Genomic DNA, 141,795 nt, shown 5'->3' with positions numbered 1-141,795 from the left:
CACATGTCAGGAGGAATTTTGGTCCACTCCTCTTTGCAGATCATCTCTAAATCATTAAGAGTTCTGGGCTGTCGCTTGGCAACTCGCAGCTTCAGCTCCCCCATAAGTTTTCAATGGGATTAAGGTCTGGTGACTGGCTAGGCCACTCCATGACCATATGTGCTTCTTCCTGAGCCACTCCTTTGTTGCCTTGGCTGTATGTTTTGGGTCATTGTCGTGCTGGAAGACCCAGCCACGACCCATTTTTAAGGCCCTGGCGGAGGGAAGGAGGTTGTCACTCAGAATTGTACGGTACATGGCCCCATCCATTCTCCCATTGATGCGGTGAAGTAGTCCTGTGCCCTTAGCAGAGAAACACCCCCAAAACATAACATTTCCACCTCCATGCTTGACAGTGGGGACGGTGTTCTTTGGGTCATAGGCAGCATTTCTCTTCCTCCAAACACGGCGAGTTGAGTTCATGCCAAAGAGCTCAATTTTTGTCTCATCTGACCACAGCACCTTCTCCCAATCACTCTCGGCATCATCCAGGTGTTCACTGGCAAACTTCAGACGGCCGTCACATGTGCCTTCCGGAGCAGGGGGACCTTGCGGGCACTGCAGGATTGCAATCCGTTATGTCGTAATGTGTTACCAATGGTTTTGTTGGTGACAGTGGTCCCAGCTGCCTTGAGATCATTGACAAGTTCCCCCCTTGTAGTTGTAGGCTGATTTCTAACCTTCCTCATGATCAAGGATACCCCACGAGGTGAGATTTGCGTGGAGCCCAGATCTTTGTCGATTGACAGTCATTTTGTACTTCTTCCATTTTCTTACTATGGCACCAACAGTTGTCTCCTTCTCGCCCAGCGTCTTACTGATGGTTTTGTAGCCCATTCCAGCCTTGTGCAGGTGTATGATCTTGTCCCTGACATCCTTAGACAGCTCCTTGCTCTTGGCCATTTTGTAGAGGTTAGAGTCTGACTGATTCACTGAGTCTGTGGACAGGTGTCTTTCATACAGGTGACCATTGCCGACAGCTGTCTGTCATGCAGGTAACGAGTTGATTTGGAGCATCTACCTGGTCTGTAGGGGCCAGATCTCTTACTGGTTGGTGGGGGATCAAATACTTATTTCCCTCTGCAGAATGCAAATAAATTCATATACTTTCCACAATGTGATTTCCGGATTTAATTTGTGATGTGCTATCTCTCACTGTTACCAATAACCTACCCTTCAATTATGGGATGCTCATGTCTTTGTCAGTGGGCCCACTTACAAAATCAGCAAGGGATCAAATACTTATTTCCACCACTGTATCTCTTCCAAGGAGACGGATCCGGCCTCTGCCATCGAGGCCGCCTGAGCTCTCGTGGAGTGAGCCTTCAGCTGGATAGGCGGCACCTTCCTTGCGGCACATAAGCCGCTGCAATGGCTTCCTTGACCCATCTTGCCACTGTAGGCTTAGCAGCCTGCAGACCCTTACGAGGACCTGCAAACAGGACAAACAGATGATCCGATTTCCGGAAATCATTGGTCACTTCCAAGTATCTGATGATGACTCGCCTCACATCCAGATATTTAAGAGCAGAGTACTCCTCTGGGTAGTCCTCCCTACGAAAGGAAGGAGACAGAGCTGCTGATTCACATGGAAGCGAGAAACAATCTTGGGCAGAAAGGAAGGCACTGTGCGAATAGTCACTCCTGCCTCAGTGAACTGCAGAAAAGTCTCGACATGAGAGCGCCTGGAGCTCGGAAACTATCTTCTGGTTGAAGTGATAGCCACCAAAAAGACTGCTTTCCACGTCAGGTCTTTCAGAGATGCCCTTGACAAGGGTTCAAAAGGCGGCTTCTCGCAACGCTCTTAGCACCAGGTTGAGATTCCACGCAGGCACCACTGAGTGCAGAGGAGGGCGCAGGTGATTAACTCCCTTGAGAAAGCGCACCACATCTGGCTGCGAAGCCAGGGAAGCACCCTTCAGGCGGCCCCTGAAGCAAGCCAGAGCCGCTACCTGGACTTTAAGGAACTGAGCGACAGGCCTTTCTCCAGACCTTCTTGCAGGAACGCCAACACTGAAGAAATTGGAGCAGTGAAGGGAGAAAGTGAGCCTGCTTCACACCACGCTGCAAAGATACGCCAAACCCTGGCGTAAGCAGTAGAAGTAGAGCGCTTCCTCGCTCTTAGCATAGTGGCGATGACCTTGTCTGAGAAGCCCTTCTTCCTCAGACGCTGCCGCTCAATAGCCAGGCCGTAAGACCAAAGGGGGAGGATCCTCCATCACCACGGGACCCTGATGTAACAGGCCCTGCTCCACTGACAGCCGCAGAGGATCGTCGACTGAGAGCCTGATCAAGTCCGCATACCAGGGACGTCTGGGCCAATCCGGACCCACCCGGATTACCCTGCCGGGATGCTTTGCCACCCGGTCTAGCACCCTGCCCAACATGGGCCAGGGCGGGAACACATAGAGGAGCTCTTGTGTCGGCCTGTTGGAGAAGAGCATCTACTCCCAGGGATCGAGGGTCCCGTCCTCTGCTGAAAAAGCGCGGCACTTGGCAATTGGCCGATGACGCCATCAGAACTAGGCTCGGCTGGCCCCAGCGCTTCGTGATGTCCAGAACGCCTGAGCAGATAGTTGCCAGTCTCCGGGCTCCAAGGTATGGCGACTGAGAAAGACCGCCTTGACATTCATGACTCCGGCAATGTGAAAGCTGCTCCAGGTTCGCTTTCCGCCCACTGGCAAGATTCATAGCCTCCTTGGCTAGAGGGGTCTTGGTACTCCCTGGCGGTTGACATAGACCACAGCCGTGGCATTGTCTGACAGGACCCGTACAGGCTTCAACACCAGTACCGGGATGAACTCCAAAAGCGCCAACCGAATGGCTCTGAGTTCCAGGAGGTTGATAGACCACTTTGCCTCTGCAGGAGACCAGAGCCCCTGCGCTCCTTGCCAAGTAGTGGGCTCCCCAGCCCGATAAAGAGGCGTCCGTCGTGACGACAATCCACTCTGGGGTCACCAGAGGCATTCCCGCAGACAACTTGTCTGTCTGCATCCACCAGCTCAGCGCCTTGCGCACTGCTGGGTCCAAGGGAAGGCGCACAGCATAATCCTCCGACATCGGAGTCCAGCGCCGCAGCAAAGATTGTAGAAGTGGTCTCATATGAGCCCTGGCCCAGGGCACTACTTCCATCATGGCCGTCATAGAGCCCAGCTGCACATAGTCCCAATCCCGAGGAGGAGAGGCTACTAGGAACTGGTCCACTTGAGCCTGAAGTTTGACAATTCGATTTCTGGCAGGAACACTCTGCCCACTTGGTTGTCGAATCGAACTCCCAGGTACTCCAGGGACTGAGTCGGGCGCAGCTGGCTCTTCTCCCAGTTGATGATCCATCCCAGGGAGCTCAAAAGAGCAACTACCCGGTTCACAGCTTGCCGCACTCTGCATAAGAGGGGGCTCGGATCAACCATCGTCCATAAGGATGGACTTGTACCCCTTCCTTTCGTAGGAAGGCCGCGAAGACCACCATTACTTTGGAAAAGGTCCGCGGAGCAGTAGCCAACCCGAATGGGAGGGCTCTGAACTGGAAGTGTCGTCCCAGGACTGCAAAACGCAGAAAGCGTTGAAGAGGAGGCCAGATGGGAATATGCAGGTACGCTTCCTTGATGCCCAAGGATGCCAGGAACTCTCCTGCCTTCACTGCCGCTATAACAGAGCGGAGAGTCTCCATGCGAAACTGCCGCACTTTCAAGGCCCGATTGACCCCTTGAGGTCGAGGATAGGCCGGACAGAACCTCCTTTCTTTGGTACCACAAAGTAAATGGAGTAACGTCCCTTGCCAAGCTGACTTTCTGGCACCGGAACGACCGCGCCCAGGCGGATCAGATTGTCCAAGGTCTGCTGCACTGCCACAGCTTGACCGGAGACTTGCAGGGAGAGAGTACGAACCCGCTTTTAAGGGTCGGCAGAACTCTAGCTTGTAGCCGTCTCTGATGACTTCCAGCACCCGCGTCTGAAGTTATTGTGGCCCACTTCGCCCAGAAACGAGGACAGCCGTCCTCCAATCTGCACTGGGGCGTGGACCAAGGCCCCGTCATCGGGTACGAGACCCTGGGGAGGACCGGAGGGAGCACCTCCGGGACGGCGGTCTCTGCGAAAAGAATGCTGCTTGGGGGAAATTCCTCTTGAAGGAAAAAGGGCAGAGGAGCCCGCTTGCCCGGGCGGTACCGACGGGCTTCCTGCAACCGTCCTCTGGAGGTACCGGGACGAGTACTAGCCCGAGCCCTGACCTCTGGTAATTTCTTGCCCTTAGACGTGCCGAGATCGGTCACGATTTTGTCCAGCTCGACCCCAAAGAGCAGCTTGCCTTTAAAAGGCAATCTAGCCAGGCGGGATTTAGAGGCGTGGTCAGCAGACCAATGTTTCAGCCAAAGCCACCGCCATGCAGAGACTGTCTGAGCCATGCCTTTAGCTGAGGCTCTCAAGACATCATACAGCAAGTCTGCCAAATAGGCTAGGCCCGATTCCAGGGCCGGCCAATCAGCCCTCAAGGAATGATCCGAGGGGAAGCCCGCTGCACCATAGTCAGGCACGCCCTGGCCACATAGGAACCGCAAACCGAGGCCTGCAAACTTAAAGCAGTCGCCTAAAAGGACGACCTTAAGGCCGCTCCAATCTTCTGTCTTGGGCATCCTTTAGGGCCGTGCCACCTTCCACCGGCAAAGCCGTTTTCTTAGTCACCGCAGTGATTAAAGAATCCACGGTAGGCACAAATAGGCCTCACGTTCACTTTCAGGCAAAGGATAGAGGCGGGACATAGCCCTAGCCACTTTGAGGCTCGCTTCCGGGACATCCCATTGAGCCGAAATTAAGGTGTGCATGGCATCATGCACGTGGAAGGTTCTAGGCGGGCGCTTCGTCCCCAGCATAATGGCAGAGCCAACAGGAGCTGAGGGGGAGACGTCCTCCGGAGAGGAAATCTTCAAAGTGTCCATGGCCTGTAACAACAGGTTGGGCAAATCCTCTGGGCTAAAAAGCCGCGCTGCAGAGGGGTCATCCGCTCCATCCGAGCGGGGATCTACAGTGGGGAAAAGTATTTGATCCCTTGCTGATTTTGTAAGTTTGCCCACTGACAAAGACATGAGCAGCCCATAATTGAAGGGTAGGTTATTGGTAACAATGAGAGATAGCACATCACAAATTAAATCCGGAAAATCACATTGTGGAAAGTATATGAATTTATTTGCATTCTGCAGAGGGAATAAGTATTTAATCCCTCTGGCAAACAAGACCTAATACTTGGTGGCAAAACCCTTGTTGGCAAGCACAGCGGTCAGACGTCTTCTGTAGTTGATGATGAGGTTTGCACACATGTCAGGAGGAATTTTGGTCCACTCCTCTTTGCAGATCATCTCTAAATCATTAAGAGTTCTGGGCTGTCGCTTGGCAACTCGCAGCTTCAGCTCCCTCCATAAGTTTTCAATGGGATTAAGGTCTGGTGACTGGCTAGGCCACTCCATGACCCTAATGTGCTTCTTCCTGAGCCACTCCTTTGTTGCCTTGGCTGTATGTTTTGGGTCATTGTGTGCTGGAAGACCCAGCCACGACCCATTTTTAAGGCCCTGGCGGAGGGAAGGAGGTTGTCACTCAGAATTGTACGGTACATGGCCCCATCCATTCTCCCATTGATGCGGTGAAGTAGTCCTGTGCCCTTAGCAGAGAAACACCCCCAAAACATAACATTTCCACCTCCATGCTTGACAGTGGGGACGGTGTTCTTTGGGTCATAGGCAGCATTTCTCTTCCTCCAAACACGACGAGTTGAGTTCATGCCAAAGAGCTCAATTTTTGTCTCATCTGACCACAGCACCTTCTCCCAATCACTCTCGGCATCATCCAGGTGTTCACTGGCAAACTTCAGACGGGCCGTCACATGTGCCTTCCGGAGCAGGGGGACCTTGCGGGCACTGCAGGATTGCAATCCGTTTGTCGTAATGTTTACCATGGTTTTCGTGGTGACAGTGGTCCCAGCTGCCTTGAGATCATTGACAAGTTCCCCCCTTGTAGTTGTAGGCTGATTTCTAACCTTCCTCATGATCAAGGATACCCCACGAGGTGAGATTTTGTGTGGAGCCCCAGATCTTTGTCGATTGACAGTCATTTTGTACTTCTTCCATTTTCTTACTATGGCACCAACAGTTGTCTCCTTCTCGCCCAGCGTCTTACTGATGGTTTGTAGCCCATTCCAGCCTTGTGCAGGTGTATGATCTTGTCCCTGACATCCTTAGACAGCTCCTTGCTCTTGGCCATTTTGTAGAGGTTAGAGTCTGACTGATTCACTGAGTCTGTGGACAGGTGTCTTTCATACAGGTGACCATTGCCGACAGCTGTCTGTCATGCAGGTAACGAGTTGATTTGGAGCATCTACCTGGTCTGTAGGGGCCAGATCTCTTACTGGTTGGTGGGGGATCAAATACTTATTTCCCTCTGCAGAATGCAAATAAATTCATATACTTTCCACAATGTGATTTTCCGGATTTAATTTGTGATGTGCTATCTCTCACTGTTACCAATAACCTACCCTTCAATTATGGGCTGCTCATGTCTTTGTCAGTGGGCAAACTTACAAAATCAGCAAGGGATCAAATACTTATTTCCCCCACTGTATCTCCTCCAAGGAATCCGCAAAGGACCGTTGGGAGACCTCAGACACGCTGCCCTCATCTACATCGGAGGACAAAGTCCTCCAAGGCCTGGGAATCAACCCGAGGGCGTTACCTCCGGGAACCTCAACCTCTTTACCAGACGAGGGAGCAGGGGCAGCGTTTTGCATGAGGAAAGCCTGATGCAGCAGCAAAACCAACTCGGGGGAGAAACCCCCCAGACTGTGCACTTCCGCAGCCTGGGCAACAGCCCTAGACGCACCCTCAACCGGCGCTCGCAAGAGCGGGGAGAGACATGCTGTGCATCCAAAATGGCGTCCGGCGCGACACTCTGTGAAGGAGCCGCGCGGGAAGAACGGCGCTTAACTTTAGCCGCTTTTGTGCCGTCGCCCAAATTAAGGGCGTTCATGGCATTAATGTCTCCAACCTCAAGGGCGGCCCACGAAGAAGCCGTCCGAGCCGCGTGGCCGGCCAAGATGGCGGAGGCGAGGAGCGGGGGATGGGCGTTTATGGCGGGAAAAACCGCCACGCCGGAGGAAGGACCGGGACATTCATCGGTCACTAAACTGTCACCCATCAAGGGCGAATCAGGCTGTAAAACCCCCGCATCCCCTCTAGAAGCGCTCCAGCGATCCGGGGAGCGACCCTTTGCGCCCTCGCCTCCAACGCCATATGCCACGAGGAAGAATCGGGGAACCCCTGCCCGCTATAAAAAGGTAAAAATTACCTGCTGTCCGCTCCGAGTTGTAACGACCTGGTGTCCCAGTGAGTAGCTGCAATAGACGCTTAAATAAACGTCGAAATAAACGCCTTTAAGGACGTTCAAAATTTTTTTTTTTTTTTTAACGGAGCCAGCGGGAGGGGGGAGAAAAGGAGGGACCTGGCACCACCAGGTTTGCACTTGCTCAAAAGAGCCCTCAACCCCAGGTGCTCAACAAAACCTAAAAATTAGGCTTGGAGGCCTAGCCAGAGCTGCTGCTGTGTGTGACCACCACCTGCTGAGATAGAGAACATACTGAGGAGTTTCCGGCAGCACATGACCACATATAGGGAGGCAAAAGGATTGCTCTCTATCTCCACCTGCTGGTAGATGGACACAACCCACCAGTCTATGGATTGATCAGCTTGATGATATGGAAGAGTTTGTTTACAAGTGAAAAGAGTTTGTGCGTGTCCTTGTAGTTTGGTTCTATTATAGTTTTGTAGTATGTTCTTTGGTGTGTCTGACGTTGTATTTGTATTTTCTTTGTAGCTGTTTCCACTCTTTGATATACTGATATTTCTCATCTTTTGCTCATGTTTCACTATATTTTGTAATGATGTTCCAATAATTTTTACAATTAACCAGTGCACAAATCCGTATAGATCCATATAAAGACAACAGAGGTACATGTAAAAAGGAGGAGTAGCCTAGTGGTTAGTGCAGTGGACTTTCATCCTGGGGAACTGAGTTCGATTCCCACTGCAGCTCCTTGTGACTCTGGGCAAGTCACTTAACCCTCCATTGCCCCTGGTCCAAAATAAGTACCTGAATATATGTAAACCGCTTTGAATGTAGTTGCAAAAACCGCAGAAAGGCGGTATATCAAGTCCCAGTTCCTTTTCCCTATTCCCCCTTTCCCTTATGACATCACAATATCAGAAGTGAGCCAAGTATCAGGCAATCAAGCCATTGTGACATCACCGATGAGGTTGGCTCTTATTGGTGGAAGGAGTGGAGGAGTAGCCTAGTGGTTAGTGCAGTGGACTTTGATCCTGGGGAACTGAGTTCGATTCCCACTGCAGCTCCTTGTGACTCTGGGCAAGTCACTTAACCCTCCATTGCCCCTGGTTCAAAATAAGTACCTGAATATATGTAAAACTGCTTTGAATGTAGTTGCAAAAACCCAAGAAAGGCAGTATATCAAGTCCCATTTCCTTTTCCCTTATGACATCACAATATCAGAAGTGAACCAAGTATCGGGCAGCCATTGTGACATCACTGATGAGGTTGGCTCTTATTGGTGGAATTAGTGGAGGAGTAGCCTAGTGGTTAGTGCAGTGGATTTGATCCTGGGGAACTGAGTTCGATTCCCACTGCAGCTCCTTGTGACTCTGGGCAAGTCACTTAACCCTCCATTGCCCCTGGTACAAAATAAGTACCTGAATATATGTAAACCGCTTTGAATGTAGTTGCAAAAACCTCAGAAAGGCGGTATATCAAGTCCCAGTTCCCTTCCCCCCTTTCCCTTATGACATCACAATATCAGAAGTGAGCCAAGTATTGTGCAATCAAGCCATTGTGACATCACTGATGAGGTTGGCTCTTATTGGTGGAATGAGTGGAGGAGTAGCCTAGTGGTTAGTGCAGTGGACTTTGATTCTACTGTATCTGGCAATCAAGCCATTGTGACATCACTGATGAGGTTGGCTTTATTGGTGGAATGAGGCATTAGACATCACAGTATCAGCTCCAGTGGAGGAGTAGCCTAGTGGTTAGTGCAGTGGACTTTGATCCTGGGGAACTGAGTTCGATTCCCACTGCAGCTCCTTGTGACTCTGGGCAAGTCACTTAACCCTCCATTGCCCCTGGTACAAAATAAGTACCTGAATATATGTAAACCACTTCGAATGTAGTTGCAAAAACCTCAGAAAGGCAGTTTATCAAGTCCCATTTCCTTTTCCCTTATGACATCACAATATCAGAAGTGAACCAAGTATCGGGCAGCCATTGTGACATCACTGATGAGGTTGGCTCTTATTGGTGGAATTAGTGGAGGAGTAGCCTAGTGGTTAGTGCAGTGGACTTTGATCCTACTGTATCTGGCAATCAAGCCATTGTGACATCACTGATGAGGTTGGCTCTTATTGGTGGAATGAGGCATTATGACATCACAGTATCAGCTCCAGTGGAGGAGTAGCCTAGTGGTTAGTGCAGTGGATTTGATCCTGGGGAACTGAGTTCGATTCCCACTGCAGCTCCTTGTGACTCTGGGCAAGTCACTTAACCCTCCATTGCCCTCCATAAGTACCTGAATATACTATGTAAACCGCTTTGAATGTAGTTGCAAAAACCACAGAAAGGCAGTATATCAAGTCCTATTTCCCTTTCCCAAAGGGACACATATTTTTACCTGCTCCGAAGCACATAACTGTGTGCATATATTTGTGTCCATATCATTTATTTATTTTCTGTAAGCCATCTAGAAAGTAGGCAGGCGGCATATAAATGTTTTTAAAGTATTTAAATATTGATCCATTAATTGACAGTTTATCTTACCTCTTTCTCATCTAGCTACCAATGCAGATCCTGTCCATGGAGGGGATACAGTTAAGGCTACTCGGGTTGCTCCAGTCGCTGCAGTCTTTCAGGATAAAAATGTTGTAAGTGAATAGGGGACCTGAGGAGGAACCTAATGGTCGGAGCAGTAGGCTGGGAACCAGAAAGCCCAGGTTCAAATCCCATGGCAGCTCCTATTCCAGAGACCTGGGATATATCCAAGCTGTTCCTAACCTGGGAGGGAGGGAGGAAGTCAGGGCTGCTCAGGGAATACCTACCCTAAAGACAGAGAAGGTGATTCTAAATCACTGCTTCAGAAATTGGCTTTGTTGAAGTGCAGAAGCTGTAAAAATAGTTTTGTTCCTCCTGATATTCAGCAGCTAAATTAGACCCAGATATCCAATGGCAGGCCATGTCCAGTCACCGAAAATCTGGGGATATCTGGGAGGGTGTATGTGGGTCCTAGTTGATATTTAGGCAGAACCCATGTAAGACACTTATGTGGATCCCAGCTGAATATTGGCCGGGACGCACATTAGAACATCCGTCTGATCATCCCCCCTCCCCAACAAGAGAGGAAAAACCACTGCTTATACCTGGGATAAGCAGCATAAATCTGTTCTACTCTTTTGGGATCAAGTACTTGCGACCTGGATTGGCCACTGTTGGAAACAGGATACCGGGCTTCATGGACTTTCAGTAAGACCCAGTATGGCAACGCTTATGTTCTTACGACTACTGACAGAGATCACAGCTGCCATTTTCCATCCAGAGCCATCAGGGGAAGGATTAAGGGGTAGATGCACAGAACTCCAGCTCTGTAGAGACCTGCGCAAGAAAATACTGGTTGCAACAAAAACGAAATACAAATTATATGCACACTATTAGCTTAAGCATTGGACGTTAAAGGGGGAGAGCTGTGTGTCAGAGGAAAGGTCCTGCCAGACATTGAGGGGCATAATCGAACAGAAACGCCTATCTCCATGGGCGTTTATCTCCGAGAACGGGTCCGTGAAGGGGCGGAGTGAACCGTATTTTCAAAAAAAAATAGACGCCCATGTTTTATTCGCCAAGGTGTGAGCTGGGCGTTTTTGCTTTTCAGCGATAATGGAAAATGAAATCGGCCAGCTCAAAAACGAATAAATCCAAGGCATTTGTTCGTGGGAGGGGCCAGGATTCATAGTGCACTGGTCCCCCTCACATGCCAGGACACCAACCGGGCACCCTAGGGGGCACTTTTACAAAAACAAAAAAAAGGTAAAAGAGCTCCCAGGTGCATAGCACCCTTCCCTTGGTGTTGAGCCCCCCAAATCCCCCTCAAAACCCACTGCCCACAAGTCTACACATTACTATAGCCCTAAGAGGTGAAGGGGGGCACCTACATGTGGGTACAGTGGGTTTGGGGGGGTTGGACGACTAAGCATTAAGCAGCACAATTGTAACAGGTAGGGGGGGGATGGGCCTGGGTCCACCTGCCTGACGTCCACTGCACCCCCTAACAACTGCTCCAGGGACCTGCATACTGCTGCTTGGGAGGAGGGTATGACATTTGAGGGTGAAAGTAAAAAGTTGTGAAACATCATTTTTTTGTGGTGGGGGGGGTTAGTGACCACTGGGGGAGTCAGGGGAGGTCATCCCCGACTCCCTCTGGGGGTCATCTGGTCATTTAGGGCACTTTTTGGGGCCTTATTCGTGAAAAAACAGGGTCCAGGAAAAGTGCCCTAAATTCTAACTACAAACGCATCCATTATCGGCGAAAGGCGCCCATCTCTGTTCGGGTGATAACCACGCCCCAGTTCCGCCTTCACCACGCCTCCGACACGCCCCCGTCAACTTTGTCCGCATCCGCGACGGAGTGCAGTTGAAAGCGTCCAAAGTTCGGCTTTCGATTATACCGCTTTATTTGTTTTTGTGAGAAAAACGCCCATCTCCCGATTTAGGTCGGAACTTGGGCGTTTTTCTCGTTCGATTATAAGCTGGATAGTAACATAGTAGATGATGGCAGAAAAAGACCTGCATGGTCCATCCAGTCTGCCCAACAAGATAAACTCACATGTGCTACTTTTTGTGTACACCTTACCTTGATTTGTACCTGTCCTTTTCCGGGCACAGACCGTATAAGTCTCCGTCTCCTGCCACCGGCTTTGCCACCCAATCTCGTCTAAGCTCCTTAGGATCCATTCCTTCTGAGCAGGATTCCTTTATGTTTATCCCACGCATGTTTGAATTCCGTTACCGTTTTCGTTTCCACTACTCTCTCCGTGAAAAAATACTTCCTGACATTTTTCTTGAGTCTGCCCCCCTTCAATCTCATTTCATGTCCTCTCGTTCTACTGCCTTCGCATCTCCTGAAAAGGTTAGCTTGCAGATTAATACCTTTCAAATATTTGAACGTCTGTATCATATCACCCCTGTTTCTCCTTTCCTCCAGAGTATACATGTTCAGGTCTGCAAGTCTCTCCTCATACGTCTTGTAACGCAAATCCCATACCATTCTTGCAGCTTTTCTTTTTACTGCTTCAATTCTTTTTTCATCCTTAACAAGATACGGCCTCCAGAACTGAACACAATACTCCAGGTAGGGCCTCACCAACGACTTATACAGGGGCATCAACACCCCCTTTCTTCTGCTGGTCACACCTCTTTCTATACAGCCTAACAACCTTCTAGCTAGGGCCACCGCCTTGTCATAGTGTTTCGTCGCCTTCAAATCCTCAGATACTATCACCCCAAGATCCCTCTCCTCATCCGTACCTATCAGACTCTCCCCGCCTAACACATACGTCTCCCGTGGATTTCTACTCCCTAAGTGCATGACTTTGCATTTCTTCGCATTGAATTTTAATTGCCAAACCTTAGACCATTCTTCTAGCTTCCGTAGGTCCTTTTTCAGCCTTCAGCTTTGCCTCTGCTGTGACCCACCAGCGTTTGGAGGACTGGGAAGGGAGGAATGGAGGTTGGCAGGTGCACCGAAAAGATACTGGACCTGGGCTTGAAGTGGGAGATAGAGGCAGGCAGATGTATTGGGGAGACGTTGGACCCGGGCTTAGGGGGAGGGTGAGAAGGGGAAGGGAGCTCTAGTTTCAGGCGGCCCTGGGCATTTTGTTGGGCTCGCTCAGTGGTAGCTATGCCCCTGAATTGGAGGTAGAAGCAAACAATTGAAGTCAGTTGATGCTTCCAGGAGATCTTGGGTCTGCAACAGCACTAACAATCTCCAATCCACAGAAGTCCTCCAACCAAGCTGGTGAGAGATTTCTTTAAAATGAAAGAACCAATTATCTGCACTCATTAGAGAGGCAAAAAGGAAATCAGGACAGTATAGGGTGGGTGGAAGGAGAGGAGACCAGCAGCAGCTAAAGCCAACAAAGAAGAATAGAAAACACATTAAAGCGAGGTGTAGTGCCCATCCCCACCTACTTACTAAACACCATCTCTACTACTGTCACCCCCCCCCATCTGTCACCTCCTCAACCTCTCTCTCCACTGCAACTGTCCCTGACACCTTCAAGCATGCTGTAGTCACACCACTCCTCAAAAAACCATCACTAGACCCTACCTGTCCTTCCAACTACCGCCCCATCTCCCTCCTACCCTTCCTCTCCAAGATACTTGAACGCGCTGTTCACAGCCGTTGCCTTGATTTTCTCTCCTCTCATGCCAGCCTCGATCCGCTTCAATCTGGTTTTCGCCCACTACACTTGACAGAAACAGAGGAGTGATCTAAGCAGCATCACAACCAGTAGTAGCAGATCTGATACAGACAGGCAAGTGGGGTTGCGTTGTCTGTGAACTACATTACACACAATGCATTGCTCACACACATATCTCAGCAGTGAAGACTACAGCAGTCAAGATCTTTAGGGGTAAGAAGCAGTGAAGGCATTAACACATTTTAGGGTCACACTATAACTAGTGCCAAGCTATCATGGGACAGAACACTCCCCGTCTGGTATCGGAGATACCACTATTATTATCATCTCACGTTACCAAACTAATGGCATGCAAAGTCCATTGTCTGTATTCAGGTTGTCTGTCAGCTGTGGGGTTGTCTTCTTCCATCACTTGGGAGCTGAAACGAGAGACAGGCAACAACACACTAAACATAAGGGAGAGAAAGAGTCTTTGAGTCTCTGGTTTTCCTGAGTAGATGATGCCTCTCGGAGCTTGTGCCTCTTCGTGCGGCATGAGGCGTACAATTTCAGTGATGACTCTGGAGAATCCTTCGCTGTTCCTTGCTTCACGGTTCTGCTTTCGACCGCTCTGATATTCCTGTTCTCGCTGGGGATAGCTTTGACGACTGATGCCAGGGACCAATCATCGCGTGGAGTCTGGCTGTCCTTGAATAAGACAATGTCGCCTTCATGGACGTCGACCTCACTGCTCTGTCGCTTGCAGCAGATCTGTAGGATCATTCGCTTCGTCACACAGGAGCTGAAACGAGAGACAGACAACAACACACACTGGAGAACACAAAGGAGAGAGAGAGTTCTTGAGTCTTTGGTCTTCACCGGTAGAAGATGGTTCACTGTGCTTGTGCTTCTTCATGCGGCACGAGGAGCACCATTTCCGTGATGGGTCTACAGAACTTATTTGCTGATCCTTGTTTCACTGTTCTGACTTCGACCTTTCTGACGTTCCCATCTTCACTGGGGATGGCTTTGGTCACTAGTTGAGCTTGGTTGTCCTTGAGAAAGACAATGTCGCCTTCCTGGATGCTGGCCTTACTGGTTTGCCACTTGTTGCGGTTCTGTAGAGTCGGGAGGTACTCTCGTCTCCAGCGTTTCCAGAAGGTATTCACCAAGCTCTGTACTTGTCTCCACTGCCATCTGCATAGATCCTTCTCATCAAAATCTCCAGGTGGGTTTGGAGGCACACCCGTCTTTTGAGTTAGGAGCGTGGCTGGAGTCAGGATCAAAGGTGATTCTGGGTCGGAGGACAATGGAATCAGAGGTCTTGCGTTGATGATGGCAGACACTTCTGCCAGGAGTGTGGTCAGAATCTCATGGGTGAGGCGGTTAGTCTTGGTCTCGGATAGCATAGAGTCAAGGATTCGGCGAGATACCCCAATCATATGCTCCCAAACTCCCCCCATATGTGAGGCATGGGGGGGGGGTGAATATCCACATGCACTGTTGGTCATTCAAGTATTTCTCGACAGTAGAGGTGTTGATCTTCTCTGAGTTTATCTTCAACTCTTTGCAAGCGCTCACGAAGTTGGATCCACAGTCAGAGCGGATCTGCTTGGCTGGACCACGGATTGAGAAGAACCTTCTGAGAGCATTTATGAAGCTTGAAGCATCCATAGACTCTATAACTTCGATGTGGACAGCGCGTATGCTCATGCACGTGAACATAACGACCCATTGCTTGCTGTTCGCGTTCCCTCCTCTGGTCCGTCTCGAGACGATTGCCCATGGTCCAAAGATGTCCAGCCCCACATAAGTGAATGGTGGGTCAATGCTTAACCTTTCAGGTGGCAAGTCTGCCATTCTTTGGTCTTTATGCTTGCCCCGTGTCTTACGGCACTTGACGCATCTGTGGATAACTGAGGTGATGCAACGCTTTGCTCCAACGATCCACAATCCTGCGGTCCGGATTGACCCTTTGGTAAAGTGTCGGCTTTGGTGTTTGACTTGCTCATGGTAGTGCCGAACGAGGACAGTGGATACAGGGTGTCGTCCTGGTATGATCAGGGGATTCCTTTCGCTCTTGTCCAGCTTGGCACGGGCGAGACGGCCGCCTATTCTCAACAAACCATCCTCGTCTTGGAAAGGGTCTAGCTTCCACAAGGGACTGTCTTTTGTCACGTCCTTCCCTTTGTTGAGGCACTGGAGTTCTGTGACGTATCTTTCTCGTTGCACACAACGCAAGATTGTCTTCTCGGCCTGGAGGAGCTCTTCTGCTGGCAGGGGCTTGGTGCAGAGGTGCCAATGGTGACACGTGCTTGCTCCTCTATAAGCCCTTGGTTGGAAGGAATGGGCGATGTGGATAAGGTGGGCTATGGCTCTCTTCAGTGTCGCCCACCGTGAAAATCGGTTGAAGTGGTGCGTGCCCAGGCCAAAGTAGCTGAAACACTTGTGACGAGGGCCGTCACTGGCGGACCGGACTTCGACATCGTCTTCCGGGTTCATCAGTTCAAAGGGAGTTTACAGTAGCTGGAGGGGTGCTTATTGGTTGTGCGAGAAACTTCGGCCCTGTTTGCCAAGTCATTCGCGTTAGGTGCGCTGCTGAGACAGCTCTCGTGGCGTGGTCTGCTGGGTTCTGATCGGTTGACACGTGTCTTGTGGACTTCCGAATGCGTTCCACTCGGTTACTCACGTACACGTAGAATCTCCTACTCTGATTGTGTATATAGCCGAGTACAACCTTACTATCTGTGTAGAACTTAACTGAGTCCAGTTGAGTGTCCATCTCGCTCACAACCAGTTCGGCTATTTCTACTGCCAGAACTGCTCCGTACAGCTCCAGGCGTGGCACAGTCTGACTGGGCTGCGGGGCGAGCTTGGCTTTGCCAAAGATGAATTCCACGTGGACACCGCCACAGGCACCTACGGCCTTCAGGTACGCCACCGTAGCTATGGCCTTTTCTGAGGCATCAGAGAAGACGCAAACCTCTTTGTGGCAGGCGTTCGTGAGAGACACGGGGACATATGTTCGTGGGATGCGGAGTTCTTCGAGTGATTTTAGGGAGTTCCTCCATGTGTCCCACTCTTGCTTCTTTTCCTGTGGCAGTGGAGTGTCCCATTCACTCGGGGTCGAAGACAGTTCACGAAGCAGCAATCTTCCCTGGATGGTGACTGGCGCCACAAATCCCAGAGGATCATACAGCTGTTCACTGTGGACAAAACGCCTCGTCAGATGTACGGTTTCTCTTGTGCGCAAACCCGGAAAGTGAAGGTGTCCCCCTTTAGGTCCAGCTCAAGCCAAGGCTGCGTCTGTAGTGGGGGGTGTATCCACTCCTAAGTCTAGGTCCTTCAAGTTCATGGCCGTGATCCGCTGAAGGGAACGTTTTCATCACCTCGGCGCTGTTGGATGCAATTTTGTGGAGCCTCAGATTAGCTTTCGCTACCATCATCTGCGTCCTTTTCAACAGATCGATGGCCTCTGTTTCAGTGGGCAGGGACTTCAACCCGTCATCTACGTAGAAGTCTCTCTCTACGAACTGCCTGGCATCAGCGCCGTGTTCTTTCTCTCCTTCCTGTGCAGTTCGTCTGAGCCCGTAGGTGGCCACAGCGGGTGATGGGCCGTTCCCAAAGACATGTACTCGCATCCTGTATTCGACAATCTCTCCGTTGACATCATTGTTGCGGAACCACAAGAATCTTAAGTAATTTCTGTAATCTTCATGGACGGTGAAGCAGTAGAACATTTGCTGGATGTCGGCTGTTACGGCAATGCGCTCTTTTCTGAAGTGGATCAGGATGCCCAGTAAACTGCTGGTAAGGTCAGGCCTGGTGAGCAGCACATTGTTCAGTGAGGTCCCTCTAAACTGGGCGCTGGAGTCGAACACGACTTCTGTTGTTTGGGAGCCGAGACCTGGGCTTACGAAATGGAAGGGGTGCCACCCAGCTGTTCGCCTCATCTTTCCTAAATTCTTTTTTCATGATGTTCAGGAACTCTTATCTTCTATAGAGAAGGCCGGTTTGTCAACATCTTTGGTGGTGTGGAACACCGAGCTTCCCAAGTATTCACTCAAATCTGCTATGGGGATGGTTCTGTAGAGTGTTGAATCACTGTTCCGTTCCTTGTAAGCAGGGGCCTCTTTGGTGGTCAGGTGTCTGGTGCATGGTTCGAATAAGGAAGCGCGCCCAACTTCTAGGCCGTTGGTGGCGAGCTCCTTGATGTTTGGCCTTGTTCGATCGAGGCAGACGTTGCCCACTATTGTCCAACCCAGGTCGAGATGGTGCGCATAGGGAGCATCACGCGGGCCCCTGCGTGATTCATGGATGTACAAGAGTTCTGGCGCGTCTCGGCCCAGCAAAAGTAAGATTTCAGCTTCCGGATCCACAGGCCTGAGTTGGTTGGCTATAGGTCTTAAATGGGGGTGGTCCAATGCCGCCTCTGGTGTTGGAATTTCATCCTTGTCATCTGGTATCTGGTCACATTCGATCAGCATGGGCAGCCGTAACTTGGCGCTTCCATCTATTGCCTATATCACGTAACCGCTCGCCACTCTTCCCGACATTTGCACGATTCCTGTACATGTCCTAATGCTATAAGAGGAACAGGCTTGATAGAGCTTGAACAGGTCGAAAAACTCTGATCTTGCAAGGGACCGGTTGCTCTGCTTGTCTGTGATGGCGTCCATTTTAACTGCTTCCTCGGGTCGCCCTTCGGGATACACCTTGGCTAGGCATATCTTGGTGCAAGACCTCCCTTCGCGGATCTTCCCACACACCCTCGTACATTTCGGCGTGACTTGGAGCATCGTTGCCTCCCCTTCTTCTGTCTCCCCACCGTGATCTGTTTCGGAGTTGATACACGGCTTTGCTCCGCTGGGGTGTAGAGCATAGATATGTCGGTTACTACCGCACTCTGCGCACCGGACAGGGGCTCTGCAGCCTCGGGCGAGATGGTCTGAAGAAGAACAGCACCTGTAGCAGAATTTGTACTTCGTAAGCAGCTCCATACGCTCCTTCAAAGGCAACCTCAGGAACCACCGACACTCTCTGAATGGATGGGGTGCCTTGTGTATCGGGCACTGCTCGTTGGGGACCTCTTCATTCTCCGTGCTGGGAGGAGGGTCAGGCGTTGAGGATGATACTTCCGTCTTATACACAGAAATGGGTTTCCTGTATGTTCTGGCTGGTTTCCCTTCCCAGGACGGGCCCGATTCAGATGGTTCTACTATGAACCAGGGGTCGTTTCTCCTTTTGGCTATGTCCCTTATGAAACTTGTGAAGATACTGAAGGGAGGATACTTCCCTTGGTTCTCTGCCTTGTATCATGTGCCAGCTACTGACCACATCTCCCTTATGTTGTATGGTAACTTCCCTAAGATGCTCTTGGTGCCCCGAGGCGTGTCTAGCTGGCTGAGGTTTGGAAATCCGTTCTCGGCCTTGACCGCTTCCAGCTCGTGAAGGAGGTTTACCAGTTCTTGCAACTTGTGGTGGTCTCTAACGCATATCGTTGGGAATCTATCCAACTTGTTGAACAATTAATTCTCTATGGCTTCCGGGCTCCCGTAGTACTCCTCAAGCCTTTCCCACATCTCTTCTAACCCTCTAGACAGGTCGCTCAGATAGGAGTGCTTCAGTTCTTCTACGCGTACGGCTGTTTCCTTCCCCAGCCAGTGTAGCATCATGTTCATCTCTTGCTTGGGAGTGAGCCTCATGTTCGCGATGGCGTCCTTGAAGTCTGACTTCCATGCCCGGTAACGCTCAGGGCGGCCGTCGAACTGGGTAAGTCCTGAGCCTCCCAGATCCTTGCGCGCCAGATATCTTACTAGCTCGTCTCCTGTTGAGGCTTCGGGTTGAGCAGTGGGAACCGCTGCTGGTGGATTGGTCTGGCCCTCTGTAGGGATATACGTGGGGTGCGACCGCTTTGTTGTTTCTTGATTGCCTACAGAGTATTGAAATGATGCTCCCGGAGGCAGTAGTGGTGCATCAGAGCGTATACATACAGGCGCGTCGGTGCATTGAGAGTCAGCTTCCGTGATGTGTCGCACCTTGGGCTTTCTTTCTTGGGTTTGCACTCCCAGTGCTGAGGGTAAGTTTGGTTCTTCAGGATTGGAGGGCTCCTCTGGCTCTAAATGTATCGCTGCTCTGCTAGGTGCCGTGGTGTGTGCTATCACATGTTCAGCTTGGCCCTTCTTCTTGCGACCTCAGCCGCCATTGCAGCCCTCTCGCGTGCCTCCTTGGCCCTCTCGCATTCGTCTCGGCCCTCCTGCGGGCATCTTCCGCCTCTATGTCGGCCCTCCTGCGGGCATCTTCCGCCTCTAGGTCAGCCAGTTCTAGCTTCAGGGCGACCTCTTGTTCAAGGTGGTGACGGCGAGACTTGGCCATCGCCGCTGCAATCCGTGCCTGATGAGCCACTGAGCTAGCTGCTGACAGGTTGGAGCGGGTTGATGCACATGACCTGGAGGATCTTGAGCTCTTGGATGTGTGCTTTGAAGAGTGGGAGCACAGGGAGGCGTTGTCTCGTATATCTACGCTTGCGTTCACTGTTTCCTCTATGGCTCTTGTTACTTCCGCTCTACGCTTCTGATCTATGGATTCTTGGAGCTCCTTTTCCTTCAGGCTCTGCTCCATATTTGCTTCGACTAAGAACTGGTAGTACTTTTCTGTCTTTTTCTGGTAGAGCGCATAACTAATCTCCATCAATGACAGACGGGTGCCATCGCCTCCTGCTGTCTTCGAGGCTCCTAGCATGCCTTCCTTCACCTCTTCCCACAGCTGGTTTAGCTTCATACTGTACTTTTCCTGCTTCGCTTGGTAAATTTCCAGAGATTTATGGGTCAGCTTACGGATTCTTTTGCTCTTTGCTTGCTGTTGGGCCTGAGGAGGAAGGATGTCTGCTGTATCTGCCTGTCTCTCTGGCCGCCCTTGTGTGTTTGGGTCAAGGGCTGCCGCCTCTGGTGTAGTCTGTGAAGCATTAAGGTCTGCCATTATCATCTTTGTGTAGGGAGGGGGGGGGGCTAGATGTGTGGGGGCTCACTCTGAGTGAAGCTGTGCCTGCTTGCTCCTTTAAACTTGCCTCCCTCTGTTCACTGACTTAAAGGAGGGAGATCCTTTTCTCGAGCTGTTCACACCAGGACTGTATCCAATTTCAATTACAAGTTAATGAGCAGAGTTGCTGAAAGCAGGTGGGGAGCTTGCTCTGGAGATGGGGAAAGGTACTTGAAGAACAATAGGAGGGTACTTCTCACTTAATTGCCCCTTGCAAATGTGGTTGTGCAGGGAAGGCAGACAGTCACTGGTTTTAAACCTTTATTATCTTATGCTTTCTTTCCAGATTCAGTGCTTCTAAAAGATGCCTTTAACAGATTCAAAGTTACATAGTAACATAGTAAATGACGGCCGAAAAAAGACCTTGCGCGGTCCATCCAGTCCGGCCCAACAAGATAAACTCATATGTGCTACTTTTTGTGTATATCTTACCTTGATTTGTACCTGTCCTTTTCAGGGCACAGACCGTATAAGTCTGCCCAGCACTATCCCCGCCCCCCAACCACCCGCCCCCGCCTCCCACCACCGCTCTGGCACAGACCGTATAAGTCTGCCCAGCCACTATCCCGCACCCCCAACCACCAGCCCCGCCTCCCAACCACCGGCTCTGGCACAGACCGTATAAGTCTGCCCAGCACTATCCTCGCCCCCCAACCACCAGCCCCGCCTCCCACCACCGGTTCTGGCACAGACCTTATAAGTCTGCCCAGCACTATCCCCGCCCCACCTCCCACCACCAGCTCTGTCACAGACTGTATAAGTCTGCCCAGCACTATCCCCGCCTCCCAACCACCAGCCCCGCCTCCCACCACCGGTTCTGGCACAGACCGTATAAGTCTGCCCAGCACTATCCCCGCCTCCCGCCACCGGCTCTGCCACCCAATCTCGGCTAAGCTCCTTAGGATCCATTCCTTCTGAACAGGATTCCTTTATGTTTATCCCACGCATGTTTGAATTCCGTTACCGTTTTCATTTCCACCACCTCCCGTGGGAGGGCATTCCAAGCATCCACTACTCTCTCTGTGAAAAAATACTTCCTGACATTTTTCTTGAGGTGTGGGAAGGTTAGGTACCTTGCTTTTGGAGGTGGGCTGATACCACTACAAAGCATTTCATGAACACACAACAGGCAGAACGGAAGGACCTTTAATTGAAAATTCTCTATTTGAAAGATGAATCTCAGATACCTTCTGCAACAATGATGGATTGGTTTAGGTGTGTATGCATCCTTGAGATCTACGGTACATAGCCAGTCCCCATTCATTTTGAATTTCTCTTTGTGAAGAGATACCTATTTACATTGTATTTGGGAGTGCCCCCCTATGGTAAAATTATGTCTTACCCCAGACCAATGGGTTATGTCCATCCACCAGAGAAAGGAGACAGAGAAAACAAATAGCTCCAAGCACTTCGCTCTCAAAGGCATTATACAGCCTGGAATGTTCAGCAATCCTCTCAGTCTCCTAGCGGATGGTGTACGGATAGTGCAGCTCCTGTCTGGTGCCCGGCCGGAAGCTCCTGCCCTAGGCCTCCCACAGGCCAGTCGAGTGAGGGTTATAGCTAACCGCCTGAAGCCCTGGCTGGAATGGATGACACCCAGTGATTCTGGGTCCCTGGCCTACAATGCAAAGAGAAGCTGCAGAGCCCATCGCAGGGACTGTAGAGAACTGCATTAAGGAGTTGGCAAAGGAACCCAAGAAGCACTGACAGGCACCGCACAAACCATGTGAAGGGCTAAAGAAACCTCCGAGAAGGAAGCAGCTTCTCAGAAAGGCCCTGCGATGTACCAACAGACAGCGAAGCAGTCTGGCTGGGTGTTTCTAGAACCCTGAACTGCTACCAAGCCCCGATAACAGCCCTAGCCAAGGATACGACACCAAGGCAGCTGCAAACGTGAGGTGAATGGCCTGAATCTGAGTCAAAGGCAGCCGCCATCACCCGAGACCAGGAAGCCTGTTGAAGGGTGGAAACAAGGCTGCTATGTGAGAATCCTCCAAGAGATACCCGCGAGAACATATCACCAAAAGTGGACCACACCATACCACTCTGGAAGACACCAGCAGCCAGGAAGCCAGCAACATGTTGCTGGAAAAAATTGCTAAGCAGTCCCGCTGAGAAGAGCTGCCCGAAAGAAAAAAAAATCTGAGACTGCACCAATTGCTAACGCCAGCAGCATTAAGGACTACACACACCAACCCTGTCAGCCTCCTGATTTCCTTTTTTTTTTTTTTTAAAACACATCCAAACAGAACGACAGAGAGAGAGACCATTGACAAACAGAGGAAACACCCCATTGGGAATGAACATGGCCAACCACTAGAAGAGCCCACAGCATTGGCGATGCCCCAGAAAGGAAAGTGGGAACCAGGTGCCTAAAGGAACCCTGGCCCGCTAAGAACTGGAAAACGAGCAACAACATAAAAGATTTCCTATGAGAGGAAAAAAGTCACCAAGCCCAGATATAGACCATCTGGAACAAAGCCAAGAGATAGTGTTGCTGAGCATTGCAACATGAGGAAGAACTAGCTAAGCCCTGGAAAAGAAAAATCAAGGCATATACTTGCTGTGCCACCAGGAATCCAGCTGAACTGCAAAGTTAAGTTTCACAACACTCCCCAGAATGCCACACAGGGCCAGAGTGGAATTTAGGGGGGGGAGCCGGTATAACTGGGTGTCAGCCTAGCTGAGGGATGAGGGAAACCGCAATCACTGGGTATCATCCATTCCAACCAGAACCTCAGGCAATCAGCTACAATCCCCACCCAATCGACCTGTGGGAAACCCAGGTTTCCTCATGCCAGTATCCACAGGGTGCTCGTGGCAAACTGTAGGAGCATTTGCTGGCCCGGAGGGAGTGATTGGGCCGATGGTAAGACACCCTTCACTGCACCTTTTCGCTTTGTATGCGGCATATTGGAAGAAGGTAATAATTGAACAGAGCTCAGCGTTAGCCTCCACAGAGCCTCAAGCTCGAGCCGCCATCTTGACTCCTCCCCACACCTAAATCTCTTGTTCTTTTCTGAAGCTCCTTTATTAAATAACATAGATGATTACTCACAGTTAGATGTTCATAAACACAAAGGAATCCTGTGGTTTTGTGAGCTGTATCAGTGGAGAGAAGGTAGAAGTTTAACCAGGATCAGCTCGTTGCAGAGGTAAGAAAATAGTTCCATAGATAGAGGCAGCTTGGAGTTAGGTGTTTGGGAGTGCAGTACCCTCTTTTAGGAGGATATTTTCAGGGTGAAAAGACTAGTGCTTCTCCAGAGCTACAACAGGATCATTGCTTTGTCCTGGAGCAAAATGGATACTGTCCTCCTTATGGACGGGGGGGGGGGGGGGGGGGGGCGGAGCCAGAAGCTCATACAGACTCAGAGAAGAAGGAGTAGGAAAGCCAATAGGGACGAAGCCTGCCCTCGAGTGGCAAGGGTGGCTCTAGGGGGCAGCCCCTGATTGGAGGAAAAGGTCATACCTGGCTGACCTCTCGGGACAGAGATAGTAAGAATGGCCAGGAAGTGCTGGCACATAAACAAAGAAGCCAAGCTTGGCTGAGACAGAGGAGTGATCTAAGCAGCATCACAACCAGTAGTAGCAGATCTTAAACAGACAGGCAAGTGGGGTTGCGTTGTCTGTGAACTACATTACACACAATGCATTGCTCACACACATATCTCAGCAGTGAAGACTACAGCAGTCAAGATCTTTAGGGGGAAGAATAGCAGTGAAGGCATTAACACATTTTAGGGTCACACTTTAACTAGTGCCAAGCTGTCATGGGACAGAACAACAAGGTAATGTTGATGTAACACTAAACAGGACGGGACCCAGAATAAGAAAACCAGGAGCAGAAGAGATCACCTGCTGAAAGTCTTGGCTCTCTATATTTAATTAATTATGTGTTTCAAAGCATTTGATATATCACCATTCACTGGGCTGCTTAGTGGTTTACAAGATCATGACAGAGCGAAGAAAAGGGAAGGGAAGGTAAAGGCACAGGCCCCGGGACAGCCACAGGTGCCACAGCACCCCCAAAATTTTGCTATCCTTCTCTACCCATGAGGCCTTTTTTCTCTTATCTTGCACCTGCACACACTCAAAGCTGGCCAGCTGGTTCTGTCCCCTCCAAAACAAGAAGTGTTTAGAGGGGGCAGGAGCCAGCAGGCCTTGAGCATCTAAAGATCCTGTATCGGGCCAGCCATGAGATGTCTCCAACGTAGCTTATAGAGTTGCCACCCCAGGGGAACATGGTAAGAGAAAAAATACCTTGTGGACACAGTAGGGAAGAAAAGAAATGCTGACAATTGGGTGGGGGGAGATTTGAATGATGGACACCATAGGCAGAGGGGAGAGAACAGAAAGAAAGAAAAGGGGAAGGGAAGGAGAGAGATGCTGAAGAGAAGAGGGAAGGGGAGGGGAAGAGATGCTGAAGACCATGGGGGGGGGGGAGGGTGGAATGTTAAACACCACAGGGAGGTTGAATAACAGATGGATGCTATAGGCAGAGGGGGAAGGGAAGGAGACAGATGCTGTAGACCATGGGGGGGGGGGGGGGGTGGAGTTGAGAGGGAGGGAAGGAGAGAGATGCTAGAGACCATGGAGTGGGTAGGATGCTGGAAACCACAGAAAGGGGAGAGATGCTGAAAGGGGAGAGAAGGAGAGGTGCTGAAGAGAGGAGGTGCTGAAGAGAGGAGGGATGCTAGAAACTGTGTGGGGGGGAGGGGTGAGATGCTGTAGAACATGGGGGGAGGTTGAGAGGGAGGGAAAGAGAGAGATGCTGGAGACTCTGGGGGATGTAATGCTGGACACTACAGGCAGGGGGTGGGAGAAGGGAAAAAGAGAGGTGCTACAGACTATAGGGGAGGGAGAGAGGTGCAGTAGACCATGAGGGGCTGAGAGGGAGAGATGCTGGATAAGAGGGGGGGGGGGAGTAAGTAGGGAAGTAGAGAAATGCTTGACACCATGGGGGGTTGAGGATATATGTTGGATGCCATAGAAGGGGACTAGGATGCTATGGAAGGATTGGGGACAGAGCATTCCGCTGCCTCTGGGTAAAGGAGCACAATATAAATCCAAGAGACAAATAATCAATTGCCATCAATGGTGATACATAAGGGAATAAGACATGTGATAAATGAAGAAGAAAAGCCCAACGAGCTTTAAAAAGAGAAAGAGCTCACCATACTGAAAGAGAGAGAGAGTTTAAGAGAAAAGCCAAGTGTTTAAAAGAGGCCTTGAATCTCTTGACTGAACGTTCAGAACAAAGATCGCTAGGCATTTGCTTCCACAGGGCGGAAACAGACAGTTAAAGGCCACAGCACGAGAGAAATCAAGACAAATCATGGAGGCAGAAGGCACAGCCAATAAATTAGCTCAAGATGAATGCAGAGCACAATTGGGGGTGCTGAAACAGCGCTTGCTAAAGTCTCCAATGATCTGTTCCTGGCCAGATCCAAAGGTCTCTGTTCTATTCTCATCCTTCTTGATCTATCTGCTGCCTTTGACACTGTTGATCACAGCCTATTCCTTGATACGCTGTACTTACTTGGATTTCAGGGCTCTGTTCTTTCCTGGTTTTCTTTGTATCTTTCCCAGCCTACCTTCAGTGTATACTCTAGTGGGTCCTCCTCTACTTCTATCCCACTGTCAGTTGGTGTACCTCAGGGATCTGTCCTGGGACCCCTTCTTTTCTCCATCTATACTTCTTCCCTTGTTACTCTGATCTCATCCCATGGTTTTCAGTATCATCTTTATGCTGATGACTCCCAGACCTACCTCTCCACGCCAGAAATTTCAGCCGAAATCCAGGCCAAAGTATCAGCCTGCCTGTCTGACATTGCTTCCTGGATGTCTCGGTGCCATCTGAAACTAAACATGACCAAGACTGAGCTTCTCATCTTTCCCCCTAAACCAACCTCTCCTCCTCCCTCATTCTCTATTTCTGTGGATAACACCAGTGGTGTGCTGGAGCTGGCTTACTCCGGCTCGCAAGAGCCGCTTGTTAAATTTTGACAGCTCTTGCGAGCCGGTTGTTCTTCGGGGCGAGCCGGCTCCATTACATGAGGTAAGCATGGCAGGAGGGCGCCATCACAGGCCATGCTTACCTCCCCTCCCGCTCCTAAACATTTCCAGCAATTGTCTTCTCTCCCCTGCCCCCCTCCATCCATGCCCAGCAATTGTCTTCTCTCCCCTGCTCCCCTCTACCCATCCATGCCCAGCAATTCTCCTCCCCCCTGCCCTCCCCTCCCGCTCCCATCCATGCCCAACAATTTTCCGTTGCCCCATTCTCCCCTCCCGCTCCCATCCATTTCCAGCGATTCTCCTCCCTCCCCTGCCCTCCCCTCCCGCTCCCAAACATGTCCAGTGATTGTCCTTCATCTCCACCCTCCCCTCCCGGTCCCATCCATCTTTTTTCATTACCTCCGTTGAAGCGCTGCGTTATTTAAAGCCCTGCTGCCCGTCTCTGCCCCTCTACCCATCCATGCCCAGCAATTGTCTTCTCTCCCCTGCCCCCTCTACCCATCAATGCCCAGCAACTGTCTTCTCTCCCCTGCCCCCCTCTACCCATCCATGCCCAGCAATTGTCTTCTCTCCCCTGCCCCCTCTACCCATCCATGCCCAGCAATTGTCTTCTCTCCCCTGCCCCCTCTACCCATCTATGCCCAGCAATTGTCATCTCTCCCCTGCCCCCCTCCATCCATGCCCAGCAATTGTCTTCTCTCCCCTGCTCCCCTCTACCCATCCATGCCCAGCAATTCTCCTCCCCCCTGCCCTCCCCTCCCGCTCCCATCCATGCCCAACAATTTTCCATTGCCCCATTCTCCCCTCCCGCTCCCATCCATTTCCAGCGATTCTCCTTCACCCCCACAAAATTGTTGGGCATGGATGGGAGCGGGAGGGGAGGGCAGGGGGGAGGAGAATTGCTGGGCATGGATGGGTAGGGGGGCAGGGGAGAGAAGAGAATTGCTGGGTATGGATGGATAGAGGGTGGCAGGGGAGAGAGGAGAGTTTCAGGACATAGATGGAGGGGAGGGCAAGAGAAATTCTGGACATGGAGGGAAGATAGAGGAAGGAGATTAGATGAGGGGAAAGGAAGTGAGGAGAGAAACTGCACATGGATAGAGAAAATAGGCAGAAGCTGGATCCACTGTACAGTCAAATCTGCGGAGGACCAGAAATGAAGAAGAAAGGAGGAAAGAAAAGAAATAAATGGAAAGGAAGCCCTGGAAACGGAGTCAAGGGAACAGATAGAGAGCAGCAGAATCAGATACTGGACCAGCATGATCAGAGAAACAAAGTCACCAAACAACAAAGGTAGAAAAAAAATAATTTTATTTTCATTATAGTGTTTGGAATATGTCCACTTTGAGAATCAGGTGCTGAACGTTAAAAGTTTATATTTATTTACTTATTTATGGCATTTTATCCCATATTAAACATGAATTAGATTGGAACCTGGGATCATTTAATTTTTTTTCCTGGAGAGAGTAATGCATTGCCCCTCCCCTCGGCTATAGCCAGCGTTGCAATTTTGGGGGGGGCGCAGAGGTGGACGGGGGGGGGGGGGGGGCGCCGAGGTGGATGGGGAGAGAGCCTGTTGTTAAAAATTTACCAGCACACCACTGCCTCCAGCGTTCCCTTCCCTCTCACTGTTCCGCCCTCTGACATCATTTCATCTTTATGCGAGAGCAGGATAATGAGAGGTAAGAGAACACTGGAGGCTTGCTGATGTCAGGATGTTACGAACCCAGCCAGCCAGAGAACATTGGAGGTACAAATTATATATATAGATCTACATTTCACAAAGCACGCTTAGTCTTTAAAAAGCATTAAATAAAAATGTTTTCTTTTCTTCCTTTGTTGTCTGAGTATTTTACTTTTCTAATTAGGCTGGTTCCAGTCTCTTTTCCACTTTCCATGTGTCAGTCGACTCCTAAATTCTTTTCCAGGTTGGCTTTTCTATTTCTTCTCTCTCCTCTTGTCTTCTTCCTTTCCTTCTCTACATTTTTTTCATTTAATGTTTTTTTTCACACTTTTCTTTCACCCTTTAGTCCTTAGTCTCTGTTTCACTTCTCATCTACCTCATCCCCTTCTCCCATTCCCCTTCCCCAGTACCCCCATCCCTTTTCAATGCCTCTCATCCTCTCTCCAGTCTTCCAGGTCATTGATATTAGGTCTCAACCTTTCCTCACGTCAACCCCTTCTCTTGTCCCTCTTCTCTTATCCCTCATTTCACATCCTCACTCATTATCCCAACCCATCAATATACTCCCACATATCTAAGCCTGCCAAGTATTCACTAGCCCCTCAAATTCCCACTCCATCTCTCTGATCCATAATTGCTCTGTTCCTCTTCCTCTCCCTTCCATCCACACCTCCTAGCCCCATGCATCTTCTGATCTGTTCCCCTCCCCTCTACCCTTACCCCCAGTCCCATCCACCTCCTGCTTCTCCCTCCTACACCCTAGCCTCATCCATATCTTGCTTCCTCCACCCCACTCAGTACGGGTCAGTGTTCCCCTCCCCCTCTTCTCCTCTCTCTCCCAGTACAATCCAGTGTCGCTCTCCCATCCTCTCCTTTCTCCTATCCCTCCTCTGGCCTACAGTCTTCAAGGTGTCCAGACCATTGTTGTCAGGGTTGCGGTCTTCCCGCAACACTGGGTGTTCCCCTCCCCCTCTTCTCCTCTCTCTCCCAGTACAATCCAGTGTCGCTCTCCCATCCTCTCCTCTTTCCTATCCCTCCTCTGGCCTACAGTCTTCAAGGTGTCCAGACCATTGTTGTCAGGGTTGCGGTCTTCCCGCAACACTGGGTGGGTTTTCTGCGAGCAGCTGCAGAAACTTTTCAGCGGCTGCGGGGTGCGGGTTTGGGCTTTTTTTCCTGTGGCCGCTGTGTGCTTTTTTCCGGGGCTTCTATTGGTCCACTTTGGTCCAATAGAAGCTTTCCCGGGGTTTCTATTGGTCCGGTGTGGTCCAATAGAAGCTTTTCAGGGGCGTGGTTGATGTCAGGGGCGGGGTTAACAACGTCGGGGGTGACGTCAGGGGGCGGGGTTAATGACGTGGGAGGCAGGGTCTGTGACATTGGAGGCGGGGTTGGTGACGTGGGAGGCGGGGTTTGACTTTGGGCGTTTTTTGGGCGAGTTTAGGGCTGATTTTGGGCTGGGAAAATTTTTCCCATCTGGCAACCCTGGTCCAGACAGTTTCAGGGCCACCGGCAGCGTTAGCGATGCAAGCATTCTACCTTCAGCCTGCCTAGAAGCTTTACTTCTGCAGCAACTTCCTGTTCCTGTGTAGGTGGGATGCTGCAGAGAGAAGGTTTCCGGGGCAGCTGGAAGGCAGCATGCTTACATCACTAATGCTATCGATGGCCCTGAACCGGTCCGGACAGCTTGAAGACTGCAGACCGGAGGAGGGGTAGAGGAAAGAAGGTGAGGAGATGACGGGAGAGGAAGTGCTATTACTGGAACCAGCAAGGAAGGGGGTGGAAGGAGAGAGGGGGATTGTGCACTATGTCCATGGGAGAAGGACACCAGATCAAAAATAAAAGAATGTGAATTAGTATAAATCTACTACTACTACTTATCATTTCTATAGCGCTACAAGACATACGCAGCGCTGTACACCATACACAAAAGACAGTCCCTGCTCAAAGAGCTTACAATCTAGATAAGACAGGTAAACAGACAGAACAATTATGGGTAAGAGAATACAGACAGAACAATTAAGGGAAGGGAATAAAGAGGTGAGGATAAAGGACAGGGCAAGTGAGTTAGGAGTCAAAAGCAGTGGTAAAGAGGTGGGTTTTGAGTTTGGACTTGAAAACGACTAAAGACGGGGCTAGACGTACAGGCTCGGGAAGTCTATTCCAGGCGTGAGGTGCAGCGAGATAAAAGGAACGGAGTCTTGAATTAGCAGTAGAGGAGAAAGGGACAGATAGGAGAGATTTATCTACAGAACGGAGTACTCGAGGGGGGACATAGGGAGAGACAAGAATGGAGAGGTACTGGGGAGCGGCAGTGAATGCACTTATAGGTTAATAGGAGAAGTTTGAATTGAATACGGAAACGGATAGGGAGCCAGTGAAGTGACTTAAGGAGAGGGGTAATGTGGGCATAGCGACTTTGGTGGAAGATGAGTCACGCAGCAGAGTTTTGGATTGATTGAAGAGGCGAGAGATGGCTAAGAGGGAGGCCGGTGAAAAGTAGGTTACAATAATCAAGACAAGAGGTGATAAGAGTGTGGATAAGGGTTCAGAGATGAAGGGACGGATTTTGTTAATGTTGTAGGGAAAGAAACGACAGGTTTTGACAATCTGCTGAATGTGATCAGAGAAGGAGAGAGAGAAGTCAAAGATGACCCCAAGGTTACGAGCAGATGAGACAGGGAGAATAAGAGTGCCATCCACCGAAATAGAGAAAGGGGGGTGAGGGGAGGTAGGTTTAGGGGGAAAGATGAGAAGCTCGGTTTTGGCCGTGTTGAGCTTCAGATGACGTCAAGACATCCATGCAGCAATGTCAGACAGGCAGGCTGAAACTTTGGTCTGGATGCCAGTTGAGACATCGGGGGTAGAGAGGTAGATCTGGGAGTCGTCAGCATAGAGATGGTACTGAAAGCCATGGGATGAAATCAGAGAGCCAAGGGAAGACGTGTAGATGGAAAACAGGAGAGGACTGAGAACAGAGCCTTGAGGTACACCGATTGGTAGTGGGATAAAAGTGGAAGAGGATCCACCAGAGTGTACACTAAAGGTGCGAAGCGAGAGGTAGGAGGAGAACCAGGAAAGAACAGAGCCCTGGAATCCAAATGAAGACAGCATATCAAGGAGTAGGCCGTGATCAACAGTGTCAAAAGCAGCGGATAGGTCAAGAAGAATGAGGATAGAATAGAGACCTTTGGATTTGGCCAGAAACAGGTCGTTGGAAACTTTAGTAAGTGCAGTTTCAGTTTAATGAAGAGGGCGAAAGCCAGATTGGAGTGGGTCAAGAACAGCTTGAGATGAGAGAAAGTCAAGGCAGTGAACGGCGCATTCAAGTAATTTGGAAAGGAAGGGGAGGAGGGAGATGGGTTGATAGTTGGAAGGACAGGTAGGGTCAAGATCTGTTTCCAGATACCCAACTAAATAGTATAAATATAGAAATCTCAAAGTCCTACTTAGATTCCTCACTTCAATTAATGTAATACATTCAAGAGTGCATAAATCTCTCACTATCACATGTCTAGGAGCAGTGTACCTAGTAGGGATTGGGACTCCTCTGAGAGCTCTTGGCTGTGATATTATCCATCAGGGATTGGCACTACTCTACATGCTCCGTTCTGTGCCTGTAGCCAAGTCTGTGTTAATAAAACTTCTATTCTGAGCTCTGTGACTTTATTTAGCTGAGGATATGACAGGAACTCCTTCCGCTGCTCTGAGTTCCAGGATCTAGGTAGAGGGTTAGTGCTCTGGTATGAAATTGGGGGGGGGGGGGGGGGGGGAAGAATTACTCCCCCAGGAACTGCTCATGGTGTTCCACCTCTCTTCTCTTCTAGTGAACCGGACCTGTACTTGATTTTGGACCAGCCTCACTGCTGACATTCAGAAGGATCTTTCTCCAGCACTGAGGACACCACCCCTGTACCCTCTACTTCTACACCCTCCAGGGACTCACAGTGTGATTACTGGAACTCTGGTTACTTTCTAATGGATTAAATAAAACCTTTGCAGCATCATTCAGTGATTGGCTTTTGGTTCTTTAAACACAATCAGGTTCATATTTGTAGCATTTGCCACAGGTTGATGGGGCTGAGGAATACCCAGAGGATAAGGATCCCCTTATGTCAGTCGTACAGGGTTAATTGTTAATCATGTAACCCGGATCTCACCTCTAGCTCAGTTTTCACCTCACTCTTCTTCTAGCATTGCCTCTTCAGTTCGAGCTTGGGAGTGGGTTAACAGTCCGGAATAGAGATCCCGGGATTGGGAAATAAAGTGGAGCTTCTCTGTAAGGTCTTACTAGTCCCGGGTGCAAATGTCCTCACTCCCGCTTCAAAGAATTCACAGTCCACTCCAATAGTGTCTTTTGATGCAACTGAACTTTACTGAACTTTCTGAAAAATGGGAGGAAACCAATTTTATAGCTCCAACACACCCTTGAGTTTGGCTTCCTTCCCTCCCAGGGACATCCCACAATCTCACCCCAGTGACTCCAGGGAAAGCTGTCACCACTCACTAATCTCCAAATAATGGGGAATTACAATCATAATTAGGCACAGTAAATTCAAAAAGCAAAGAGGGACCACACATTGACCACTGCTAATGAAAACTAAAACTAAACGCCACATTCCTTTCTAAGAGTAAAGCACCAAATAAATCACACAATCTCTCTCTATATAAAAGGCACCATCAACGTTCTAAATGAAGCCTCCAGCCGGAAGTGTGAAGGGGGAGAGATATCCGGTTTCCCCATGAGTGTCTGCCCCGCCCTCGCTCTCTCTGTAACACACACAGTGAAGGAAAACACAGCAAAGCACGAAATCAAATCGCTCTCTCTGTAACAGTGACGGACTCAGAGTGGGGAGGGGAGAGAGGGCAGAAGCCCTCACTATCTCTAACACAAACACAGCACAGCAGGAAACTTAACACTGAAGGACTCGACTCCGAGGGGGGAGGGGACAGAGAGCAGAGGGGACAGACAGCACAGGGGAAGGGAGAGAGGGCAGGGACACACACACTCCCACATGCACACAGAAGAAAACCTTGCTAGCCCCCGTTTCATTTGCATCAGAAACGGGGCTTTTTTACTAGTATACCATAAAAGCTATATTAGACTACTATCCTTAGTACCTTAGCAAGTTTGAAATTATTGTAAAACTCAAAAATACTAAGATGGAGACAGCAGTCCAGCAGCGAGAGGGGTTCTATCCAGTCTGTTGCATTGGGTGTCACATGTATGATTATCTCCCAGTTGGTGAGAGGTTATATGTGTGTGCCCAATGCAAAGAGCTCCTAGCTCTTAGAGAACAGGTCTGTTCTCTTGAGGCTAGATTGGAGGAGCTGAGGGAGAAAGAGCGGTACATAGGGGAGACCTACAGGGACATTGTAGAGAAGTCTCACCTCCAGTCTGGTAGCCTCAGAGCTGCCTTGGAGAAGAGAGGTCTACTAGAATGAGAACAGCACCCTGGTGAAGTAGGAAGTACTCCTGTAACCAGGACTTGCCACCAGGGGTTGTACTATCCTCTTCCACCGAGGGTACGTTTCCAAGACCTTCTGCCCAGGACAGAAGGGTTAGGACAGCTGTTATAGTTGGAGATTCAATCATTAGGCATTTAGATAGCCGAGTGTCTGGTGGACATGAGAATCGCCTGGTGATTTGTCTGACTGGTGCAAGGGTGTCAATCCTGTTTTCCCTGGAGCACAGAGCAGACATTATGAACAGAAAAAGTTAGAGTATAGGATACATGAATGAAGGAATAAGCATGGAAAATGAACAGAGCAGATCGTTAAAAGACAAACGTAATTTATTGTTAAGAACCAATTAAAAAAAAAAAAAATATATATATATATACACATAAACAGCCCGACACAGGCCGTGTTTCGCCCAACAGGGCTGCTTCAGGGGCCACAAGAGATAATAAAATAATGTAAATAAAATAGACATATATATTGTTTGTCATATACATATGCATCTGATTTAAAATATTATTATCAAACAATCACACATAAACATGTATGTGTACATATGCAGAGATTCCAACATAAAATATGAAATAACATTAATATAAAATCCATGAGAGATAAAATATATTGTAATATAACACCAATATCCCAAACAAAAAGATATGATATTAAAATAAAATAATAGACATCTGTACTGGACTGAAAACATATAGAAAGCATACAAAATATAATACAAAAGAGAAACCATAGCTAATATATCATTATTACAAAACATTAGCATAATAGAAGTTTAAGGCAAAAGACAGCCACCTACACAACAATCCTTTTACTGCCAAGTGTAATGAATATATATTGAGTAAACTAAAAAAGACAAAACATACATAAAATATGTATATATCGTCATATATGACTGAAAAATAAACCATGAAAAATAATAAAATGAAAAGGATGAAAGTGACTTACATGTAAAAAAGATCACCTTGATTTGAAAAAAACAGCGCAGTCAGAGATGCCAAAAACAGAATACTGACCTTAAATATAAATATTATTAAAAATAGAAAAATATGAATTGAAACAAGTGCATTAGGCATCATATGTATCTCTGTACATTTGTTTAATGCTGTACATGTACTGTAAAAGATAAACAGTCAAAGGCATGAATTGAATTAACATAAAATAAAACAACACCCTCCACTAAGCTAGAAAGAAAAAATACTTACATGAAGTCAAACTGACAATCTCATATCTCTGAAAGTGCTGGAAAAGTATAATGACTAGCACAGGAAGCTATATAGAGAAACTACGGGTCGAAGGTCAAAGTGCATCAGTCAAAGGCATGAATTGAATTAAGATAAAATAAAATAACAGCCTTCAGGAATTAAAACAACATCCTTCACTAAGCTAGAAAAAAATACTTACATGAAGTCAAGCTGACAATCTCATATCTCTGAAAGTGCTGAAAAAGTATAATGACTAGCACAGGAAGCTATATAGAGAAACTACGGGTCGAAGGTCAAAGTGCATCAGTCAAAGGCATGAATTGAATTAAGATAAAATAAAATAACAGCCTTCAGGAATTAAAACAACACCCTCCACTAAGCTAGAAAGAAAAAAATACTTACATGAACTCAAACTGACAATCTCATATCTCTGAAAGTGCTGAAAAAGTATAATGACTAGCACAGGAAGCTATATAGAGAAACTACGGGTCGAAGGTCAAAGTGCATCAGTCAAAGGCATGAATTGAATTAAGATAAAATAACAGCCTTCAGGAATTAAAACAACATCCTTCACTAAGCTAGAAAGAAAAAAATACTTACATGAAGTCAAACTGACAATCTCATATCTCTGAAAGTGCTGAAAAAGTATAATGACTAGTACAGGAAGCTATATAGAGAAACTATGGGTCGAAGGTCAAAGTGCATCAGTCAAAGGCATGAATTGAATTAAGATAAAATAAAATAACAGCCTTCAGGAATTAAAACAACATCCTTCACTAAGCTAGAAAGAAAAAAATACTTACATGAAGTCAAGCTGACAATCTCATATCTCTGAAAGTGCTGAAAAAGTATAATGACTAGCACAGGAAGCTATATAGAGAAACTACGGGTCGAAGGTCAAAGTGCATCAGTCAAAGGCATGAATTGAATTAAGATAAAATAACAGCCTTCAGGAATTAAAACAACTATCCTTCACTAAGCTAGAAAGAAAAAAATACTTACATGAACGTCAAACTGACAATCTCATATCTCTGAAAGTGCTGGAAAAGTATAATGACTAGCACAGGAAGCTATATAGAGAAACTACGGGTCGAAGGTCAAAGTGCATCAGTCAAAGGCATGAATTGAATTAAGATAAAATAACAGCCTTCAGGAATTAAAACAACATCCTTCACTAAGCTAGAAAGAAAAAAATACTTACATGAAGTCAAACTGACAATCTCATATCTCTGAAAGTGACTGAAAAAGTATAATGACTAGCACAGGAAGCTATATAGAGAAACTACGGGTCGAAGGTCAAAGTGCATCAGTCAAAGGCATGAATTGAATTAAGATAAAATAACAGCCTTCAGGAATTAAAACAACATCCTCCACTAAGCTAGAAAGAAAAAAATACTTACATGAAGTCAAACTGACAATCTCATATCTCTGAAAGTGCTGAAAAAGTATAATGACTAGCACAGGAAGCTATATAGAGAAACTACGGGTCGAAGGTCAAAGTGCATCAGTCAAAGGCATGAATTGAATTAAGATAAATAAATAACAGCCTTCAGGAATTAAAACAACACCCTCCACTAAGCTAGAAAGAAAAAAATACTTACATGAAGTCAAACTGACAATCTCATATCTCTGAAAGTGCTGAAAAAGTATAATGACTAGCACAGGAAGCTATATAGAGAAACTACGGGTCGAAGGTCAAAGTGCATCAGTCAAAGGCATGAATTGAATTAAGATAAAATAACAGCCTTCAGGAATTAAAACAACACCCTCCACTAAGCTAGAAAGAAAAAAATACTTACATGAAGTCAAACTGACAATCTCATATCTCTGAAAGTGCTGGAAAAGTATAATGACTAGCACAGGAAGCTATATAGAGAAACTACGGGTCGAAGGTCAAAGTGCATCAGTCAAAGGCATGAATTAAATTAAGATAAAATAACAGCCTTCAGGAATTAAAACAACATCCTTCACTAAGCTAGAAAGAAAAAAATACTTACATGAACTCAAACTGACAATCTCATATCTCTGAAAGTGCTGGAAAAGTATAATGACTAGCACAGGAAGCTATATAGAGAAACTACGGGTCGAAGGTCAAAGTGCATCAGTCAAAAGAATGAATTGAATTAAGATAAAATAAAATAACAGCTTTCAGGTATTAAAACAACACCCTCCACTAAGCTAGAAAGAAAAAAATACTTACATGAAGTCAAACTGACAATCTCATATCTCTGAAAGTGCTGAAAAAGTATAATGACTAGCACAGGAAGCTATATAGAGAAACTACGGGTCGAAGGTCAAAGTGCATCAGTCAAAGGCATGAATTGAACTAAGATAAAATAAAATAACAGCCTTCAGGAATTAAAACAACACCCTCCACTAAGTTAGAAAGAAAAAAATACTTACATGAAGTCAAACTGACAATCTCATATCTCTGAAAGTGCTGGAAAAGTATAATGACTAGCACAGGAAGCTATATAGAGAAACTACGGGTCGAAGGTCAAAGTGCATCAGTCAAAGGCATGAATTGAATTAAGATAAAATAACAGCCTTCAGGAATTAAAACAACAGCTTTCACTAAGCTAGAAAGAAAAAAATACTTACATGAAGTCAAACTGACAATCTCATATCTCTGAAAGTGCTGAAAAAGTATAATGACTAGCACAGGAAGCTATATAGAGAAACTACGGGTCGAAGGTCAAAGTGCATCAGTCAAAGGCATGAATTGAATTAAGATAAAATAACAGCCTTCAGGAATTAAAACAACATCCTTCACTAAGCTAGAAAGAAAAAAAATACTTACATGAACTCAAACTGACAATCTCATATCTCTGAAAGTGCTGAAAAAGTATAATGACTAGCACAGGAAGCTATATAGAGAAACTACGGGTCGAAGGTCAAAATGCATCAGTCAAAGGCATGAATTGAATTAAGATAAAATAACAGCCTTCAGGAATTAAAATAACAGCCTCCACTAAGCTAGAAAGAAAAAAATACTTACATGAAGTCAAGCTGACAATCTCATATCTCTGAAAATGCTGAAAAAGTATAATGACTAGCACAGGAAGCGATATAGAGAAACTATGGGTCGAACGTCAAAGTGCATCAGTCAAAGGCATGAATTGAATTAAGATAAAATAAAATAAAATAACAGCCTTCAGGAATTAAAACAACATCCTTCACTAAGCTAGAAAGAAAAAAATACTTACTGTACATGAAGTCAAACTGACAATCTCATATCTCTGAAAGTGCTGAAAAAGTATAATGACTAGCACAGGAAGCTATATAGAGAAACTACGGGTCGAAGGTCAAAGTGCATCAGTCAAAGGCATGAATTGAATTAAGCTAAAATAAAATAACAGCCTTCAGGAATTAAAACAACACCCTCCACTAAGCTAGAAAGAAAAAAATACTTACATGAACTCAAACTGACAATCTCATATCTCTGAAAGTGCTGAAAAAGTATAATGACTAGCACAGGAAGCTATATAGAGAAACTACGGGTTGAAGGTCAAAGTGCATCAGTCAAAGGCATGAATTGAATTAAGATAAAATAAAATAACAGCCTTCAGGAATTAAAACAACATCCTCCACTAAGCTAGAAAGAAAAAAATACTTACATGAAGTCAAACTGACAATCTCATGTCTCTGAAAGTGCTGAAAAAGTATAATGACTAGCACAGGAAGCTATATAGAGAAACTACGGGTCGAAGGTCAAAGTGCATCAGTCAAAGGCATGAATTGAATTAAGATAAAATAAAATAACAGCCTTCAGGAATTAAAACAACACCCTCCACTAAGCTAGAAAGAAAAAAATACTTAGATGAAGTCAAACTGACAATCTCATATCTCTGAAAGTGCTGGAAAAGTATAATGAGTAGCACAGGAAGCTATATAGAGAAACTACGGGTCGAAGGTCAAAGTGCATCAGTCAAAGGCATGAATTGAATTAAGATAAAATAACAGCCTTCAGGAATTAAAACAACATCCTTCACTAAGCTAGAAAGAAAAAAATACTTACATGAAGTCAAACTGACAATCTCATATCTCTGAAAGTGCTGAAAAAGTATAATGACTAGCACAGGAAGCTATATAGAGAAACTATGGGTCGAAGGTCAAAGTGCATCAGTCAAAGGCATGAACTGAATTAAGATAAAATAACAGCCTTCAGGAATTAAAACAACAGTTTTCACTAAGCTAGAAAGAAAAAAATACTTACATGAAGTCAAACTGACAATCTCATATCTCTGAAAGTGCTGAAAAAGTATAATGACTAGCACAGGAAGCTATATAGAGAAACTACGGGTCGAAGGTCAAAGTGCATCAGTCAAAGGCATGAATTGAATTAAGATAAAATAACAGCCTTCAGGAATTAAAACAACATCCTTCACTAAGCTAGAAAGAAAAAAATACTTACATGAAGTCAAACTGACAATCTCATATCTCTGAAAGTGCTGGAAAAGTATAATGACTAGCACAGGAAGCTATATAGAGAAACTACGGGTCGAAGGTCAAAGTGCATCAGTCAAAGGAATGAATTGAATTAAGATAAAATAAAATAACAGCCTTCAGGAATTAAAACAACAGTTTTCACTAAGCTATAAAGAAAAAAATACTTACATGAAGTCAAACTGACAATCTCATATCTCTGAAAGTGCTGAAAAAGTATAATGACTAGCACAGGAAGCTATATAGAGAAATTACGGGTCGAAGGTCAAAGTGCATCAGTCAAAGGAATGAATTGAATTAAGATAAAATAAAATAAAATAACAGCCTTCAGGAATTAAAACAACACCCTCCACTAAGCTAGAAAGAAAAAAATACTTACATGAACTCAAACTGACAATCTCATATCTCTGAAAGTGCTGGAAAAGTATAATGACTAGCACAGGAAGCTATATAGAGAAACTACGGGTCGAAGGTCAAAGTGCATCAGTCAAAGGCATGAATTGAATTAAGATAAAATAACAGCCTTCCGGAATTAAAACAACATCCTTCACTAAGCTAGAAAGAAAAAAATACTTACATGAACTCAAACTGACAATCTCATATCTCTGAAAGTGCTGAAAAAGTATAATGACTAGCACAGGAAGCTATATAGAGAAACTACGGGTCGAAGGTCAAAATGCATCAGTCAAAGGCATGAATTGAATTAAGGTAAAATAACAGCCTTCAGGAATTAAAACAACAGCCTCCACTAAGCTAGAAAGAAAAAAATACTTACATGAAGTCAAGCTGACAATCTCATATCTCTGAAAGTGCTGAAAAAGTATAATGACTAGCACAGGAAGCTATATAGAGAAACTACGGGTCGAAGGTCAAAGTGCATCAGTCAAAGGCATGAATTGAATTAAGATAAAATAAAATAACAGCCTTCAGGAATTAAAACAATATCCTTCACTAAGCTAGAAAGAAAAAAATACTTACATGAACTCAAACTGACAATCTCATATCTCTGAAAGTGCGAAAAAGTATAATGACTAGCACAGGAAGCTATATAGAGAAACTACGGGTCGAAGGTCAAAGTGCATCAGTCAAAGGCATGAATTGAATTAAGATAAAATAACAGCCTTCAGGAATTAAAACAACATCCTTCACTAAGCTAGAAAGAAAAAAATACTTACTGTACATGAAGTCAAACTGACAATCTCATATCTCTGAAAGTGCTGAAAAAGTATAATGACTAGCACAGGAAGCTATATAGAGAAACTACGGGTCGAAGGTCAAAGTGCATCAGTCAAAGGCATGAATTGAATTAAGATAAAATAACAGCCTTCAGGAATTAAAACAACATCCTTCAATAAGCTAGAAAGAAAAAAATACTTACATGAAGTCAAACTGACAATCTCATATCTCTGAAAGTGCTGGAAAAGTATAATGACTAGCACAGGAAGCTATATAGAGAAACTACGGGTCGAAGGTCAAAGTGCATCAGTCAAAGGCATGAATTGAATTAAGATAAAATAAAATAACAGCCTTCAGGAATTAAAACAACACCCTCCACTAAGCTAGAAAGAAAAAAATACTTACATGAAGTCAAACTGACAATCTCATATCTCTGAAAGTGCTGGAAAAGTATAATGACTAGCACAGGAAGCTATATAGAGAAACTACGGGTCGAAGGTCAAAGTGCATCAGTCAAAGGCATGAATTGAATTAAGATAAAATAACAGCCTTCAGGAATTAAAACAACATCCTTCACTAAGCTAGAAAGAAAAAAATACTTACATGAAGTCAAACTGACAATCTCATATCTCTGAAAGTGCTGGAAAAGTATAATGACTAGCACAGGAAGCTATATAGAGAAACTACGGGTCGAAGGTCAAAGTGCTTCAGTCAAAGGCATGAATTGAATTAAGATAAAATAACAGCCTTCAGGAATTAAAACAACATCCTTCACTAAGCTAGAAAGAAAAAAATACTTACATGAAGTCAAACTGACAATCTCATATCTCTGAAAGTGCTGAAAAAGTATAATGACTAGCACAGGAAGCTATATAGAGAAACTACGGGTCGAAGGTCAAAATGCATCAGTCAAAGGCATGAATTGAATTAAGATAAAATAACAGCCTTCAGGAATTAAAACAACATCCTTCACTAAGCTAGAAAGAAAAAAATACTTACATGAAGTCAAACTGACAATCTCATATCTCTGAAAGTGCTGGAAAAGTATAATGACTAGCACAGGAAGCTATATAGAGAAACTATGGGTCGAAGGTCAAAGTGCATCAGTCAAAGGCATGAACTGAATTAAGATAAAATAAAATAACAGCCTTCAGGAATTAAAACAACACCGTTCACTAAGCTAGAAAGAAAAAAATACTTACATGAAGTCAAACTGACAATCTCATATCTCTGAAAGTGCTGAAAAAGTATAATGACTAGCACAGGAAGCTATATAGAGAAACTACGGGTCGAAGGTCAAAGTGCATCAGTCAAAGGCATGAATTGAATTAAGATAAAATAACAGCCTTCAGGAATTAAAACAACAGCTTTCACTAAGCTAGAAAGAAAAAAATACTTACATGAAGTCAAACTGACAATCTCATATCTCTGAAAGTGCTGAAAAAGTATAATGACTAGCACAGGAAGCTATATAGAGAAACTATGGGTCGAAGGTCAAAGTGCATCAGTCAAAGGCATGAACTGAATTAAGATAAAATAACAGCCTTCAGGAATTAAAACAACAGTTTTCACTAAGCTAGAAAGAAAAAAATACTTACATGAAGTCAAACTGACAATCTCATATCTCTGAAAGTGCTGAAAAAGTATAATGACTAGCACAGGAAGCTATATAGAGAAACTACGGGTCGAAGGTCAAAGTGCATCAGTCAAAGGCATGAATTGAATTAAGATAAAATAACAGCCTTCAGGAATTAAAACAACATCCTTCACTAAGCTAGAAAGAAAAAAATACTTACATGAAGTCAAACTGACAATCTCATATCTCTGAAAGTGCTGGAAAAGTATAATGACTAGCACAGGAAGCTATATAGAGAAACTACGGGTCGAAGGTCAAAGTGCATCAGTCAAAGGCATGAATTGAATTAAGATAAAATAAAATAACAGCCTTCAGGAATTAAAACAACACCCTCCACTAAGCTAGAAAGAAAAAAATACTTACATGAAGTCAAACTGACAATCTCATATCTCTGAAAGTGCTGGAAAAGTATAATGACTAGCACAGGAAGCTATATAGAGAAACTACGGGTCGAAGGTCAAAGTGCATCAGTCAAAGGCATGAATTGAATTAAGATAAAATAACAGCCTTCAGGAATTAAAACAACATCCTTCACTAAGCTAGAAAGAAAAAAATACTTACATGAACTCAAACTGACAATCTCATATCTCTGAAAGTGCTGGAAAAGTATAATGACTAGCACAGGAAGCTATATAGAGAAACTACGGGTCGAAGGTCAAAGTGCATCAGTCAAAGGAATGAATTGAATTAAGATAAAATAAAATAACAGCTTTCAGGTATTAAAACAACACCCTCCACTAACCTAGAAAGAAAAAAATACTTACATGAAGTCAAACTGACAATCTCATATCTCTGAAAGTGCTGAAAAAGTATAATGACTAGCACAGGAAGCTATATAGAGAAACTACGGGTCGAAGGTCAAAGTGCATCAGTCAAAGGCATGAATTGAATTAAGATAAAATAAAATAACAGCCTTCAGGAATTAAAACAACACCCTCCACTAAGTTAGAAAGAAAAAAATACTTACATGAAGTCAAACTGACAATCTCATATCTCTGAAAGTGCTGGAAAAGTATAATGACTAGCACAGGAAGCTATATAGAGAAACTACGGGTCGAAGGTCAAAGTGCATCAGTCAAAGGCATGAATTGAATTAAGATAAAATAACAGCCTTCAGGAATTAAAACAACAGCTTTCACTAAGCTAGAAAGAAAAAAATACTTACATGAAGTCAAACTGACAATCTCATATCTCTGAAAGTGCTGAAAAAGTATAATGACTAGCACAGGAAGCTATATAGAGAAACTACGGGTCGAAGGTCAAAGTGCATCAGTCAAAGGCATGAATTGAATTAAGATAAAATAACAGCCTTCAGGAATTAAAACAACATCCTTCACTAAGCTAGAAAGAAAAAAATACTTACATGAACTCAAACTGACAATCTCATATCTCTGAAAGTGCTGAAAAAGTATAATGACTAGCACAGGAAGCTATATAGAGAAACTACGGGTCGAAGGTCAAAATGCATCAGTCAAAGGCATGAATTGAATTAAGATAAAATAACAGCCTTCAGGAATTAAAATAACAGCCTCCACTAAGCTAGAAAGAAAAAAATACTTACATGAAGTCAAGCTGACAATCTCATATCTCTGAAAGTGCTGAAAAAGTATAATGACTAGCACAGGAAGCTATATAGAGAAACTATGGGTCGAAGGTCAAAGTGCATCAGTCAAAGGCATGAATTGAATTAAGATAAAATAAAACAAAATAACAGCCTTCAGGAATTAAAACAATATCCTTCACTAAGCTAGAAAGAAAAAAATACTTACATGAAGTCAAACTGACAATCTCATATCTCTGAAAGTGCTGAAAAAGTATAATGACTAGCACAGGAAGCTATATAGAGAAACTACGGGTCGAAGGTCAAAGTGCATCAGTCAAAGGCATGAATTGAATTAAGATAAAATAACAGCCTTCAGGAATTAAAACAACATCCTTCACTAAGCTAGAAAGAAAAAAATACTTACTGTACATGAAGTCAAACTGACAATCTCATATCTCTGAAAGTGCTGAAAAAGTATAATGACTAGCACAGGAAGCTATATAGAGAAACTACGGGTCGAAGGTCAAAGTGCATCAGTCAAAGGCATGAATTGAATTAAGATAAAATAAAATAACAGCCTTCAGGAATTAAAACAACACCCTCCACTAAGCTAGAAAGAAAAAAATACTTACATGAACTCAAACTGACAATCTCATATCTCTGAAAGTGCTGAAAAAGTATAATGACTAGCACAGGAAGCTATATAGAGAAACTACGGGTTGAAGGTCAAAGTGCATCAGTCAAAGGCATGAATTGAATTAAGATAAAATAAAATAACAGCCTTCAGGAATTAAAACAACATCCTCCACTAAGCTAGAAAGAAAAAAATATTTACATGAAGTTAAACTGACAATCTCATATCTCTGAAAGTGCTGAAAAAGTATAATGACTAGCACAGGAAGCTATATAGAGAAACTACGGGTCGAAGGTCAAAGTGCATCAGTCAAAGGCATGAATTGAATTAAGATAAAATAACAGCCTTCAGGAATTAAACAACATCCTTCACTAAGCTAGAAAGAAAAAAATACTTACATGAAGTCAAACTGACAATCTCATATCTCTGAAAGTGCTGGAAAAGTATAATGACTAGCACAGGAAGCTATATAGAGAAACTACGGGTCGAAGGTCAAAGTGCATCAGTCAAAGGCATGAATTGAATTAAGATAAAATAACAGCCTTCAGGAATTAAAACAACAGCTTTCACTAAGCTAGAAAGAAAAAAATACTTACATGAAGTCAAACTGACAATCTCATATCTCTGAAAGTGCTGAAAAAGTATAATGACTAGCACAGGAAGCTATATAGAGAAACTACGGGTCGAAGGTCAAAGTGCATCAGTCAAAGGCATGAATTGAATTAAGATAAAATAACAGCCTTCAGGAATTAAAACAACATCCTTCACTAAGCTAGAAAGAAAAAAATACTTACATGAACTCAAACTGACAATCTCATATCTCTGAAAGTGCTGAAAAAGTATAATGACTAGCACAGGAAGCTATATAGAGAAACTACGGGTCGAAGGTCAAAATGCATCAGTCAAAGGCATGAATTGAATTAAGATAAAATAACAGCCTTCAGGAATTAAAATAACAGCCTCCACTAAGCTAGAAAGAAAAAAATACTTACATGAAGTCAAGCTGACAATCTCATATCTCTGAAAGTGCTGAAAAAGTATAATGACTAGCACAGGAAGCTATATAGAGAAACTATGGGTCGAAGGTCAAAGTGCATCAGTCAAAGGCATGAATTGAATTAAGATAAAATAAAACAAAATAACAGCCTTCAGGAATTAAAACAATATCCTTCACTAAGCTAGAAAGAAAAAAATACTTACATGAAGTCAAACTGACAATCTCATATCTCTGAAAGTGCTGAAAAAGTATAATGACTAGCACAGGAAGCTATATAGAGAAACTACGGGTCGAAGGTCAAAGTGCATCAGTCAAAGGCATGAATTGAATTAAGATAAAATAACAGCCTTCAGGAATTAAAACACATCCTTCACTAAGCTAGAAAGAAAAAAATACTTACTGTACATGAAGTCAAACTGACAATCTCATATCTCTGAAAGTGCTGAAAAAGTATAATGACTAGCACAGGAAGCTATATAGAGAAACTACGGGTCGAAGGTCAAAGTGCATCAGTCAAAGGCATGAATTGAATTAAGATAAAATAAAATAACAGCCTTCAGGAATTAAAACAACACCCTCCACTAAGCTAGAAAGAAAAAAATACTTACATGAACTCAAACTGACAATCTCATATCTCTGAAAGTGCTGAAAAAGTATAATGACTAGCACAGGAAGCTATATAGAGAAACTACGGGTTGAAGGTCAAAGTGCATCAGTCAAAGGCATGAATTGAATTAAGATAAAATAAAATAACAGCCTTCAGGAATTAAAACAACATCCTCCACTAAGCTAGAAAGAAAAAAATATTTACATGAAGTTAAACTGACAATCTCATATCTCTGAAAGTGCTGAAAAAGTATAATGACTAGCACAGGAAGCTATATAGAGAAACTACGGGTCGAAGGTCAAAGTGCATCAGTCAAAGGCATGAATTGAATTAAGATAAAATAACAGCCTTCAGGAATTAAAACAACATCCTTCACTAAGCTAGAAAGAAAAAAATACTTACATGAAGTCAAACTGACAATCTCATATCTCTGAAAGTGCTGGAAAAGTATAATGACTAGCACAGGAAGCTATATAGAGAAACTACGGGTCGAAGGTCAAAGTGCATCAGTCAAAGGAATGAATTGAATTATGATAAAATAAAATAACAGCCTTCAGGAATTAAAACAACACCCTCCACTAAGCTATAAAGAAAAAAATACTTACATGAAGTCAAACTGACAATCTCATATCTCTGAAAGTGCTGAAAAAGTATAATGACTAGCACAGGAAGCTATATAGAGAAATTACGGGTCGAAGGTCAAAGTGCATCAGTCAAAGGAATGAATTGAATTAAGATAAAATAAAATAAAATAACAGCCTTCAGGAATTAAAACAACACCCTCCACTAAGCTAGAAAGAAAAAAATACTTACATGAACTCAAACTGACAATCTCATATCTCTGAAAGTGCTGGAAAAGTATAATGACTAGCACAGGAAGCTATATAGAGAAACTACGGGTCGAAGGTCAAAGTGCATCAGTCAAAGGCATGAATTGAATTAAGATAAAATAACAGCCTTCAGGAATTAAAACAACATCCTTCACTAAGCTAGAAAGAAAAAAATACTTACATGAACTCAAACTGACAATCTCATATCTCTGAAAGTGCTGAAAAAGTATAATGACTAGCACAGGAAGCTATATAGAGAAACTACGGGTCGAAGGTCAAAGTGCATCAGTCAAAGGCATGAATTGAATTAAGATAAAATAAAATAACAGCCTTCAGGAATTAAAACAATATCCTTCACTAAGCTAGAAAGAAAAAAATACTTACATGAACTCAAACTGACAATCTCATATCTCTGAAAGTGCGAAAAAGTATAATGACTAGCACAGGAAGCTATATAGAGAAACTACGGGTCGAAGGTCAAAGTGCATCAGTCAAAGGCATTAATTGAATTAAGATAAAATAACAGCCTTCAGGAATTAAAACAACATCCTTCACTAAGCTAGAAAGAAAAAAATACTTACTGTACATGAAGTCAAACTGACAATCTCATATCTCTGAAAGTGCTGAAAAAGTATAATGACTAGCACAGGAAGCTATATAGAGAAACTACGGGTCGAAGGTCAAAGTGCATCAGTCAAAGGCATGAATTGAATTAAGATAAAATAAAATAACAGCCTTCAGGAATTAAAACAACACCCTCCACTAAGCTAGAAAGAAAAAAATACTTACATGAAGTCAACTGACAATCTCATATCTCTGAAAGTGCTGGAAAAGTATAATGACTAGCACAGGAAGCTATATAGAGAAACTACGGGTCGAAGGTCAAAGTGCATCAGTCAAAGGCATGAATTGAATTAAGATAAAATAACAGCCTTCAGGAATTAAAACAACATCCTTCACTAAGCTAGAAAGAAAAAAAATACTTACATGAAGTCAAACTGACAATCTCATATCTCTGAAAGTGCTGGAAAAGTATAATGACTAGCACAGGAAGCTATATAGAGAAACTACGGGTCGAAGGTCAAAGTGCATCAGTCAAAGGCATGAATTGAATTAAGATAAAATAACAGCCTTCAGGAATTAAAACAACACCCTCCACTAAGCTAGAAAGAAAAAAATACTTACATGAAGTCAAACTGACAATCTCATATCTCTGAAAGTGCTGAAAAAGTATAATGACTAGCACAGGAAGCTATATAGAGAAACTACGGGTCGAAGGTCAAAGTGCATCAGTCAAAGGCATGAACTGAATTAAGATAAAATAACAGCCTTCAGGAATTAAAACAACATCCTCCACTAAGCTAGAAAAAAAAAATACTTACATGAAGTCAAACTGACAATCTCATATCTCTGAAAGTGCTGAAAAAGTATAATGACTAGCACAGGAAGCTATATAGAGAAACTACGGGTCGAAGGTCAAAGTGCATCAGTCAAAGGCATGAATTGAATTAAGATAAAATAACAGCCTTCAGGAATTAAAACAACATCCTCCACTAAGCTAGAAAAAAAAAATACTTACATGAAGTCAAACTGACAATCTCATATCTCTGAAAGTGCTGAAAAAGTATAATGACTAGCACAGGAAGCTATATAGAGAAACTACGGGTCGAAGGTCAAAGTGCATCAGTCAAAGGCATGAATTGAATTAAGATAAAATAACAGCCTTCAGGAATTAAAACAACATCCTTCACTAAGCTAGAAAGAAAAAAATACTTACATGAAGTCAAACTGACAATCTCATATCTCTGAAAGTGCTGAAAAAGTATAATGACTAGCACAGGAAGCTATATAGAGAAACTACGGGTCGAAGGTCAAAATGCATCAGTCAAAGGCATGAATTGAATTAAGATAAAATAACAGCCTTCAGGAATTAAAACAACATCCTTCACTAAGCTAGAAAGAAAAAAATACTTACATGAAGTCAAACTGACAATCTCATATCTCTGAAAGTGCTGGAAAAGTATAATGACTAGCACAGGAAGCTATATAGAGAAACTATGGGTCGAAGGTCAAAGTGCATCAGTCAAAGGCATGAACTGAATTAAGATAAAATAAAATAACAGCCTTCAGGAATTAAAACAACACCGTTCACTAAGCTAGAAAGAAAAAAATACTTACATGAAGTCAAACTGACAATCTCATATCTCTGAAAGTGCTGAAAAAGTATAATGACTAGCACAGGAAGCTATATAGAGAAACTACGGGTCGAAGGTCAAAGTGCATCAGTCAAAGGCATGAATTGAATTAAGATAAAATAACAGCCTTCAGGAATTAAAACAACAGCTTTCACTAAGCTAGAAAGAAAAAAATACTTACATGAAGTCAAACTGACAATCTCATATCTCTGAAAGTGCTGAAAAAGTATAATGACTAGCACAGGAAGCTATATAGAGAAACTATGGGTCGAAGGTCAAAGTGCATCAGTCAAAGGCATGAACTGAATTAAGATAAAATAACAGCCTTCAGGAATTAAAACAACAGTTTTCACTAAGCTAGAAAGAAAAAAATACTTACATGAAGTCAAACTGACAATCTCATATCTCTGAAAGTGCTGAAAAAGTATAATGACTAGCACAGGAAGCTATATAGAGAAACTACGGGTCGAAGGTCAAAGTGCATCAGTCAAAGGCATGAATTGAATTAAGATAAAATAACAGCCTTCAGGAATTAAAACAACATCCTTCACTAAGCTAGAAAGAAAAAAATACTTACATGAAGTCAAACTGACAATCTCATATCTCTGAAAGTGCTGGAAAAGTATAATGACTAGCACAGGAAGCTATATAGAGAAACTACGGGTCGAAGGTCAAAGTGCATCAGTCAAAGGAATGAATTGAATTAAGATAAAATAACATAACAGCCTTCAGGAATTAAAACAACAGTTTTCACTAAGCTAGAAAGAAAAAAATACTTACATGAAGTCAAACTGACAATCTCATATCTCTGAAAGTGCTGAAAAAGTATAATGACTAGCACAGGAAGCTATATAGAGAAATTACGGGTCGAAGGTCAAAGTGCATCAGTCAAAGGAATGAATTGAATTAAGATAAAATAAAATAAAATAAAATAAAATAACAGCCTTCAGGAATTAAAACAACACCCTCCACTAAGCTAGAAAGAAAAAAATACTTACATGAACTCAAACTGACAATCTCATATCTCTGAAAGTGCTGGAAAAGTATAATGACTAGCACAGGAAGCTATATAGAGAAACTACGGGTCGAAGGTCAAAGTGCATCAGTCAAAGGCATGAATTGAATTAAGATAAAATAACAGCCTTCAGGAATTAAAACAACATCCTTCACTAAGCTAGAAAGAAAAAAATACTTACATGAACTCAAACTGACAATCTCATATCTCTGAAAGTGCGAAAAAGTATAATGACTAGCACAGGAAGCTATATAGAGAAACTACGGGTCGAAGGTCAAAGTGCATCAGTCAAAGGCATGAATTGAATTAAGATAAAATAACAGCCTTCAGGAATTAAAACAACATCCTTCACTAAGCTAGAAAGAAAAAAATACTTACATGAAGTCAAACTGACAATCTCATATCTCTGAAAGTGCTGAAAAAGTATAATGACTAGCACAGGAAGCTATATAGAGAAACTACGGGTCGAAGGTCAAAGTGCATCAGTCAAAGGCATGAATTGAATTAAGATAAAATAAAATAACAGCCTCCAGGAATTAAAACAACACCCTCCACTAAGCTAGAAAGAAAAAAATACTTACATGAAGTCAAACTGACAATCTCATATCTCTGAAAGTGCTGGAAAAGTATAATGACTAGCACAGGAAGCTATAGAGAAACTACGGGTCGAAGGTCAAAGTGCATCAGTCAAAGGCATGAATTGAATTAAGATAAAATAACAGCCTTCAGGAATTAAAACAACATCCTTCACTAAGCTAGAAAGAAAAAAATACTTACATGAAGTCAAACTGACAATCTCATATCTCTGAAAGTGCTGGAAAAGTATAATGACTAGCACAGGAAGCTATATAGAGAAACTACGGGTCGAAGGTCAAAGTGCATCAGTCAAAGGCATGAATTGAATTAAGATAAAATAACAGCCTTCAGGAATTAAAACAACATCCTTCACTAAGCTAGAAAGAAAAAAATACTTACATGAAGTCAAACTGACAATCTCATATCTCTGAAAGTGCTGAAAAAGTATAATGACTAGCACAGGAAGCTATATAGAGAAACTACGGGTCGAAGGTCAAAATGCATCAGTCAAAGGCATGAATTGAATTAAGATAAAATAACAGCCTTCAGGAATTAAAACAACATCCTTCACTAAGCTAGAAAGAAAAAAATACTTACATGAAGTCAAACTGACAATCTCATATCTCTGAAAGTGCTGGAAAAGTATAATGACTAGCACAGGAAGCTATATAGAGAAACTATGGGTCGAAGGTCAAAGTGCATCAGTCAAAGGCATGAACTGAATTAAGATAAAATAAGATAACAGCCTTCAGGAATTAAAACAACACCCTTCACTAAGCTAGAAAGAAAAAAATACTTACATGAAGTCAAACTGACAATCTCATATCTCTGAAAGTGCTGAAAAAGTATAATGACTAGCACAGGAAGCTATATAGAGAAACTACGGGTCGAAGGTCAAAGTGCATCAGTCAAAGGCATGAATTGAATTAAGATAAAATAACAGCCTTCAGGAATTAAAACAACAGCTTTCACTAAGCTAGAAAGAAAAAATACTTACATGAAGTCAAACTGACAATCTCATATCTCTGAAAGTGCTGAAAAAGTATAATGACTAGCACAGGAAGCTATATAGAGAAACTATGGGTCGAAGGTCAAAGTGCATCAGTCAAAGGCATGAACTGAATTAAGATAAAATAACAGCCTTCAGGAATTAAAACAACAGTTTTCACTAAGCTAGAAAGAAAATAATACTTACATGAAGTCAAACTGACAATCTCATATCTCTGAAAGTGCTGAAAAAGTATAATGACTAGCACAGGAAGCTATATAGAGAAATTACGGGTCGAAGGTCAAAGTGCATCAGTCAAAGGAATGAATTGAATTAAGATAAAATAAAATAAAATAAAATAACAGCCTTCAGGAATTAAAACAACAGCCTCCACTAAGCTAGAAAGAAAAAAAAAATACTTACATGAAATCAAACTGACAATCTCATATCTCTGAAAGTGCGAAAAAGTATAATGACTAGCACAGGAAGCTATATAGAGAAACTACGGGTCGAAGGTCAAAGTGCATCAGTCAAAGGAATGAATTGAATTAAGATAAAATAAAATAAAATAAAATAACAGCCTTCAGGTATTAAAACAATAGCCTTCACTAAGCTAGAAAGAAAAAAAAAACTTACATGAAGTCAAACTGACAATCTCATATCTCTGAAAATGAAGGAATAAGCAGACAGAAAGCATTATAACTGAAAAGGAAATCACTGGGGTAGAGTTCAACAGTTCATGCAGTAGATCAAATTCCAGACAAAAAACAAATTAGAGCAGGTCCGAAATTACACTGAGTCCAATGAAATTCTCCTTCCAGCAATGCAGCTGTAGTTTCAGACCAGTCTCGCAGCATGCTTCAGAAGGATGCCAACTAAGAGTTAATAAGGGTAGGCATGATGTTATAAAAAGTCACAGTTCCCAATAAGTGAAATAATCTATTTAATGTCTGGCATGAGCAGAAAAAAAACATTAGCACAATGCTATTCTCAGGTGCCCATAGGTGCTAGAGGTGTGTTTGTAACTGTGGGAGGATGGGCAGTGTTACAAGGCTTCTGATTGGCTGTCTGAGGCCCCAGGGAGAGCTGGGAGCTTGAGGGGCAGTGTGGAAGGCAGCCAATAGCAGCCAGGATCTGCTAAAGGGTGTGAATTTGGACCAATGAGGTGGCAGGAGGCAGTCTGACCCATAGATTGGCGTAAATTTCAAGCCAATCCAGGGGACAGGAGGGGTGGAGCAAAGAAAAGAAGAGCAGTCCAGATGCAACCTGGGAAAATGAAAGGCAAGCTCGGGCAAAGAGAGGAAGGTGAAAGCATGCTCTGAGAGGGGAAGATCGGATCCAGGCAGGAGTGTGCAAGCTGGGGCAGAGAAGGGCATGCTCAGGCAAGAAGAGGCAGCTGCAGGCTGGATGAGAAGGAGATCAAACCCAAGCAGGAGTGAGCTGCAGGCTGGAAGAGAAGGACCCACTGACGAGCCCCAGATGAAAAGAGAGAACTGGTGAGTCCTGCAAGGGGCCGGGCACTAAAGCAGACAGGAACAGAGGAGGAGGAGAAGAAGATCAAACCCAAGCAGGAGTGAGCTGCAGGCTGGAAGAGAAGGACCCACTGACGAGCCCCAGATGAAGAGAGAGAACTGGTGAGTCCTGCAAGGGGCCGGGCACTAAAGCAGACAGGAACAGAGGAGGAGGAGAAGAAGATCAAACCCAAGCAGGAGTGAGCTGCAGGCTGGAAGAGAAGGACCCACTGACGAGCCCCAGATGAAGAGAGAGAACTGGTGAGTCCTGCAAGGGGCCGGGCACTAAAGCAGACAGGAACAGAGGAGGAGGAGAAGGGGATCTGGAGTGAGCCGGGGGCAAAAGAGGAGCTGTAGCAGTAGCCACAGAGGCCATTCTTCAGACAGAGATAGAAGCAGAGGAGGAAGAGGGACCACACTGGGAAGCTGAGACGTGTTGGGAGCAGTGCAGAGCTGAATAGAGAGTAGCCTGGCAAGGGCCCTGAATCCCAGAGAAGTCCACCCAGCGCATCCCTCCATGTGTGTGCTTGCCTGTCCAGAGAGGAGAAAGCCGGCTGTGTGACGCCTATCCGGAAAGGGAAGAAGCCCTACAAAGAGAGAGACAGAGAGACACCCCCCCTGCACTGAGTGCCCAGACTCCAAAGGAACTTTTTTTAGAGTGTCTGCCAGCGTGAGTGTCTGCCTCAGGAGGATCCAGACAGAAGCCTGCTGGTTTGAGTGTCCGCACTGGTGTGAGCCTGCCCTGGGGAAAGAGCTCCCAATCAGGGACAGACTGGTGGACTGAGAGTGGTCTGGGCCCCTGCGGTCCTACCTGAAGGGCCTTGGTGGTTTAGAGGGGCATTTTCGAAAGGAACGTCGAAGTTGCGATTTGCAAAACGGCCTGATCCAGGGGTGGGGAAACCCATATTTTCGAAACAAGATGGACACCCATTTTTCGTTTCGAAAAAAACCGTCAGAGACATCCAAATCCTTAAATTTGGTCGTCCTTAGACATGGACGTTTCTGACTTTGTAGTGAAACGAGAGATTTCTTTTTTACTACAAACAGGCTGAATAATGAAATACTCAGCAAGAAAAGGTTTCTGTCCAAGCCCCTTTTAATTAAAAACGCCTGTATTTTGTTTTCATGGCACGGATGAAGTTAAAGTTTTTTTCTTTCTGCTTACTGTCCTGCGTCACTGTGTGGGTGTGTATGTAGAGATTTCTAAACTTTATTCTACAGCGACCTTTCCTTTGACATAAACTGTATTTTTATTTTCAGCCGTGCAGATTCGTTTGCCCATAAATTATTTTCTAATGATTTTTTTTATCTTACTCAAGTCTTACAACTGTTTCATGTCCTAGTAACTTTGATTAAAGACATCTGTACTTTATTTTTTCTTTACTACTTCTTGACAGCGCTGGAGTTAAAAAGCCGCAGCTCTGTTATTTTTTTTTTCTCTCCGTTCCCCTGCTATCCTTTATTACGATGTGTGGGCGTGGCTGTAGACTGGCAAGTTTCTGTGTGGGCATGTGTGTAGAGTTTGTTTTTCTTTCAGGGAAATAATCTGTTATTCCTGCCTTTTGTTGCATTCTTTCAGCTGTGCAGATTAGTACGGCTGTCCCTATTACGGCTGATTGAATTGCATTTTACCCTTCAATTGCTGTGTGTCAAGGGCCCGATTTACAGAGCGGAGGAATGTTTGAAACGCAATACATAGTAACATAGTAGATGACGGCAGAAAAAGACCTGCACGGTCCATCCAGTCTGCCCAACAAGATCAACTCATATGTGCTACTTTTTGTGCATACCCTACCTTGATTTGTACCTGTCCTCTTCAGGGCACAGACCGTATAAGTCTGCCCAGCACTATCCCCGCCTCCCAACCACCAGCCCCGCCTCCCAACACCGGTTCTGGCACAGACCGTATAAGTCTGCCCAGCACTATCCCGGCTCCCAACCACCAGCTCTGGCACAGACCGAATGTCTGCCCAGCACTATCCCCGCCTCCCAACCACCAGCCCCGCCTCCCACCACCGGCTCTGGCACAGACCGTATAAGTCTGTCCAGCACTATCCCCGCCTCCCAACCATCAGCCCCGCCTCCCACCACCAGCTCTGGCATAGACCGTATAAGTCTGCCCAGCACTATCCCCGCCTCCCAACCACCAGCCCCACCTCCCACCACCAGCTCTGGCACAGACCGTATAAGTCAGCACTATCCCCGCCTCCCAACCACCAGCCCCGCCTCCCACCACCGGCTCTGGCACAGACCGTATAAGTCTGCCCACCACTATCCACACCTCCCAACCACCAGCCCCGCCTCCCACTTCTTTCAAAATTATAGGCTACTACTACTACTACTAAACATTTCTAAAGCGCTACTAGGGTTACGAAACACTGTACAGTTTAACATAGAACAGTCCCTGCTCAAAGGAGCTTACAATCTAAAGGACAAAATGTGCAGTCAATCAATTTGGGGCAGTCTAGATTTCTTGAATAGGGGTATAATGGTTAGGTGCTGAAAGTGACATTGAAGAGGTGGGCTTTGAGTAAGGATTTGAAGATGGGCAGGGAGGAGGCTTGGCATATGGGCTCAAGAAGTTTATTCCAAGCATAGGGTGAGGCGAGGCAGAAAGGGCGGAGCCTGGAGCTGGCGGTGGTGGAGAAGGGTACTGAGAGGAGGGATTTGTCCTGTCAGCGGAGGTTTCGGGTAGGGGCGTAAGGGGAGATGAGGGTAGAGAGGTAATGAGGGGCTGCAGATTGAGTACATTTGTAGGTTAGTAAGAGAAGCTTGAACTGTATGCGGTATCTGATTGGAAGCCAGTGAAGTGACTTGAGGAGAGGGGTGATATGAGCATATCGGTCCAGGCGGAAGATAAGATGCGCAGCAGAGTTCTGAACAGATTGAAGGGGGGATAGATGGTTAAGTGGGAGGCCAGTGAGAAGCAGGTTGCAGTAGTCAAGGCGCAAGGTAATGAGAGAGTGGATGAGAGTTCGGGTGGTGTGTTCAGAGAGGAAAGGGCGAATTTTGCTGAAGTTATAGAGGAGGAAGTGACAGGTCTTGGCTATCTGCTGGATATGTGCAGAGAAGGAGAGGGAGGAGTCGAAGATGACTCCGAGGTTGCAGGCAGATGAGACAGGGAGGATGAGGGTGTTATCGACTGAAATAGAGAGTGGAGGGAGAGGAGAAGTGGGTTTGGGTGGAAAGACAATGAGCTCGGTTTTGGCCATGTTCAGTTTCAGGTGGCAGTTGGCAGGGCTGCCGAGAGGGGGGGACAGGGGGGACAAAAGTCCCCGGGCCCGGGCCTCCGGGGGGGGCCTGGCGCCGCCGCAGTCCGGCCTGCCCGCTCTCGCTCCCAGAACTAACCTGAAGTGCCTTCATCTTCGAAGCAACAGCAGCAGGGCAGGCCACTCCTTCCTTCCGTGTCCCGCCCTCACCTGACGTAACGTCCGCAAGGGCGGGGCAGGGAAGGAAGGAGAGGTCTGCCCTACTGCTGTTGCTTCGAAGATGAAGGCGCTTCAGGTTAGTTAAGAGGGCCCAGCACCGGCAGCGAGTGTAGGGGGGGCCCGGCGACCTCGGGTGGGGGGGGCGCAACGCGACGTGACCTCAGGTGGGGGGGCCCGGGGGCGGCCTTGTCCCGGGCCCGGCCCCGGTTCTCGGTGGCCCTGGCAGTTGGACATCCAGGTGGCAATGTCGGATAAGCAGGCCGACACTTTGGCCTGGGTTTCCGCAGTGATGTCTGGTGTGGAGAGATAAAGCTGGGTGTCGTCAGCGTAAAGATGATATTGGAAACCATGAGATGAGATCAACGAGCCCAGGGAAGAGGTGTAGATTGAAAAAAGAAGGGGTCCAAGGACCGATCCCTGAGGAACTCCAACAGAGAGCGGGATGGGGGTGGAGGAAGATCCATGAGAATGTACTCTGAAGGTACAGTGGGAGAGATAGGAAGAGAACAGGAGAGAACAGAGCCCTGGAACCCAAAAGAGGACAGTGTGGCAAGAAGTAAATTATGATTGACAGTGTCAAATGCGGCGGATAGGTCAAGGAGGATGAGGATGGAGTAGTGACCTTTGGATTTAGCAAGGAACAGGTCATTACAGACTTTAGTGAGTGCCGAGTGTAGAGTGCGAAAACGGGATTGATGCGGATCGAGGATGGCATGAGAGGAGAGAAAATCAAGGCAGCGGCTGTGAATGGCGCGTTCAAGTATCTTGGAGAGGAAGGGTAGGAGGGAGATGGGGTGGTAGTTGGAAGGGCAGGTAGGGTCTAGTGATGGTTTTTTGAGGAGTGGTGTGATTACAGCATGCTTGAAGGTGTCGGGGACAGTTGCAGTGGAGAGAGAGAGAGGTTGAGGATATGACAGATGGGGGGGTGACAGTAGGATAGATGGTGTTTAGTAAGTTGGTGGGGATGGGATCAGAGGAACAGGTGGTGCATTTCGAGGAGGAAAGAAGGTGGGCGGTTTCCTCTTCGGTGATATCAGGAAAAGAGGAGAAGGAGGCCTGGGTTGGTTGGTTGAGGGAGAGGGTTAAAGGGTGAGGAGGAGGAGGTGGCTTGGTGGTGAGTTCAAGGTTGATCTTCTGCACCTTGTCGCAGAAGTAGTCAGCCAGTGATTGAGGAGAGAGTGAGGGGGGGTGGGTGGGAGCGGAGGGCACTTTGAGGAGGGAGTTAAGGGTGGCGAATAGACGATGAGGGTTGGAGCCGAGAGAATTAGTCCTGTTTGGCAAGGAATAGGGAGGACTGGAAGGAGGATAGCATGAATTTGTAATGAATGAAGTCGGTATGGGTGCGAGATTTCCTCCAGAGGCGTTCAGCAGATCAGGCGCAGGAGCGAAGGTATTGGATGCAAGGGGTCAGCCAGGGCTGGGGTTTAGTACGCCTTGTGGGACGGGAGATGGATGGTGCAAGGGTGTCCAGAGCAGAGGAGAGAGTGGCATTGTAAACAGAGACAGCCTTGTTGACAGACTCGGAGGACATGATGGAAGGGAGGAGATTAGAGATACTAGAGGATAAGGTGGGAGGGTCTGTCATGACTCTTGGAGCTTGGTAATTAGAAGCCCCAATATCATGGAGCATAACCCTGGCGCAGCAATCACCTGAAGTCTCTATTATTTTATAAAGTCTCTTTTATTGAATAAATCACAGATAATTTACTCACAGATAGATGTTCAGGATACAGAGACTTCTTAATCTGGAGGCTGTGGGAGGTGGAGATCTGAAGAGAGGTAGTTGTATTGCAGGGGGAGGGGAAGATAGTTGAACAGGCAGAAATAGTCCAAAGCTGGGTGACTGCAATGTGCGATATCTCATTTGGAAGGAGATATTCACAGGGTAAAAAATCCAGGTTCGTTACAGGGATTTTCAGCCGGACAGAGCTGTCTGGAGGGAGATGGGGTCATCTCCATGCCCCTGGCTGGATGGTGTTAGCATACCTCATGGCTGAAAGGACAAAGAGGTGATGGGGCTTTTTACAGGCTCGGGGGGGGGGGGGTGCAGATAGAGGCCAATGGGAACAGAGCTTGCCATCAGGTGGCAAGGGGTGGTCCTAGAGATAAGAAGGAAATGTCATACCTGGCTGACCTCTTAGGACAGAGATAGTAAGGCTGAACAGGAAATGGTAGCAGGGAGACAGAGGAGCCAAGTTTGGCAGAGAGAGAGAGGGGAGGTCCAGGCAGCCTTACAACCAGTGGTAACAACTCTTGCACAACCAAGCAAGTGTGGCTGCACTGCCTGTGAACTACATTAACCACAGTGCCTTGCTCATATATCTTTACAATGAGAGACTGCAGCAGCGAAAGTTCTTAGAAATGAGAATAACAGTAAAGACATTACTCACATTTTAGGATCACGTTATGAACTAGTGCAAGGCTGTCAGGGAACAGAACACTCCTCGCCTGATATCGGTAGATATCATCATCATTATCACAATTTATTAAATCAATCGCATGCGAGGTCCATTATTAACATTCAGGTTGTCCATCGGCTGTCGTGACACCAAGCTTGAACGGACAGTCACAAACTCTGGAACAGCGTGAGTCCTTGGCCTATTGTCGTCGGACAGGAGCAAGAGGCAAACCTCCCAGGCAGGACTGGACTGACGAGCTTGGCTTGGCTGGAACAGGTTTCAGAATACTCGAATGAGCTTGGCAGGAACGGGGTCCAGTACTTTCAACGAGCCGGGTAGGCACAGGGTCTGAAATGAGAGACAGACAACAACAACACGAGAGAGAGAGAGAGAGAGCCTTCGAGTCTCTGGTCTTCACAGGAGGTGGCAGATCACAGAGCTCGCGCCTCTTCATGTGGTACGAGGAGCACGACTTCAGCGATGGGTCTGCAGAAATTCTTCGCTATTCCTTGTTTCCCAGTTCTGACCTCGACCTTTCTGACGTTTCCATCTTCGCTAGGGATGGCTCTGGTAACCACCGCCAAGGGCCACTCGTTGCGTTGGGCCTGTTTGTCTTTGAGTAAGACAATATCGCCTTCGCGGATGTTGCCCTTGCTGATCTGCCATTTGCTGCGGGTCTGTAGGGTTGGGAGGTACTCTCGTCTCCAGCGGCTCCAGAAGGTATTGGCCAAAGTCTGGACTTGTCTCCATTGCCGTCTGCATAGGTCTTTCTCATCGAAATCCCCAGGCGGGTTTGGTGGCACACCTGTCTTTTGCGTTAGAAGTGTGGCTGGGGTCAAGATCAAGGGCGACTCTGGATCTGAGGACACTGGGATCAGAGGTCTCGCATTGATGATAGCAGATACTTCTGCCAGAAGTGTGGTCAGCACCTCATGAGTGAGGCGATTAGCCCCTGCTTCAGATAGCATAGAGTCGAGAATGCGACGATCAATCCCGATCATGCGCTCCCAAACTCCTCCCATATGCGAAGCATGGGGGGGGGGGGGTTGAATATCCACGTGCAGTGGTGATCGTTCAGGTACTTTTCGATAGCTGGTGCGTTGATCTTCTCTGAATGTATTTTCAGCTCTTTGCAAGCACTTATGAAGTTAGATCCACAATCAGAGCGAATCTGCTTGGCTGGGCCGCGGATTGAGAGGAACCTCCTGAGAGCGTTTATGAAGCTTGAAGTGTCCATCGACTCTATGACTTCGATGTGGACAGCGCGTATGCTCATGCACGTGAACAAAACGGCCCATCGTTTGCTGCTTGCACTTCCTCCTCTGGTTCGTCTCGAGACAACTGGCCATGGTCCAAAGATATCCAGTCCCACATAGGTGAATGGTGGGTCAGTGCTCAGCCTTTCGGATGGCAGGTCTGCCATTCTTTGGTCTTGGTGTTTGCCTCGCAGTTTTCGGCACTTGACGCATCTGTGGATGGTTGCAGTGATGCACTGCTTCGCTCCGACGATCCATACTCCTGCAGCCCTGATTGCTCCTTCGGTGAAGTGTCGACCTTGGTGCTTGACCTGCTCGTGGTAATGGCGCACAAGCAGGGTGGATACCGGGTGCCGGCCTGGGGTGATCAAAGGGTTCCTTTCGCTCTTGTCTATCTTGGCGTGGGTGAGGCGGCCGCCTACCCTTAGCAATCCATCCTCATCCTTGAAGGGATCTAGTTTCCAGAGGGGGCTGTCCTTTGGGATCGTCTTCCCTTTGCTGATGCACATGTACTCTGCAGCGTATGCTTCTTGTTGTACCCAACGTAAGACTACCTTCTCTGCCCGGACAAATTCTTCAACAGCCAAGGGCTTGGAACAGAGATGCCAGTGATGACACTTGCCTGTTCTTCTATCAGGGCTCTGCTGGAAAGAACGCGTGATGTGGATAAGGTGGGCTATGGCTCTTCTCAGCGTCACCCACTGTGAGAATCGGTTGAAGCGGTGCGTTCCCGGGGTGTCCTTGGGTGAGACACTCGTGGCGAGGACCTTGACTATCGGACGGACTTCGACATCATCTTCTGGGTTCACCAGTTCAAAGGAGTTTGTGGTAGTTGTAGTGGCGCTTTTTGGTTGCGTGAGGAATTTCGGCCCTGTCAGCCAAGTCGTTCACATCAGGTGCGTTGCTGGGACAGCCCTTGTGGCATGGTCCGCTGGGTTGTGGTCGGTTGACACGTAATGCCATTGGTTAGGTCTGGTGGATTTTCGGATGCGTTCCACTCGGTTACTCACATATACATGGAATCTTCTGTTCTGGTTGTATATGTAGCCGAGTACGACCTTGCTGTCTGTGTAGAACTTGACTGAGTCTATGTGGGTATCCATCTCGCTTACAACCAGTTCGGCTATTTCTACTGCTAGGACTGCTCCGCAAAGTTCTAAGCGTGGCACGGTCTGCCCACATTGCGGAGCTAGCTTTGATTTGCCGAAGATGAATCCCGCACGGATGGCATCGCAAGCATCTATGGTCTTCAGGTACGCCACTGCAGCTATGGCTTTCTCCGAGGCATCAGAGAAGATGCAAACCTCCTTGTGGCGGGCGTTCGTGAGAGACACTGGGACATATGTCCGTGGGATGTGGAGTTCTTCAAGTGTCTTTAGGGAGTTTCTCCATGTGTCCCAATCTTGCCTTTTTCCTGGCGGCAATGGGGCATCCCATTCAGTTGAGCTTGAGGAGAGTTCGCGAAGCAGTGACCTCCCTTGGATGGTGACTGATGCTACGATTCCTAGTGGGTCATACAGGCTATTCACCGTAGACAAGATGCCTCGTCGGGTGTACGGCTTCTCTTGCGTGCAGACTCGGAAGGTAAAGGTGTCTGTTTTTAGGTCCCAGCTTAGGCCGAGGCTGCGCTGTAGAGGAGGGGTGTCCACTCCTAGGTCCAGATCCTTCAAGTTCGTAGCGTGGTCTGCCGGAGAGAATGCTCTCATCACATTGGCGCTGTTGGATGCGATTTTGTGGAGTCTCAGATTAGCTCCCGCTAGCATCATCTGTGTCCTTTTCAGCAGGTCAATGGCTTCTGTTTCAGTGGGTAAGGACTTCAACCCGTCGTCCACGTAGAAGTCTCTCTCCACGAACTGCCTTGCATCAACGCCGTGTTCCTTCTCTCCTTCACGTGCTGTCCGTCTGAGCCCGTAGGCGGCCACTGCTGGTGACGGGCTGTTTCCGAAAACATGTACCCGCATTCTGTATTCCACCACGTCTCCGTTGATGTCGTTGTCATGGAACCACAGGAACCTTAAGTAATTCCTGTGGTCTTCGTGGACGGTGAAGCAGTAGAACATTTGCTGGATGTCAGCCATCACGGTAATGGGTTCTTTTCTGAAGCGGATTAAGATTCCCAGTAGGCTGTTGGTTAGGTCGGGCCCAGTGAGCAGCACGCTGTTCAGTGAAGTCCCTTGGAACTGGGCGCTAGAGTCGAACACAATTCGGATTTGTCGTGGCTTCTGTGGGTGGTATACCCCGAAGATAGGTAGGTACCAGCATTCCTCGTTATCTTTCAACGGTGGGGCGAGCTCCGCGTGGCCGTTGGTGAGCATGTTTTGCATGAAGGCTGTGAACTGTTGTCTCATCTCTGGTTTCCTCTTCAAGGTCCTTTGTAGCGAGGCGATTCGGGAGAAGGCGTAACTCCTGTTGTTTGGGAGTCGGGCCCTGGGCTTACGGAATGGAAGGGGCGCTACCCAGCCGTTTGACTCGTCTTTCTCTAGGCCTTTGTCCATAATGTTCAGGAACTCTTTATCTTCTATAGAGAGTGCGAGTCTGTCATTGTCTTTAGTGGTCTGGAACACCGAGCTCCCCAGATGTTCTCCTAAACCTGCTGCGGAGCTGGTTTTATGGAGTGAGACGACGTTATGTTCTTTGTGTTTGTGAACCTCTTTGGTAGTCAGGTGATTGGCGCACGATTCAAATAGCATGGCGCGTCTACCTTCTAAGACACTGGTGGAGAGCGCACGGATGTTCGGTCTTATCGTCCGGTTGAGGCAGACGCCGCCCACTATTGTCCATCCCAGATCGAGACGGTGCGCGTAGGGAGCACCCCGTGGGCCTCTGCGTGATTCATGGATGTCCAGGAGTTCTGGTGCGTCACGACCCAGCAAGAATAGGATCTCAGCGTCTGGATCCAAGGGTGTGAGTTGGTTGGCTATAGGTCTCAGATGAGGGTGACTCCACGCGACCTCTGGTGTAGGAATCTCATCCTTGTCATCTGGTATCTGGTCACATTCCATTAGTGCAGGTAGTTTTGACTTGGTGCTTCCATCTATTGCTTCTATCGTGTAGCCGCTTGCTACTCTCCCCAACACTTGTGTGACTCCTGCGCACGTTTTAATGCTATATGAGGAGTAGCTCTACTGGATTCCAAACAGGTCGTAAAACTCTGACCTTGCAAGAGATCGGTTGCTTTGCTCATCTATGATAACATACATTTTGACTGCCTTCTCCGGCCGTCCCTCGGGATACACTTTGGCCAGGCATATCTTGGTGCAGGATCTCCCTTCGCGGCCTTTACCGCATATTCTCGTGCACTTCGGCGTGGCTTGGAGTGCCTGTGGCCCTACCTCTCCCGTCTCCTCGCCGTGATTCGCTTCGGGGTTGGGATGCGGTTCGGCATCACCCGGGCGTGAAGTGTTGGTTTGCTGGCCACTGCCGCGTTCTGTATACTTGCTAGGTGCTCTGCAGTCCTTGGCGATATGGTCTGAAGAAGCCCAGCACCTGTAGCAAAGTCTGTACCTTGTGAGCAGTTCTCTACGTTCCTCCCACGGTTTCCGTAAGAACTCTCGGCACTTTCTGAGTGGGTGGGGCATCCCATGTACTGTATAGGGCATGGTTCTTTGGGATCCTCTACATTCTCTGTGGTGAGAGAGGGGTCAGCCGGTGTAGACGTTGCGGGCGACACTCCTGTCTTGTGCACAGATATGGGTCTTCGGCCTAGTTTGGCTGTTTTCCCTTCCAGGGATTGGCTTGATTCACATGGCTCAACCATGAACCATGGATCGTTTCTCCTTTTGGCTATGTCTCTTATGAACTTTGTGAAAATGTTGAAAGGGGGATATTTCCCCTGATTCTCTTCCTTGTAACGTGTGCCAACTACTGATCACTTCTCCCTTATTGTTGCGCCCCTTACCTGCGCCGCCCGGCCCGCTGGGGTGCCTCGCTCCGCGAGCAGGGGAGAGCGGGGTATCAATGGCCATGGGCGGCGTGGGCGGGGAGTTGTGCCCGCCTCCTGGGCTATGCCGGTTCGCCGCTTCAGCGCAGTAGCGGCCGGAGAGCGGCGGCGCTGACAAGATGGCCGGCGCTCTCTAACTAGACTGTTCTTCTGGGTGCGGGACCTGGGAGCTGAGGTAACGCCCCTTCGGGGCCCAGATTGGCTGGTCACGGCTGGGCTCCGCCTTCTCTCTGGGTTCAGCCTATCCGGAGCCCTGGGGCTGGCTGTGGGCTCCTCCTTTCGAACAGCTGATGAAAGTTCTCCTGATGGAGGGGGTTATTTAAGAGCAGACGCTGGCAGGGTTCTTTGCTTCGGCTTCTGCTTGCGGATCCCTGAGTTCGGTGTTTTGGATTGCCTTCCGTTTGCCTTTGAACTACTCTTTGAACCTGGACTTTTGCTGTTGCCTGCCGCCTGCCTTTGAACCACTCATTGCTCCTGGACTTTGCTATTGCTTGCCGCCTGCCTTTGAACCACTGATTGCTCCTGGACTTTGCTATTGCTTGCCGCCTGCCTTTGAACCACTGATTACTCCTGGACTTTGCTATTGCTTGCCGCCTGCCTTTGAACCACTGATTGCTCCTGGACTTTGCTATTGCTTGCCGCCTGCCTTTGAACCACTGATTGCTCCTGGACTTTGCTATTGCTTACCGCCTGCCTTTGAACCACTGATTGCTCCTGGACTTTGCTATTGCTTGCCGCCTGCCTTTGAACCACTGATTGCTCCTGGACTTTGCTATTGCTTGCCGCCTGCCTTTGAACCACTGATTGCTCCTGGACTTTGCTATTGCTTGCCGCCTGCCTTTGAACCACTGATTGCTCCTGGACTTTGCTATTGCCTGCCGCCTGCCTTTGAACCACTGATTGCTCCTGGACTTTACTCTTGCCTGCCGCCTGCCTTTGAACCACTGATTGAACCTGGACTTTGCCTTTGCCTGCCGCCTGCCTTTGAACCACTGATTGAACCTGGACTTTGCCTTTGCCTGCCGCCTGCCTTTGAACCAATGTTTGAACCTGGACTTGCTTTTACCTGCCACCTGCCTTGAACCCCTGTTCGGTTCTGGACCTGGTCTATGGTCCTCTGTCTGCCCTAGCTTGTCCTTCTTTGGAGACCTCTGGCCTGACTCTCCAGGTAAGATCAGAACTGTCTGGCTGCCAGACGTGGTTTGGCCCAAGGGCTCACTTTCCGTGACAGAGGCCTGACACTTATGTCGTATGGTAACTTCCCCAGGATACTCTTGGTGCCTCGAGGTTTGTCTAGCTGGCTGAGGTTTGGAAAGCTGTTCTCGGCCTTGACTGCTTCCAGCTCGTGAAGGAGGTTTCCCAACTCTTGCAGCTTGAGGTTGTCTCTGCCAGATACCGCTGGGAATCTGTCCAACCTATTGAACAATGAATTTTCTATGGCTTCTGAGCTGCCATAATACTCCTCGAGTCTTCCCCACATCTCTTTTAACCCCTCAGACGGGTTATTCAAGTATGAATGCTTCAACTCCTCCACACTTGCGGCTGTTCCCTTTCCCAGCCAATGTAACATCATGTTCATATCTTGCTTGGGTGTGAGTCTCATGTCCACGATAGCGTCCTTGAAGTCTGATTTCCATGCTCTGTACCGCTCAGGACGGCCGTCGAACTGGGTAAGCCCTGAGCCCCCCAGATCCTTGCGTGCCAGATATCTCACTTGTTCATCTCTGGTTGAGGTTCCGGGCTGGTCAGTCATAACCATTGCGGGCTGGCTGGTCTCGGTCCCAGTGGGAATAGGTGCAGAATATGGCCACCCTTCAATTTCTTGTTTGTACGAAGTGCGTGTAGCTGGCGCTCTTCCGAGAGACGGTGACCCAGACTCTCCTTGCCTCTGGCTGCCGTATGGCACTGGAGCCCGTGGCTGGGGTGGGACATCCATTTCATCGGCTGCTCCCAGGGCATAAGCCAGCGGCGGTGCATCGAAGCTTGTACGAGTGTGTAAGCTGGTACGGTGAGGCTTGATTCCCTTGGTGTGCTGTACTTCCGTGTTTGAGGGCTCATCTAAATCGAGCCGTTCTGCTGCCCTGACAGGCAGTGGGGAGTGCGTTGACATGTAAGTTTCGGTTCTTAGAGCAGGGTCTTCAAACCCGAGGTGGTTGAGTCGCTCGACCTCATCATGCTGTCCCACAGCATCTTCGCGGGAGTTAGCTCTCGCCTCCAGTTCGACCAATTCTCTATTTCGCCAGAGTGCTTCTATCATGATGTCTAGCTTAGATTTTTTACGAGCATCCTCGGCCTTTCTGTGTGCTTCCTCAGCCTCTCTGTGTGCTTCCTCAGCCTCTAGCGCAACTCGTTTTAACTTCAGGGTGGTTTCTTGTTGAATGAGGGCCTTCACTTGGGAGGTCACCTCGCTGATTTTCGACTGGTTGGAGCGATTTGTTGCGTGTGACCTGGAGGATCTTGAGCTTTTGGATGAATGTATGGAAGAGTGAGAATGCACGGAGATGCTGTCTTCTGGAGCTACAGAATGGTTGGAGCGATTTGTTGTAAGTGACCTGGAGGATCTTGAGCTTTTGGACGAATGTTTGGAAGAGTGAGAGCGCACGGAGATGCTGTCTTGTGGTTCTACAGTTGCATTTGTTGTTATCTCTTCGGCTTTGGCTACCTCTGTATAGCGCCCATGATCCGTGGTCTCTTGGAGTTCCTTTTCCACGAGACTCTGCTCCGTGTTTGTCTCCTTTAAGAACTGGCAATACTCTTCTGCCTTTTGCCGATAACGTGCATAGTTGGTCTTCATCGACGTCAGACAGGCGTCGTTGTCCGCCCCTGCCTTTGCAGCGCGGTGTAAACTTTCTTCCACTTCTTTCCAGAGTCTGTTCAGTTTCCTGGTATAGGTTTCCTGTTTCGCTTGATACGCTTCCAGGGCCCTTTAGGTTAACTTGCGAGCTCTTCTGCCCTGGAACCCTTGTTGGGACTGGAGGGAGAGGGTGTCTATCACATCCGCGTTGGCCTGTTGTGTGTCTGGCGCGGAGGACGCTTCCTCCAGTACAATTTGTGAGACATTGAATTCTGCCATCGTGTACTGGTTTGCTTATCTGTCTTTATTAAGTGAAAAGTTAACTCTTGTGTGCAGAGGGGCTGGGGATGTAAGGATTACCCAGCACGAAGCAGTTTGTCTTTCAAGCTGTTGAAATCAACTGGATCAAGTTTCACTGTTATGTTACTGGGCAAAGGAGGAGGGAGGGCGGACTGGAGAGAGTAGCTGAGTCAGGGATGTGGCTTCAAGCAGTAACCTAGCAACAGATTGCTTCCCGCCCTCCTTGCCCAAAGACCTTCAGAGCTCAGATTTCTGAGGCTGGAGGGAGAGGGAAGGGGGACCTTTCAAGTGTCTTTAGTGATCACAGAGGTGTGATATTCAAACAAAGAGCTAGCTGCACATTCTTTGGCTCACTCTGATGTCTTGCTTGAAGGTTAAACGTTCACAGGTTTGTCAACACAAAACATTTTTCTTCTCTCTCTGACCTTTTAGCTGCTGGCTTCATTTACTGATGACCCAGAAAAGGGGGGGGGAGGGCTGCTCTCGAGCAGGAGAGGACAATAGGACAGTGCTTTTGACTTAATGGCTCTCTGGAATGTGACCCATTGCTAGCACAGTCTTCTCAAAGCTTTGGTTTTGAAAACTCTGCAAATCTTCTGCCTTTTCACAACTAAGTTCTTCTGATAAATGCTTTTAAACTTTAAACAGTCCAATGTTGCTTTCTTTAGCTGCAAGTTCACTTAAATGCATTTCAATTAACATAGGCAGTGCTTACTGGTGAGCCAGATGAGAAGGGGTCCCTTCTGTGCAGGAGAGGGTATTTAAATTAATCACTATCAAGAATGCAGGCAGACACTGGATTCAGTTTAAACCTCCACGATTTTCTGCTTCTTTCACAAGCTCCACTTATCTAGTAAATGCATTTTAACTTTAACAGATCATCCAACATTGCTTTCCTTATGGCTTCACTAGAATGCAGATCAATTAACATCCAGACAATGCGCAGTTACTGATTTTCCTTTTCTTTTCCACACACCTGACCCTTCTGTTCTCTTAAAGGCACAGTTGTCCTGCTCCAAACTTTCCTTACAGCTATTCAGTTATAACCACTGGATTTTTTACTGTCTTGACTCTTGGAGCTTGGTAATTAGAAGCCCTAATATCATGGAGCATAACCCTGGCATAGCAATCACCTGAAGTCTCTATTATTTTATAAAGTCTCTTTTATTGAATAAATCACAGATAATTTACTCATAGATAGATGTTAAGGATACAGAGACTTCTTAATCTGGAGCCTGTGGGAGGTGGAGATCTGAAGAGAGGTAGTTGTATTGCAGGGGGAGGGGAAGATAGTTGAACAGGCAGAAATAGTCCAAAGCTGGGTGACTGCAATGTAAATATCTCATTTGCAATGTGCGATATCTCATTTGGAAGGAGATATTTACAGGGTAAAAAATCCAGGTTCGTTACAGGGATTTTTAGCCGGACAGAGCTGTCTGGAGGGAGATGGGGTCATCTCCATGCCCCTGGCTGGATGGTGTTAGCATACCTCATGGCTGAAAGGACAAAGAGGTGATGGGGCTTTTTACAGGCTCGGGGGGGGGGGGGAGGTGCAGATAGAGGCCAATGGGAACAGAGCTTGCCATCGGGTGGCAAGGGGTGGTCCTAGAGATATGAAGGAAAGGTCATACCTGGCTGACCTCTTAGGACAGAGATAGTAAGGCTGAACAGGAATGGTAGCAGGGAGACAGAGGAGCCAAGTTTGGCAGAGAGAGAGAGAGGGGAGGTCCAGGCAGCCTTACAACCAGTGGTAACAACTCTTGCACAACCAAGCAAGTGTGGCTGCACTGCCTGTGAACTACATTAACCACAGTGCCTTGCTCATATATCTTTACAATGAGAGACTGCAGCAGCGAAAGTTCTTAGAAATGAGAATAACAGTAAAGACATTACTCACATTTTAGGATCACGTTATGAACTAGTGCAAGGCTGTCAGGGAAAAGAAAAGGGTCGACATCCTGGAGATTCCTGAAAGTAGTGGTTAGTGTTGGGCGGACGGAGTGTTTATGGGTGGTTTTTTTTTTTTTAGTTACATTTGTACCCCGCGCTTTCCCACTCATTGCAGGCTCAATGCGGCTTACAGGTTCTTATTTGTACTTGGGGCAATGGAAGGTTAAGTGACTTGCCCAGAGTCACAAGGAGCTGCCTGTGCCTGAAGTGGGAATCAAACTCAGTTCCTCAGTTCCCCAGGACCAGAGTCCACCACCCTAACCACTAGGCCACTCCTCCACTGTTTATGTTATGTTTTGAATTGTAAGAAAGTTAATTGTGAGAGAAAGATGAAGAATTCTCATTCATTTTTTGGGTAATTCTATTAGAATGGAAAAGAGAGGTTCAACTACGTGGGAGATTGTAAAGGTTTCTAGCTGTCCATGTGTAACTTGGATTTATTGTTTACAAGTCACATGGCAGAATGTTTAGAGAGTGGGACCAGGCTGCTGGCATCGGCGTTTAAGAAGGAGATAGAGCAGCTTTTAAACTAGAAATGGGGGGAAGGCCGACAGTCGCTCAAAAGAGCATGGTTCTGGATAAGGTATCTTTCAAAGATATCACCATAACAGGGAAGATAGAGTATCCTGATAGTGAGGTTGCAAAAGAGATTGTAGTAGATCGGGTATCTTTAAATAACAATAAAAATCAGACAAAAGATTGCCAATTAATACTGTCAAGTACTAAGCATGATGTACTTAGGAACAACAAACATAGTTTGAAATGTCTATATGCGAATGCCAGGAGCCTAAGAAATAAGATGGGGGAGTTAGAATATATTGCACTAAATGAAAAATTAGATATAATAGGCATCTCTGAGACCTGGTGGAAGGAGGATAACCAGTGGGACACTGTCATACCGGGGTACAAATTATATCGTAGTGATAGGGTGAATCGGATTGGTGGAGGGGTAGCATTGTATATTAACGAGAGCCTTGAATCAAATAGATTGAAAATTCTGCAGGAAGCAAAACACTCCTTGGAATCACTGTGGATTGAAATTCCATGTGCAAAGGGGAAAGGATAGTGATAGGAGTGTACTACCGTCCGCCTGGCCAGGACGAACAGACGGATGCGGAAATGTTAAAGGAAATCAGGGACGCAAACAAACTGGGCAACACAATAATAATGGGGGATTTCAATTACCCGCATATAGACTGGGGTAATGTAACATCTGTACACGCAAGGGACATAAGATTTCTTGATGAAATCAAGGACAGCTTCATGGAACAGCTAGTTCAGGAGCCGACAAGAGAAGGAAAAATACTAGACTTAGTCCTTAGTGGTGCTCATGATCTAGTGCAGGGGGTAACGATACGAGGGCCGCTTGATAACAGTGATCATAATATGATCGGTTTTGATATTGGCATTGAAGGAAGTGAAACTAGGAAATCAAGTACGCTAGCGTTTAACTATAGAAAGGGTGATTACGACAAAATGAGAAAAATGGTGAAAAAAAGACTGAAAGGAGCAGCTCGCAGAGTAAAAAACTTGCATCAGGCGTGGATGCTGTTTAAAAACACCATCCTGGAGGTTCAGGACAAATATATTCCACGTATTAGAAAAAAGGGAAAAAAGACTAAACGTCAGCCGGCGTGGCTAAACAGTAAGATAAAGGAAATCATTAGAGCCAAAAAACAATCCTTCAGAAAGTGGAGAAGAGAACCAACTGAAAGTAACAGGATAGATCATAAGGAATGCCAAGCCAAATGCAAAGCGGAGATAAGGAGGGCAAAAAAGGACTTTGAGAAGAAATTAGCGTTGGAAGCAAAATACATAGTAAAAACTTTTTAGATACATTAAAAGCAGGAAACCGGCCAAAGAGTCGGTTGGGCCGCTGGACGAAAATGGTGTTAAAGGGGCGATCAAGGAGGACAAAGCCGTAGCGGAGAAATTAAATGAATTCTTTGCTTCGGTCTTCACCGAGGAGGATTTGGGGGGGACACCGGTGCCGGAAAGAATATTTGAAGCGGGGGAGTCGGAGAAACTAAACAAATTCTCTGTAACCTTGGAGGATGTAATGGGTCAGTTCAGCAAGCTGAAGAGTAGTAAATCACCGGGACCTGATGGTATTCATCCCAGAGTATTAATAGAACTAAAAATGAACTTGCGGAGCTACTGTTAGAAATATGCAATCTGTCCCTAAAATCGAGTGTAATACCGGAAGACTGGAGGGTAGCCAATGTTACTCCGATTTTTAAGAAAGGTTCCAGAGGAGATCCGGGAAATTATAGACCGGTGAGTCTGACGTCGGTGCCGGGCAAGATGGTGGAGGCTATTATTAAGAATAAAATTGCAGAGCATATACAAAAACATGGACTGATGAGACAAAGTCAGCACGGATTTAGTGAAGGGAAGTCTTGCCTCACCAATCTAATGCATTTTTTTGAGGGGGTAAGCAAACATGTGGACAATGGGGAGCCGGTTGATATTGTATATCTGGATTTTCAGAAGGCGTTTGACAAAGTGCCGCACGAAAGACTCCTGAAGAAATTGCAGAGTCATGGAATCGGAGGTAGGGTATTATTATGGATTAAGAACTGGTTGAAAGATAGGAAGCAGAGAGTAGGATTGCGTGGCCAGTATTCTCAGTGGAGGAGGGTAGTTAGTGGGGTCCCGCAGGGGTCTGTGCTGGGTCCGTTGCTTTTTAATGTATTTATAAATGACCTAGAGATGGGAATAACTAGTGAGGTAATTAAATTCGCCGATGACACAAAATTATTCAGGGTCGTCAAGTCGCAGGAGGAATGTGAACGATTACAGGAGGACCTTGCGAGACTGGGAGAATGGGCGTGCAAGTGGCAGATGAAGTTCAATGTTGACAAGTGCAAAGTGATGCATGTGGGTAAGAGGAACCCGAATTATAGCTACGTCTTGCAAGGTTCCGCGTTAGGAGTTACGGATCAAGAAAGGGATCTGGGTGTCGTCGTCGATGATACGCTGAAACCTTCTGCTCAGTGTGCTGCTGCGGCTAGGAAAGCGAATAGAATGTTGGGTGTTATTAAGAAGGGTATGGAGTCCAGGTGTGCGGATGTTATAATGCCGTTGTATCGCTCCATGGTGCGACCGCACCTGGAGTATTGTGTTCAGTACTGGTCTCCGTATCTCAAAAAAGATATAGTAGAATTGGAAAAGGTACAGCGAAGGGCGACGAAAATGATAGTGGGGATGGGACGACTTTCCTATGAAGAGAGGCTGAGAAGGCTAGGGCTTTTCAGCTTGGAGAAGAGACGGCTGAGGGGAGATATGATAGAAGTGTATAAAATAATGAGTGGAATGGATCGGGTGGATGTGAAGCGACTGTTCACGCTATCCAAAATACTAGGACTAGAGGGCATGAGTTGAAGCTACAGTGTGGTAAATTTAAAACGAATCGGAGAAAATTTTTCTTCACCCAACGTGTAATTAGACTCTGGAATTCATTGCCGGAGAACGTGGTACGGGCGGTTAGCTTGACGGAGTTTAAAAAGGGGTTAGATAGATTCCTAAAGGACAAGTCCATAGACCGCTATTAAATGGACTTGGAATAATTTCGCATTTTTAGGTATAACTTGTCTGGAATGTTTTACGTTTGGGGAGCGTGCCAGGTGCCCTTGACCTGGATTGGCCACTGTCGGTGACAGGATGCTGGGCTAGATGGACCTTTGGTCTTTCCCAGTATGGCACTACTTATGTACTTATGTACTTATACTGTATGTTGCGATGGTCAGAGCATGTTGATGTGTGTGTAGAGGTATGTTGAAGTGTTTGTAAATGGAAATGTATATGAATTATGGTGCACACTTTTTTAATAGGCTAGAATAGTAATTGATTTATTATTGCCAATTAATTTCAACTTGATTGGCTGAAAAGTATCAAACCTGAGAATAGCATTGTGCTAATGGTTTTTTTTCTGCTCATGCCAGACATTAAATAGATTATTTCACTTATTGGGAACTGTGACTTTTTATGACATCACGCCTACCCTTATTACATAGTAACATAGTAGATGATGGCAGAAAAAGACCTGCATGGTCCATCCAGTCTGCCCAACAAGATAAATTCATATGTGTATACCTTACCTTGATTTGTACCTGTCTTTTTCAGGGCACAGACCGTGCAAGTCTGCGCAGCAATATTTCCCGCCTCCCAACCACCAGTTCCGCCTCCCACCTTCGGCTCTGGCACAGACCGTATAAGTCTGCCCTCCACTATCCTCGCCTCCCAACTACCAACCTCTCTTCCCCCACCTGCTCCGCCACCCAATTTCGGCTAAGCTTCTGAGGATCCATTCCTACTGCACAGGATTCCTTTATGCACATCCCACGCATGTTTGAATTCCGTTACCGTTTTCATCTCCACCACCTCCCGCGGGAGGGCATTCCAAGCATCCACCACCCTCTCCGTGAAAAAATACTTCCTGACATCTTTTTTAACTCTTAGTTGGCATCCTTCTGAAGCATGCTGTGAGACTGGTCTGAAAAACTGACAACTACAGCTGCATTGCTGGAAGGAGAATTTCATTGGACTCGTTAGTGTAATTTTGGACCTGCTCTAATTTGTTTTTTGTCTGGAATTTGATCTACTGCATGAACTGTTGAACTCTACCCCAGTGATTACCTTTTCAGTTATAATGCTTTCTCTCTGCTTATTCCTTCATTTTCAGAGATATGAGATTGTCAGTTTGACTTCATGTAAGTATTTTTTTCTTTCTAGCTTAGTGAAAGCTGTTGTTTTAATTCCTGAAGGTGTTATTTTATCTTAATTCAATTCATGCCTTTGACTGATGCACTTTGACCTTCGACCCATAGTTTCTCTATATAGCTTCCTGTGCTAGTCATTATACTTTTCAGCACTTTCAGAGATATGAGATTGTCAGTTTGACTTCATGTAAGTATTTTTTTCTTTCTAGCTTAGTGAAGGATGTTGTTTTAATTCCTGAAGGCTGTTATTTTATCTTAATTCAATTCATGCCTTTGACTGATGCACTTTGACCTTCGACCCGTAGTTTCTCTATATAGCTTCCTGTGCTAGTCATTATACTTTTTCGCACTTTCAGAGATATGAGATTGTCAGTTTGACTTCATGTAAGTATTTTTTTCTTTCTAGCTTAGTGAAAGCTGTTGTTTTAATTCCTGAAGGCTGTTATTTTATCTTAATTCAGTTCATGCCTTTGACTGATGCACTTTGACCTTCAACCCGTAGTTTCTCTATATAGCTTCCTGTGCTAGTCATTATACTTTTTCAGCAATTTCAGAGATATGAGATTGTCAGTTTGACTTCATGTAAGTATTTTTTTCTTTCTAGCTTAGTGGAGGCTGTTGTTTTAATTCCTGAAGGCTGTTATTTTATCTTAATTCAGTTCATGCCTTGGACAGATGCACTTTGACCTTTGACCCATAGTTTCTCTATATAGCTTCCTGTGCTAGTCATTATACTTTTTCAGCCCTTTCAGAGATATGAGATTGTCAGTTTGACTTCATGTAAGTATTTTTTTCTTTCTAGCTTAGTGAAGGATGTTGTTTTAATTCCTGAAGGCTGTTATTTTATCTTAATTCAATTCATGCCTTTGACTGATGCACTTTGACCTTCGACCCGTAGTTTCTCTATATAGCTTCCTGTGCTAGTCATTATACTTTTTCAGCACTTTCAGAGATATGAGATTGTCAGTTTGACTTCATGTAAGTATTTTTTTCTTTCTAGCTTAGTGAAGGATGTTGTTTTAATTCCTGAAGGCTGTTATTTTATCTTAATTCAATTCATGTCTTTGACTGATGCACTTTGACCTTCGACCCGTAGTTTCTCTATATAGCTTCCTGTGCTAGTCATTATACTTTTTCAGCACTTTCAGAGATATGAGATTGTCAGTTTGACTTCATGTAAGTATTTTTTTCTTTCTAGCTTAGTGAAGGATGTTGTTTTAATTCCTGAAGGCTGTTATTTTATCTTAATTCAATTCATGCCTTTGACTGATGCACTTTGACCTTCGACCCGTAGTTTCTCTATATAGCTTCCTGTGCTAGTCATTATACTTTTTCGCACTTTCAGAGATATGAGATTGTCAGTTTGACTTCATGTAAGTATTTTTTTTCTTTCTAGCTTAGTGAAGGATGTTGTTTTAATTCCTGAAGGCTGTTATTTTATCTTAATTCAATTCATGCTTTTGACTGATGCACTTTGACCTTCGACCCGTAGTTTCTCTATATAGCTTCCTGTGCTAGTCATTATACTTTTTCGCACTTTCAGAGATATTAGATTGTCAGTTTGACTTCATGTAAGTATTTTTTTTCTTTCTAGCTTAGTGAAAGCTGTTGTTTTAATTCCTGAAGGCTGTTATTTTATCTTAATTCAGTTCATGCCTTTGACTGATGCACTTTGACCTTCGACCCATAGTTTCTCTATATAGCTTCCTGTGCTAGTCATTATACTTTTTCAGCACTTTCAGAGATATGAGATTGTCAGTTTGACTTCATGTAAGTATTTTTTTCTTTCTAGCTTAGTGGAGGCTGTTGTTTTAATTCCTGAAGGCTGTTATTTTATTTTATTTTATCTTAATTCAATTCATTCCTTTGACTGATGCACTTTGACCTTCGACCCGTAATTTCTCTATATAGCTTCCTGTGCTAGTCATTATACTTTTTCAGCACTTTCAGAGATATGAGATTGTCAGTTTGACTTCATGTAAGTATTTTTTTCTTTCTAGCTTAGTGAAGGCTGTTGTTTTAATACCTGAAGGCTGTTATTTTATCTTAATTCAGTTCATGCCTTTGACTGATGCACTTTGACCTTCGACCCATAGTTTCTCTATATAGCTTCCTGTGCTAGTCATTATACTTTTTCAGCACTTTCAGAGATATGAGATTGTCAGTTTGACTTCATGTAAGTTTTTTTTTTCTTTCTAGCTTAGTGAAAGCTGTTGTTTTAATTCCTGAAGGCTGTTATTTTATCTTAATTCAGTTCATGCCTTTGACTGATGCACTTTGACCTTCGACCCATAGTTTCTCTATATAGCTTCCTGTGCTAGTCATTATACTTTTCGCACTTTCAGAGATATGAGATTGTCAGTTTGACTTCATGTAAGTATTTTTTTCTTTCTAGCTTAGTGAAGGCTGTTGTTTTAATTCCTGAAGGCTGTTATTTTATTTTATGTTAATTCAATTCATGCCTTTGACTGTTTATCTTTTATAGTACATGTACAGCATTAAACAAATGTACAGAGATACATATGATGCCTAATGCACTTGTTTCAATTCATATTTTTCTATTTTTAATAATATTTATATTTAAGGTCAGTATTCTGTTTTTGGCATCTCTGACTGCGCTGTTTTTTTCAAATCAAGGTGATCTTTTTTACATGTAAGTCACTTTCATCCTTTTCATTTGATTATTTTTCATGGTTTATTTTTCAGTCATATATGACGATATATACATATTTTATGTATGTTTTTTCTTTTTTAGTTTACTTCAGCACACTCAATATATATTCATTACACTTGGCAGTAAAAGGATTGTTGTGTAGGTGGGTGTCTTTTGCCTTAAACGTCTATTATGCTAATGTTTTGTAATAATGATATATTAGCTATGGTTTCTCTTTTGTATTATATTTTATATGCTTTCTATATGTTCTCTAAGAGCTTGGAGCTCTTTGCATTGGGCACACACATATAACCTCTCACCAACTGGGAGATAATCATACATGTGACACCCAATGCAACAGACTGGATAGAACCCCTCTCGCTGCTGGACTGCTGTCTCCATCTTAGTATTTTTGAGTTTTACAATAATTTCAAACTTGCTAAGGTACTAAGGATAGTAGTCTAATATAGCTTTTATGGTATACTAGTAAAAAAGCCCCGTTTCTGATGCAAATGAAACGGGGGCTAGCAAGGTTTTCTTCTGTGTGCATGTGGGAGTGTGTGTGTCCCTGCCCTCTCTCCCTTCCCCTGTGCTGTCTGTCCCCTCTGCTCTCTGTCCCCTCCCCCCTCGGAGTCGAGTCCTTCAGTGTTAAGTTTCCTGCTGTGCTGTGTTTGTGTTAGAGATAGTGAGGGCTTCTGCCCTCTCTCCCCTCCCCACTCTGAGTCCTTCACTGTTACAGAGAGAGCGATTTGATTTCGTGCTTTGCTGTGTTTTCCTTCACTGTGTGTGTTACAGAGAGAGCGAGGGCGGGGCAGACACTCATGGGGAAACCGGATATCTCTCCCCCTTCACACTTCCGGCTGGAGGCTTCATCTAGAACGTTGGTGGTGCCTTTTATATAGAGAGAGATTGTGTGATTTATTTGGTGCTTTACTCTTAGAAAGGAATGTGGCGTTTAGTTTTAGTTTTCATTAGCAGTGGTCAATGTGTGGTCCCTCTTTGCTTTTTGAATTTACTGTGCCTAATTATGATTGTAATTCCCCATTATTTGGAGACTAGTGAGTGGTGACAGCTTTCCCTGGAGTCACTGGGGTGAGATTGTGGGATGTCCCTGGGTGGGAAGGAAGCCAAACTCAAGGGTGTGTTGGAGCTATAAAATTGGTTTCCTCCCATTTTTCAGAAAGTTCAGTAAAGTTCAGTTGCATCAAAAGACACTATTGGAATGGACTGTGAATTCTTTGACGCGGGAGTGAGGACATTTGCACCCGGGACTAGTAAGACCTTACAGAGAAGCTCCACTTTATTTCCCAATCCTGGGATCTCTATTCCGGACTGTTAACCCACTCCCAAGCTCGATCTGAAGAGGCAATGCTAGAAGAAGAGTGAGGTGAAAACTGAGCTAGAGGTGAGATCTGGCTTACATGATTAACAATTAACCCTGTACGACTGACATAAGGGGATCCTTATCCTCTGGGTATTCCTCAGCCCCATCAACCTGTGGCAAATGCTACAAATATGAACCTGATTGTGTTTAAAGAACCAAAAGACAATCACTGAATGATGCTGCAAAGGTTTTATTTAATCCATTAGAAAGTAACCAGAGTTCCAGTAATCACACTGTGAGTCCCTGGAGGGTGTAGAAGTAGAGGGTACAGGGGTGGTGTCCTCAGTGCTGGAGAAAGATTCTTCTGAATGTCAGCAGTGAGGCTGGTCCAAAATCAAGTACAGGTCCGGTTCACTAGAAGAGAAGAGAGGTGGAACACCATGAGCAGTTCCTGGGGGAGTAATTCTTCCCCCCCCCCCCCAATATCATACCAGAGCACTAACCCTCTACCTAGATCCTGGAACTCAGAGCAGCGGAAGGAGTTCCTGTCATATCTTCAGCTAAATAAAGTCACAGAGCTCAGAATAGGAGTTTTATTAACACAGACTTGGCTACAGGCACAGAACGGAGCACGTAGAGTAGTGCCAATCCCTGATGGATAATATCACAGCCAAGAGCTCTCAGAGGAGTCCCAATCCCCACTGGGTACACTGCTCCTAGACTTGTGATAGTGAGAGATTTATGCACTCTTGAATGTATTACATTAATTGAAGTGAGGAATCTAAGTAGGACTTTGAGATTTCTATATTTATACTATTTAGTTGGGTATCTGGAAACAGATCTTGACCCTACCTGTCCTTCCAACTATCGACCCATCTTCCTCCTCCCCTTCCTTTCCAAATTACTTGAACGCGCCGTTCACTGCCACTGCCTTGACTTTCTCTCATCTCAAGCTGTTCGTGACCCACTCCAATCTGGCTTTCGCCCTCTTCATTCAACTGAAACTGCACTTACTAAAGTTTCCAACGACCTGTTTCTGGCTAAATCCAAAGGTCTCTATTCTAGCCTCATTCTTCTCGACCTATCCGCTGCATTTGACACTGTTGATCACGGGCTACTCCTTGCTACGCTGTCTTCATTTGGATTCCAGGGTTCTGTTCTTTCCTGGTTCTCCTCCTACCTCTTGCTTCGCACCTTTACTGTACACTCTGGTGGATCCTCTTCCACTTTTATCCCACTACCAATCGGTGTACCTCAAGGCTCTGTTCTCGGTCCTCTCCTGTTTTCCATCTACACTTCTTCCCTTGGCTCTCTGATTTCATCCCATGGCTTTCAGTGCCATCTCTATGCTGACGACTCCCAGATCTACCTCTCTACCCCCGATGTCTCAACTGGCATCCAGACCAAAGTTTCAGCCTGCATGTCTGACATTGCTGCATGGATGTCTTGACGTCATCTGAAGCTCAACATGGCCAAAACCGAGCTTCTCATCTTTTCCCCTAAACCTACCTCCCCTCTCCCCCCTTTCTCTATTTCAGTGGATGGCACTCTTATTCTCCCTGTCTCATCTGCTCGTAACCTTGGGGTCATCTTTGACTTCTCTCTCTCCTTCTCTGATCACATTCAGCAGATCGTCAAAACCTGTCGTTTCTTTCCCTACAACATTAGCAAAATCCGTCCCTTCATCTCTGAACACTCTACCAGAACCCTTATCCACACTCTTATCACCTCTCGTCTTGATTATTGTAACCTACTTTTCACCGGCCTCCCTCTTAGCCATCTCTCTCCTCTTCAATCAATCCGAAACTCTGCTGCGTGACTCATCTTCCGCCAAAGTCGCTATGCCCACATTACCCCTCTCCTTAAGTCACTTCACTGGCTCCCTATCCGTTTCCGTATTCAATTCAAACTTCTCCTATTAACCTATAAGTGCATTCACTGCCGCTCCCCAGTACCTCTCCATTCTTGTCTCTCCCTATGTCCCCCCTCGAGTACTCCGTTCTGTAGATAAATCTCTCCTATCTGTCCCTTTCTCCTCTACTGCTAATTCAAGACTCTGTTCCTTTTATCTCGCTGCACCTCAAGCCTGAAATAGACTTCCTGAGCCTGTACGTCTAGCCCCGTCTTTAGTCGTTTTCAAGTCCAAACTCAAAACCCACCTCTTTACCACTGCTTTTGACTCCTAACTCACTTGCCCTGTTTTTTATCCTCACCTCTTTATTCCCTTCCCTTAATTGTTCTGTCTGTTTACCTGTCTTATCTAGATTGTAAGCTCTTTGAGCAGGGACTGTCTTTTGTGTATGGTGTACAGCGCTGCGTATGTCTTGTAGCGCTATAGAAATGATAAGTAGTAGTAGTAGATTTATACTAATTCACATTCTTTTATTTTTGATCTGGTGTCCTTCTCCCATGGACATAGTGCACAATCCCCCTCTCTCCTTCCACCCCCTTCCTTGCAGGTTCCGGTAATAGCACTTCCTCTCCCGTCATCTCCTCACCTTCTTTCCTCTACCCCTCCTCCGGTCTGCAGTCTTCAAGCTGTCCGGACCGGTTCAGGGCCGTCGATAGCATTAGTGATGTAAGCATGCTGCCTTCCAGCTGCCCCGGAAACCTTCTCTCTGCAGCATCCCACCTACACAGGAACAGGAAGTTGCTGAAGAAATAAAGCTTCTAGGCAGGCTGAAGGTAGAATGCTTGCATCGCTAACGCTGCCGGTGGCCCTGAAACTGTCTGGATCAGGGTTGCCAGATGGGAAAAATTTTCCCAGCCCAAAATCAGCCCTAAACCCGGCCAAAAAACGCCCAAAGTCAAACCCCGCCTCCCACGTCACCAACCCCGCCTCCAACGTCACAGACCCCGCCTCCCACGTCATTAACCCCGCCCCCTGATGTCACCCCCGACGTCATTAACCCCGCCCCTGACATCAACTACGCCCCTGAAAAGCTTCTATTGGACCACATCGGACCAATAGAAGCCACGGGAAAGCTTCTATTGGACCAAATTGGACCAATAGAAGCCCCGGAAAAAAGCACACAGCGGCCACAGGAAAAAAAGCCCAAACCCACACCCGCAGCCGCCGAAAATTTTCTACTGCTGCTCGCAGAAAACCCACCCAGTGTTGCGGGAAGACCGCAACCCTGACAACAATGGTCTGGACACCTTGAAGACTGTCGGCCAGAGGAGGGATAGGAGAGAGGAGAGGATGGGAGAGTGACACTGGATTGTACTGGGAGAGAGAGGAGAAGAGGGGGAGGGGAACACTGACCCATACTGAGTGGGGTGGAGGAAGCAAGAAATGGATGAGGCTAGGGTGTAGGAGGGAGAAGCAGGAGGTGGATGGGACTGGGGGTAAGGGTAGAGGGGAGGGGAACAGATCAGAATATGGATAGGGGTAGGAGGTGTGGATGGAGGGGAGAGGAAGAGGAACAGAGCAATTATGGATCAGAGAGATGGAGTGGGAATTTGAGGGGCTAGTGAATACTTGGCAGGCTTAGATATGTGGGAGTATATTGATGGGTTGGGATAATGAGTGAGCATGTGAAATGAGGGATAAGAGAAGAGGGACAAGAGAAGGGGTTGACGTGAAGAAAGGTTGAGACCTAATATCAATGATCTGGAAGACTGGAGAGAGGATGAGAGGCATTGAAAAGGGTACTGGGGAAGGGGAATGGGAGAAGGGGATGAGGTAGATGAGAAGTGAAACAGAGACTAAGGACTAAAGGGTGAAAGAAAAGTGTGAAAAAAACATTAAATGAAAGAAATGTAGAGAAGGAAAGGAAGAAGACAAGAGGAGAGAGAAGAAATAGAAAAGCCAACCTGGAAAAGAATTTAGGAGACAACTGACACATGGAAAGTGGAAAAGAGACTGGAACCAGCCTAATTAGAAAAGTAAAATACTCAAACAACAAAGGAAGAAAAGAAAACATTTTTATTTAATGCTTTTTAAGGACTAAGCTTGCTTTGTGAAATGTAGATCTATATATATAATTTGTACCTCCAACGTTCTCTGGCTGGCTGGGTTCGTAACATCCTGACATCAGCAAGCCTCCAGCGTTCTCTTCCCTCTCACTGTCCCGCTCTCGCATAAAGATGAAATGATGTTAGAGGGTGGAACAGTGAGAGGGAAGGGAATGCTGGAGGCTTACTGATGTCGATGTTTCGAATGAAAGCAACTGAAGACAAGTAGGCAACGGAACACTGCGCTAGAGGGGAGGACAGAATCACGGGATATCGAAGGGAGGGGAGGGCAGGGCAGAGGAGAATCTAACCCCTGGTAAGCCTTTTCCTCAGCTGAGAGGTGCCCAGCTCTACCACCGGCTGCCTTTCAGGTGCTGTGGAGGACTTGCAGCTCATCTACATATCATTTACAGCCTTCTTCGGAGTGACTCCCAGGTCCACTCCGATCCACTCAGGGCCTCCGCTCTAGGTGAGGCATTTTTCTCCTTACATCTACTTTTCTCTCAGTTACTACTTATGGCTCCAGTACACTTTTTCTTCTTGGCACTGTCCCTTCCTAATTTGTTTCTCCATCTTAAACCACTGTACACTGCAGGAAAACACTGTCCACCATCTGTATTCATCATCTCACCATCTCTTTTTTCCTCTTCCTTTTTCTCAGCTCTCAACCTCAAACATTTCCTTCCTTCTATTCATCCATCTCCTTTCTATCTGAGTACATCTCGCCTTCTTCGCCTTCATCGCTGTCGTCGTACCTCTCCTACTCTTCTCTTGCTCTCCGCTGGGGACATTAATCCCAGTCCTGGTCCTGCATATCAGCTTTCATCCTATCCATGTAAACACCTGTCCTTGTCCTATCCATGCAAACGATTCCGGGATGTCTCCAATCTCATCTCTATTCCCCTCCTCCCCCCCCTCTTCCCTCCCCTTCTCATGTGCCCTGTGGAATGCCCGCTCAGTCTGCAACAAACTTCCCTTCACCCATGATCTCTTCATCTCCCGTTCCCTTCAACTGCTCACCCTAACTGAAACCTGGCTCACCCCTGACGACTCTGCCTCAGTCACGGCCCTATGCCATGGAGGTTATCTTTTCTCCCACACTCCCCACCCAGTTGGCCGCGGAGGAGGCGCCGGGTTTCTACTTTCGCCCTCCTGTAGTTTTCAACCCCTCCTCCTACCGCAGTCTCACTGCTTCTCATCCTTTGAAGTTCACTCCATCCGTCTAGTCTACCCACTGCCACTCAGAGTTGCAGTCATTTACCGCCCCCCTGATAAGTCCCTCCCTTCCTTCCTTCCTTACTGACTTCGATGCCTGGCTCTCCATTTTTCTAGAACCCTCATCTCCGTCCCTCATTCTTGGAGACTTTAACATACATGCTGATGACCCATCCGACTCTTACGCTTCTCAGTTCCTCACTCTGACATCCTCCTTCAATCTCCAGCTGAGCTCCACCACCCCTACTCACCAAATTGGCCATTGTCTTGACCTCGTCCTCTCCTCTACCTGCGCACCCTCCAATCTCTGCGCCTCTGTTCTTCCTCTCTCAGATCATCGCCTGATCACCTTCACACTTCATCACCCTCCCCCTCAGTCCCGCCCAACACTAACCACTACTTTCAGGAATCTCCAGGCTGTCGACCCTCCCACCTTATCCTCTAGTATCTCTAATCTCCTCCCATCCATCATGTCCTCCAAGTCTGTCAACAAGGCTGTCTCTACTTACAATGCCACTCTCTCCTCTGCTCTGGACACCCTTGCACCATCCATCTCCAGTCCCACAAGGCGTACTAATCCCCAGCCCTGGCTGACCCCTTGCATCTGATACCTTCGCTCCTGCGCCCGATCTGCTGAACGCCTCTGGAGGAAATCTCGCACCCATAGCGACTTCATTCATTACAAATTCATGCTATCCTCCTTCCAGTCCTCCCTATTCCTTGCCAAACTGGACTATTACACCCAATTGACTAATTCTCTTGGCTCCAACCCTCGTCGTCTCTTCGCCACCCTTAACTCCCTCCTCAAAGTGCCCTCCGCTCCCACCCCCCCCCACCCCCACTCTCTCCTCAATCACTGGCTGACTACTTCCGCGACAAGGTGCAGAAGATGAACCTCAAATTCACTATCAAGGCACCTCTTCCTCTTCACCCTTTAACCCACTCCCTCAACCAACCAACCCAGGCCTCCTTCTCCTCTTTTCCTGATATCACCGAGGAGGAAACCGCCCACCTTCTTTCCTACTCGAAATGCACCACCTGTCCCTCTGATCCCATCCCCACTAACTTACTAAACACCATCTCTCCTACTGTCACCCCCCCATCTGTCATATCCTCAACCTCTCTCTCTCCACTGCAACTGTCCCTGACTCCTTCAAGCATAGTAACGTAGTAACATAGTAGATGACGGCAGAAAAAGACCTGCACAGTCCATCCAGTCTGCCCAACAAGATAACTCATATTTGCTGCTTTTTGTGTATATCCTACTTTGATTTGTACCTGTGCTCTTCAGGCCACAGACCGTATAAGTCTGCCCAGCACTATCCCCGCCTCCCAACCACCAGCCCCTCCTCCCAACCACCGGCTCTGGCACAGACCGTATAAGTCTGCCCAGCACTATCCCCGCCTCCCAACCACCAGCCCCTCCTCCCAACCACCGGCTCTGGCACAGACCGTATAAGTCTGCCCAGCACTATCCCCGCCTCCCAACCACCAGCCCCTCCTCCCAACCACCGGCTCTGGCACAGACCGTATAAGTCTGCCCAGCACTATCCCCGCCTCCCAACCACCAGCCCCGCCTCCCGATCTTGACTAAGCTCCTGAGGATCCATTCCTTCAGCACAGGATTCCTTTATGCTAATCCCACGCATGTTTGAATTCCGTTACCGTTTTCATTTCCACCACCTCCCGCGGGAGGGCATTCCAAGCATCCACTACTCTCTCCGTGAAAAAATACTTCCTGACATTTTTCTTGAGTCTGCTCCCCTTCAATCTCATTTCATGTCCTCTCATTCTACCACCTTCCCATCTCCGGAAAAGGTTCGTTTGCGGATTAATACCTTTCAAATATTTGAACGTCTGTATCATATCACCCCTGTTTCTCCTTTCCTCCAGAGTATACATGTTTAGTTCAGCAAGTCTCTCCTCATACGTCTTGTAACACAAATCCCATACCATTCTCGTAGCTTTTCTTTGCACCGCTTCAATTCTTTTTACATCCTTAACAAGATACGGCCTCCAAAACTGAACACAGTACACTAGGTGAGGCCTCAACAACGACTTATACAGGGGCATCAACACCCCCTTTTTGTTCTGCTGGTCACTCCTCTCTCTATACAGCCTAACAACCTTCTAGCTATGGCCACCGCCTTGTCACACTGTTTTGTTGCCTTCAAATCCTCAGATACTATCACCCCAAGATCCCTCTCTCCGCCCGTACCTATCAGACTCTCCCCGCCTAACACATACGTCTCCCTTGGATTTCTATTCCCTAAGTGCATCACTTTGCATTTCTTCGCATTGAATTTTAATTGCCAAACCTTAGACCATTCTTCTAGCTTCCTCAGATCCTTTTTCATGTTTTCCACTCCCTCCCGGGTGTCCACTCTGTTACAGATCTTAGTATCATCTGCAAATAGGCAAACTTTACCTTCTAACCCTTCGGCAATGTCACTCACAAATATATTGAACAGAATCGGCCCCAGCACCGATCCCTGAGGCACTCCACTACTCACCTTTCCTTCCTCCGAGCGAATTCCATTCACCACCACCCTCTGGCATCTGTCCGTCAACGAGTTCTTAATCCAGTTCACCACTTCAGGTCCAATCTTCAGCCCCTCCAGTTTATTTAAGAGCCTCCTGTGGGGAACCGTGTCAAAAGCTTTGCTGAAATCTAAGTGGATTACGTCCATAGCTCGTCCCTGATTCAATTCTCCTGTCACCCAATCAAAGAACTCAATGAGATTCGTTTGGCACGATTTCCCTTTGGTAAAACCATGTTGTCTCGGATCTTGCAACTTATTGGTTTCCAGAAAATTCACTATCCTTTCCTTCAGCATCACTTCCATTACTTTTCCAATAACCGAAGTGAGGCTTACCGGCCTGTAGTTTCCAGCTTCTTCCCTATCACCACTTTTGTGAAGAGGGACCACCTCCGCCGCATGCTGTAGTCACACCACTCCTCAAAAAACCATCACTAGACCCTACCTGCCCTTCCAACTACCGCCCTATCTCCCTCTTACCCTTCCTCTCCAAGATACTTGAACGCGCCGTTCACAGCCGCTGCCTTGATTTTCTCTCCTCTCATGCCATCCTTGATCCACTCCAATCCGGTTTTTGCCCTCTACACGCGACAGAAACGGCACTCACTAAAGTCTGTAATGACCTGTTCCTTGCCAAATCCAAAGGTCACTACTCCATCCTCATCCTCCTCGACCTATCTGCCGCTTTTGACACTGTCAATCATAATTTACTTCTTGCTACACTATCCTCATTTGGGTTCCAGGGCTCTGCCTCTCCTGGTTCTCCTCTTATCTCTCCCACCGTACCTTCAGAGTACATTCTGATGGATCTTCCTCCACCCCCATCCCGCTCTCTGTTGGAGCTCCTCAGGGATCTGTCCTTGGACCCCTTCTTTTTTCAATCTACACCTCTTCCCTGGGCTCGCTGATCTCATCTCATGGTTTCCAATATCATCTTTATGCTGATGACACCCAGCTTTCTCTCTCCACACCAGACATCACTGCCGAAACCCAGGCCAAAGTATCGGCCTGCTTATCCGACATTGCTGCCTGGATGTCCAACCCCCACCTGAAACTGAACATGGCCAAGACCGAGCTCATTGTCTTTCCACCCAAACCCACTTCTCCTTTCCCTCCACTCTCTATTTCAGTCGATAACACCCTCATCCTCCCCGTCTCATCTGCCCGCAACCTCGGAGTCATCTTCGACTCCTCCCTCTCCTTCTCTGCCCATATCCAGCAGACAGCCAAGACCTGTTGCTTCTTTCTCTATAACATCAGCAAAATTTGCCCTTTCCTCTCTGAGCACACCACCCGAACTCTCATCCACTCGCTCATTACCTCTTGCCTTGACTACTGCAACCTACTCCTCACTGGCCTCCCACTTAACCATCTATCACCCCTTCAATCCGTTCAGAACTCTGCTGCGTATCTTATCTTCCACCTAGACCGATATGCTCATATCACCCCTCTCCTCAAGTCACTTCACTGGCTTCCGATCAGGTACCGCATACCGTTCAAGCTTCTCCTACTAACGTACAAATGCACTCAATCTGCAGCCCCTCACTACCTCTCTACTCTCATCTCCCCTTACGCTCCTACCCGTAACCTCCGTTCACATGACAAATCCCTCCTCTTAGTACCCTTCTCCACCACCGCCAACTCCAGACTCTGCCCTTTCTGCCTTGCTTCACCTTATGCGTGGAATAAACTCCCTGAGCCCATACGCCAAGCCCCCTCCCTATCCTTCTTCAAATCCTTGCTCAAAGCCCACCTCTTCAATGTCGCTTTCGACACCTAACCATTGTACCTCTATCCAGGAAATCTAGACTGCCTCAATCTTGATTGACTGCACTTTTTGTCTTTTAGATTGTAAGCTCCTTTGAGCAGGGATTGTCCTTCTTTGATAATTGTACAGCACTGTACAACCCTGGTAGCGCTTTAGAAATTTTAAATAGTAGTAGTAGTAGTAGTAGTAGAATCGATGGACATGGATGGGATGGGAGGAGAGAAGAGAATCGCGGGACACAGTTGGGAGGGCAGGGCAGAGGAAAATCGCTGGGAAGGTCAGAATCGTGGGACATGGATGGGAGGGCAGGGAAGAGGAGAATCGCTGGACATGGGGGGGGGGGAAGGGCAGAATCGCAGGACATGGAGGGGAGGGCAGGGGAGAGAGGAAAAATCGCTTTGATGAGAGCCTTCGTAGGTCCTGTTTCATTTTTTATGAAATGGCCTTGGTTCCACTAGTTTTATTATATTTTGTAGCGTGCAGGAAAAATACATTTCTGTTTCCCTTTTACCAGTAGTTGTACTGCTTGAAGAATCTGACTTTCTTGAGGGAATCTCTATTTTAATTTTTGTGAGCCCCTATTTTGTATCCTGTGAGGGTTTGTCTATGTTAGTCCAGTGAGTGTGTGCTGTTGTTTTTTAAAATAACATATGAATATGCTAATGTGCCAAGCCACACCCTTTGCCCCCCAAATGAAACGGTCAAACTTTGCCCATGTCTTCTCCTCCTGCTCTTCTGGGTTTCCAGCTCTGTCAGATGCAGTTTCATTCATTCAGACAGTGCTACCTGGAGCTGAAGCTCCCTCAGTGGTAACAATCCTCTGGCTGAGAGGCATGGGCTGCAGCTCCCTCATGAACTGCTCTCATGTGCTCTTATCCAGCCACTGGGGGTCACTGTGATCTCCTTACACCACCCACAGCCATCAATCACCCAGAGGTGGAGCAGAGATGGCAAAAGAATTGGACCTTGATGCCCCGAATCATTTCTTTGACTCTACCCACAGGTCCATACTCACATTTGTCTCTCTTGCTGGAACAGAAGATATTCTCAGAGATCAGGCAATAGCATCACAGCAGCAGGCCAGAAAAGGTGGAGACAGATTCTTATGTCTGCCATAAAGTCTGCAAAAGTAAGAAACAGAGACATTGAGATGCAGGAGCTGGAAGCATTTCCTTGCTCCACTGGAGTATATTAAACCTGGAGGGGGTCAGTATTCAGTAACATAGTAACATAGTAAATGACGGCAGAAAAAGACCTGCATGGTCCATCCAGTCTGCCCAACAAGACAAACTCATATGTGCTACTTTTTGTGTATACCCTACTTTGATTTGTACCTGTCCTCTTCAGGGCACAGACCGTATAAGTCGGTCCAGCACTATCCCCGCCTCCCAACCACCAGCCCCGCCTCCCACCACTGGCTCTGGCACAGACCGTATAAGTCTGCCCAGTACTATCCTCACCTCCCACCACCGGCTGGCTCTGCCACCCAATCTCGGCTAAGGTCCTTAGGATCCATTCCTTCTGAATAGGATTCCAGTAATATAACCATGTTATCCATCCCATCAGTTCAAACAAACAAACTTAACCTCTCATCTGGGAAAAGCATTAAAAACTGACTTCTTTGACTGGCTAACCAAAGAATGGGATAAAGAACATTCAGATAGGCTTTGAAGGCAACTCCAGTAGGTGGAACATAAGGACAGAGCCGGGTGGAGTTCTATGGTCCAAAGAAAGACTTGTGATCAAGTGTATAATATCACATTCATTGTTGATTTAATCATGAATTGATAATTTTATTTATTTTTGTTACATTTGTACCCCGCACTTTCCCACTCATGGCAGGCTCTGTTAGACTTGCTGCCCACATTCGCCACGAATTAATATGTTACAAGAAATTCTACCCACTTCTCCAGCAATTAATATGTTGGAAGAAATGAGTTATTTTGGGGAAAATAGCTCGAGAGCAACTCGCTACTGTTTATAATTTAAGAGCAAGCGCTGTATTTATAAGTTTTAGGATATTAATTTCTCCACCAATCACCAAAGGTGATAATTGCAATAAATTAAATATATTAAGTATATATATATTCAGAACACAAAGAGACCGTATTTTTAGATTCAAAAAAGATTGATTTAATATACAATTTCACACGAGAGGTAGGTTTTTAAGAGGAATCTTTACAGGTAATCTGTGCTTAAAATAGAACAAAGTAGCAGGTCTAGATCAACTTACAAGTCCTTGTTACAAGCATGCTGTGGTCCAGCAGGACTGATGAGCACATGTTGAGGACAGGAGGCATCAGCAGATCCCAAGAGAGCAGCAGGTCCCAAGAGGAGGAGGTTCCAAGAGAGCGAGCTGGGCTGTTTCCAGGCCTTTTATAATGTTAGCAGAGAAGCATGGTGTGTGCATGTCTTGGATATTTTGCAAGGCATTATGGTTAATGTAGTCTCATGTCTGCACACGACCCCTGAGTTGGTCTCATGTCTTATGACATCACAAGACTTAGTCTGGATTTTGCTGGCAAATGTCTTTTGATGTCCTGTTCAGTCTCTGTGGCAGATACACATTACAAGTCCTTCCTTTCTGCACATGTCTGGAAGCTGATGGGAGGGGCAGGTATACCTTTGACAAGCAAATGTCCTGTTTACGCTTCCTCTGAGTTCTTTTGTTTTATTCAGGTGCCCACCTTAGTCCATCTTTTGTTAGGTGGGAGGACAGAGGAATAGAGTCAATTTAAAACTTTAAAGCAGTCTTAAGTCTTTTGTTTTGAGAAATGAGAAAAGGCAAGGTGAGGCCCCAAAGGGAGAGGGAAGGGGGCTTTTGGAATGAGACTATTTTCTCTGCTGCAGTGTTTTTAAAAGATACACAAATATATTGCTGTATATATATCCAGCAAATATGCTACATATTTCAGTAATAGACTGATACCGTTACATTCCCTCTCTTGGCTCCGAGTGAAAATAAATTTTTAATATATATTGGAATGAGGAGCCATAAAATGAACTATAAAAGCTAAAATTAAAAAAACAACTCTAACCTAGTACAGACTGGACCGTGCAGGTATTTTCCTGCCGTCATCTACTATGTCACATCACTATGAATCTTGGAATATGTCCTTAGCTGGAATATGACTGTTATAAGCAAAAAGACTCATCATTATTACTTTTGTTTGCTCATGACTTACATTTAGGTAGCTAGGGTTAAGTTTTCTGTGGTCAGTTTCATTAGGCTTCCATTCAGTCAGGTGGCAGAGTATGGCTTTGCTCTGGTTTAAAATAGGATTGCAAGTACACTTTATATGACTTCAGCCACACAAGCGTCATTTTGCTCTATTTCCAGAGACCATCTCTTTTTGTGTCACCTGCTCAGGGGCATAGGCTGCTCCCAAGTTTGTGCCACAGGATATCTTACCCAGTATGCTAGCCAGATCAATAGCATGAGAGTGCACAATTGACCAATTTACCACCGCAATGGGGTGGAACAATCTATTCAGTCATATTTTCAGCGTTTGACATTCCAAGGAAAAATATTCTATGAATGTTTCCTAACACTGTGAATGTTTCCCTATATTCTCTATTTCAGAGGCTAACTGAGGTATTCACAGCAGTGATAAGCAAGAGTGTAAATGTGGAGCTATTATACTACTGTTTCATTAGAAACAAGAAAGACATATGTATGCAATTATAATAATTTCCTAGGCTACTATTACACACAAAACAATTATTCCTATCAATCCTATGCAATAATATTTACTTAATCATTGACCAAATTAAAAAAAACAGAGTCATGGTATAGTGCCATGAACTACCTTTCAGAGAGAAACTTTTTATTTTTCAGAGAGAAAACTTTTATGGGTAATGAGTGTGGTAAAAGGTTACCATATTTATCTGCTTTAGCAGTGTTTAATGTAGCACTTTAATAGACAATACTCATGTGTTTAATGTTGTAAAGAATTTAGAAAAGATATGTTAATTTTACTTTGCACATAGCCAATATTTCATTCCAGGGAGAGACATTGTGTGCGTCCTGGCTGTAATGTAGAATAAACTAAAAAGGTCAGAAACATTCCCTGTACTGATTGTACCTGATAGATCATGTAAAGAGAAACCTTTGCTCATAATTCAAATATACACATGTGAATATATAACCTTAGATAGCAATTGGTAGAACTTAATATATGTCTGTAGCCATAGCTTCAATAATAGTAAACATGGTTTTCTTTCCTATAGCTCGCCTGCCAGTGAAAATGGTCTCTCTTTTTTTTTTTCTTGGGCAAGGACATGGTACAATGTGAACTAATGGAAGGACTGTTAGTAGGGAGGGTCTATGAATGTCTGTTTATAGTTCTCTGTGTACCCCGTAACATAAAACAAACATATAAACATGGAGACCACATGACAAACAAACAAAGAGCTCTATTAGGCCTTTAGGTCTCTGATCGTCCATTCCAGATCCAGGGTTGAGCTTAACCTGTAAGTAGAAAACAAGAAGACAGAAGCAACGTACGCGGCATCCATCTTGGATTGCCAAAGCAGTTTCATTCTTTCAGAATCATTTCTTATGCATACAATAAGCAAAAATTAGCAAATATTAATAGTAATTAGAAAGGCGCACTATCTCATAAGTAGAACAGGCATCGAGATAGCCATGTATGCATTAATTCCTAGCACCATAAAATCTTAGATTTAATCTTAGATTTACACTTGAACTCTGAAAAAGACAGAAAAACACATTATACATTAATTTAGCAGGTCACATGGCTCTCCGGTTCTGGTAGGGGTTCCCTCTCTTGGTTCACAGTTCCTTCTCAGGGTCTTAGATCACGGCATACAAGCTGAATATAGCTTAGGCTTTAGTTTCTTTTCTATAAAGGTAAGCATATCTTGTTAATTCACATTAAAGCACAATATTAAGTTTCAGCTCCAGCGGGAGTTACTCATTATAAGGAGGCATTTTTAAAACTTCTTACCCAGTATTTTGGTTTCAACTCCAGTAGGAGTCACTCATCAGAAAAAAAACATTTCTAAACTTTATACAATATTATATCAAAAACAAATTACAACAGAAGCTATCACAGAGAGACATTTTAAATCTGACTTATTGCAAAGAGACATTACTAAATCTTAAATGTTCAAAAGAACAATAGAAGCTATATTTTTAATTAAAAGAACAATAGAAGCTACATTTTAAATCAAGAGAACAATAAAGCTACATTTAAAATTAAAAGAACAATAGAAGCTACATCTTTAATTCTTATCAGTGTTACAAAGGGCCATTGCAAAAAACGTTTTCTATATTCCTGTCCAACCTATTTTTTTTTTTTTTTTTAATTAGCACCTGGGTTTCCCTGCCATCTGCAGAGTGGGTCATGCTGTGGAGAAGTCCAGTCCAGGCTGGATGCATCTCCTCATGTTTCTAGGAATTAATCTGCAGGAAGGGCTGACAGAATGTCAGTTTCTGGTCCAGCAGGACTTGCAGTTATAAGTTTCTGTTTATCTGGTGGCAAATTTCTCTTGTTATTGTTAGCTATCTGTAATATCTGCAAGGCTCCATGAGATTTTAAAATGTCCCATGCTTGCTGGTGGTTTTCAGTAGCTACATACTGAGGAGCTGATTTTTTTATTAGAGGTTCCCTTCCATGGGAGCTTAGATCAGAATGCAGCCCAGGTGGTGCATCTGTGTGCTGAGGAGCTGAACATTTAACTGGAGGCTTACCTTCATGAGCATTTAAATCAGACTGCAGAACAGGTTGTGCATATATGTGCTGAGGTTTTGGATGCTGTGAGGGGGTCTGAGAACTAATGGTTCTAGTTGAACCTCCTGCTACGGGTGTGGACTGTGATACTGTTACCATAGCTGAAACAGGCATGGCTGTAGCTGTATTTCGGTCTGGAGGAGCACATGGGAGATCCGTAATGGCTGAAACCTGCAAGCGAGAATCCTGTAGCTTTTGTTTTAAGGTTTGTATCTCCCTGTGACAATGTGCATGCTCTTCACCTAGAGTGGGAGTCTGCAGTGATAACTCTCTGACTAAATGCTTCAAGTCTGGGACCTGGCTGGCTTGTATTTCTAAGGCTGAAATTTGGGTCTGCATCTGATTGTCTTGGGCTACCTGCTGTTGGACTTGCTGTTTAAGAGAATCTACTTGATAACTTAAGCAACTAGTCATTGTGATTAAGAACTCCTTTTCATTCTCTATCTGCATACATTCTCTCTCTTTGGCTAGTAATTTCTCATTCAATTCTGCATGCTCTTTTAAGGCTTTCTCACACATGGCCCACATTAACCAAGTGCATGCAGAAATTCTCTTGCTCCCTTCCTTAATTGAATATAAATCACATTTTGTTTCAGTTACATTATGGGTCCAAGGATTAGGGACAGAGGATTCTACGCATTGCTTAGGCAAAGTGGGGTTATCTATGTCCTTCTCAAAAGAAACTGCAAAATTGTTTTTTATTTTATGCCAGAGCATGCCTAAAGATTTGATTATGCAATACATAAAATACATGAGTGCATAAGTACCTAAATAAGACCAAACATCCATCCAGCACAGCATTCTGAATACCTGAAAACCTTATCAGTTTATCAATCGGAAATTTAATTAATGAAACCTGATACTCAGTTCTCTATAAAGCAGCAAAATACAAAAATATAATTTAAGAACAGTGCTATCTCATTCTAATTGCACAGAATACCTGCCCCCGTTCTGCACCAAGAGCGGCAGGTCCCAAGAGAACGAGCTGGGCTGTTTCCAGGCCTTTTATAATGTTAGCAGAGAAGCATGGTGTGTGCATGTCTTGGATATTTTGCAAGGCATTATGGTTAATGTAGTCTCATGTCTGCACACGACCCCTGAGTTGGTCTCATGTCTTATGACATCACAAGACTTAGTCTGGATTTTGCTGGCAAATGTCTTTTGATGTCCTGTTCAGTCTCTGTGGCAGATACACATTACAAGTCCTTCCTTTCTGCACATGTCTGGAAGCTGATGGGAGGGGCAGGTATACCTTTGACAAGCAAATGTCCTGTTTACGCTTCCTCTGAGTTCTTTTGTTTTATTCAGGTGCCCACCTTAGTCCATCTTTTGTTAGGTGGGAGGACAGAGGAATAGAGTCAATTTAAAACTTTAAAGCAGTCTTAAGTCTTTTGTTTTGAGAAATGAGAAAAGGCAAGGTGAGGCCCCAAAGGGAGAGGGAAGGGGGCTTTTGGAATGAGACTATTTTCTCTGCTGCAGTGTTTTTAAAAGATACACAAATATATTGCTGTATATATATCCAGCAAATATGCTACATATTTCAGTAATAGACTGATACCGTTACAACTCAATGCGGCTTACATGGGGCAATTGAGGGTTAAGTGACTTGCCCAAAGTCACAAGGAGCTGCCTGTGCCTGAAGTGGGAATCGAACTCAGTTCCCCAGGACCAAAGTCCACCACCCTAACCACTAGGCCACTCCTCCACTAATGAGTGTGACTGTTGGGCAGACTGGATGGACCATTCAAGTCTTAATTCGCCGTCACATACCATAAACATTAGTTCAATTCCAAACAGCAGCAGTCCATTCAATTCATCATCATAGTTAACTCACAAAGCAGCAGTTATACTTTCTATTCTCTTCACCCTCATAATGAGCTCCATATTTTAGGGACTTCTCACACCCAAGGGATTCCCCCTGCAACAGCTTCACTAATAAGGTCAATACTTTAGGGACTTCTTCTTACCCCAAGGATTTTCAGCCTGCAAATACTTCCAAGACTTCAGTACTTTAGGGCAGGGGCGTTGCCACGGGTGGGCCTAGGCCCACCCAGCAGTGGAGGCAGCGGAGCGGAGGGAGAAGGCTGAGCTCCGATTCTGCATCTGCCTCCCTCTCTCTCAGGGCAGCGCTTCCCAGACGCTGCCACGATCAAGGATCTACCTACCTCCCTCCAGTCTCAGCAGCAGCGGTAGCGATGCTGCCTCCTTCTAACCCGGAAGCGTCTCTGCCGCGTCCCGCCCCCATTACCAGAACTTCCTGGAGAGGTTGTGAGGCTCAGGCAATGTGCAGCAAGGGCAGCCAAACAGAGGCGTGGGGAGTTAGGCGAGGCACTTGTATAGCAGACCCAAAAAAGCTATATAATTTAGTAGACACTCTTTGTTCCCAAAACACATCTCCTGCTAGTAACTCAGCCAACTTTTTCAGAATAAAATCAGGTTGTTAAAGTCACAGGTTGTTCAATTTGGAGGAATTCTCAATTGAAGATGGTGGGAGATTGAGGCTGACTGGTATTGGGAACCTTAGAAGTTCTGTTGTTCCTAGCTAAGTTTTCTATGTCTCATTGTAGTCTGGATCTTTGCCCTTTGTATTTATTAAGACATGTCCCACCTACTCTTATTCTATGGCTTGTAACTTTATTAGATAGAATGTTTAGGCAGTGATGTTTCCCAGATGAATTTGGAGGCATTTTACTGACTTCTATTCCTAAAGATCCCTCAGTTGATAGATCATTATGAAATTATAGGCCAATTGCAAACATACCACATTTTGGGAATCTAGCTGAAGGCTTCGTGGCTAAACAGCTCTTGGAATACCTGGAACTTTGTGGTATTTTACTAGACTCCCAATCTGGATTTAGACAGAGATTTAGTACTGAGGCTCTTCTAGGCGTCTTGACCATGAAAATAAAATTCTTATTATATAAAGGGTGATCAGCTTTATTGCTGCAATTTGACCCTTTATCAGTGTTTGATCTGGTGGATTATATCATTTCAATACAGCTGCTAAGTGAAATAGGTATTATAGTAGGGTGAAAATTTGATTTAAGAGATTTTTGAACAATAGAACCTACAAGGTCAAATTGTCAAACTCTATGCCTGCTCCTTGGTTGGATCTCAACTCTCTCCTATCTTATTTAACCTATTGATGTCCACCTTAGGGAAATCCTTGTCAACTTTGGGTGTTACCTTATTTACATAGTTCCTATTTTAGCAAGTTTAACTGATATATTGGCTACAATTAATAACTGTGCTGATCAGGTAGAATCCTGGGCCACAGCTTATAGGTTAAAGTTGAATAAAGATAAGATCCATGTTCTTTGATTGAGTGTGATTATATAAAGAGAATAGGGATGGACCAATGGTCTTCTGGTCCAACTGAAAAAACGAGAACTCCAGAGGATAAAAAATGAAAACAATTTATTAATATACAGAGGTCCAAATAAATAATAATAATAATAATAATAGGAGTCCAAATAAAAACTCATCAAGAAGCGTGAGCGTGGTCATAAACAGATGTACTCAGATGCACTCAAAGAAAACATAATCCCCCCCCCCCCCCCCCCCCACAATCTCCATACCCCCACACGCCTGTTCTTTCTGGCACTCAGTTCAAAATAGCACTGGCCGGCCCCTAGCAGTAGTCAGACATCAGGGAGACACCCATTAAGACCCAGGAGAAGGTTGTGAGGTGGGAATCTTCATTGGGGGAGGGAGAGCTGCCTAGTTTGGGAAGATACAGAGATGGGGGCTTCTGTTGGTCTGTGCACCTGTTCCTTCAACCTAGCATTTATGCATTCTTCGGGACAGGTATAAAAACTGGCATGGAAATTTTTAGGTTTACACATATAATCTCCCTCCACTGGTCTGTTCCCCTCTCTCTCCTTCCCCTCATTCCTTTTCCTCCTTTCCTGAAGTTACGCATGGTTCGGGAAAAGGTATCTTGCAAAGATACCTCACAAACAGGGAAGATAGGGTTTCTGGATAGTGAGGTTGCACAACAGACCGTGGTAGACCAGGTGCCCTTAAATACAACTAAAGATCAGACAAAAGATGTCAAATCAATAGTGTCAGGTACTAAGCATCATGCAAATAAGAACAACAAACATACTCTGAAATGTCTATATGCAAATGCTAGGAGTCTAAGAAATAAGATGGGAGAGTTGGAATATATTGCACTAAACGAAAAATTGGATATAATAGGCATTACTGAGACCTGGTGGAAGGAGGATAACCATTGGGACACTGTCATACCGGGGTACAAAGTATATCATAGTGATAGGGTGGACCGGACTGGTGGAGGGGTAGCATTGTATATTAATGAGAGCCTTGACTCAGATAGATTACAAATTCAGCAGGACACAAATCACACCTTTGAATCATTGTGGGTTGAAATTCCATGTATAAAAGGGAAAAAAACGGTGATAGGAGTGTACTACCGTCCGCCTCGCCAGGATGAGCAGGTAGACACAGAAATGATAAAAGAAATCAGAGACGCGAACAAAATGGGCAATGTGATAATAATGGGTGACTTCAATTATCCAAATATAGACTGGGTAAATGTAACATCGGGACACGCTACAGAGATACAATTCCTTGATGAAATCAAGGACAGCTTTATGGAGCAACTGGTGCAGGAGCCGACGAGAGAAGGAAAAATTCTAGACTTGGTCCTTAGTGGAGCACATGATCTGGTGAGGGACGTTATGGTACTGGGGCCGCTTGATAACAGTGACCATAATATGATCAGTTTTGACATCAACCTTGAAGTAACTGTACACAGAAAGTCAAATACGTTAGCGTTTAACTTTAAAAAAGGAGACTATGATAAAATGAGAAGAACGGTAAAAAAAAAACTTAGGGGGCAACTGAGAGAGTAAAAACTGTACAACAGGCGTGAACGCTGTTCAAAAATACCATCCTGGAGGCCCAGGACATACATATTCCGCGAATTAGAAAAGAAAGACGGAAGTCCAAAAGACACCCGGCCTGGTTGAAAAGTGAGGTGAAGGAAGCTATTAGGGCTAAAAGAAACGCCTTCAGAAAATGGAAGAAGGAACCGTCTGAAAATAACAAGAAACAGCATAAGGAGTGTCAAAGCAAATGCAAGGTGCAGATAAAGAAGGCCAAGAGGGATTACGAAAAAAAGATAGCATTAGAGGCAAAAAAACATAGTAAATTTTTTTTTCGGTATATTAAAAGCAGGAAGCCGGCAAAAGAATCGGTTGGGCCGCTGGATGACCGAGGGGTAAAAGGGGCGATCAAGGAAGACAAAGACGTAGCGGAGAGACTGAATGAATTCTTTGCTTCGGTCTTCACCGAGGAAGATTTGGGTGGGATACCGGTGTCGGAAATGGTATTTCAAGCGGACGAGTCGGAGAAACTTACTGACTTCACGGTAAACCTGGAGGACGTAATGGGGCAGTTCGGCAAACTGAAGAGTAGCAAATCTCCAGGACCGGATGGTATTCATCCTAGAGTACTGATAGAACTGAAAAATGAGCTTGTGGAGCTACTGCTAGTCATATGCAACTTGTCCTTGAGGTCGAGCGTGGTACCGGAAGATTGGAGGGTGGCCAATGTGACGCCCATTTTTAAAAAAGGCTCCAGGGGAGATCCGGGAAGTTATAGACCGGTGAGTCTGACGTCGGTGCCGGGGAAAATGGTAGAGGCTACTATTAAAGACAAAATTACAGAGCACATCCGAGGACATGGATTGCTGAGACCGAGTCAGCACGGCTTTTGTGTGGGGAAATCTTGCCTGACCAATTTACTTCAATTCTTTGAAGGAGTGAACAAGCATGTGGACAAAGGGGAGCTGGTTGATGTTGTGTATCTGGATTTTCAAGAGGCGTTTGACAAGGTACCTCATGAGGGGCTACAGAGGAAATTGGAGGGTCATGGGATAGGAGGAAATGTCCTATTGTGGATTAAAAACTGGTTGAAGGATAGGAAACAGAGAATGGGGTTAAATGGGCAGTATTCACAATGGAGAAGGGTAGTTAGTGGGGTTCCTCAGGGGTCTGTGCTAGGACCGCTGCTTTTTAATATATTTATAAACGATTTAGAGATGGGAGTAACTAGCGAGGTAATTAAATTTGCTGATGACACAAAGTTATTCAAAGTCGTTAACTCGCGACAGGATTGTGAAAAATTACAAGAGGACCTTACGAGACTGGGAGACTGGACGGCTAAATGGCAGATGACGTTTAATGTGAGCAAGTGCAAGGTGATGCATGTGGGAAAAAAGAACCCAAATTATAGCTACATCATGCAAGGTTCCACGTTAGGAGTTACGGACCAAGAAAGGGATCTGGGTGTCGTCGTCGATAACACACTGAAACCTTCTGCTCAGTGTGCTACTGCAGCTAGGAAAGCGAATAGAATGTTGGGTATTATTAGGAAAGGTATGGAAAACAGGTGTGAGGATGTTATAATGCCGTTGTATCGCTCCATGGTGCGACCACACCTTGAGTATTGTGTTCAATTCTGGTCGCCGCATCTCAAGAAAGATATAGTAGAATTGGAAAAGGTGCAGCGAAGGGCGACTAAAATGATAGCGGGGATGGGACGACTTCCCTATGAAGAAAGACTAAGGAGGCTAGGGCTATTCAGCTTGGAGAAGAGACGGCTGAGGGGAGACATGATAGAGGTATATAAAATAATGAGTGGAGTGGAACAGGTGGATGTGAAGCGTCTGTTCACGCTTTCCAAAAATACTAGGACTAGGGGGCATGCGATTAAACTACAGTGTAGTAAATTTAAAACAAATCGGAGAAAATTTTTCTTCACCCAACGTGTAATTAAACTCTGGAATTCATTGCCGGAAAATGTGGTGAAGGCGGTTAGCTTAGCAGAGTTTAAAAAGGGGTTGGACGGTTTCCTAAAGGACAAGTCCATAAACCGCTACTAAACGGACTTGGAAAAATCCAAAATCCCAGGAATAACATGTATAGAATCTTTGTACGTTTGGGAAGCTTGCCAGGTGCCCTTGGCCTGGATTGGCCGCTGTCTTTTCCCAGTATGGCATTGCTTATGTACTTATGTACTATAGAGGAAACTACACTTCTCCTTTCTTCCTCAAAATGTACCACCTGTTCCTCTGATCCCATTCCCACCACCTTCTTAATACCATCTCACCTGCTCTTATTCCTTTTATCTGTCACATTCTCAACCTCTCACTTTCCACTGCAACTGTCCCTACTGCCTTTAAACATGCTGTGGTCACACCTCTCCTTAAGAAGCCTTCACTCGACCCTACTTGTCCCTCTAATTACCGACCCATCTCCCTCCTCCCTTTTCTCTCCAAATTACTTGAGCGTGCTGTTCACCACCGCTGCCTTGATTTTCTCTCCTCACATGCTATTCTTGACCCACTACAATCTGGTTTTCGCCTTCTCCACTCAACCGAAACTGCGCTTACTAAAGTCTCCAATGACCTATTACTGGCTAAATCCAGAGGTCTCTATTCCATCCTCATTCTTCTTGATCTTTCCGCTGCTTTTGACACTGTCGATCACAGCATACTCCTCGATACCCTGTCCTCATTTGGATTCCAGGGCTCTGTCCTTTCCTGGTTCTCTTCCTACCTCTCCCTCCTCACCTTCAGTGTTCACTCTGGTGGATCCTCTTCTACTTCTATCCCTCTGCCTGTCGGCATACCTCAGGGTTCTGTTCTTGGTCCCCTCCTCTTTTCTATCTACACTTCTTCCCTTGGATGGATAGGGGCAGGGCAGAGAAGAGAATTGCTGGGTATGGATAGATGGAGGGGACAGGGGAGAGAAGAGAATTGCTGGGTATGGATGGATGGAGGGGACAGGGGAGAGAAGAGAATTGCTGGGTATGGATGGATAGAGGGGGGCAGGGGAGAAAAGAGAATTGCTAGGGATGGATGGAGGGGAGATGAGAGTTGCTGGACATGGGTGGATGGAGAGGAGGAAAGAGGAGATAGGAAGGTTGCTGGACATGGGTGGATGGAGGGGAGGGAAGGGGAGAGGAGGGTTGCTGGACATGGATGGATGGAGGGAAGGGCAGGGGAGAGGAGGGTTGCTGGACATGGATGGATGGATGGAAGGGCAGGGGAGAGGAGGGTTGCTGGACATGGATGGATGGAGGGAAGGGTAGGGGAGAGGAGGGTTGCTGGACATGGATGGAGGAGAGGGAAGGGAGAGAGAAGAAATGCTGGACATGGATGGAGGGAATGGAAGAGTGAGGAAGGAGATAAGGGAAAAGGAAGAGAGGAGAAAAACTGCACATGGATGAAGAAAATAGGCAGAAGCTGGATCCACTGGACAATCAAGTCTGCGGAGGACCCAGCTTTTACTTACGGATGTAGGACAAGAAATGAAGAAGAAAGGCAGAAAGTAAAGAAATAAATGGAAAGGAAGCCCTGGAAACGGAGTTAAGAGGACAGATAGCAGCAGAATCAGATACTGGGCCAGCATGATCAGAAAAACAAAGTCACCAGACAACAAAGGTAGAAAAGATCATTTTATTTTCATTATAGTGTTTGGAATATGTCCACTTTGAGAATCAGGTGCTCAACATTAAAAGTTTATATTTATTTACTTATTTATGGCATTTTATCCCACATTAAACATGAATTAGATTGGAACCTGGGATCATTTAAATTCTTTTTTCCTGGAGAGAGTAATGCATTGCCTCCCCCCCCCCCCCCAGGCTCTCTCCCCGGCTATAGCCAGCTCTGCAATTTTGAGGTGAGGTGGACGGGGGGAGGGGTGCAGAGGTGGACCAGGGAGAGAACCTGTTGTTAAACATTTACCAGCACACCACTGTCTAGTGCCCACCCATCCAACCTGTTGGCCCAACCAAAAATTGACTTCTGGCTACGCCACTGCTTTAGGGACCTCCCTGCCCAAGGGTTTTCAGCCTGCAAATACTTCTCAGACTTCAGTACTTTAGGGACCTCCCTGCCCAAGGGTTTTCAGCCTGCAACTGCCTCTCAGACTTCAGTACTTTAGGGACCTCCCTGCCCAAGGGTTTTCAGCATGCAACTGCTTCTCGCCTTCCTTGCTGCTCTCCCTGAACTGAACTCCTGAGACTCCTTCCCACCTGCCTAATCAATCCCTGGCTTCTGCCTTCACAACCAATCATTCTCCACTCATTAGCTTCTCTACACACCCATACCAGCTGAGTTGAGCATGAGCCTAACGAGGAGCTCCTGCACACAGGGTTTCCTAGCTCTCTTTCCCCCTAGGGCAGCCAATCTACACATCCTATTAGCTTACACCCATGTCCTCCCTTATTGCAGCTAGGAGTCCAGTCCGGATTTTCCATCTCGCCCCCTGGCTCCTTGCCTTCAGTGCCTTCTGGGACTTGTAGTTCAGACTGAAACTGCCTTAACACAACTATCCTGGATGTGACTTTATCACAACATAAATTATTTATGTATTTATTTATTATTACATTTGTATCCCGAACAATTCCCACTCATCGCAAGCTCAATGCTGCTTACATAGTAACAAATCACAAAATCATGAAGATAACAATGATTTACTAGACGGCAGCCATCTTAATTTAAAGTATTATATGACTATTAAGTGAGTGAATGTTTAAAGTGGAGAACTATTGAGTTAAATAAGTGGGTTTTCAATAATTTCCTGAAAGGAAGGTATTCACTTGTTCACTTGAATTATAAAACTGTTTTGTATATTTTGTGATTAATAATTGTTTTCCCTTCTTCACTGCAAGGTCATGCCAGTGTCTCAATAGCATTACATCAGTAGCTGTCATTTCCCCTGGTTGTTCCACATTGACGACTTCAGTATGAATGACTTTTCCAATTCTAGGTTCAGCCTCACTCAAGGTGTCTTCATAACCATCATCTCCATTGCCATTCACCAGAGAAATCACATCGTTTGCCTGCATCCATTCTTGTATGTCATCCTCACAAGCATTTGCACAGCCCGATGAATGACTTTTCCAATTCTAGGTTCAGCCTCACTCAAGGTGTCTTCATAACCATCATCTCCATTGCCATTCACCAGAGAAATCACATCGTTTGCCTGCATCCATTCTTGTATGTCATCCTCACAAGCATTTGCACAGCCCGATGAATGACTTTTCCAATTCTAGGTTCAGCCTCACTCAAGGTGTCTTCATAACCATCATCTCCATTGCCATTCACCAGAGAAATCACATCGTTTGCCTGCATCCATTCTTGTATGTCATCCTCACAACCATTTGCACAGCCCGATGAATGACTTTTCCAATTCTAGGTTCAGCCTCACTCAAGGTGTCTTCATAACCATCATCTCCATTGCCATTCACCAGAGAAATCACATCGTTTGCCTGCATCCATTCTTCTATGTCATCCTCACAAGCATTTGCACAGCCCGATGAATGACTTTTCCAATTCTAGGTTCAGCCTCACTCAAGGTGTCTTCATAACCATCATCTCCATTGCCATTCACCAGAGAAATCACATCGTTTGCCTGCATCCATTCTTCTATGTCATCCTCACAAGCATTTGCACAGCCCGATGAATGACTTTTCCAATTCTAGGTTCAGCCTCACTCAAGGTGTCTTCATGACCATCATCTCCATTGCCATTCACCAGAGAAATCACATCGTTTGACTGCATCCATCCTTGTATGTCATCCTCACAAGCATTTGCACAGCCCGATGAATGACTTTTCCAATTCTAGGTTCAGCCTCACTCAAGGTGTCTTCATAACCATCATCTCCATTGCCATTCACCAGAGAAATCACATCGTTTGCCTGCATCCATTCTTGTATGTCATCCTCACAAGCATTTGCACAGCCCGATGAATGACTTTTCCAATTCTAGGTTCAGCCTCACTCAAGGTGTCTTCATAACCATCATCTCCATTGCCATTCACCAGAGAAATCACATCGTTTGCCTGCATCCATTCTTGTATGTCATCCTCACAAGCATTTGCACAGCCCGATGAATGACTTTTCCAATTCTAGGTTCAGCCTCACTCAAGGTGTCTTCATAACCATCATCTCCATTGCCATTCACCAGAGAAATCACATCGTTTGACTGCATCCATCCTTGTATGTCATCGTCACAAGCATTTGCACAGCCCGGTATTTCCTATTAAACAGGAAGGAGATCTTCCTTAGCTGCTCCACATTCAGTGTCATGTCTCTTGTCCCTTTCATTCTCAGAAATTAACTTTCTTCATGATTTTTCTAGGGTTAGAGGCTCAATTTCATCTCATGACTGAACGATCCAGTGGATAACATCTTTGATGTTTACTTTCTTTCAAAGTTTGGTCATTCCTTTCCCTTCATCCAGTGCACAAACAAGCGTTATAGGAAGCTTATGGCAATATTTGTTTTTGCTAAGGTTTCCAGTATACCCTGGTCCATTGGTTGACACAATGATGTGACGTTGGGAGGCACAAAAAGCACCCTAATGTCAGAACTTACTACTGGTTCTATAGTGCTACTAGACATACGCAGTGCTGTACGCTTGAACTTGAAGAGACGGTCCCTGCTCGACAGAGCTTACAATATAATTAGGACAAACAGGAAAAAGAAGAGATAAGGAAATTACTAAGGTGGCAATGATAAAATATGGGTACTGAACAAGTGAGTAAGGGTGAGGAATTAAAAGCAGCATAAGGTGGGCTTTTAGCCTAAATTTGAAGACAGCCAGAGATGCAGCTTGACGTACCGGCTGAATTGATGAGCACTTTTCTGACCACTGACAAGTCATTTATGACCTATGAACTGCATGGCTAAAAAGACTCAAAATGCCTGAGAACTGTATTTTCTGAAAAGCTGACTTTCTGCTGACCCAGCAAGGAGCACTCTTCCCCCACCCTGGCAGAGCCGGTGCCACTAGTCCTACCGAACATACAGTTTGAGAAAGAAGAGTGTTGAGGGTTAGATAGTACTCTGATAAGACCTGGGTGCTGGGGAAATCCTCTGTAAAAGAAAACTTGGACTTATTTTATGATGCTGAGTTTCATAAACATTGTTCTGTGTTCTGTAAACATTGAGATAGTATGTACCAGTCTATGTAAACAATAAAGTGACACGGAAATTAGCTGAAATTGCAAGTTGGGAGGGGGATTGATGCTCAATTCACTGTATATTGTAGTGAGTTTTAAAAAGGTTTGGACGACTTCCTAAAGGAAAAGTCCATAGACTGTTATTAAATGGATTTGGGAAAATCCACTATTTCTGGGATAAGCAGTATAAAATGTTTTGTACTTTTTTGGGATCTTGCCGGGTATTTCTGACCTGGATTGGCCACTGTTGGAAACAGGATGCTGGGCTCGATGGACCTTTGGTCTGTCCCAGTATTGCAATACTTATGTACTTATTTAGGGAAGACAATGTAGACACTCTGCTGATCCAGGGGGTATAGAACTACCTTACCCACAAGGCCAGGGGGGAGAGGGAAGAAAGAGCAACCTAGAAACCCTGACATGGAATCCTCCCTTAGGAAAGAAGGGCAAGACACAGGGAGAAAAACCGTTATATCAGAGGGTGGCCAGTAGAGGGAGCAGCAATGCCAAAACTCTGTTCCCATGATTAAGAAATCAATATAGGATTCCATCCACCTTGGAGGAGGGCGAGAAAAGGTGCAGGCCAGCTGATGGGAGGGAGGAATCAAATGCCAGGAAGGGTGGAGAGGAGCCTGATTGGAAGGAGGGCATAGAAGAGGGAGTGGATTTACTTGCAAGAGAGAACCCTTTGGAGGAGCAAATACCCATGGACTATGAGAACACTAATTACCAAAGTTTGCAAGTCTGAAGGAATGGCAGCAGGTGGACACAGAGTGAAGTAGCTGTGAAGCGGGAAGTGTGCTGCCCAGCCTGCAGTACTCTGAGAGAGCAGCTGATTTTTCGTTTTCTTTGCTGTTTTGAACTGTGTTGATACAGAAAAGGGCTGAAAGTTTTTCCGGTTCTCAAGGAGAACTCTAGAGTGAACTGTCAGCTATAGTTTATGTAAACTGTCTCTAAATTAAAGACTGTGGATTTTCAAGGAAATTTGGTGTTGACTTTTGGATTGTGTGAAAGAGAGAAGCTCCAGCCCTGGAGGACAGAGCTATAAATGTTGTCTGCCCCACACTGAGGACCAAGCGGATTACAGATGGCGCTACAATATAAGGCACTGTCCTGCTGCATCTAGTCAGAGGCTGAGATGACCAACAGAGAGGAAGTCTTTGCAGCTGTGGCTATTTGTTATTACTTTATTTTCTAATTGCTTTGCCTAATTTCTTTGTAGATTTCTCTGCTATATGTTATTTGCTTTGTTGCTTTATTATTGCCTGATATCTTCGCTATTTGTTACCTGCCTTATGACTTAGTCATTGCCTCACTACTTTACTCTGATTACGCTAATTACCTTGCCTGACTACCTTGTCTTATTACCTGATTGCTTGGTTATCATCTATAATTGGTAAGTAATAAAGACTGTCCTCCCTAATTTCTCTGATTCACTCTACCTATCCTGTCATCCCATATCTTGGGAATGGCTGGTCCACTGTGTCTTGGGGTAAGTGTTAGGAGACAGAAACCCCATTGCCTCACCCGTTCAAATTACCCAAATTATTATATTCCTTATGATAAGTGGGAGGATAAGAGGAAAGAATATTACAGCCTTCTCTGGGACTGGGTAGTTGTCAGGGGAGGACCATATTATGGCCTTCCCTAAGGCTCCACTAAAAACACAGCTCAGGAAGTCTATTCCAGACATATGGTGCAGCAAGATAAAAGGAACGGAGTCTGGAGTTACCAGTGGAGGAGAAGGATGCAGATAAGAGTTTTGCCCAGTGACTGGAGTTCCCATAGAGAAGTGTAGGAAGAGATACTGAGGAGCTGCAGAGTGAATGCACGTGTAAGTCAATAAGAGGAGTTTGAACTGTATGTGGAAACGGATAGGGAGCCAATGAAGTGACTTGAGCAGAAGGCTAATATAGCATAACGACATTGGTGGAATATAAGTAGTGCAGCAGAATTTTGAACAGATTGAAGGGGAAAGAGATGGTTTACGGGGAGACTTGTGAGAAGCAATTTGCAATAGTCTAGGCGAGAGGTGATAAGTGTGTGGATAAGGGTTCTGGTAGTGTGCTCAGAAAGGAAAGGGTGAATTTTGGTGATATTATAGAGAACGAAATGATAGGTTTTAGCAATCTCCTGAATATGTACAGAGAATGGCTCAGTTCAGGATGAGATGGTGCATTATCATTTATCTTTTATTGTACTTGATGATATATTGCCTCTAATTTGAACAAGTTGAATTGGGTCACAATCACTTTATACCACACCCTCCCTATCTCAGATAGCCTGAAAATACTCGGCGTTAAAATCGACAGCAAAAACTTACACTTGAGAGACAAGTGAACTCCACAACAAAGAAAATGTTCCACTCAATGTGGAAACTTAAACACGTAAAACCTTTCTTCCTGAGGGAAATATTCTGTAACCTAATACAATCATTGGTACTAAACCATGCAGACTACTGCAACAGAATCTATGCGGGATGTAAAGAACTACTCACAAAGAAACTCCAGACCGCTCAAAACACAGCACCCAAGCTGATATTTGGTAAAACACGATTCGAAAGTGCCAAACCCCTCTGAGAAAAACTGCATTGGCTCCCAATCAAAGAACATATTACCTTCAAAATCTGCACCCTGGCCCACAAAATTATCTTTGGCGAAGTCCCAGGCTACATGACAGACCTCATAGATCTACCAACCAGAAACACAACCAGATCATCACAAACATACCTAAACCTCCACTACCCAAACTGCAAAGGACTCAAATACAAAGCAACCTACGCATCCAGCACACAACTATGGAACTCACTGCCAAAAGCTGTGAAAACAATTTATTTATTTGCATTTGTATCCCACATTTTCCCACCTATTTGCGGGCTCAGTGTGGCTTACAATACATTGTAAATAATGGAAGTACAATTGGTTGCAGTACAGTAATGGGTTACATAAGACAAGAGTAAATACAGGATATTATTAGGGGATGGAACAGTGGAATATAACAGTGGTGAGTTGAAAGGGGGACAAAGCAGTATCGAGGGAACAGGGAGGTCTGACCATCTAAACTTCAGGAAATCACTAAAAACCAACCTGTTCAAAAAGGCATACCCTACCGACCCAACATAAATGCCTACACTCTGCAACACAGTAAAACCAAAGCTCGTAATGGACACTATTTAACCTCTCCTCTCTTCGATCCCCATTGTGCCTGAACCTTAATCGACCACAACATCACCATGTATTTGTTTCTCTACCGGACTTGGCGAACGCCTTTACGGTACTATGTAAGCCACATTGAGCCTGCAAATAGGTGGGAAAATGTGGGATACAAATGTAACAAACAAATAAATATCGGAATATATAAGGAAAAGGAACAACATATTTTAAGTACCTAAGTATTGCCATACTGGAAAACAACAAAAGTCCATCAAGCCCAGCATCCTGTTTCCAACAGTGGCCATTCCAGGTCACAAATACCTGGCAAGATCCTAAAAAAGTACAAAACATTCTATACTGCTTATCCCAGAAATAGTGGATTTTCCCCAAGTCCAATTTAATAATGTTCTATGGACTTTCCCTTTAGGAAGCCGTCCAAACCATTTTAAAACTCCGCTAAACTAACAGCCTTTACCACATTCTCTGGCAATGGATTCCAGAGTTTAATTACACGTTGAGTGAAGAAACATTTTCTCTGATTCTTTTTAAATTTACTACATTGTAGCTTCATCGCATGCCCCCTAGTCCTAGTATTTTTGGAAAGCGTAAACAGACGCTTCACTTCTACCCATTCAACTCCACTCATTATTTTATAGACCTCTATCATATCTCCCCTCAGCCGCCTTTGTCTAAGCTGAAGAGCCCTATCCGCTTTAGCCTTTCCTCATAGGGAAGTCTTTCCATCCCCTTTATCATTTTCGTCACCCTTCTCTGTACCTTTTCTAATTCCACTATATGTTTTTGAGATGCGGCGACCAGAATTGAACACAATATTCGAGGTGCAGTCGTACCATGGAGCGATACAAAAGCATTATAACATCCTCATTTATGTTTTCCATTCCTTTCCTAATAATATCTAACATTCTATTTGCTTTCTTAGCCGCAGTAGCACACTGAGCAGAAGGTTTCAACGTATCATCAACGACGACACCTAGATCCCTTTCTAGTCATATAGACTGTTACTGAAATGCTTTGATGTTTCACTACCAACATTTACTTATTTCCGATCTGACGAAGAAGGGCGACCTTCGAAAGCTAATCAAGAAATGTATTAAGTTATGTCCAATAAAAAGGTATCATCTTATTTCTTTTCCATGTTTTATTTCTATTGATTACCTCTAGATTTTCAGAAAGCTTTTGATAAAGTTCCTTATGAGAAACTCCAGAGAAAATTAAATAGTCGTGGAGGCAAGGTTCAGGTGTGGATTAGGAATTGGTTATTGGACAGAAAACAGAAGGTAGAGTTAAACAGTCATTTCTTTCAATGCAGGAGGGTGAACAGTGGAGTGCCACAGAGTTCAGTATTGGAACCGGTGCTATTTAACGTATTTATAAATGATATGGAAATTGGAACGATGAGTGAGGTGATTAAATTTATCACCTTGCATTTGTCCACATTAAATTTTATCTGCCATTTGGATGCCCAGTCTTCCAATTTCCTAAGGTCTTCCTGCAATATTTCACAGACCGCACGTGTTTTAACCTTGAATAGTTTTGTTGCATTTGTATCCCACATTTTCCCACCTCTTTGCAGGCTCAATGTGGCTTACAATACATCATGGATAATGGGAATAAGAAGAGACTAGATATTTGGTATTACAGAAGGATTTTGGGTTACATGGTAATGGAATACATGATAGTAATATAACAGAAGGCATTATTAAACATTTCTGGATATATGTGCGGAGTTTCACATGTGTTGATCTCTGTGGTATATCTTGTCAAAGAGATGGGTCTTCAGTTGTTTTTGAAAGTTGGTCAGTTCATAAATTGCTTTTAGGCAAGATCCTAAAAAAGTACAAAACATTCTATACTGCTTATCCCAGAAATAGTGGATTTTCCCCAAGTCCATTTAATAATGGTCTATGGACTTTTCCTGTAGGAAGACAGCCAAACCTTTTTTAAACTCTGCTAAGCTAACCACCTTTACCACATTCTCTGGCAATGAATTCCAGAGTTTAATTACACGTTGAGTGAAGAAAACTTTTCTCCAATTCATTTTAAATGTACTACTTTGTAGCTTCATCGCATGCCCCCTAGTCCTAGCATTTTTGGAAAGCGTGAACAGATGCTTCACATCTACCCATTCAACTCCACTCATTATTTTATAGACCTCTATCATATCTCCCCTCAGCCGCCTTTTCTCCAAGCTGAAGAGCCCTAGCCGCTTTAGCCTTTCCTCATAGGGAAGTCGTCCCATCCCCTTTATCATTTTCGTCACCCTTCTCTGCACCTTTTCTAATTCCACTATATCTTTTTTGAGATACAGCGACCAGAATTGAACACAATATTTGAAGTGCGGTCACACTATGGAGCGATACAAAGGCATTATAACATCCTCATTTTTGTTTTCCATTCCTTTCCTAATAATATCTAACATTCTATTTGCTTTCTTAGCTGCAGCAGCACACTGAGCCAGGGCCGCCGAGAGACTGGGCTGGGCCCAGGACAAGGCCGCCCCTGGGCCCCCCCCCCGAGGTCACTGCCGCTCCCCCCTCCACCCGCTCCCCTCCGTCCGCCACCGGGCCGGGCCCCTGCACTCAGGGCCGGTCTTAGCAAGTGCGGGGCCCTATGCAGACCAATTTGATGGGGCCCCAACCAGCCCTGCCCCCACCTAACTCCGCCCCACCTAGCTCCACCCCCACCCTAGCTCCAGGGCCGGCTACCCCTCCCTCCGAGCTCCCGGGCTGCTCCCTCTGAGCTCCAAGGCCCCCAGCTCCAGGGCTTCCCCCCCTAGGGCTCCCAGCTCCAAGGCCCCCCTCTCTCCCGGTCATTTTTTAACACCCCCTCCAAAATCCAGTACTAGGTATGCCGAGAATGCAAAACACTCAGGACCTATTGAGCAATTCTACCATACCATAAGCAGTCATTTCTACTAGTCACACAAGGAAAAGGAAAGCATCTTAAACACTACAGTGAGCACTAGAACATCAATTCACCTATTGTAAAACGAAACCAGACAGAATAATACAGATCGTCGATCCTGCACAGTCAATGCCAACTGAAAGCCATGTCTTTTTCACAAACACAGATACACCCTAATCCACTATAGAATAAGTAATGATAAACTTTCTATTTAGACAAAAATTAAACTGAACCCCCAATGCCAGACTCTGCATACAATGCAACACCACAGAAACAGAAAACGTCCCCTAGTACTGTGCAAAATATAAAGACAGCAGATGTAAATTTGAAAAAAACCTAACAAGTACCAATCACCACTTTACAAATTAACAAATAGAAATAAAACAAATATAGAAAGTAAAATAATACCATTTTATTGGACTAATACATTTAGCTTTCAGAGGCCAAAACCTCCGTCCTCGGGTCAGTACAGTATAGTGCTGTTACAGTATCCTATCCTGACCTGAGGAAGGGGGTTTTGTTCTCCGAAAGTTAGTCAAAATGTATTAAAATTAGTCCAATAAAAAGATTACCTTATTTACATGTTCTATTATAAACATTTAACACATCTACAATACTTTATCCTAAAGCAAAAAAAATAAAAAAATATATTTTATTTACAGTTTGTTGTCTCTGGTTTCTGCTTTCCCTCATCTTCTTTTCACTGTCTTCCTTCCATCCAGCATCTGTCATCCAGTGTCTGCCCTCTCTGCTGTTACCTCCATCCAATGTCTGCCCTCTCTCCCTGCTCCTTCCATCCACATCTGCCCTCTATCTCTGCTCCTTCCATGATCCATCCACCATCTGCCCCTGTCTGCCCTCTCTCTCTCCCCCATCCATTCACTGTCTGCCCTTTCTATCCCTGCCATCCACTGTCTGCCCTTTCTCTTTGCCCCTTCAATCCACAATTTGACCTCCCTCTCTCATCCATCCAGGGTTTGCCCTAACTCTCGCTACCCCACCCAGGCTCTGCCCCTCTCTCCGCCCCTTTTTCAGTCCCCAGTTCCAGCCCCACTATCCCACCAGTCCCCCATTTCAGCCCCAGCCCTTTTCTGCCACCAGTCCCGAGCTTCAGCCCCCCAGCCACTTCTCCCTATCCCGTTTTCAGCCTCCAGTCCCAGTACTAGCCCCCTTATCCCACCTACCCTCCTTTTCAGCCCCCAGTTCCAGCCCCCTTCATCCACATGCCTTGTATTAGGGCCCCCTTTTCAGAACCATTCTCCCACCTGACCCACGCATGCCCCATTTTCCCACCAGCCCCAGGCATGGCCCCCATTTTCCCATATGGCCCCCTTCTCAGACCCCAGTGCCTGCCCCCTTCTCCCATCCGAGAACCCCCTCCCTAGTCCCCTTCTCCCATCCAAGAACACCAGTCCCCTCCCCACCCGTCCCCTTTAACCATCCAAGAACCCCCTCCCCACCCCCTTCTCCCATCCATGAACCCCCTCCCCACCTCGGTCCCCTTCTCCCATCCAAGAACCCCAGTCCCCTCCCCACCCGTCCCCTTCTCACATCCGAGAACTCCCTCCTCAGTCCCCTTCTCCCATCCAAGAACCCCCTCCCCCCCCCCCTTCTCCCATCCGTGAACCCCCTCCCCACCTCAGCTTTAGAAATGTTAAGTAGTAGTCTCCTTCCCATTTGAGAACCCCCTCCCCACCCTTCCCCCACCTGAGAACCCCCACCCCACACACCCTTCTCCCATCTGAGTCCCCCCCCAACCTACCTACTAGCTTTGATCTCCTGCCGCCCACCACCCTCACTGGCTTTAAAAAAAGAATTTGGAAGCGCCAGAGGGACAGGCAGCGCCTCGTGTCTGCCCTCCCTGCTACTAAAAATGTCTTCGACGTCGTCATTCGGCCTTCTCACATTGAGTCCCGCCCACCCTCGCGGTAATTGGAAGTTACCTCAGAGAAGGGCGGGACTCAATGTGAGAAGGCCTAACGACGACGTCGAAGACATTTTTAGTAGCAGGGCAGACGGGAGGCGCTGCCTGTCACTCCGGCGCTACCAAATTCTTTTTTTAAAGGTAGGACAGGGTGGGAGCAGCGGGTGCAGGGCACCCCCCCACCCGCTGACGTCCGGGGCGGACCGCCCCCACCACTCCGCCGTCGAGCGCCATCCGAGGGAGGGAGGGAGGACTGGAACTCGGGCGGTCGGGGCGGGGCGAACTTAGGCGCGCCGTGCGGGGCCCCCCTGAGCGCGGGGCCCTATGCGGCTGCCTCGGTCGCCTCGCCTTAAGACTGGCCCTGTCTGCACTATATGTAGATCCTTCAAGAGGTAGTGTGTCATGATTTAGGCTCTACACCTTTTCTGATGTTTTGGTGCCACCTCAGTAAAGCCAACACACAATCTCTCCACTGCAACACACTATACACAAACTTGTGCAAAAACGCACTCATAACCTTACCAAACCATAACAGCACTAATTCCAAGGACAGGACGAGCTACAACCTTATGCGTGGAAAGGCAGCACTATAATTACACCGGTACACAACCTAGTGAAAAAAAACAAAACCAAAAGGACTGCAAATACTACACACTAGCAGAATACTACACTTTGATCCTACATGAAAAACACATGACACAACAGATATGACACAAGGAACTAGAATAAAAAAAATATGAAGGCAAAATACTGAACTGGAAAGTTAACTCAAGAAGTCAGACTCAGCATGCAGCAATACTAGAAAAATTGAAACTCACATGCAAAATATCACAGATGCACATTTTCAAAAGCTGACATATTCCAATTAATAAATTCTGAATAAAATACCTTTTCCTACCTTTGCTGTCTGATCATTTAGTTTTTCTATTCGCTTTGGTCCCAGTGTCTTCTTTCCATTTGATATTTTTTCTCTCACCATGTCCACCATCCTCCTGTGTCCTTATGCGTCCTGTCTACCATCTGTAGCCCTGTCCTTATCCTTTCTCCAGTTTCAGCATCTGCCCTCAAAGTGTTCTGATCCAGCCCTTAAATTCAGCAATTTTCCCTCCATCCATATCCAGCATTTCTCCTCACTCCCCTTCCCTCCATCCATGTGCATGTACTTCCTGTCTTCCCTCTCCTCCATCCATGTCCAGCATTTCTCCTCTCTCCCTTCCCCTCCATCTGTGTGCATCTCCTTCCTTTGTCTTTTCTTCCCTTCATCCTTGTCCAACATTTCTCCTCTTTTCCCTGCCCTCCACTCCATCCATCCATGTGCAGCATTTCTCCTCTCTTCCCTCCCCTCCATCCATGTGTATCTCCTTCCTGACTTCCCTCCCCTCCATTCATCCATGTCCAGCAACTCTCCATTCCATCCACCCATATTCAGTAAATTTCCTCTCTCCCCTGCCCCCTCCATTCATCCATCCATGTTCAGCAATTCTCCTCTCTCCCCTGTCCTCCCCTACACTTCTGTCCAGCAATTCTCCTCTCTCCCCTGCCCTCCCCTCCTCTCCTGTACAGCGATCTCTTCTCCCCCCTGCCCTGCCCTCCCCTCCTGTCCAGCGATCTCTTCTCTCTCCCCATGCCCTGTCCTCCCCTCCTGTCCAGCAATTCTCCTCTCTCCCCTGCCCTCCCCTCCTGTCCAGCGATCTCTTCTCTCTCCCCATGCCCTGCCTTCCCCTCCTGTCCAGCAATTCTCCTCTCTCCCCTGCCCTCCCCTCCTCTCCTGTCCAGCGATCTCTTCTCCCCCTGCCCTGCCCTCCCCTCCTGTCCAGCGATCTCTTCTCTCTCCCCCTGCCCTCCCCTCCTGTCCAGCAATCTCTTCTCTCCCCCCTGCCCTGCCCTCCCCTCCTGTCCAGTGATCTCTCTCCCCCCTACCCTCCCCTCCTCTCCTCCTCTCCATGTTCAGCGATCTCTTCTCTCTCTCCCTGACCTCCTCGTCCAGCAATTTCCTCACCCCCTGCCCTCCCATCCATTGTCCAGCGATTCTCCCTGCCCTCCCTCAGCTCCCCGACAGCCCTCCTCGCTCACCATTCCTTCCTACCCCCCGCACGTGTTTAACCATTTTACTTTTCTTCATCCGTAGCCGTCATTCATTCTCACAGGCAGCTCCACTCCCAGTGGTGTGCTGGTAAATGTTTAACAACAGGCTCTCTCCCTGGTTCACCTCTGCCCTTCCCCCCGTCCACCTCTGCACCCCTCATTCACCTCTGCACCCCCTCCAAATTGCAGAGCTGGCTATAGCCAGGAAGAGAGCCTGGGGGGGTGCATTACTCCAAGAACTAGGGAGCATATTTTGAACGTGATGCGTTCTTTAAGTGGGAGCCAGTGTAGTTTTTCTCGTAGGGGTTTAGCACTTTCATATTTTGTTTTACCTAATATGAGTCTAGCTGCAGTATTCTGGGCTGTCTGAAGTTTCTTGATTATTTGCTGTTTACAGCCGGCATAGAGTGCATTGCAATAGTCTAGATGACTGAGCACCATTGATTGTACCAGGTTACAGAAAACAGACCTTGGGAAGAAAGGTCTTATTCTTTTTAATTTCCACATGGAGTGGAACATCTTCTTGGTTGTGTTTTTCACGTGGCTCTCAAGTGTTAGGTGTCGATCGATGGTAACTCCAAGAATTTTTAGGGTGTCTGAAATTGGGAGGTTCAAATTTGGTGTATTGATGGCGGTGAATTTGTTCTTGTTATGTTGAGAGGTGATTATTAGGCATTGGGTTTTTTCTGCATTGAGTTTCAGCCAAAATGCATCCGCCCATGAATGCATGATATAGAGACTTTGATTGATGTCATTAGAAATTTCCTTTAGGTCTTGTTTGAATGGGATGTAGATCGTTACGTCGTCTGCGTATATGTATGGGTTGAGGTTTTGGTTTGATAATAGTTTGGCCAAGGGTATCATCATTAAGTTGAATAGTGTCGGCAAGAGGGGGGATCCCTGTGGGACTCCACATTCAGGTATCCATGTGGCTGAAGTAGTCGAGTTAGATGTCACTTGGTATGATCGTGTGGTTAGGAATCCCTTGAACCAATTGAGAACGTTTCCTCCGATTCCAAAGTACTCAAGGATATGTAGTAGTATTCCATGATTAACCATGTCGAAAGCGCTTGACATGTCAAATTGTAGAAGTAATATGTTCTTTCCTGTTGCAATCATTTGTTTGAATTTGGTTGTGAGAGTAACTAGTACTGTTTCAGTACTGTGGTTAGACCGAAATCCTGACTGGGACTTGTGGAGTATTGAGAATTTATTTAAATAGTTTGTGAGTTGTTTGGTCACCAACCCTTCTGTTAGTTTGGTTATTAAGGGAATGGATGCTACTGGTCTGTAGTTGGTTAGTTCACTGGCACTTTTCTTTGTGTCTTTGGGTATGGGGTGAGTAGAATGTTTCCTTTCTCCTTCGGGAAGAGTCCATTTTGTAACATATAATTCAAGTGTTTCGTTATGTCTGTTATAAATTGTTGAGGAGCAGATGTCATAAGGTTGTTTTGACATATGTCCAGTTTGCAATGAGATTTGGCAAATCTTTTGAGCATTTGGGAGATGATATCCTCTGATATTGTTTCGAAGTTGGTCCAGGTTCTGTCTGCTGGGTAAATGCCAGGGTCTGGGTCTAGACAATCAAGGAGTTCAGCATAGTCGATGGTACTGACAGGTATCTTAAGTCGCAGTTGTACGATTTTCTCGTTGAAGTATTTCGCGAGGTTGTCTGCTCCTGGTGCATCTTTGCTGTTGGTTGTGACTGGTGAAATATCTAGTAGTTTATTCATGAGTTGGAAGAGTTTATGTGTGTCCTTGTAGTTTGGTCCAATTACAGTTTTGTAATATAATCTTTTAGTTTGCCTTATGGTATATTTATATTTTCTTTGGAGTTGTTTCCAGGTGTTAAATGTGGGGTCGTCTTTCTTTTTATTCCATGCACGTTCTAACCTTCTAACTTGTGTTTTAATTTTTTTCAGCTCTTCATTGAACCATGGTGTTGAATTCTTTCTGTGTGAGGTTCTAGTTTGGGTTGGCGCAATATTGTCTAATATGGATCTGCATCTGTCGTCCCATTCTAAGAGGAATTGTATTGTATCTGTTTTTGTTGTCCATTCGTTGTAGTAAATCTGTTGCCAGAATAATACCGGGTCTATTTTTCCTCTCGTGGTATAGGTTTTTCATTCTTGTTTATTCGGTGTATCTTTCGTTCGCCATTGGAGGGAGATGTTTGCTTTATAGTGGTCAGACCACGGTGCGGGTGTCCATTTTGTGTCTGTTAATATAAGGTTTGAGTTGGGATCAAATCTGTGTGTGACAATGTCTAGTGTGTGTCCTTTGATGTGAGTTGGCTGCGTGTTTGTTCTGTGAAGATCCCATAGTTGTAGAAACTCTTCGCATTCTTGGGTGCTTGTTGAGTTGGGATCTTCAAGGTGCAGGTTGATATCTCCTATTATAATAAGATTTGAGATGGAGACACAAGTGTTCGAGATAAAGTCCATGAAGTGTGTTTGGGAGTCTTGCCAGTTGCCTGGTGGTCTGGAGAGCAGGACTGCGTTAAGGTGATTAATTCTTACCAAGGCGATTTCAAGTTGTGGCAGAATGGATTCGGCTGTGGTTGTGATGGTGATCTCGGATTTGTATATTATGGCTATTCCTCCTCCTCTTTTTCCGTTTCTTGTCCAGTGGGTAATTTTGTATCCTGTTGGGCATAAATCTAAGATTATGGGGTCTTTAAGGTCATGAATCCAGGTTTCAGTGATAAATAGGAGGTCAAGATTGTCTGTAATGATCCAATCAGTTATAATCTCTGTTTATTTACTACTGATCTGGCGTTTACGTATCCCATTTGGATTGGTTGGTAAGGTTCAGTTTGGGGCATGGTTGTGTTAATTTTTATTATTTACCTGTTTTCTTGGTATCTGGTTCTGTTGTGTCCTTTCTTCTCTTTCTGTTGGTTATTTCCAAATGTATTTGTTTTTCCTTTTAGTTGGTTGTTGTTCTTTTGGGTTGGTGCACTGTAGTTGGGTTGTCTGTGGGGTTTGTGTGCTGTGGGTAGATTTGTGGGGTTTGTGTACTGTGGGGTGATGCACTTAGGGAATTGAAATTCACGGGAGACATATGTGTTAGGCGGGGAGAGTCTGATAGGTACGGACGGAGAGAGGGATCTTGGGGTGATAGTATCTGAGGAACTGAAGGTGACGAAACAGTGTGACAAGGCGGTGGCCGTAGCTAGAAGGTTGTTAGGCTGTATAGAAAGAGGTGTGACCAGCAGAAGAAAGGGGGTGTTGATGCCCCTGTATAAGTCGTTGGTGAGGCCCCACCTGGAGTATTGTGTTCAGTTTTGGAGGCCGTATCTTGATAAGGATGTAAAAAGAATTGAAGCGGTGCAAAGAAAAGCTACGAGAATGGTATGGGATTTGCGTTACAAGACGTATGAGGAGAGACTTTCTGAACTAAACATGTATACTCTGGAGGAAAGGAGAAGCAGGGGTGATATGATACAGACGTTCAAATATTTGAAAGGTATTAATCCGCAAACGAACCTTTTCCGGAGATGGGAAGGTGGTAGAACGAGAGGACATGAAATGAGATTGAAGGGCGTAGACTCAAGAAAAACGTTAGGAAGTATTTTTTCACGGAGAGAGTAGTGGATGCTTGGAATGCTCTCCCGCGGGAGGTGGTGGAAATGAAAACAGTAATGGAATTCAAACATGCGTGGGATAAACATAAAGGAATCCTGTGCAGAAGGAATGGATCCTCAGGAGCTTAGTCAAGATCGGGAGGCGGGGCTGGTGGTGGGGGGTGGGGGTGGGGATAGTGCTGGGCAGACTTGTACGGTCTGTGCTAGAGCCGGTGGTGGGAGGCAGGGATAGTGCTGGGCAGACTTATACGGTCTGTGCCCTGAAGAACACAGGTACAAATCAAAGTAGGGTATACACAACAATTAGCACATATGAGTTATCTTGTTGGGCAGAATGGATGGACCGTGCAGGTCTTTTTCTGCCGTCATCTACTATGTTACTATATTTTACTATATTGGGAGTGGTCCATGCGTGGTAGATTAGGGGGAGGAAGTAGATTATCATGAGCGATTTGTTGATCTTTATGTTGGCTGTGGTTGGTAATGGTTGTTAGTGCCTGGTGGTGTTAGTGAATGAATTTTTGTGTGGGCATCGGGCAGTATCAACATTGAGCATATATAAGCATAAATTAAGCAGATTGTGTGAACATCAAGCAGTGTTAATATTAAGAAGGTGCATAGAGGCATTTAGGCACTTAGAAACATGTATAGGTTTGTCTAAGAAGCATTCAGAGGTTTAAATTTGACTATTAGAATTTAACTTTTTGTGAAATGTGTTTTGCCGGCTTCCTGCTTTTAATATACCTAAAAAAATGTACTATGTGTTTTTGCCTCCTACGCAATCTTTTTTTCGAAGTCCCTCTTTGCCTTCCTTATCAGCGCTTTGCATTTGACTTGACATTCCTTATGCTGTTTCTTATTATTTTTAGTTGGTTCCTTCTTCCATTTTTTGAAGGATTTTCTTTTAGCTCTAATAGCTTGCTTCACCTCACTTTTAACCACGCCGGCTGTCGTTTGCTCTTCCGTCCTCTTTTTTTAATACGCGGAATATATTTGGTAGTATTTATTTATTTCTTAAAGACTTTTATGATCAGATTGGACACTCTTCATTTGGTTACCTCTGTCACTTATGGGGATTTTATCCTTCTTCTTCATATTGAAGTGATGAAAATCAGCCTTGCAGGGAGGGGCGTGTCAAGATGGCGGCGTAATCAGATGACTTGAGAAACGCTCCTGTAAACTCGGTGAAAATAATGATTATTCTTCAAATATACCTCATTCTAAACGCAAGGGTCGGTGAGATTGGTGCACCCTCCTACCTCGACCTCTTCTCCAATTCAGCTGAGCTTGGAACGTTTCTTTACTGCTACCTCCCAAATTGCGAAGGGAACGGATCCCATAGCAGGGCTATCCGGGGAAGTGGAAACCCTGCTGGGAGATGAAACCTCCCTCTCTCCACCGCCAACATCGTTGTTACCTCTGTGCCCAGCGTCGACAGCGGCCCTAGAGGGAAACCAGCACCCTACCGGAAGTGTTGCCGGTGTGTCTCCCAGCGAGGGACTAGCCCTGCTGCAGAGAACGCTGAGACCTGAGGCAGGAACCTCAGAGAAAGTACCGGAGATAAATTTGGAAATGATTTGGCTGATGCTGAATACAATGGATTCTACTCTTCAGCAAACATCAGGTGAAATGAACGCACTTAATGCTAAGTTTCAAGAGTTAAAATCAAGGGTAGACTCAGTTAAGCATGAAATAGCTGTAATAATACTGACATCCGAAGGAAAATCGAACAGATTGAGAATTAAAAACAAAAATGATTTCTTTATTCATATATTTCAATATATCGTCACAATACGTGAATATGCAATCGGCATTTATACAAGAGGCAAAAAAAAAAACATAAAAGGAAATATCATTAACAGCCTTTCTGTCCACAAGTTTAGGAAATTTGGAATCCAAGAATTTAGCAATAATTACGAACTAGTGGTTGCAACCTCTGGTTCAGACCCCAGCCTGCATTTAGGGAGGGCACACAACATTCAATTCCACTCTAGCATCTAGAAATTCTTTTAACTGTTTTGGGTCTACAAATTGAAACTGTTTACCCTCAAGCATTACATTACAATAACAAGGAAAACGTAATATAAAAGTTGCTCCCAGTGCTACCACCCTAGGCCCTCCGTCTCATCTGTGTAGGCCTTGAGATTTTCTAAGTGTCTCAGGTTATCAATAGAAATCAAACAAAATAAAACGTGCAGGACGTCAGACTCACAGAAGCAGAAGCCTGCGCGGCCACATTGGTGATCTACAAGGGCCGACTTCTACATGGAATGTTGCTAGTGGAATAGCAACATTCCATGTAGAATCTATAGAAATCAAACAAAATAAAACATGGAAAAGAAAATAAGATGACACCTTTTTTATTGGACATAACTTAATACATTTCTTGATTAGCTTTCGAAGGTTGCCCTTCTTCCTCAGATCGGAAATAAGCAAATGTGCTAGCTGACAGTGTATATAAGTGAAAACATTCAAGCATTACTATGACAGTAAAATAGATACTATTGGAGATTCTACATGGAATGTTGCTACTATTGGAGATTCTACATGGAATGTTGCTATTCCACTAGCAACATTCCTGCGCAGGCTTCTGTTTCTGTGAGTCTGACGTCCTGCACGTACGTGCAGGACGTCAGACTCACAGAAGCAGAAGCCTGCGCGGCCACATTGGTGATCTACAAGGGCCGACTTCTACATGGAATGTTGCTAGTGGAATAGCAACATTCCATGTAGAATCTATAGAAATCAAACAAAATAAAACATGGAAAAGAAAATAAGATGATACCTTTTTATTGGACATAACTTAATACATTTCTTGATTAGCTTTCGAAGGTTTCCCTTCTTCGTCAGATCGGAAATAAGCAAATGTGCTAGCTGACAGTGTATATAAGTGAAACATTCAAGCATTACTATGACAGTAAAATAGATACTATTGGAGATTCTACATGGAATGTTGCTACTATTGGAGATTCTACATGGAATGTTGCTATTCCACTAGCAACATTCCTGCACAGGCTTCTGTTTCTGTGAGTCTGACGTCCTGCACGTACGTGCAGGACGTCAGACTCACAGAAGCAGAAGCCTGCGCGGCCACATTGGTGATCTACAAGGGCCGACTTCTACATGGAATGTTGCTAGTGGAATAGCAACATTCCATGTAGAATCTATAGAAATCAAACAAAATAAAACATGGAAAAGAAAATAAGATGACACCTTTTTTATTGGACATAACTTAATACATTTCTTGATTAGCTTTCGAAGGTTTCCCTTCTTCCTCAGATCGGAAATAAGCAAATGTGCTAGCTGACAGTGTATATAAGTGAAAACATTCAAGCATTACTATGACAGTAAAATAGATACTATTGGAGATTCTACATGGAATGTTGCTACTATTGGAGATTCTACATGGAATGTTGCTATTCCACTAGCTCTTCACAAATCCAAAGACAAGAACTATATGTGTGTGCGACCAGCTAATCTATAAAATAATTTTATAATATATTGAGTTTTTGATTTTTTAATTTTTATGTATATTTTTTAGGAGCCCTCGGAAGAAACCACTTTAAGGCAACTGCATTGTTTTTTGCCTAGTGGCATAGTCTCTCTTCATTGGGTCGTCCCTTTATATGACTATTTATAAGTGCTGTTGCACACACTCACTCCAAAGTGCTCAAAATATATATACGTGCTCTAATGAAAAATAAATGAAATGAAAAACTTAAACTTATCTTGAATGCCACTTCATTTCTCTTGCTGTTGGAGTCCACTTAGGCTTCCCCTAAATTGCGCCCGACGCCGCGGGTTTCACTGCTTTCATCAGGGACTGTTGGGAATTCAAAGCGGGCCATTTTAACCCGAGTCCCTGATGAAAGCAGTGAAACCCGCGGCATCGGGCGCAATTTAGGGGAAGCCTAAGTGGACTCCAACAGCAAGAGAAATGAAGTGGCATTCAAGATAAGTTTAAGTTTTTCATTTCATTTATTTTTCATTAGAGCACGTATATATATTTTGAGCACTTTGGAGTGAGTGTGTGCAACAGCACTTATAAATAGTCATATAAAGGGACGACCCAATGAAGAGAGACTATGCCACTAGGCAAAAAACAATGCAGTTGCCTTAAAGTGGTTTCTTCCGAGGGCTCCTAAAAAATATACATAAAAATCAAAAAAATCAAAAACTCAATATATTATAAAATTATTTTATAGGTTAGCTGGTCGCACACACATATAGTTCTTGTCTTTGGATTTGTGAAGAGCGTGATTATATTTACCAAAGATTTTGTGGTGTGGAGATTTAAGTGGTTTCAGCTATTCCACTAGCAACATTCCTGCACAGGCTTCTGTTTCTGTGAGTCTGACGTCCTGCACGTACGTGCAGGACGTCAGACTCACAGAAGCAGAAGCCTGCGCGGCCACATTGGTGATCTACAAGGGCCGACTTCTACATGGAATGTTGCTAGTGGAATAGCAACATTCCATGTAGAATCTATAGAAATCAAACAAAATAAACATGGAAAAGAAAATAAGATGATACCTTTTTTATTGGACATAACTTAATACATTTCTTGATTAGCTTTCGAAGGTTGCCCTTCTTCGTCAGATCGGAAATAAGCAAATGTGCTAGCTGACAGTGTATATAAGTGAAAACATTCAAGCATTACTATGACAGTAAAATAGATACTATTGGACATTCTACATGGAATGTTGCTACCATTGGAGATTCTACATGGAATGTTGCTACTATTGGAGATTCTACATGGAATGTTGCTATTCCACTAGCAACATTCCTGCGCAGGCTTCTGTTTCTGTGAGTCTGACGTCCTGCACGTACGTGCAGGACGTCAGACTCACAGAAGCAGAAGCCTGCACGGCCACATTGGTGATCTACAAGGGCCGACTTCTACATGGAATGTTGCTAGTGGAATAGCAACATTCCATGTAGAATCTATAGAAATCAAACAAAATAAAACATGGAAAAGAAAATAAGATGATACCTTTTTATTGGACATAACTTAATACATTTCTTGATTAGCTTTCGAAGGTTGCCCTTCTTCGTCAGATCGGAAATAAGCAAATGTGCTAGCTGACAGTGTATATAAGTGAAAACATTCAAGCATTACTATGACAGTAAAATAGATACTATTGGAGATTCTACATGGAATGTTGCTACTATTGGAGATTCTACATGGAATGTTGCTATTCCACTAGCAACATTCCTGCACAGGCTTCTGTTTCTGTGAGTCTGACGTCCTGCACGTACGTGCAGGACGTCAGACTCACAGAAGCAGAAGCCTGCGCGGCCACATTGGTGATCTACAAGGGCCGACTTCTACATGGAATGTTGCTAGTGGAATAGCAACATTCCATGTAGAATCTATAGAAATCAAACAAAATAAAACATGGAAAAGAAAATAAGATGATACCTTTTTATTGGACATAACTTAATACATTTCTTGATTAGCTTTCGAAGGTTGCCCTTCTTCGTCAGATCGGAAATAAGCAAATGTGCTAGCTGACAGTGTATATAAGTGAAAACATTCAAGCATTACTATGACAGTAAAATAGATACTATTGGACATTCTACATGGAATGTTGCTACCATTGGAGATTCTACATGGAATGTTGCTACTATTGGAGATTCTACATGGAATGTTGCTATTCCACTAGCAACATTCCTGCGCAGGCTTCTGTTTCTGTGAGTCTGACGTCCTGCACGTACGTGCAGGACGTCAGACTCACAGAAGCAGAAGCCTGCACGGCCACATTGGTGATCTACAAGGGCCGACTTCTACATGGAATGTTGCTAGTGGAATAGCAACATTCCATGTAGAATCTATAGAAATCAAACAAAATAAAACATGGAAAAGAAAATAAGATGATACCTTTTTTATTGGACATAACTTAATACATTTCTTGATTAGCTTTCGAAGGTTTCCCTTCTTCGTCAGATCGGAAATAAGCAAATGTGCTAGCTGACAGTGTATATAAGTGAAAACATTCAAGCATTACTATGACAGTAAAATAGATACTATTGGAGATTCTACATGGAATGTTGCTACTATTGGAGATTCTACATGGAATGTTGCTATTCCACTAGCAACATTCCTGCGCAGGCTTCTGTTTCTGTGAGTCTGACGTCCTGCACGTACGTGCAGGACGTCAGACTCACAGAAGCAGAAGCCTGCACGGCCACATTGGTGATCTACAAGGGCCGACTTCTACATGGAATGTTGCTAGTGGAATAGCAACATTCCATGTAGAATCTATAGAAATCAAACAAAATAAACATGGAAAAGAAAATAAGATGATACCTTTTTATTGGACATAACTTAATACATTTCTTGATTAGCTTTCGAAGGTTGCCCTTCTTCGTCAGATCGGAAATAAGCAAATGTGCTAGCTGACAGTGTATATAAGTGAAAACATTCAAGCATTACTATGACAGTAAAATAGATACTATTGGAGATTCTACATGGAATGTTGCTACTATTGGAGATTCTACATGGAATGTTGCTATTCCACTAGCAACATTCCTGCACAGGCTTCTGTTTCTGTGAGTCTGACGTCCTGCACGTACGTGCAGGACGTCAGACTCACAGAAGCAGAAGCCTGCGCGGGCCACATTGGTGATCTACAAGGGCCGACTTCTACATGGAATGTTGCTAGTGGAATAGCAACATTCCATGTAGAATCTATAGAAATCAAACAAAATAAAACATGGAAAAGAAAATAAGATGACACCTTTTTTATTGGACATAACTTAATACATTTCTTGATTAGCTTTCGAAGGTTGCCCTTCTTCCTCAGATCGGAAATAAGCAAATGTGCTAGCTGACAGTGTATATAAGTGAAAACATTCAAGCATTACTATGACAGTCTGACAGGGTGGGAGGATGGGGGTGGGTCGGAGTTATGCATGGGGACATCAAAGCATATCATTGATATTCTAACAGGATGGGTGTGGATAGGTGAGGGGAGGGTGATCAACAGAGACATACAGCTTTATGGTTTATAATGGGCTAGGAACCCCAGATCCTTGTTAAGTCCTTTCTGTTGGGTGTTAAAATATTCAATCATTCTGACTACAAACAGAGCAACTTCCAGGAGCTAACACAGGTGCGTCCATTCACAGCGCCATCTTGGATCCGACCAGTCCAGATTGAGAATTTTAATAGGCGTCTGAACTTACACCTTTTGAATTTCCCCAAACTCCCTGGGAATAACCCGATCGAATTATTCAGAAGGTATTTAAACGAGGTGTTGAAAATACCCAGTGAAGCCACAACTCGGGCATTCGGCACACACTCAGACGTATCAACCCCCGCCCCCTTCAATACCACACTACAAGCCGTATCTTCGATAGAATTGGATTTATTTTGGCCGCAGCCAGGAACATCAAAATTGTTACAACTTAAACAAATTACATTACATCTTCTACTAATCATTATGCCAGCATGCATTTCTACCCGGGTACACAGCTTCTACACGTAGTTGCATATTCTGGGCCACAGGCCAAGCCGTACCAAGCCCCTGTGGCCCCCTGTGCTGTTTTCCAAGCACCCGACGTCACTTGGTGCCTCCCGTTGAAGGAGGCACCTACCACATTTACAAAATGACGTTCTAGGCCTCCCGGCCGCCCAAGCCAGGAGACAAGCTGTATACACGTTGTTTCCTGTTGAAGGAGGCACCTACCACATTTACAAAATGACGTTCTAGGCCTCCCGGCCGCCCAAGCCAGGAGACAAGCTGTATACACGTTGTTTCCTTATAACAAGGCTGCTCACATGCAAGCCTACCATTTGCATCAACTTGATAATTTTCCACACAACTCTTTCTGCAGCAGTAGTTACCCCAAACTTGTAACTGTTATGTGTCAAGCTGCTGTGTACCCATTGCTGGCTGTGCGTAAACATTGTAGTCTAATGCCTCGCTGCGACAAATCTTGCCTCTCAAGTGGGTGGGCGGGTGGGCGTTGCTCTTCTCCTGCTTCCAAATTCAAAAGGACTTCCTGTGCAGTTCAAATTCCTCTCTCCTCCTCCCTTGCTCCTCCCCTTCTTTCCTGCCCCCTCCCCTTGCTACCCCTTGTTTCCCTCCCACTACTACCTCTGCTCTCTAGCTAGGCCCTCCCTGTACCCTCCCCCACACTTCTGTCTTCGCTGGCCTTCAGCCCGGTTGTGGTCGGCCCCCCTTTAATGGGTGTGCCTGGTTCTTTCCTCCAATAAATAAAATATATTATATTCCTAATCCTAAGGGGGAGGAAGTAAAAATGGAAGGCGCAGGAATAAATTTGGATTCAAATAATATTTCAGCCATATTGGAACAATCTTTAGATGTTACAACAGAAAGGTCTACCCTTATAGTGTCCTTTGTATTTGAACAAGACTTAAATAATATTATCAGACTTTACTTCAAAAATTCAATTACTTGTTTTGGAGGAGCTAAAGTGTGGATTTATCCTGATGTAACCAAGCAGACCCAACAAAAAAGGAAAGCCTTTTTGGCATTGAAATCAGGGACATGTGATCTAGGGGAGTTATACGCAACCTAGCTATCTCTCTATATAAAAGGCAACCCCAATGTTCTAATGAAGCCTCCACGGAAGTTGAGGCGCCCGAGATATCCGGTGTGCCCCTGAGTGTCTGCACCGCCCTCGCGTCAAAACGTGATGACGTCGAGGGCGGAGCAATGACACTCGAGGGCCGAAACGAAAACGGCACAAGCACGGAGGCGCAGCACACAAAAAACCTCCCCACACAGAGCAACGAACAACGTCCGACGGTCACACAGAGGCAGGCAAGCAGCTCGGAGGGACGCAGGGAGGGGGCCCCTACCATTATAGAACCTTGCTAGCACCCGTTTCATTGCGCTGAGAAACGGGCCTTTTTTCCTAGTTGTTAATAATTATGTTTGTAATCTTCTCTAATTCATATCGCTCCCCCCATTTTAGTGGTCTAAGAAAGCGAATATTATTATGTAAAGGATTGAAAAATGTTGATTACATATAATTTCCTTTGAATTTTCTTTTTTATTTTCCTTTTGAGATGTAAAATGCATGGCAAGTGTACTCTTGTTGAAATTATGAAACAAAATAAATATAAAAAAGAAAATGAGTCTTGCAAAAGGACGTGACCTGATGCATTGCTGCCATGTTCCATTGTAGTAGTCAACAGAAAGCAGAGTCTGTACTCCAGAGTAACATAGTAACAAAGTAGATGACGGCAGAAAAAGACCTGCACGGTCCATCCAGTCTGCCCAACAAGACAACTCATGTGTGCTACTTTTTGTGTATACCCTACTTTGATTTGTACCTATGCTCTTCAGGGCACAGACCGTATAAGTCTGCCTAGCACTAGCCCGGCCTCCCAACCACCAGCCCCGCCTCCCAATCACCGGCTCTGGCACAGACCGTACAAGTCTGCCCAGCACTATCCCCGCCTCCCACCACCGGCTCTGGCACAGACTGTATAAGTCTGCCCAGCACTATCCCCGCCTCCCAACCACCAGCCCCGCCTCCCAACCGGCTCTGGCACAGACCGTACAAGTCTGCCCAGCACTATCCCCGCCTCCCACCACCGGCTCTGGCACAGACCGTATAAGTCTGCCCAGCACTATCCCCGCCTCCCAACCACCAGCCCCGCCTCCCAACCACCGGCTCTGGCACAGACCGTACAAGTCTGCCCAGCACTATCCCCGCCTCCCACCACCGGCTCTGGCACAGACCGTATAAGTCTGCCCAGCACTATCCCCGCCTCCCAACCACCAGCCCCACCTCCCAACCACCGGCTCTGGCACAGATCGTATAAGTCTGCCCAGCACTATCCCCGCCTCCCAACCACCAGCCCCGCCTCCCAACCACCGGCTCTGGCACAGACCGTACAAGTCTGCCCAGCACTATCCCCGCCTCCCACCACCGGCTCTGGCACAGACCGTATAAGTCTGCCCAGCACTATCCCCGCCTCCCAACCACCAGCCCCACCTCCCAACCACCGGCTCTGGCACAGATCGTATAAGTCTGCCCAGCACTATCCCTGCCTCCCACTACCAGCTCTGCTATCCAATCTCGGTTAAGCTCCTGAGGATCCATTCCTTCTGAACAGGATTCCTTTATGTTTATCCCACGCATGTTTGAGGCTATAGATGTCCCCTTAAAACCTGTGGTGGGGTGAACGGAAAAATAGCTGTCAGATGTACTTACAGTGTCATTAAACAATTATCACATACGTCCTTAGGATTGTTAAGATGCTTCAGTAGAGGAGGTAACGTGCAGGGAGGAAGGTCAACTATACACTTATTTCTAAGGTTGCGTTGAAGTAGTTTCAGGCAAATATACTGCAAAGGAAACAAGCAAGAGTCAAAGATCTCCTGACTCACAAGAAGCACCACATCTGTGGAGTGTCAGAGAGTGAGTGAGGAGGAACAGAGAAAGGGTGTCAAATTTTCATTTGTTCACTTCTGGAAGTGGAGGGAGTTGGGAACACTCTTTTACAGAGGAAGGGATGGAAAATTTTCACGCCGGCACATCTGGAGTTGGGGCATAGACGGTCGGTGGCCTAACTGTTTGGGGAGGCTAAAGGGGGCGTGGCCAAGGGTGGGGCCAGGGGCGGGGCTTACATCCATAATTGTCTGACAATTCACAGAAAAAAATAAAATAATCACAATTAATACCTTTTATTAAATTTAGATATTAGATATGTATCATAAGTCAAAGAATAAAGTGGTTGCTCAAAGCATGTACTAACCACAATCGCTCAACTGCAAAACACTATGCACAACTTTGTGCAAAAACACACTCAGAACCTTACTGTACCATAAATATTACACTGGGCAAACCCTAATACACCAATATACCACCCACATGGAAAATGCAGACCATCAACAATTTGAAACACGGGATCATAATATCACAATTCTCATGTACAGCCACAAAAAACACCCTTTTAGGGTGGATAGTGTTCACAATGAGCTCCTTTTATTAACGACTATATGTGGATCCTTCAAGAGGTAGTGTGTCATGATTTAGGCTCTACACCCTTTCTGATGTTTTAGTGCAACCTCAGTAAGGCCAACACACAATCTCTCCACTGCAAAACACTATATACAAACTTGTGCAAAAACAAACTCATAACCTTACCAAACCATAACAGCACTAATTCCAAGGACAGGTCGAGCTAGCACTATAATTACACCGGGCTCTAAACACCAGTACACAAAATAGTGAAACAAAAAACAAAACAAAAGGGCTGCAAATACTACACGCTAGCAGAATACTGCACCTTGATCACACATGAAAAACACATGACACAACAGATATGAAGGCAAAATACTGAACTGGAAAGTTACCTGAAGAAGTCAGACTCAGCATGCAGCAATATTAGAAAAACTGAAACGTGCATGCAAAATATCACAGATGCACATTTCCAAAAGCTGACATATTCCAATAAATTCTGAATAAAATACTTTTTTCTACCTTTGTTGCTGATCATTTAGTTTTTCTATTAGCTTAGTCCCAGTGTCTTCTGTTTTATGCAGTGTCTTCTTTCCATTTGATATTTTTTCTCTCAACATGTCCACCATCCTCCTGTGTCCTTATGCGTCCTGTCTACCATCTGTAGCCCTGTCCCCTATCCTTTCTCCAGTTTCAACATCTGCCCTCAAAGTGTTCCAATCCAGCCCTTAAATTGAGCAATTTACCCTCCATCCATATCCAGCATTTCTCCTCACTCCACTCCCCTCCATCCATGTGCATCTCCTTCCTCTGTCTTCCCTCCCCTCCATCCATGTCCAGAATTTCTCCTCTCTCCCTTCCACTCCATCCATGTGCATTTTTCCTTTGTCTTTCCTTCCCTCCATCCTTGTCCAACATTTCTCCTTTCTTCCCTGCCCTCCATTCCATACATGTCCAACAACTCTCCATTCTCCCCTGCCCTCTCCTCCATCCATCCATATCCAGCAAATTTCCTCTCTCCCCTGCCCCCATTCATCCATCCATGTCCAGCAACTCTTCATTCTCCCCTGCCCTCTCCTCCATCCATACATACATACATATCCAGCAAATTTCCTCTCTTCCCTGCCCCCTCATCCATCCATGTCCAGCAATTGTCCTCTCTCCCCTGCCCTCCCCTCCCCTCCATCCATGTCCAGGAACTGTCCATTCTCCCCTGCCCTCTCCTTCATCCACCCATATCCAGCAAATTTCCTCTCTCTCCTACCCCCATTCATCCATCCATGTCCAGCAATTCTCCTCTCTTCCCTGACCTCCCCTCCATCTATTCATCCATGTCCAGCAACTCTCCATTCTCCCCTGCCCTCTCCTCCATCCATCCATACATACATACATATCCAGCAAATTTCCTCTCTTCCCTGACCCTCCATCCATCCATGTCCAGCAATTCTCCTCTCTCTTTCCTGCCCTCCCCTCCATCTACCCATGTCCAGCAATTCTCCCTTGTTTCTCCCCCCCCCCGCAAGGGCTGGACGCATCATAAGGAAGGCTGGTCAGAGGAGGCGGGGCACGTCATATCGTCAGCGTCAGGCCAAAGCCCCGAAGCAAGCTGTAGTACGATGTTGGCGTGCCCGTGCTGCTACCGGCAGCGATGGGTGATCTAAATCAAATTAAAGGGACCGACCACAGGGAGGGAGTGAGAGGGATAGATGCTGCATCGGGGGGGGTGGGGGGATGAGCTAGAGAGAGAGAGAGAGAGAGACGCTTGGGGCTTGCGGCTGGGGAGGCTTAGCCTTCCCAAGCCTCTTATACCGGGCGCCTATGAGTTGGGGTATTTTTGTGCACTTTTTAATAGAGGGAGGCAGATGCAGATGTTTTCCCTTGTGTACATTTAAGTGGAGGGAATTTGGTACACTTCTTTACAGAGGAAGGGGTGAAACATTTCACTCGTAAACATCTGGAGTTGGGGTATTTTGTGAACTTTGCAATAGAAGGAGGCAGGTGCAGATGTTTTCACTTGCGCACATGTGGAAGTGGATAGAGTATGGTACACCTCCTTTACGGAGGAAGGGGTGGGAATTTTCACCTTTGCGCATCTGGAGTTCGGGTATTTTTATGCACTCTTTAATAGAAGGAGGCTGGTGCAGTCAGACGTATTTTTAACCTTTTCATACAAATGAAAGCACACACAGCTCTCCTGAGGTAAACTTGAAGAACCCCGAGAATCAAGATACCAGCCGATATTCAAAGATAATCAGAGCCTAGTTTTAAATAGAAAGTGGTTACATCACTGCGAGACACTTCCTATTATCTGTGTTAACTAAGGAAGGAATCATTCACTTATCTGTAACAGCTTTAAATATAAACAAGCACCACCTGCTGGCCAAACTAGAGAAATACACATCAGAATTAATTTAGGCATTTTACAGGCTTGTTAAAACACACTGTTTCTATTAGCTTTGCTAGAAATGGAAGGTTAGATATGAGGGTGATATTTACTGGGCTGATGGGGGTCCAGGTTAGTTTTCTTTAACAGTGGCCTAAGAAGAACTATTTTTAGAGGAAGAGGAACAGTGCCCAAAGATAGACTGTTTATTACCATAGTGTTAAGAAGTGGGAGCAGTCCCAAAGAAGGAGGTTTTAACCAATTTGATGGAAGTCTAATATAATAATTTGTACCTCCAATGTTCCAATGGTTGGTTGTCTGGGTTCATAACATCCTGATGTCAGCCAGCCTCCAGCGTTCCATTTACTCTCACTGTCCCACCCTTGCGTCAAGACGTAATGACGTCAGAGGGAGGAACAGTGAGAGGGAAGGGAACGCAGGAGGTGAGCTGATGACAGGAGGTTACGAATACAAGCAAGAGAAGTGAAGGCAACAGAACGCTGGACATGGATGGGAGGATAGAATCGAGGGACATCGAGGGGAGGGCAGGGCAGCAGAGAATCGACATGGATGGGATGGGAAGAGAGGAGAGAAACGCAGGACACGGATGGGAGGGCAGGGCACATGAGAATCACTTGACATGGAGGGGATGGGAGGCGAGGTGAGAATCGCGGGACACGGAAGAGAGGGCAGGGCAGAGGAGAATCGCTGGACATGGAGTGGAGGCAAGGGAGAGAACAATCGCTAGACATGGAGGGGAGGCCAGGGCAGAGGAGAATCAATGGACATGGATGGGAGGAGAGGATAGAATTGCGCAACATGGATGGGAGGGCAGGGTACAGGAGAATTGCTGGACATGGAGGTGATGGGAGGTGAGGTGAGAATCACGGGACAAGGAAGGGAGGACAAGGGCAGAGGACAATTGCTAGACATGGAGGGGAGGCCAGGGCAGAGGAGAATCAATGGACATGGATGGGATGGGAGGAGAGGAGAGAATTGCGCAAAATGGATGGGAGGGCAGGGTACAGGAGAATCGCTGGACATGGAGGTGATGGGAGGTAAGGTGAGAATCTCGGGACACGGAAGGGAGGACAAGGGCAGAGGACAATCGCTGGACATGGAGGGGAGGCCAGGGCAGAGGAGAATTGATGGACATGGATGGGATGGGAGGAGAGAATCGTGCAACACGGATGGGAGGGCAGGGTACAAGAGAATCACTGGACATGGAGGTGATGGGAGGAGAGATCATGGGACATGGAGGAGAGGGCAGGGTACAGGACAATCGCTGGACATGGAGGGGATAGGAGGAGAGGAGAGAATCACAGGACACGGAGGGGAGGGAAGGGCAGACGATACTCGCTTGACATGGAGGGGACACCAGAATTGCGGGACATCAAGGGCAGGGCAGTGCAGAGGACAATCACTGGACATGGAGGGGAGGACAGAACCATGGGATATGGAGGGGAAGGCAGGGCAGAGGAGAATCGCTGGACATGGAGGAGAGGCCAGAATCGCGGGACACCGAGGGGAGGGCAGTGCAGAGGAGAATCGCTGGACATAGAGGGGAGGCCAAAATCACAGGACACAGAGGGCACGGCAGGGCACAGGAAGATTTCTGGAAATGAAGGGGAGGCCAGAATCGCAGTACACGGAGGGGACGGCAGGGCAGAAGAGAATCACTGCACATGGAGGGGTGGTCAGAATCGCGGGATACGGAGGGGATGGGAGGGGAGGGAAGAATCGCTGGACATGGAGGGGAGGGCAGGGGAGAGAGGAAAAATTGCTTTGATGACAGCCTTAAAAACATAATCACCATTACAAGATAGCCTTGCTAGCGCCCATTTCATTTGTTTGAGAAACGGGCCTTTTTTACTAGTACGATCATAAAACAACAGTATGAAACATAATATCAAACTCAGAAAACATCAACAAACAATAAAATCATCATAAAACAAACTAAAAATCAAAGGTCCAAACACTGAAAGGATTTCTCCTAACTTTCAGAGCTTTGCTCCATAATTGGCCTCACTGAAAATTTACTAGGGCTGAATGCCAAAATCTATGCTCATAATTTCACTAAACTCTTACAGTTGAGTGGAGGAGTAGCAGACTTTGATCCTGGGGAACTGGATTCTATTCCCACTGCAGCTCCTGGTGACTCAGGGAATGTTGCTACTATTTGAGATTCTGTTGCTACTATTTGAGATTCTACAAGGAATTTTGTTACTATTTGAGATTCTGTTGCTACTATTTGAGATTCCATTGCTACTATTTGAGATTCTTTTGCTACTATTTGAGATTCTACAGGGAATGTTGTTGCTATTTGAGATTCTGTTACTACTATTTGAGATTCTTTTGCTACTATTTGAGATTCTACAGGGAATGTTGCTGCTATTTGAGATTGTGTTGCTACTATTTGAGATTCTACAGGAAGCCGTAGCGGAGAAATTAAATGAATTCTTTGCTTCGGTCTTCACCGAGGAGGATTTGGGGGGGACACCGGTGCCGGAAAGAATATTTGAAGCGGGGGAGTCGGAGAAACTAAACAAATTCTCTGTAACCTTGGAGGATGTAATGGGTCAGTTCAGCAAGCTGAAGAGTAGTAAATCACCGGGACCTGATGGTATTCATCCCAGAGTTAATAGAACTAAAAAATGAACTTGCGGAGCTACTGTTAGAAATATGCAATCTGTCCCTAAAATCGAGTGTAATACCGGAAGACTGGAGGGTAGCCAATGTTACTCCGATTTTTAAGAAGGGTTCCAGAGGAGATCCGGGAAATTATAGACCGGTGAGTCTGACGTCGGTGCCGGGCAAGATGGTGGAGGCTATTATTAAGAATAAAATTGCAGAGCATATACAAAAACATGGACTGATGAGACAAAGTCAGCACGGATTTAGTGAAGGGAAGTCTTGCCTCACCAATCTAATGCATTTTTTTGAGGGGGTAAGCAAACATGTGGACAATGGGGAGCCGGTTGATATTGTATATCTGGATTTTCAGAAGGCGTTTGACAAAGTGCCGCACGAAAGACTCCTGAAGAAATTGCAGAGTCATGGAATCAGAGGTAGGGTACTATTATGGATTAAGAACTGGTTGAAAGATAGGAAGCAGAGAGTAGGATTGCGTGGCCAGTATTCTCAGTGGAGGAGGGTAGTTAGTGGGGTCCCGCAGGGGTCTGTGCTGGGTCCGTTGCTTTTTAATGTATTTATAAATGACCTAGAGATGGGAATAACTAGTGAGGTAATTAAATTCGCCGATGACACAAAATTATTCAGGGTCGTCAAGTCGCAGGAGGAATGTGAACGATTACAGGAGGACCTTGCGAGACTGGGAGAATGGGCGTGCAAGTGGCAGATGAAGTTCAATGTTGACAAGTGCAAAGTGATGCATGTGGGTAAGAGGAACCCGAATTATAGCTACGTCTTGCAAGGTTCCACGTTAGGAGTTACGGATCAAGAAAGGGATCTGGGTGTCGTCGTCGATGATACGCTGAAACCTTCTGCTCAGTGTGCTGCTGCGGCTAGGAAAGCGAATAGAATGTTGGGGTTATTAGGAAGGGTATGGAGTCCAGGTGTGCGGATGTTATAATGCCGTTGTATCGCTCCATGGTGCGACCGCACCTGGAGTATTGTGTTCAGTACTGGTCTCCGTATCTCAAAAAAGATATAGTAGAATTGGAAAAGGTACAGCGAAGGGCGACGAAAATGATAGTGGGGATGGGACGACTTTCCTATGAAGAGAGGCTGAGAAGGCTAGGGCTTTTCAGCTTGGAGAAGAGACGGCTGAGGGGAGATATGATAGAAGTGTATAAAATAATGAGTGGAATGGATCGGGTGGATGTGAAGCGACTGTTCACGCTATCCAAAAATACTAGGACTAGAGGGCATGAGTTGAAGCTACAGTGTGGTAAATTTAAAACGAATCGGAGAAAATTTTTCTTCACCCAACGTGTAATTAGACTCTGGAATTCGTTGCCGGAGAACGTGGTATGGGCGGTTAGCTTGACGGAGTTTAAAAAGGGGTTAGATAGATTCCTAAAGGACAAGTCCATAGACCGCCATTAAATGGACTTGGAAAAATTCCGCATTTTTAGGTATAACTTGTCTGGAATGTTTTTACGTTTAGGGAGCGTGCCAGGTGCCCTTGACCTGGATTGGCCACTGTCGGTGACAGGATGCTGGGCTAGATGGACCTTTGGTCTTTCCCAGTATGGCACTACTTATGTACTTATGTACTTATGTACTATTTGAGATTCTCCATAGAATGTTGGTACTATTTGAGATTCTACAGGGAATGTTGCTATTTGAGATTCTGTTGCTACTATTTGAGATTCTCCATGGAATGTTGCTACTATTAGAGATTCTGCAGGGAATGTTGCTACTATTTGAGATTCTGTTGCTGCTATTTGAGATTCTACAGGGAATGTTGCTACTATTTGAGATTCTGTTGCTACTATTTGAGATTCTACAAGGAATGTTGTTACTATTTGAGATTCTGTTGCTACTATTTGAGATTCCGTTGCTACTATTTGAGATTCTTTTGCTACTATTTGAGATTCTACAGGGAATGTTGCTGCTATTTGAGATTATGTTGCTACTATTTGAGATTCTACAGGGAATGTTGTTGCTATTTGAGATTCTGTTACTACTATTTGAGATTCTTTTGCTACTATTTGAGATTCTACAGGGAATGTTGCTGCTATTTGAGATTGTGTTGCTACTATTTGAGATTCTACAGGAATGTTGCTACTATTTGAGATTCTCCATAGAATGTTGGTACTATTTGAGATTCTACAGGGAATGTTGCTATTTGAGATTCTGTTGCTACTATTTGAGATTCTCCATGGAATGTTGCTACTATTAGAGATTCTGCAGGGAATGTTGCTACTATTTGAGATTCTGTTGCTGCTATTTGAGATTCTACAGGGAATGTTGCTACTATTTGAGATTCTGTTGCTACTATTTGAGATTCTACAGGGAATGTTGTTACTATTTGAGATTCTGTTGCTACTATTTGAGATTCCGTTGCTACTATTTGAGATTTTTTGCTACTATTTGAGATTCTACAGGGAATGTTGCTGCTATTTGAGATTATGTTGCTACTATTTGAGATTCTACAGGGAATGTTGCTACTATTTGAGATTCTGTTGCTACTATTTGAGATTCTACAGGGAATGTTGTTGCTATTTGAGATTCTGTTACTACTATTTGAGATTCTTTTGCTACTATTTGAGATTCTACAGGGAATGTTGCTGCTATTTGAGATTGTGTTGCTACTATTTGAGATTCTACAGGAATGTTGCTACTATTTGAGATTCTCCATAGAATGTTGGTACTATTTGAGATTCTACAGGGAATGTTGCTATTTGAGATTCTGTTGCTACTATTTGAGATTCTCCATGGAATGTTGCTACTATTAGAGATTCTGCAGGGAATGTTGCTACTATTTGAGATTCTGTTGCTGCTATTTGAGATTCTACATGAATTGCTGCTAGTGGAGGAGTACCCTAGTAGTTAGTGCAGTGGACTTTGATCCTGGGGAACTGGGTTCAATTCCCTCTGCAGCTCCTTGTGACTCTGGCTAAGTCACTTAACCCTCCATTGCCCCAGATACAAATAATACCTGTATATACTGTGTAAACCATTTTCAATGTAGTTGCAAAAACCGCAGAAAGGCAGTATATCAAGTCCTATTCCCTTTTTCTCCCCCCCCCCCCCCTTACATTTAGGAGTAAAAAAAGTGAGTGTCAACCAGGAAGGATTTAGGGAAAGAAGTTATGAGCTTGGCACTGATTTTTCATCTCTAGGTCTCATCATCTCATCCCAATACAACACATATAAACTCACAAACATAAACACCCCAGGTTATACCCTTCCTATCGCAGACAGCCTGAAAATTCTCGGAGTAACAATCGACCGGAATCTCTCACTAGAGAACTAAGTAAAATCTACCATAAAGAAAATGTTTCACTCAATGTGGAAACTTAAACGGGTGAAACCATTCTTCCCGAGGGAAACATTCTGCAACTTGATCCAATCAATGGTACTAAGCCATGCAACGGAATCTATGCGGGTTGCAAAGAACAAATTATAAAGAAACTTCAGACCTCTCAAAACATAGCAGCCAGGCTTATATTTGGAAAAACTGCACTGGCTCCCAATCAAAGAACGTATTGCTTTCAAAATCTGCACCCTGGTTCACAAAATCATCTACGGCGAAGCCCCTGGATACATGACAGACCTCATAGACCTGCCAACCAGAATCACAACAAGATCAGCACAAACATATTTAAATCTTCACTACCCAAGCAGCAAAGGACTCAAATACAAATCAACATACGCATCCAGCTTTTCTTATTTAAGCGCACAAGTATGGAACGCATTGCCAAAAATAGTAAAAACAACGTACGACCACTAAAAACAAACCTGTTCAGGAAGGCATATCCCACTAACCCAACATAAAAGCCTGAGTACCTGCAACACAACAAAACCAAAGATCGTAATGGACACACCCCAACTTCCCGCTTCCTCCCCAAGTTCCCCTATATGCCTACCATACATGAACCTTATTCTACCACAATAACACCTTGTATTTGTTCATACCGGAACTGGCGAACGCCATTACGGTACTGTGTAAGCCACATTGAGCCTGCAAATAGGGGAGAAAATGTGGGATACAAATGTAACAAATAAATAAATTTCACTCAGAAATCTATAAACAGTAAATTTAGCAGAAAATAGCAATGCCTGATTACCACTGTGTTTCCACCACACTAGAAAAAAAAAAATTTTCCAGAACGCGGGAAATGGCGCTCACTAGACTTGGAACTAACGTCACCAGCCACATTGGACTAACAGTAGTTCAGATTTAGCATGTGGTAAGCCCGTGTTGGGCTTACTGCCGCTTTTTAAAAAAACCCTTAAAAATCTAAATTCAGAGACTCAGCTTTTTGAATACTGTAAAAGTGAGATGGTAATGGGAAGAGTATGTGACAAATTTCAAGAGGATTGTTCCTCAGACTGGGCCTAGAGAGCCCTGGTTCTAGTGGAGGTAGGGGATATTTTGAAATGATTCTGCCACTATGGTCGAACAGATTAGATAGGTGGAGCTTGTTCTTGCTTTACAGCCATCAAACGTATGACCAAAAGTGTAAAAATTGGGGATTGCGGTTACTACCCCGTCCTCTGACAATCCACCAGGAAAATATGGGGGTGTGGATCGGATAATGATTTGAGTTCAGGTTGTGGAGATTTGGTGTCAGGAATGTTGTCGGGGAGAGGTAACTAAATTTATATTTACCGTGGGTTTTTTAGCAGAGACACTTGGAATGTCAAAAACTGAAAAAGAAGAAAACATGGGTAAGAATGATGGATATTTAACATATCACCATCTGTTTGAATAAGAATGGAATATTCAGCACTGACAGTCTCCACCCCTCTTGCTAAAATATTGTTTCATCCATCCTTTCCTTCCTTCCACAGTACTAAAGATAAATACCTGACCTTTCAGATAAATCACCCAGTACTGACTCATCTTCGAAAGAGATCACTGATGATGTAGTGACCTTCAAGAGAAATCACCCACTATCTACTGACCTCATAGAGAACTCACTCAATATCGATTCATCTTTCAGAAAAATCACTGATCTTGTAGTGACCTTCAAGAATGGGAAAGGGGAGGGGGCTTGATATACTGCCTTTCTGTGGTTACAATTAAAGAAGTTTACGTATTATATACAGGTACTTATTGTACATCTGGGGTGATGAGGGCTATGTAACTTGCCCAGAGTCACAAGGAGCTGCAGTGGGAATTGAATCCCATCACCCAGGTTCTGAGGCTGCTACACTAACTACTAGTCCACTCCCTACACACCCAACTAGAGAAATCACCCTACTACTACTACTACTTAACATTTCTAAAGAGCTACTAGGGTTACGCAGTGCTGTACAATTTAACAAAGAAGGACAGTCCCTGCTCAAAGGAGCTTACAATCTAAAGGACAAAATATGCAGTCAATCAAATTGGGGCAGGCTATCTATGACCCCAAAGAGAAATCACCCAAAACAATTCTATAAAACAGTATATGTCCTGACTTATAGATAGATTGTGTGTGTGTGTGGAGGGGGGGGGGTCTTGGGGACACAGGCCCCCCAATCTTGGCTCAGGCCCCCCACTCTCCCAGCATCCATGCATCCACTGGCTCTCTCTCCTCCCATTCATTTTTACCCATTTCTCTCTCCCTCCCTCCCCACCCATCCCATATTACCCGTTTTTTTTCTCTGTCCCCTTCCATGTACTCACGTCAAGCAGCACAATTTTCCTCCTTTCCTCCCCTTGCAGCCTTGCCGGCAATAACCCAACAAGACACGTAGGAGGACCACAGGTCTCTGCCTGCTGCTACTGTTTCCTGTGCTGGTCCTGCCTCCTCTCATGTAAACTTCCGGGGGTTGGCACAGGAAACAGTCATTAGCAGCAAGCAGAAACCTGCGATCCTGCATTTCTCTTTGGGTTATTAGTGCGGCCTGGCAGAGCTGCAAGAGGAAGGAGGAAGGAAAATTATGCTGCTTGACGTCAGTACATGGAAGGGAACAGAGAAAGAAAATGGGTAATAGGGGATGCATGGTGAGGGAGAGAGAAACTGGGTAAGACTACATGGGAGGGGGGGGGGAAAGGAGAGAGACAGAGAGACCACAGAGGCAATACTAAATGGGGGGAGAGATCATTTGCTAAAATCTTCTCTCAGTATGTGTCGGCGGCCAAAAAAGCAAAGTGGATGCTAGGAATTATTAGGAAAGAGATGGTGAATAAGACCGAAAAATACTATAATGCCTTTGTATCGCTCCATGTTGTGACCGCACCTTGAGTATTGCGTTTCGTTCTAGTCACCGTATCTCATAAAAGATAAAGTGGAATTAGAGAAGGTTCCGAGAAGAGCGACCAAAATGATAAAGGGGATGGAACTGTTCTCATATGAGGAAAGGCTAAAGAGGGTAGGGTTCTTCAGCTTGGAAAAGAGGTGGATGAGGGGACTTTTGATTGAGGTCTGTAAAATTCTGAGTGGCGTAGAATGAGTAGAACTGAATCGATTTGTTGGTCGTTCCAAAAGTACAAAGACTAGGGGACACTCAATGAAGTTACATGGAAATACTTTTAAAACAAATAGGAGGAAATATTTTTTCACTCAACAAATAGTTAAGCTCTGGGAACTCTTTGTCGGAGGATGTAGCAACGGTGGTTAGCGTACCTGGGTTTAAAAAAGGTTTGAACTAGTTCCTGGAGGAAAAGTCCATAGTCTGCTATTGAGACAGATAGGGGAAGCAACAGCTTGTCATGGGATTGGTAGCATGGAATGTTGCCATTGTTTGGGTTTCTGCCAGGTACTTGTGACTGTTCGAAACTCGATACTGGACTAGATGGACCATTGGTTTGACCCAGTATTGGAACTCTTATGTTCTTAAGTACTACTGCATGGTGGGTGGGTGGGGGGACAGAGAGAGAAATAGGAGCAAGGCTGGATGGAAGAAAGGCAAGGGAAAAGCTAAATGGTGCAGGGAGTAGAGTCAGGATAGTGCTGCATGCTAGGGGGAGAATGAAAGACACGCAATGCTGGAAGGGGGATTAGGAGAGACAGAGGAGATGCTGAACGGAGGAGAGAGAGGCAATACTGTGTGGAAGGGCAGAGAGGGAAAGAGAGACAGAGA

The 141,795-nt window shown here is 45.0% G+C and overlaps 2 long non-coding RNA genes across 2 annotated transcripts; one reads left to right on the top strand and one right to left on the bottom strand.

The window, feature by feature from the left end:
• Positions 1 to 9,889: 9,889 nt before the first annotated feature.
• Positions 9,890 to 32,267, top strand: LOC115459090. Its single transcript, XR_003940202.1, has 2 exons — positions 9,890 to 10,004; positions 32,088 to 32,267. It is a non-coding gene; the product is annotated as an uncharacterized LOC115459090 (long non-coding RNA).
• Positions 32,268 to 78,087: 45,820 nt separating this feature from the next.
• On the bottom strand, positions 78,088 to 139,437 carry LOC115459089. Its single transcript, XR_003940201.1, has 4 exons — positions 139,394 to 139,437; positions 128,958 to 129,091; positions 88,349 to 88,454; positions 78,088 to 78,267 (listed from the first exon to the last, which is right to left on the bottom strand). It is a non-coding gene; the product is annotated as an uncharacterized LOC115459089 (long non-coding RNA).
• Between the last annotated feature and the right edge of the window lie 2,358 nt (positions 139,438 to 141,795).

This window comes from Microcaecilia unicolor, unplaced genomic scaffold, assembly GCF_901765095.1.
Source record: "Microcaecilia unicolor unplaced genomic scaffold, aMicUni1.1, whole genome shotgun sequence".
In the NCBI taxonomy this organism is placed as follows: Eukaryota; Metazoa; Chordata; class Amphibia; order Gymnophiona; family Siphonopidae; genus Microcaecilia; species Microcaecilia unicolor.
The sequence above is the reverse complement of the archived record's forward strand: the minus strand, read 5'-3'. Positions and strand labels throughout refer to the sequence as shown.